This window comes from Dasypus novemcinctus, chromosome 10, assembly GCF_030445035.2.
Source record: "Dasypus novemcinctus isolate mDasNov1 chromosome 10, mDasNov1.1.hap2, whole genome shotgun sequence".
Lineage (NCBI taxonomy): Eukaryota > Metazoa > Chordata > Mammalia > Cingulata > Dasypodidae > Dasypus > Dasypus novemcinctus.
In genome coordinates this window covers 10,002,389-10,130,194 of record NC_080682.1, presented here as the reverse complement: position 1 = coordinate 10,130,194, position 127,806 = coordinate 10,002,389, and the positions used below count along the sequence as shown (strand labels likewise).

Genomic DNA, 127,806 nt, shown 5'->3' with positions numbered 1-127,806 from the left:
GAGCCAGCATATAGCTTCTTCCATTAAGATGTTTGAAACCTAAGGTCAAGGCCAAGAACTGTGAGGCCAGATGGCTGGACCAGACCCAGGAATTAGGGCCCTTTGGCCCTGGCTCTGGGAAATGGTGTGGGGAGGAAGCGGGGCCCCCCATTCCCACCAGCCTCGTTAAAATGTGCCAGCAGGCCGCCGCAGCCGCGCGCAGGACCCGACACAGAGCGGGGCAAAGTTCAGCCTGTTCCAGCAGCGTCTGTTTTGATGAGCCTGGTTCCGACGGCTGGTTAACATCTCTCCATTGAATTTTAACATGAACCGTCTTTTTTGCACAGCCAGGAGAGCGAAGTCCCTTTGGTGAGGGAAGGCCAGGCTTGCAGGAGCCGCCTGGTAAGGGAAGGAGGCAGAGCCAGGCCGCCCCGCACTCCCCTTGACCTACTTTCCGCACATTTGTTCAATGGGCCGGAGGCAGCCCTGGGGCCGGGGGCTGCTGGGAAGCTGGGCGAGAAGGATTCTGGGTGGCAGCAGTGTTTGGGGTCAGGGCCGGTGTGGCGCGCAGGAGGGGGCCAATTAAAACCATCAGTGTGTTTGCCCCCAAGCCCTTGCCACCCGCCCAGAGTGGTGGCCGAGCCAGCAGCCTCCCTCCCACCCCACCAACCTCCCTCCCACCCCAGCCTCCACGTGGGCGGCGGGTACACGGGAGGCCGGCCCTGCCCTGCTCCCTGCAGTTGGCAGCGTTCAGGCCAGAGGAAAATCCATCCCAAGTCCACCCCTGCCTGGGAATGCTGTAGACTAGTAGCGGGGCTCAGAAGACGGGGCATCCTTGCCCGAGAGCCCGCGGGCTACCAGGCAGGTGCCACACCCAGGGGGCAGAGGTGGAAAGGGATGGTTCCAGGGAGGTGGCCGGGAGGGAAACCCTTTCTGTCATTGGGCCTTTGGGGGAAAGGACAGTGAAGCTGGAATCTGGTCCAGAGGGAGAGGAGGCCGAGCTGGAGGCGTGGGAAGGGAAGGGCGCAGGGCAGGCCACGACAAGACCAAAGCGGGAAGAGAGGACCTGGCAGAGGGGGCTGCTGGTCTGAGCAGGGACCCCAGTGAGTGGAGGAAGGACCAGTGGGCTGAAGCAGGAGTGCCTCACAGCACCCACTTTCCTCAAGCCTGCAGCCAGCCCCAGCTGTTCAGACAGACGTCAGAGCCGCGCGGACCCGGGTTTGAGCCCCGGCTCTGCCTCCATTCAGCTTTCCTGAGCCTCGGTCTCCGCGTCTGTGACATGGGTGTTAGGGGGTTCTATCCACTTGAGGGGTTCAGGGACAGGAGAGCTCACGCAGGGAAGAAGCTTGGAGGGCGCGGCGGGTTTGGAGGGGCAGGTGGTGGCAACGGCGTCTGGGAGAAGAAACTGCAACGGAGGGAAGGCGGGGGCCCCGGGGTGTCCAGGAGGAGCCGGGGTGCCCCGCGGGCCGGAGCCCAGGCGAGAGCCGGGCCTCCGAGGGCGGGCTGGGAACAGCGGCCTCCAGTGCCCGGCCTCGCTGGAGGGGACAGGAGCCACCTGAGGCTGGAGCACTGGGCAGGGAGCCGGAAGCACCGGCCCTTCCGAGGGGCCACAGCCACAGCCTCGTCTTGCCTCCGGAGGAGGGTCCGAGCTTCGTGCCCGGAGCAGCAGCTCTGTCCCCAAGAATCTGGCCTGCAGGGACGAGGGGCAGGAGGAGAGAGGGGGCGCCGCGCCTGCACCGACGCTGTTCCCCGAGCCTGGGGCCCCGAGCCCGCCCCCCGCTCTGCCTGCCGCCGCCTGCAGCCGCCCGCCCGGGTTCGGGCAGCCCAGCGGAGTCCTGGGCTTTGCTGAGTCACCGGCTCGGATCTGCCCTTTCTGCTGCCTGGCCCGGGACCAGGGGCAGCTGCCGTCGCCACAGGACAGCGGGGGCGGGGAGGAATCGCTAAAACCCTGCCGCGCCCTGCGGCCAGAAAGATGACCAGGACGCGTGCCGGGTGCCCACGGAACGAGGCAGGCTGGCGAGCCGGGAGCCGCGCTGGAAGGCGCCCGACGGTCCCCGGGGCTGCTCTGCGCAGGGCCCGCGCCCGGGCTTTCAGGGTCCTCAACTCCCTTACAGGTTTTTAATCCAATTACCTCTCCTCTCTGCTCCAGAACCTTCTCTCCTTCCACAGTCGTGCTCTCCACCATCGTTGGCTCCTGGGGCCATAATCTAGGCCAAAAACTAGCCCGCCTCCAAGGAATGCACGCCAGCACCCCTCTCTCCCCCGCTCGCCCCTTCTAGCACCTGGACTGTAACAATTCTTTGGTGCCACCACTGCGGCTGGCCAAGGCCCCTCCCTGGTCACACCCAACCCTGGGCTCCCCTGCCTGCCCCTGAGTGGTGGAAAGTGGCTGGTGAAACACAGCATGGGGCCCATGGGGCGTCACCCACAAAATGTCACCATCGCCCCCCAGGGGCACTCCCCACCTCCTGCAGTCCTACCTACTCCCCTCACCCAACCCCCCTCTCCCACTTCCCCTCTCTCCTAACTTGCAGGACCTCCCGCTCTCAACGGCAGGTCTTGCCTCTTATGAGAAATGAGAAGCCATTGGAAGAGCTCTTCCTTGCCCAACACCACGTCTACCAAAGCGGGGTCACGGCGTGCGCATCCTCCCCCTGACCTCCTGCGCGTGAGCGTGAGCTCCCAGGACCAACGTGTGCTCTGCGGAAGGGTGCGCCCTTCCCTCCATCGACCTCCCAATGGAGAGTGGGCGGCAGTGACGTGTGTCAGGTCCCGGCGAAGGTGTCCAGAGGCAGGTGCCTTCTCCACCCTCTCTCCCCCTCCCACCGCCGTGACGCACGGCCGTCCCGGAAGCCAGTCCTGGAACACGCCATCACGGGCGTGGAAGAGCTTGAGCTCCCAGGCACACCTGGGTGAAAGTTGACCACGGCCCAGCAACACCTGTTTTTGACATTACGCTGGCAAGAAATAAGCTTCTATGGTGCTTGCACCATCCCGTGTTTCAGGGCTTGTTTGTTACAGCAGCTAGCATTACCCTAACGAGTTCAAACCACATCCCCAGTCAGTTTTGCCTCCATTTTCCCACTTCCCCCGGTAGTGGAAATCCTTCAATGAATGGTCTATATTCACTGTCTCCACTTCCTGACCTCCAGTTCTCTCAGGAGCTCGTGTCCATCTGGATTTCACCCCCTTCCACTCCATGGAAAACCCTCCAGCCAAAGAGATCCCTGCTGCCAAATCCAGGGGTCAGTGCTTGGTCCTCATCGTGCTCGAGCCCTCTGCAGCATTGGACGTCCTTGGCTGGCTCTGTCTAACTCTTCTACTCTGGCCTCCAGGCGTCCCGTTGTCCTGGTTTTCCTACCTCCCTGGTTTTGCCTCCACAGTCTCTTTTGCTGGATGCTTCTCTTCCTTTCCTCTGGAGACCAAGCGCTCTCTCAAGCCTCTGCTTTCCCCAGGGGAGCTCATCTAGTCCTGTGCCTTGAAATGCCTTTCTGCCCTAATGCCCTCCAAGTCTGTGCCCCCTGCCCCAATACCCAACTTGCTCCAGGGCGCCACCTCCTGGGCGTCTAAGAGACAGGTCGATCTTACCAGATCCAGAGCCTAAATACACGAACAACCTTACTGAGTTCTGTTTTATTCTGCTTCACAAATAGTGAGTTTTTTTCACAGATTCAAGGTTTGTAGCAACCTGGCGTTGAGCAAGTCTATCGGTCCCATTTTTCCAACAGTGTGTGCTCAGTTAAGGTATGTACATTCTTTTTTAGACAACGCTATTGCACACTTAAACTACAGTATAGGGTAAGCATAACTTCAACATGCACTGGCAAACCACACATTTGCGTGCCTTGCTTTATTGTCACCTCACACCACTGTGGTGCTCTGGAACGGAACCCGCAGAATCTCCAGGGTGTGCCTGCCCTTATTCCCCTTAAGCTTTTTCCTGGCCCCGTGTTCTCCACCAGTCACCCAGTTGCTTAGACCAAAACCATTCGTTCTTCCTTTTTCTCCTCTCGCTGCCCCCACATCCAATCAAAGCAAACTAGTATACCCCAGGTCCACACATCTGGACGCACCTGGCTCAGAGTCACAGACCTGGCCCTCGTCAGGGCTGCGGCAAGAGCCTGAGGGCGGGGTCCCGCCTTCTACACTTGAGCCCTTTCCAGTCTGTTCTCCGTCCAGCAGCCAGGGGAAACTTCCTTCAACATAAATCAAAAACCTACAGTGACCTTTCTACACTTGCCTCTTCTGCCACTTTTACTGAACCCATGGTTGGCGCTAGGGATGGTGCACACTCCGGGGACTTGAATCTCTGGACGGCCCATGTGCCAGCTGGGCCCTGAGCCTCAGCAGAGTGGCGACTCCTACTCTCTGGTTCATTGGTCTTACCCAGGTCAGCTAACAGGGAGGTGAAGATGGTCAGCCACCACACCAGGGAATCAAGAGTGCCTACAGCTGCAAGCAGGAGAATTGCATCCGCCATCCATGTGGAATCTAAGCCCCCTCTTGATATAGAGGTGGAGTGGACACAACCATCCCAGGGCCCACAGGATAGAGGAATAAAATATGGACTAGAGTGGACTTACTGCTATTCTACTATAAAACTATTGTGACCAGTAATAGAAGAAATTTTAGCATCGAGGTGGAGAAAGTGGCCACAGTAGTTGCTGAGGGCAGGGATAGGGTAGAAGAGATGAGATGTGGGGGCATTTTCAGGACTTGGAGTTTTCCTAAATGATATTGCAGGGTAGATGCTGGACATTATATATCCTGCCATAGCTCACTGAATGTACCAGGGGAGAGTGTGAACTACAGGGTACACTATTATCCATGTGGGGCAGCAGTGCTCCAAAATGTGTTCACCGAGTGCGATGAGTGTGCCACAGTGATGGTTGTTGGTGAGGGAGGAGTGGGGGGGGAGGTAGGGAGTATACGGGAACCTCATGTTTCTGTTGTTGTTTTGTTTTACAATTTGAGAACTTTATTTTAAGACTTTTTAAAAAAATTTCTCTCCCCTTCCCCACCCCACACCCAGGTGTCTGCTCTCTGTCCATTCCCTATGTTCTTCTTTTTTCCTTTTTCAACTTTTTTTCTTTTTTTTTAAAGATTTATTTTTTATTTATGTCTCTCCCCTTCCCCCCCCCCCCCCCACCGCACCCAGTTGTCTGCTCTCTGTGTCCATTTGCTGTGTGTTCTTCTGTGACCGCTTCTGTCCTTATCAGCGGCACCAGGAATCTGTGTTTCTTTTTGTTGCGTCATCTTGCTGTGTCAGCTCTCCGTGTGTGTGGTGCCATTCCTGGGCAAGCTGCACTTTCTTTCACGCTGGGCAGCTCTCTTTACGGGGCGCACTCCTTGCGCATGGGGCTCCCCTACGCAGGGGACACCCCTGCGTGGCAGGGCACTCCTTGCGCGTATCAGCACTGCACATGGGCCAGCTCCACACACGGGTCAAGGAGGCCGGGGGTTTGAACCATGGACCTCCCATGTGGTAGGCGGATGCCCTATCCATTGGGCCAAGTCCACTTCCCTGTGTGTTTTTCTTGGATCCACTTGTATTCTTGTCAGTGGCTCCTGGAATGTGTGTCTCATTTTTGTCGCATCATCTTGCTGTGTCAGCTCTCCGTGTGTGCAGCGCCATTCCTGGGCAGGCTGCACTTTCCTTCGCGCTGGGTGGCTCCCCTTATGGGACACCCCTGCGTGGCAGGGCACTCCTTGCGTGCATCAGCACTGCGCATGGGCCAGCTCATCACACAGGTCAGGAGCCCCCGGGTTTGAACCTTTGAACCTTGGACCTCCCGTGTGGTAGGCAGATACCCTATCCGTTGGGCCAAATCCGCTTCCCCTCATGTTTTTTAATGTAACAATTTTTGAGATGTATTTATCGTCAAAAAAATGCTATTTACAAAAATGATAGGGGCAGGGGGATAGGGAGTGGGCTATATGGGAACCTCTTATGTTTTTTAATGTAATGTTCCTTGTGATCTATTAACTTTAATTTTAAAAAACATTAAATAAAAATAAAAAATAAATTTAAAAAAACTCTATAAGGCCCGGAAGCCACACTGCCCTCTCCTCCTTCCACCCTCCTTCCTCCTCTGCTATAGACACGCCTCTCCTTACTCTTCCTTAAGCACATCAGACCCCCTCCTCCCCCAGGGCCTTTGCACATGCTCTTCCCTCTGCCTGGAAAGTTCTTTCCCCAGGCATCTGCGTGCCTGGTCCCCTCACTTATTCGGGTCTCTGCCAGTGTCCCCTCCACAGAAAGCTCTTCCCCGACTGTCTCATCTGGAATAGCTCCCCTCCTCACCCCTTACTCCTCGTCACTAGATTATGCTCCTTTCTTCCGGGTCTGTCTTGCTGCCCACAGGCATGGCCTTCTGCAGGGCATGAGAAGGGCAGGGACTCAGCTCCCCGTTCCCTCTCCTCTTAGTTTGCCAGAGCTGCTATCACAAATACCACACGCTGGTTTTGGTTTAAGCAGCAGACTTGTATTGGCTCAAGGCGTGGCGGCTAGGAGTTCCCAGGTAAGACATCCGCAAGGCTTGCTGCTCTCCCGGGAGCGAGCATTCCGCGGCAGTCCTGCCGGCCGCCCTGGGGCTTCCTTGGCTCATGTCTCTGCCTCCGCAACGTGGCCGTGTCCTCTCCTTCTCTACTCATCCATTTTGCATGGGAAACACAGCTGATGCCAAAGAGAGGGGAGACTTGAGAAGACGAAGGGGGTGGGCTCCAGGGAACCCGGTGAGGAGCTGGCTGTGGACGAGGACGCGAGCAGGGCATCTACCAGAGCGGGAGGGGGACAGAGTGCCGGGCAGCCAGGCAGGTGGGCTGCTGAGCGAATTGGACGGCTGGTTTCTGGGGGCTTCAATTCTCCTGGTGAAATAAGAAGCAAGGTCATCTATTGAGCGAGAGAATAGAGAATGGGGGGGTTTGAAGGGAAGAGATGGTATAAAATAGCTCTTAGTCTGTGTGTTCAAATATAAGGATAAAAAATGTAGCTGGTCTATAAATGGGATTGTGGCTGAAAAGGGTAGTCTAGGGATGTAAATGTCAGCGGAAAGAAAGCTAGAGAATAATCTGGGGACTGAACAGCACGGTGAACCCAGAGGTGGAGGAGAATAGTGGTTAATAGTACAAAAGCAAGAAGCCCTTTTATGAAGTACAACAAATGCAGGTCACTATTACAAGATGGTAAGAATGTGGAGACGCATGGGAAAAATACAATTAATGTCACCTATAGACTATAGTCACCAGTAATACTGCAATATTCTTGCATCAATGCTGAAGATGTACTGTGTTAATAACAAGGGGGTATGGAAAAAATATGCCAGATGTACGCCGCTCACCAGAGTCAGGGGTAATGGTCTGATGACATTATCTCATAATCTGTAACAAATGTTCCACAACAGTGTAGTGTGATGGTGGAAGGGTGTTGTATGGGAATTCCACACATGCATATGATTGTTTTGTAAATTCACGACTTCTCTAATAAAAATATATTAAAAAAAAAAAAGCCAGAGGAGATGTATGCTTGTTTTGCAGCCTGGGCTGATGATGCTGAACAATTTCACAATAAAAAAGAGTCTGGAAGTATTTACACCAAAATGTTAACCGTGGTGATTTCCGGTTGGTGAGTTTAGAAGCAAACTGTATTTTCTTCATAACTTTCAATATTTGGGAATATACGTGTGGTCCTTTGAGGCTTTTATGGACCTAGGAAAATCTCGTCCTTAGGGCTAATCCATTCCAGCGAGTGCAAACGTGTGCAGGTGGGAACTTTCTGAGTGTGTTACTTCAATTAAGCATGACCCAGTGCGGGTCTTAATCCTCTTGCTGGAGTCCTTTACAAATGGGATGACTACTGAGAGAAAACATGAAAGAGCCCCACAGGAGCTAAGAGAGAAAGCCCCAGGAGCAGAGCAGAGGGCCACAGAAGCCCTGGAAGCAGAGCAGAGGGCCATGGAAGTGCCAGGAGCAGAGCAGAGGGCCACAGAAGCCCAGGAGCAGAGGAGAGGGCCATGGAAGTGCCAAGAGCAGAGCAGAGAGCCACGGAAGTGCCAGGAGCAGAGCAGAGGGCCGTGGAAGCCCTGGGAGCAGAGCAGAGGGCCACAGAAGTGCCAGGAGCAGAGCAGAGGGCCGTGGAAGCCCTGGGAGCAGAGCAGAGGGCCACAGAAGTGCCAGGAGCAGAGCAGAGGGCCGTGGAAGCCCTGGGAGCAGAGCAGAGGGCCACGGAAGTGCCGGGAGCAGAGCAGAGGGCCACAGAAGCCCCGGGAGCAGAGGAGAGGGCCATGGAAGTGCCAGGAGCAGAGCAGAGGGCCACAGAAGCCCCGGGAGCAGAGCAAAGAGCCACAGAAGCCCTGGGAGCAGAGCAGAGAGCCACAGAAGCCCCGGGAGCAGAGCAGAGGGCCACGGAAGTGCCAAGAGCAGAGCAGAGGGCCACGGAAATGCCAGGAGCAGAGCAGAGGGCCGCGGAAGCCCTGGGAGCAGAGCAAAGAGCCACAGAAGCCCTGGGAGCAGAGCAGAGAGCCACAGAAGCCCTGGGAGCAGAGCAGAGGGCCACGGAAATGCCAGGAGAAGAGCAGAGGGCCACGGAAGCCAGAAGCTGAAGGAAACGAGCCTGGAGGCGGAGGGAGAGCTCAGCTGACACAGACACCACGTGAGCCCTGCCGGACGACAGAGGGCCCAGGAGCGCAGGCAGCTGGACTTCAGGGGAAGCATCACCTCATGGGGCCTTGTTTGACACTTTCCTGGCCTCAGAACGGCAAGTTTGCAAGTTAGTAAATCCTCATGTAAAAGCCAACCATGTCTGGTATATTGCGTGTTGGCAGCCTAGCAAACTAACACAGTATGTAAATTAGTTTTGTAATTGGAGAAACTTTGCGCTATTTTGAAACCACCTGTGCATTTCAGCCAGTCTTCGTGGGGACCCTTCGCTTGCTGTCCTTCCCAGGGTGTCCTAAGGAAGGTTCCTGCCCTCCCGGAACAGGCTGGAAATTAGGCCAACGGGACAGTAATGGAACGGTGCGGGATAGTCTAAAGACGGGCCTCGGGCGACAGCTCTGAGCCTCAGGGGCGGGCAGGGACAAACAGGGAGAAAGCCCTGGAAGAGGAGACCCTGGCGGGGCACGCAGCATGTGGCCCAAAAGCGCTCTTCAGCCGGCAGGGCAGCACGAGCGAGGCTGGCACAGGCCACGGCCAGCGGGGAGCCCACGTGTGCAGAGCGGGAGGCAGGGGAGGTGGCCCTTGGTGGCCTTGTGGAAGGGCAGCGGTAAGAAACAGGTGGGGGGCAGCTTCATGTCCCAAAGCACAGGGGAACAGACAGCTGCGGGCACCTCTGCTCTCCTGCCTGCCCTCCACGTGCCACGCACACGTGTATCTTCTTGCTGCTTTGTGGTCTCTGGTCCTTTAACCTGGAGAAGTAACTGTCCCCACCAAGGGCGCTCTCTCGGTCCAGCTCTCCTAACACCCCCACCCCTCCCAGCACACACGCCTGCCCCTCCCAGCCGTGGGTGGCATTGCCAGCCTTTGTTGACAGGGAGTGCCCCAGCTTTTCAGAGGGATGTGACACGAAGGTTTTGCACTGCAGAAGACAAGGCAAAGGGGCAGAAGCAGAGTCAGGGAGAGCAGGGAGGGGAGGTCCCCAAAACCTGGTCAGAGACCCCAGGGCTGACCCAGGGCCGTGGCTGCGAAGATGGACGTGGGGGGGAGGGAGGCGTGTTTTGGAGGCAAGATCAGCAGGGCCCTGCCCCGATGCGGGGGAGGCCAGGGGCCCCGTGGAGACTCCTGGGAGGGGCAGGCTCAGGGAGGGGGGCTCAGGGTGGCTTTGGACACACTGAGCTTGGGGTGTCAGCGGTGGCCCCGGTGAAGTTGGAAAGTTCCACCCAGGGCTCAGGAAGAGGGCGACAGCCCAGGGGGAGAAGGGGCGTCAGTGGCGGCAGGTGCGTGGAGGTCGGGCCACGGGCATGCACGGCAGCCACCCCGCTGGCCGCACGCCCCCCCACGGGATGCGGCTCGGGGAGGACCCTCCGGGGCCAGAGCCCAGGCCGCCCAGTCCACGTGGCCAGAGGCTTCACATTTGCTCCTCCCTCGAGCTGGATTAAACTTCCACTGAGGAGATGATTGCAAAACGCGATTCCTTAAGTGCCCCTGGTAAGTTTAATTCCAGCCCGAGCACCTCCAGCCTCCACGTCCTCCGGGGGCAGCAGCACCTCTGGGAGACAGTGGCGGCCCCGCGATCACGTGGCAAGTGATGGCTGGGAGGGGGCCCGGCGGCCCGGACACACCCCAAGCCGTCCAGCTGGTGAAGCAGGTGCAGCCACTGCCGTGGGGGGGCGCAGGCCCCTGGCGTGGGGCCGTCGGCCCGGCGCCGGCCTCTGTGCAGTGGGCACCTCGTCCGGGTCCCCTCTGAAGCTCGAAGGGGAGAAGGCTTCCTGCCCCTTCCAGCTCCGGCGCCGCCCTCAGCTCACGGACACAGCTCTCCCCTCTCTGCCTCCGTGGTCACTGGCGTCTCTGTCTGCTCTTCTCCTTTCCTAAGAGGGACAAGTCTTGTGGGTGGTGGCCCGCCCTTCTCCAGGATGACGTCATCTTAATTTAACTAACTCCACCTGCAACGACCCCCTTTCCAAATGAGGGCACATGCTTATCTGAGGTGCTGGGGATTAGGGCGTCAACATATCTTACTGGGGGACACGATTCAAGTTGTCCAGGAGGCGGCGGCCCTGGGGGAAGGCAGGGGCCCAGTGAGGCCGTGGGGAGTTGACCCTTGACTCACTGGGCAAGAGGGTGCCGTGGGGGCCAGGCGAGGGGCACAGGACGCCCCTCATGGGGCAAAGGGACACCTGTGGGTGTGGCGGTCCCATGCCAGGCCACCCACACCCATGGCCCTCGGGGCCCCCCGCTCGGCCCCGCCGCCCCTGAGCTCAGCTGCCCGCTCTCCCCGCCCTCCAGTGGGACCCGGTGTGTGGCCCACAGGCCCTGAAGCCGTGGCCCAGTGTCTACCTGGCCGGGGTCCTGGTGGGAGCTGCCGTGTGTGGCTACACCTCGGACCCGTGAGTGCCTCGGCCCAGGCCCTGCTGGTTCCTGAACCGGCCTCTCTAAGGGGAAGGCACTCTGCCTGCAGCCGGGATGTCTCAGGTCCTGCCGCCCTCCAGATGGGCGGCTCGAGCAAGGCTGTCCCGCTCTCAGCCTCGGGGTCACGCTCTCCTGTCAGGGTCTAGATCCTTCCCAGCAGCCCTTGCTGCTGAAACCCGCCCCGCGCATTGCTACCTGAGTCCTCCTGGTGACGGAGAACTCACTACCTGCTCAGTGCCTTCTTCCCCCGCCCACAGCCTAGGACACACGTCTTCACACTCACAAGCCTCTGTGGTGGAGAACGTGGGTTTAGACCCAGATGTCCTCTTGGCGTCCTCTTCAGCCCAGCAGGCAGGCTGTCCGTGGTCCAGGCCCTGTGCCGTGGCGGGCCACAGACCCTGGCCGCCCTCCCGGGGTGTGCGTGCCAGGTTCGGGCGCAGGCCGGTGCTGACCTGGAGCTACCTTCAGATGGCCGGGTGGGGCACGGTGGCCGCCTTTGCCCGCGTCTTCCCCAGGTACCGCGTGTTCCGCTTCCTGGCGGCCATTGTCACGGCGGGCATCACGGTGAGCACAGCCACACTCCGTAAGTGCCCGACCTACGGCCAGGAGGGAGAGGCTCTGGGCAGGCTCCAGGGCCAACCCTGCTCCGGTCTCCCTGCCGCGACGGAGTGGCCCTCGGCGCAGGCCCGCCCCTTGGTGATGACTTTGAACTCGCTGGGCTCCAGCTGTGGCCAGGTCCTGATGGCCGGCGTGGCCTGCGGTGTGTGCGCAACAGGGTGCTGCTACAGCTGACCACCTCCGCGCCCTTCTTCCTCACGGTGTACTCACGGTGGGTGTCACGCCCCATCCCCTGCTCGAAAGACACCCAACCCCCCCCCTCCCCAGGGAAAACGGGAGCCTCTCCTTCCCTAGGGACAGAGGTGGGGCCTGGGCGGGGCAGAGCTGGGAGTGCAGGAGAGAAGAGGAGCCTGGCACAGCGGGAAGCTTCAAGCCCCCCACTCTCCCCCTCCAACCAGGGCCCAAGGGCCCGGGGTGCCTCTCCCTTGCCCTGTGGCTCCCAAGCACCTCGCTCTCCCTCCCTCACTCTCCCCTTCCCATCTCCTGTCCCCGCCCGCCTGGGCATCTGTGTCTCCGGGCATGTTTTCCAAGCCCCTGCTCTATGCCAGGCCTGGCAGCTGGGCCAGGCTGGGGACAGGATGCAAAAATACTACACACACACACACACGCACACCACTCTCAGGGCACTGCCACAGTCTGCCTCACAGACTGACATTATCAAGGCATGTGACTGTCCGCAGGAGAATAGGGACCATGGCCTGGTCATCATAGGGGACCCCACGGTCTCCCACACAGGCTAAGGGAGATTAGGAAATGCCTGAAATAAACCAAGCATGGGCCCTGCCAATCACCTGGCACATAGTAGGTGTTGGGTGGATGGATGGCTAGCTAGGTGGATGAAGGAGTAGTTGGATGGGTGAGTGAGTGGATGGACAGGTGGATGAGTGAGTGGATGGATGGGTGAGTGGATGCATTTGTGAATGGGTAGATGGATGAGTGGTTGGGTGGATGGTTGGATGGATGGATGGATGGATGGATGGATGGATGGATGGATGGATGGATGGATGGATGGATGGACGGATGGTTAGATGGGTGGGTAGGTGGGTGGATGTATGGGTTGGAGAGTGGATGAATGAGTGGATGAATGGGTGGATGGATGAATGGATGGATGGATGGATAACAAATTCAGAAGATAATTAAAATGTGGACTTAACTGGCCTTGGTGGCTGACTAGATGTGAAGGGGTGAGTGACAGGGAAGATCAGAACGCTGTCCCTCCTGGTTTTCAGATATCTGGGCATCCTCCTTACCTTACTTGACCTCCCTGCCTCCACCCTGGCCACCAATGTGCATGCCCTGCCCAAGGAACGGGGGGAATCTTTTCATCGCCCTCAGGATGACCACATGGCCCTGCACTGCCTGCCTCCCTGTCCCCCTCCTGCCTTCCCTCTGGGCCAACTTCACTGGCCTCTTCTGTGTTCCACCTTCAGGCCCAGCTCTGGGCCTTTGCCATGCAGCTGTCCCTGCCTGAAACACCTTTCTCCCAACTTCGGCTCCTTCATCAGGGCTCAGCTTAAACGTCACTTTGTCTGGAAAGTCTTCCCTTCCTAAATGACGGGCCATCTCCCTCTGGCCAGGCACCCCCCTTGGAGCCCATTGCCCCCACAAAGTCCTGATGCTGCCTCCCCACACACTGTAGACCCAGGGAGCAGAGCAAGCCCGACTCATTCGTGCACGAGCCTAGCCCTGAGCAGTTGCTCAGCCATTGCTGCCCCTGCAGAGAGGAGGACAGCAGAGTCCAGGGGGATTGGGGCACCTCGCATTCTACAGGAGGAAGGCTGGCTCCAGGAATCTCTCAGTCCAAAAGCTGGGAGCAGAGGAACTCCAGAAGTGGAGCCTCCAGCAAGTGCTCTGCCCTCAGTGACCCCGCACTCTGCGAGGAGACAAGCCCGAGATGGCGGAGTGGGCCCTGTCGCCAAGGGCGTGGAGGAAGCAGGCCAGCGAAGCAGGTTCCGCGGCGCCCCCCGGTCTCCTGCTGGTGCCGGGCAGCTGGCGAGCCGCACAGTCCTCGGCCCGCGGGCCTCAAGGGCGCCGTAGGAGCGTCCTGCATTCACTCGTTCATCATTTCATTCATTCAGCAAATAACTACTGAGCACCTACCATGTGCTGTGCACCAGCTGACACCAGGGATGGCGGTGATGAGCCAGGCAGATGGCGTCACGCCCGCCTGGCGCTCATGGTCTAACGAGGGAGGCACGGGGAACCCCCCACCACACCACCCCAAAGTGCGCTGCCGGCTTGGCGAGTAAGGTGGGACCATGGGCATCCCTGAGCGTGGAAACCCCCAGCCCCGGCGGCTCCCACCGCCTTCCCTGCTCCCCTTCCGAGCCCTTTTCTCTGCAAGAGAATGCGCCGCCCCTGCTGTTGCCACTTCCTCTCTCCCTGCCTCCTTGCAGCCGCCCCAGCCCAGCTTCCCCGCACTTCTCCACCATAACTGTCTCACAGCCGCCAGGTCACCATGGCGCCCTGTTCCCACGCCCGCAGCACCGGTGGCACTCTCTCCCCGGGGGGCCACACCCCGCGCCGAGGCTGCACCTCCACCCAGATGCTGGCGCTCCAGCTCTCCTCTCCGCCCTGCCCCTCCCGACCTCGTTCTCAGCCCACCTGCCTGCGTGCCCTCTCCGGCCTCCTGCTCCTCCCCAAGGCCTCCCCAATTTGGGGGACAGCTCCCCCACACCAGGTCCTCGAGTCAGGGTCACCATGCCCCTCCCTCTCCCTCGCCACCCGAAGTCTGGTAGGGCACCAGGTCTTGGCAGCTCTCCCTCTACGGGGCGCCTTCCACCTCCCCCACCCACTCTGCAAAGCCTGGAGGACGGCAGGGCCCGGGTGGAGGCAAAGCAGGCAGCCCACCCTACTGCCTGGCTGGGGGGCTGTGTGAACCAAGTACTGGAAGCAGGGTGCGGGGTGGGAGCTACCGGGGCTCAGCTGGGAGGTGCAGTGGGGCCAGGTTGGCATCAGGGGGCTGGGTCCTGCGGAGGGGGGGGGTGGTTAGGCGGGGTGGGGGGCTGGGGCATGTGGGGCAGTATGGCATCCAGGAGGCCACAGCTGTTTTCCCGGCAGAAGAGAGGGCAGGAGCAGTGGGGGTGTCAGGCATGAGGGGTGCTGGGGGCGTGCGGGGGTGCTGGTGATGTCAGGACCCAAGACTGAGGGGGCATGGGAGAGGAGTTAGTGCTGGCGCAGTTCAGGCAGTGAACTGGCAGTGGGGGAAGGATGTGACAACGCAGAGCATCCGGGACAGTGGGGGGTCCTAGTGGACCACATCCAGGTCCATCCCATCAGTCAGGCCTGTTTCCTGGGTGATGCAGGGAAGGGGAGAACAGAGTCCCCCCTTCCAGCAGCCAAGCTAAGGAGGATGAGAGCAGTGGGCCCCCAGGCCCCCCCAAAGGAGGGAGAAGGAGGCGGAAAGTGGGGGGGGAATGAAGGGCCTCGCGGCCTGTGTGCCCGCACCCCCTCCCCAGGTGGCTGGCAGAGTCAGCTCGCTGGCTCCTCATCACGGGCCGAGTGGAGTGGGGCCGGCGGGAGCTGCAGGGGGTGGCCCCCATCAACGACAGGAGGACAGCCCGGGAGGCGCTGACCCCCCGAGGCCACCTGCGGGGCCTCCCCGGGGCAGGGACGGCAGCTCAGACACCCCCCTCCTCAGGAAACAGAGGACCTAGAAGGGGGGGGGTAACAAAGGCGCACGGGTGGCAGTGGGCATGGAGGCGAGTCTGGGCACCGAGGAAGCCCCGCCCACGCCCCGCCTGGCTCCGCCCCCACGCCAGGGTCGCCTTTGGCTTCCCTTTGGGCCCCTGCAGGCCCCCGGCGGTGACGTCTTCCTGCTCCAGGCCGTCCTCGGGGCCGCGGACGTCCGGGCCCAGGCAGGCGCGCCCTGGTGCTGTCCGGCCTCTGCATCCTGGCCAACACGCTGGTGCCCCAGGGCGAGGGGTACGGGGAGCACGCAGGACCCCTGGGCCCTCCCCCAGGCGGAGGACCAGAGGCCACCCAGCCTGGGGGTGGGGTGGGGCGCGGTACCCAGAACCGGGAACACAGGGGGCGGCCATGGCTGTCTAGGGAGAGAAGCGGGGCCTGCGCTCAGGGTGGCCCTGAGAGGAGAAGATCCTAATGATGGGTTGTAGGGGTCAGGGGGAAGGAGGAGGCGTCCCACTGGGGGGCTGGGTGGGGAGCACCTTGGGGGGAGGAGTCATGAGGTGCTTTAGGGGCCTGGGGACCCCCAGGTGAGGCTTTTGGAAAGACGGGCCTGGAGCTCAGGGCGAGGTCTAAGCTGGAGAGACCCCCCCGCATCTGACCCTGCGCCCCCGCCGGCCGCCTCCCGCCTCTCTCTGCAGAGACGGTGACTGCGCTCAGCCCCAGCCTCGCTGGGCCTCCCTAGCATGGGGGCCGCCGTCACGGCCACGGCCATCCACAGCTGCGAGCTCTTCCCCACCCTACTCAGGCGAGGAGGGCGCCGGGCTGGGGGGCGGGCGGGGGCCTGGGGCCGGCGGAGCGCCGCTCACGTGTGCGTCTGTCACGGGATGACCGCGGTGGGTGTGCTCCAGATGGCGACCCGCGGGGGAGCCATCCTGTGTCCCCCAGCCCAGCTGCTGGGCGCCCACGGCCCCTCGCTGCCCCTGCTGGTGTACGGGGCGGTGCCGGTGCTGAGCGGCCTGGCAGAGACCCAGAGACCCAGAAGCTGGCACTGCCTGACACCATCCAGGACATGCAGAGCGTTGAGCGGGCCTGCTCCCCCCATCCTACCCATCCAAGGCCCAGAGAGGAATAAGATGTGCCTGAAGTCACACAGCACATGCTTGGGAGAGTGGAACTAAGAGCTGGGGCTCCAGCTCACTGCACGGCCTTGTGCTCTGCTCCATATTCCACAATTTGAGGCACCAAATGGCCCAGCTACCCCCAGCTCCACCCCAAGAGGGGCCAGTGGGAAAGGGGGGGTGCAGCCCTTTGTGAAGGGGAGCAGGGCTGAGATGGCCATTATAGAGGGGCCCCTTAGGACACAGGCTCATCCTCTAAAGCCCCCCGATGGCTGACAGGGCTGTCACTGCCCACCCCCATGGCATGCTCAGAGCACGGGGGCAGTAACTCCTGAGGCCTGGGGTGGACAGGCCAGGGGTCACTGTGTCTCGGGGCACAACCTCTCTGTGTTTCTTCTCAACAGGGCAGTAAAGAAGGGAGTTCATGGCCCACAGGGGCGTCCTATCCTGAAATCCACCCAGTTTGAGGATCCTGGGACTCCTGCAATGGGATGTTTCAAGGAGAAACTTCTCTTCTCTGGGAGAAGCCGAAGGAACGCAAACGCCATGGTTTCCAGGGGCCCCAGCTCCCTGCGCCAGCCCAGCCACCAGGGCCACACTGCCCCTGCTTCCCCACGTCCCCTCCCCCTCCAAAAGGGAAGGTCAGTAAGAAAGTCCAGGAACAGAAGGCAGCTCCCTGCCCCTGGGGTGGCGCTGGTCTTGTCAGCTGCAGCCCCTTCCCTGCCTGTGCCATCTCCCACAGGCCTCTGGGGTCTTCTCCTCCAGCGGCCTTCCTGGGCACGGGCCCCGAGGGCGGCCGGGAGTGGGGGTGGGAGTCACGTTAGTAAAGGTGCCAAAGATGAGCTTGTCTCAGCCTCCCCTGTCCTTCCCTGTCTCTCTGTCTGCTCTCACCTTTGTTCAGCGTTCTTGGGGCCCCAGGTGTCCAGAAGCTGCCATAAGGATGGATCCAGAGCGCGCGGGAAACGGCACCTTCTCTCCCCTGGGTGTCCCTCCAGCCTGGTCCCACCTTCCAGGACCTGGGGTCTGTCTGCTTCCAACAGTCATCCCTCAAGTAACCGAATGGGCCCTGAGGCTGGGAGGCCCGGGGCCCGGAGCCTCGGGCTGCCAGGCACGGTTTCTGGAGCCACTGGGAAGTGTCGTTGCCGAGGCTGAGTGGGAGCCCCACAGAAAAAGAGGGGCCCTCCCTCAACCGCACCTAGACACACCCTCTCTTGATGCCACCCTGGGGGCTCCTGACTTCAAGAGCAGCCAGAGGCGCCAAGGGACCTGGCTGTGGGAAGAAGTTCCCATCAACTGCCCCTGCCCCCAGCAGTCTTGTCCCCACGATGACAGAGGCCTCGGGCAGTGGGGACTGAGCAAAGTGGTTCAGGACCCACTTTGTCCACTGTCCCGCTTCCAGCCAGGCCTGTAGCTTTCTCAGGACGTGGGGAAGGGGCAGTGCTGGCACCAGGGGCTCCGTATCCCCCCATAAGAGCTCCAGCAGCTGGCCGGGCTGCTGTTTCCTCCCCTGGGAGCTAGTGTGGCCAGGGCAGGTCTTCAAAGTCAAAGAGCATCAGCCAGATTGCACTGTGAGCCTTTCTCCCCAAACCCCTGTCCTTGCCCCGCCCCCAGAGTCACCTGACACATCCCTGCAAGTAGCAACTCTTAAGAGGAGCTGAGTGCCTGGAACTTCCGCCACCTCAAGGTACTGTTTGGGCCTCTCTGGAGGGTCACTTCCAGGCCAGCCAGTCCCTCAGGAGCCCAGCTCAGGCGCGGGCATCAAGTTCGGCATCAGATGCATGAGACAGTGGTGTGGAAACCACCGCCACCATCTCTCGGAGATGGGAAAATGGAGTTGATGGCAGAGCCCAGGGGTCTTTCCTCTTACAACCATGCCCTTCAGGGACAGGAGCTAAGTCTCCTTGTGCCAGGAGGAAAGCACCAAGTCCCACAGTCATGTGACAGCCAGGAGGCCTGAGGCTTGTCCTTCCAACTCCTGGACCATCCCTTTCTTTGCCCCGCTATGCTGAAAGATGGCTCAGAGCCATTCTAGAAACTTCTGGAAGAAGTTTCTTGACCCCAAGGAACTCCTACCCATGGGTCTTTGTTTTCTTTGACTGGAGGTAATGGGGAGAGGGAGGACCCTTGATAAGCTTGTCCCTAGGATAGCAAAGAGAGGCCATGACTGGCACAGAAGCACAATGTCCCGGCAAGACTGCCCAGGTTTCTGCAGGTGGTTCGAGCTGGCTTGGGGCGGCTGACCTCCAGGCTCCAAGACGGAACAGTGGTGGGGACAAGCAGGGCCCGGAGCCCCACCCCCAGGGGTGGCCTTGTTCAGGAGGGCCAGGAGGAAATCCACACCCGGGGGTGGGAGAGGGGACCTGCTCACCCACCCTTGACAGGACTTTGGGGGAGAACTCTCAAAGACTCCTGGGGACACACCTGAAGGTGGGAGGGTCCTGAGACAGAAGCTTCCTCTCAAGAATGGAGGGAGGGAGGAAGGAGGGCTGGGCAGAAGCTGCTCGCCCATCCAGCCACTCCCCTTGACCGTGGGGAGGGATATGCTCTAGCCAAAGGGCGGTGTCATGTGAGCCACAGGTAGCCTGGATCCCAGGGCCCCAGGAGGTGTCCTGGCCCAAAGAGGAAGAAAGCCAAAGGAATGAGCTGGCCAGCAGCCAGAGCCACAGCAGATGGGAGACTGTGATGAAGAATGGGCAGTGAGGGGGAGGGCAAGCCGGGCACTTGAGAAAGCAGCCTGGGAGGTGGAGGCAAGACAGACTCAGTGGAAGGCAGAGAAGCAAGCTGATCACGGGGGAGACCTGAGCGACAGAAGCATGGCTGAGTCACGGCCGAGTGTCAAGGGGCGTGGCGGTCCACTGTCCCCACCCCTGAGACCCAGGCCCCCGCCCACTCTGCCCCTCCCAAGATGCCTGCACACCTGGTCCTCGCGTGCAATCCCCCTTCGTGTGTCTCTATTCCTTGTGACTAAAAGAGGGAACTGAAATGCACACCCATCTCTTCAAGCGTGAGGGACCACGGGCGTGTTTGCCAGTGTCTCCACGATGCCTGCAGATGAGGTATGCAAGGTGTGGGGTCTACACACGTGGTTACTCTGCCCACAGTCGGCCTGAGGGTGGCAGCGAGGCAAGCAGAGCTAGAGGCAAATTTGGTCTCAGCCACCGACTCACCTTGAGACCTTGGGCCCATCCCTGAAGCGCTCCCTCCGAGGACTGCTCTAAGGACTAGGCAGCTCATAGCCCCCGAGTCAGCACCCCAAGAACGGTCCCTCCGTCCCTGAGCCGCCATGGGACACAGGCACAGGTGCCCCTCAGCCACTAGGAGCAAGACGATGCCCCTGCCTCCAGGGACCTCATGCCCAAGAAGCTGGGGTCTGCACCGCAGAATGGTGCCCAAGCCAGGCCGAGACCAGGTGTCACCCCCAAGCCTGCGGGCCGCGTCCTGCCCCCATCCTTAACCAGCAAGGATGTGGGGGTGAGACAAAGGTGAGCCACGTGGGACAAAGCTCAAAGCCATGCTTGACCCAACAATTTGAGGACGACTTACAGGCTCTCGTGGGCCCAGACCCCAGCCCAAAGCCAGGGTCAATGCCCCAAAAGCACCCGCCCCAAACAAACTGCACAGGACCGATGGGATTTGGAAAGTTTTTGTTTTCTTTTTCCCACACATTTCCGGGGTTGGGGTGTTTTCCAAGACTCAGACACATTTGTTAACAAAGAGAGAAAAAAAACTGGGGGAGCAGGGAGCCCATGGGCAGAGGAGTGACCCCAGCAGTCTGCGGCCGCCTCGCTCCCTCTCTTCCCTGCTGCCTGCGCCCGATGGGTGCCACAGGTGGCTGCTCGTGGTATCTAGATTATTTGTCTTTAATATATATCTGCATTTGCCTTTCCCCTCCCCCCGCCCCCCACCCCTGCTCCTCCGGCAGCTCCCCATCAATGCACGTCGCCCGGCGGCACAGAACAGGCCCTCAGCCGGGCCCGAGCCCCTTCTCTGGTGGCACCGGCCAGGGCCTCCTCCCAGCAGCGAGTGGAGTGGGCAGCTCACGGGCAGCCCCACTGCCCTGGCCCACTCCACCCACCCAAGGGGGCCCCAGCCCGCCCTCCCACCAACTCTGGAAACCCAAAGGGAAGAAAGGGAGGGAGAAACCAGACACACAAAAAAGGGAGAAGAGGAAAGGAGGGAGGGGACAGAGACACAGCCAGCCTGCCATGGGGACTGCAGGGCTTGGGAAGAGAAGGAAGGCAGGAGGGACAGGGGCGGGAGAAGAAAAAAATGGAGGAAAATTAACGGGACGAGTAGTGGACGCTTTACAAAAACCCCCAGCCTTCCTTCCCACCCAACCCCACAAAATAAAACTACCTCCCCTTAAAAAAATAAATCAACCCAGGGCTGTGAGCACGTGCCCTGCCTGGCGGGTGCAGTGCCGCGTGGGACAGCCCCAGGAGGGACAGACAGCCCCCGGACTGACGAGGCCGCGGTGCCGGGCCAGCAGAAGGAAGGGGGCAAGCACGGGGTTTTCCTTTTCTTTTTTTGCGTTTCCTCTTGGTGTGAGAAGTCCGAGGCAGCCAGGGCGTGGGTCCCGCAGCGCGGCAGGGCGAGGGCCGCGCTGTCCTCCCAGCAGGGGCCGCTGGCAGCGGGGGTGGGCGCTCAGACGTAATACTCCTTGTCTTTGTTCTTCTTGGCCTTGCCGGGCGTCTTGGGGGCGGCGGGGGCCTTCTCCTTCACCACCGCCCCATTGCTCTGGGCCGAGTTACTGATGTAGTTCCGGCTCTGGTCCACCTGGTAGGAGCCCTCGTCGCGGTTGCGGTACTTGTACATGGCGTAGAGGAGGATGAGGATGCAGAGCGCCGCGGCCGCCACGATGCCCACTACCATGCCCGTGGTGCTGCTGGACTCCCGGATCACCTCCACCGCGCCCGGCGGGCCCCGCTCCCCAGGCCCCGTGGGGTTGGCTGTGGGCAGAGGGGGGAAGCCGGGGACGGAGGTCACGCCGGGGCGCAGGGGCGGGGGCCTCCGCGGCTCGAAGGAGGTGGGGGCCCCGGGCCCGAGGGGAGGGTTCTCCAGCAGGGGCTGCAGCGGGTCGCGATGGTTCATTTTCCCAGCCGGCAGGTTGGGGGCCGGGGCGGAGGGGGCGAGCAGCACCCCGGGGGCGCCCGTGGCCCCATCTGTCCTGAGGTTGGGCCGGGGAGCGGGTTTGCGGGGCGACAGGAGGGTGGTGCGGTCCGTGACCAGGGGAAAGGTGGTGTAAAAGTCCTCGTCGTCCGTGGGGGGGAGGCTGGAGTCAAAGACCTCCCCGGAGGCGAAGCCCGAGGCCTCGATGGGCTCCTCGCAGTCGCTGTCGTCCTGCTCGGCCTGGCACGGGCCGCCGGCGGGCGGGCGGCGCGCCGCGGGCGGGGGCAGGGTGTCTTGGGTGGCGCCCACGCCCGTGAGAAAGGGGTAGAAGGTGGGGGGTGGGGGCACGAAGGGGGACCGGGTGGCCACGGGAGGGGGGTCTAAGGAGTCCTCCGTGATAATGGGCAATATTAACTCTCCTCCTAGAACAAGAGAGAGAAGACAAAAGGCAGGGCGTCAGCGCGGGCCGGGGCGCAGGCGGCCGGCACAGAGAGAGCAACAACAGCCTCACACACCCAAATCGGTTCCAATCGGCTTTGGCGGAGACTAGAGCGGGCCGCGGCCGCCCGCCAGCCGGAGCAAAGCGCTTTAAGCGCGCCGCGGCTCGGATGCCCTGGGCACCCCACGCTCGGGCTCTGAGGCTCTCTGGGTTTTGGTCTTTTGTTTGTCTTTAAGAAACCAAAAGGAACAGAAAGGAAAGGAAATCAAAAAGAAAAGGAAAAAAAAATCTACTGGTTTAAGGCTTTAAAAACAGATACAACAGCAGCATTTAAACAAACCTAACAACAATATCTTTTAGGGTTTTTTTTTTCTACATCTTTTTTTTTTCTTTTGTTTTTAAAAAAGAAGATAGCATACCACGGAATTCAGGCAACTTACATCAACAAATAGGCCGTGTGATTTTAGCATGAAGAAAAAAATTACAAACAGAGCTGTGTAAGCGGGTTCTCCCGGAAAAAAGTAAGAAAAAACAACTTTTCCGTACAACGTTTTCTGTCTATCTGTTAGGCCTCTCCCTCCCTCACTCTTCTCTCCCTGGACATCTTGCTTCCTCCTGAGTCCTCTCTCTCCTCCCTCACTCATGCCCTCTCCCCCTCGATAAACGCAAAGCTGAAATCTGCACAGTGCAGGCTGGGGTTGGGGAACTGTTACCACCACTTGGTTTGGGGGTGGGGTGGGAAGGAGGGCTAGGGCAGGAGGCACGTGAGGGACATTAATGTGGGAACTGCAGTGATGGATGAGAGGAAGCGGAAGGGATGGCCTTGGGGAGGGGTTGGAAGGCTAACTGCTGGTTGGCTGTGGGGAGAGAGGTTGAGGGTGAGGGAGAGGAGGCCCATGAGGAAGAGCGGGCAGGGAGGAGACAGCACCAGGAGTGAGTCCTGTCCCATAGGGGAAGGGGTGACGAGAAGCCATGTAGAGGCAAGGAGGAGAGGTGGGGGCAGAGAGTGAGTGGGTGCAGAGGGTAAGGACACACCATCCTGAGCTGACCCTAATTCCCCAAAGTTCTCCTTCACCCTCCACCTCTAACCCCCACTGACTTCCCCCCTCCCCCTCCCCAAAACCCCCATGGGTCGCCAGGACCTGACCAGGGCTTGACTGCCTCTGGCCCTGTTATTATTGTTAAAACAATAATAAAAACAACAGAAAGAAGAAGAAAGCAAAAAAAGGAAAGAAAATACATACACAGCCATCTGTGAGGATGTGCTTGCTAATAGAGGGCCCAGGATGACTAGGGGAGAGGGCTTTGTGGGGAGGGTTTCCCCTTCCTAGATCTAATAACTGGGATCCCTGGGCAGAAACTACAATTCCCATCAGCCCCAAAGGGTGAGAACTACAACTCCCATATGCCCTTGGAGGGGTAAAGACCACAATTCCCATCAGTCCCTGGGAGCAACAACTATAACTCCCAGCAACCCCTGGGCCCCCTTCAACCTAGCCTTCTCCTTCAGCTGGTCTCCAGGTGGCTAATGAGAGGCCTCAGTCCTCTTGGAGGGACACCTCGACCTGGTGGGGGCTGGAGGTTTCCTCTCTAATTCTCCCACCAGCTCAGCCCCAGCCCTACCCAGTGCCAGTCCGTGGCCTCTGCAGATCTGGTCTTCACAGACCCTGCCCACAAGCCCACACCCCCTCCACAGCAAGCACCCCAGGGTCCCACAGCCATGTCCTACCTGCACCCTTCAGCCAGTCCACCACATTCCACCTCTATGTCTTCACACCTCTTCTCCTGCTGCCCCCACCCAGGGCCCTCCGTTCTTGGCACTGCCATTCAGACCCTTTTGATGATCATTTCAGTCACAGTGTTGCCATCTCCCAGTGTTGTCCCTAGCCACTCAGTCAGCCTCTGAAGCCACAGCCTTGACTGCTCTCCTCACCATGCTCCAATTTCCCAGGGGGCAGGGCTCCCCTGCAGGTCAGATCTTGAAAGCTTGGGGCTCCTGGCCTGCCACAGATGAACTGAGAGCAGAGAAGCATGTTTTGTGGAGCTAGGACTTCCCAGGCTCCAATTTTTACAGATGAGGAGGCTGAGGCCTGGGGCAGGTGGGGCCTTGCCAGTCACCAGGTGTCGAGCTCAGACTGAGTGAACACATGTGCTGTCCCATGTGTTCTGTGGCTCTCAAAGGCCAGGAAAGGGTAGTTCCAAAGGTACCCAGGAAAGCCTTAACTACCCTCCCCATGTCTCCAGGAATTTACCAGGGTTCACTCTTGGCTTGATGCTAACATGGGGAAGCCAAACACCTGTCTGTCACTAAATCCCTGCGTGACTGGGGGCAAATTTCTTTCACACACCAGCCTCAGTTTCCTCATCTTTAAAATCAGGATATTGGCCCCTTGTCCAGGGCAAAGGCCAAGGCCAGGCTACCGTGGACCCTCCAGTCTAAGCATGAACAGAGGGTACTTTCCCATCCCCCACCCGAGCCTCTGCCCCACCAAAGGGCCGCTAGGTGAGGGGCAAACTCTGCAGCTGGCACTCAAGAAGGAGGGCTGGCAGCCCCTCAGGTGGTGGCATCCAGGAACCACTCACAGCAGGTGCCCCGCCCAGCATGGACCTTGAGGCTTCAGGAGCAGGCACTGCTGGCCCATACCACCTGCCCTCTTCTAGACCTCGTCTTCTGTTGAGAACACCACCCCCTGCTTCCAGCCCCCACCCCACCCCCCAATCTCTCATTTGTACTTCAGAGTCCATATGCCTCCTCTTCCAGGCAGACTTCTGAGGATCCTCCCTGCCTTGAGTGCCTCTGACACCAAGCCCCTATTTTGTCCTGAAGGCAGCAGGTTGGGACCCACTGTCAGGAAAGACCCAGAGGCCCAAATTCCATTTGTCTATCTCCCTTGCACCCAGCACTGGGCCTAACACAAAGCTGGGACTCATGTCTTCACCAGGGTAAGGGGAGGAATAGTTCTCAAGCATTTCCTCTGAACAAGACCAGGCTAGTTAGCTGGGCAAGGGGGTGGCAACCCCTGCAGGTCTCCCCCCACTGCCCCTCCAGGCGGCAGCACTGCCAAGAGTACATCCTGGCAGGAGCCTTGCTCCATACCCAGATCTCATCCCTAGCCAGCTCCACCTCCAGGCTTCAGTGGGGGCACCTGCTGCTCCTAGAAGTTTCAGGATCAAGGCTGGCCCCAGACAGATATGCTCAGGGCATAGGACCAAGAGGCCCTTGCTGGGGGCACATCCTGTCCTAGAGAGACTGATCCAATTCCTCAGGGCATAGAGTTGGCTCTCTAACCCCCCCTAGCCTACCCACTTAGGCTATGGGTGGATGGGTGAGTTCAGACCTCGGCCCACAGACAAACCCTGCCCAGTCTGAGTGCCCTGCACAACCATTTGCCCCAACTTGTTGGTTCACACAGGTTCCCAGGTCCCTCAGCCCCCAGAGTTCTCCCAGGCCTGGTCACAGGGCTGAGAAGACCACATTGGTTTTTTGTCCCTGTCATTCACCCTGGCCCCTCCCTGGCCTCCATGTCTGGGTGTCTGCCTGGTCCCTGCCTCTCCCACCTCCTCTGATGGCTTTCCCTGGGCCGGGGTAGTAAGCCGGTCCAGAAAGGATCTGGCAAGGGGTCACTGGTTAGAACTTGGCAGGACCCAGAGGAGGGGAGGACCCCCTGAGACCTCTTGCTGCGAGAAGCCAACCTGGGACTCCTGGGCTGCCCCTCTCACCCATCTTTTGGGAGGTTCAGGCTCAAGATGACTCGTGGTGGCTGGGACCCTGGACCCAGCTCTACACTAAGGGTGCACATTGGGTGAAGTGTCCCTGGGAGCCATCATGCTGAGATGCCAGCAGTCTGGTGAGGACCCTATGGCAGCCTTCCACCCCTCCCCAACTTGTGCAGCTGCAGCCTTTGGGAACACATGTGCACACTTCTCACAGATGCCACCTATGCTCCAACCCTCTGCATCCTAAGAAACCTTGGATTTCGGTGCCTGCCAGTCCCACTTACTAAAGAGAATTCCAGTCCAACCAAGGAGATCACCAGCCAATCCTGAGCATGTCCCCTCCCCACCCCAACTCTCCTTCATCGGGAGAAAGCCCCAGACTAGAAATTTTTCAAGCCCTATTCCCACCCAAGCAAGGTACGCCTGTCCCCTAAGGGGAGTCTAGAGCTGAGGTTGAGAGCATGAAAGTCTAAGCGATCAGGTGGCCAAGGCCTCCCCCACCAGCACTAAGGGACCTGCCCAGGCTATGAGGCCACCAGCCCACAGCATTTCGCATGGATTAGAAAAAGGGCAGCCACTCAAGGTGGATACGGCCCTACACCAGGGCTTGGTGAGTGGAGTACCGGCTGGATTTCAGCCCCTACTCACCTGTTTGAGCAGAGAACAATCTGTGCAACTGTGAGCCACGGCCGGAAAGACAGTGCCCCTCCTCTGCCCTGAATGCCCTCATGGCAAGGGCAGCTTCCAGGGCAGCTTCCAGGTCAGAGAAGGTGAGCTGCATCATGTGTGTGCACGCATGCACACATCCCTCTGTCCCCATGCCTCCAGCTCTCAATTTAGTGGCAACTATGTTGAGGACATTTGAGTCCATAGGTTTGGTGGCCACGCCCCTGGCTGGATCACTAGACGTGTGTACGTGTGTGCATATACTGGAAACTTGATGGATCCAGGTGAGTGTTTTGTGAGAGTTTGAACAGATGTGTGTACACGTGAGTGTACCTCTGGCTCTGTACATGTGTCCACTTGCTTCTGAGCCTGGGTCCAAGTGTGCATGTCCACATGTGAATGAATGAATGTGCATCTGAGAATACACAAGCACACACCACGTACCTCTGTGTAGCAGAGATTACCACATCGTTCATCAAACTCATTTCCTCCTTCTCCTGGGCGGCTAGACTACATTTCCCAGCACCCCTTGCAATTAGGTGTGGCCATTGACCAAGTATGCACCCTACCAGCACTGGCCAAAAAAGCCTCCCGGGTTCCATCCTCCACACTCTTTCCCCTTCTGCACTCATCTTGGAAATGGAGGAACCACAAAATGGAAGACATCTGAGTTCCTGAAGCATCCCTGGGGGAGAGCACAGCCAGGTAGGGCTTTACCTGAGTGAGAAAATCCCTTGGAATGTTAACCACTGAGACTCAGGGACATCAGTTACAGAAATAAAGGTTACTTTGATTGATACAGACACTAGCACCAGAAATGGGTGTCACAATAGAGAAACCTGTGGTGCTCATATAACAATCCAAGGAAATGGATTTGGAAGCTGGAAAGATGAAGACCAAAATGAGGCCAAGGAAAAAACCTTTAGCTAAAAACAGTTGCTGTCATGACCTGGAGACTGAGGTGCCAAAGGGAAGGGGTGGGAAAAGGTAAGAATGACCAGATTGGCTTTTACTTTCTGCTTGCAGCAACATATTACAACAAAGAGGCATGCTTAGGAAAGAAGTGGCTGGTTTGCGAGCAGAAATTAAGGGAAATCCAGAAATTTGGGTCCAAAGGGTATCCAAAGAGCCGACTACTTCCAAACTCCAAACAGTAGGAGAGAAGATTGAAAAGGGCTTCTGAAAGAAATGGCCAGTCAGACTCACCTGGACAAAGGGCTCGGGCTTGTTGCCAGAATCAGGTCAGGGGCATAACCACACCACTACTGACTCAAATGCCCTCAAGACAGTTGCCACCAAATTGAGAGGCAGAGGCATAGGGACAGAGAAACAAGGAAACAAATTGAACTAGAGAATTATGCCTAGGAAAGAACTCTAGATGTGGTTCTTTGAGCCTTAAAACAAACTTTGGGCCCCCAAATATGCATGAGCAGGAAGTGGAGAGCCCCAAGAAGGACATTTTTCCCAAAAGGCACTTCAGAGGTGGCCATGGAGGATAATGGACTGGGAAGAACCTCTGAGACAGTAGAGCCAGTGGCCCCAGACAAAGAAGAGGGGAGTTTCTCCCAGAGAGCAGAAGCAGGGTTTAATGATTCCCACTGCCCAGCAAAGGCTTTTCATTGCCTGCCAGCTGGATTCCCTTGCTGTGATGAACTAGGAGCTTCTAGAAGTCTTCCATTCTTCCCTTTTTTGAATGGGAGGCTTCACTGCGGTTGTTGTCTCTGCCTCACCACTGTATTCTGGGTGTGTGTTGGGGTGTGGAAGTAGTGAGATAAGTTATCATTTTAGTTCACTGATACGCAGACCAGACAAGGGTCCCCAGACCACAAATGGGTACCTGGACCTAATATGGGCATCCGTACCAGAGGAGTGAAAGCTGGACTTGATGGCCTGGGCCACACATCTCCCAGAGATCCTCAACTTTGAGGTGACTGCCCTTACTGGGTGAGACTTTGGGTTGTCTCCCTTGGAAAGGGGCATTCTGCATGTGGAAGGGTGAAACAGAAAGGTGGGGACACCTAAGGTCAAACTGTGGCAAACAATTCGCTAACAGGTCTCCACCTCTGCTGCTGCTTCCTTCTGGGAGCACAGCAAGGCCATATTTCCCAGCGTTCTCTGAAGCCAGGTGTGACCACGAGACTGAGCTCTCTGGACAGTGGAACCTGGGCAGGAGTGGGATGTGTGCCCACATAAACCTCCCCTCCATGACCCTCCATGTTCTTTCCCCTCCCACCGCAATTCAGGAAGCCCCATGTTGAAGATGGGCAGCCCCAAGGTGGAAGGAGGCTGGGTCCTGAAGCACCGCTTGGAGGAGAGCTGCCTGCCAATCACATGAACAAGAAATAAATTTCCATGTGTCAAACCACCGACCTTTGGGAGTTTACCTGTTAGCATAACTAGCATTTTCTCAAAACGCTCTGGGAATCAGAACACACATATGTCTCTGTGACGGTGAGTACATGAGTGTAAGTCTGAGCAAGGTGTCTGTGTCTCTGTGGGGTTAAGCATCAGTGTGCCTCTGAGGGTTGCATGTGCATGTGCACGGGGGCAATGACTTGGGGGGGCTGTGCAATAATAGTGGGTAAGAGCACGAGCAAGTACCTGGGGTCTGAGCACACTGATACATGCTCACCTGGGTATGAACACACAGGGATGCATTTTGCTGGGTCTGACTGTGGCCCATGGGCACTAGTGTGGGCTACTGGAGGCCTAAGCATGCACATGTACCTGTTCCAAGAACGGGAGTCAATGTGGCTGCTTCTGTGGGTAAGCATGGGGGTACCGTCTGTGGGGCTGAGCATGTACACACATGCTCGGAGGGGCCTGGGGGTGCGTGTAAGTACGAGCCTCGGTAGGGCTGAACTCACACAGGTCTCCACTCAGGGGAGCCTGGGGGAGGGATGCAGGTCTGTAAGTTGAAACACACATGTGCATGTGTGGGCCCACACACAGCCCACCCCTGACCCCTGTGGGTCTCAGTGCATGTGTGGCTCCCTGTGTGCAAATGAGCACACCTCTGTGGGAATGAGCATGCACGTACACAAGAAGAGCCCTCTGAGGCCATGTATGCACATCTTGGTGAGTCTGGACACAGATGCATACAACTAGGAGTCTCAGCATGAGTGTGGACCTGGGTGAAGCTGTAACATACACCACACACGCCTGTGAGCCTGGGCATGGCACTGTACTATTTGGGCACAGGTGCGTGTGAGCACATGCATGTGTGCACTCAGGGAGTCTGAGCACATCATGCTTATGCCTGATCCAAACGTTCACCCTTGTATCTGTAGGTCTGAAATACAGGTGAGCTTCCAGAAATTTCAATGTGTGTATACGAGTCTGGTCAGAGCACATGTGTGAGCATCATTAACAGGTGGGCTTGTACATGCATGGGTGTGAGCAAGCACGAAGGTGTAATTCCATGAGTCCAACAAGCATGTGCCTCAATGGGTCTGAGCACATGTGTGTATAGGCTTAAGTCTGAAATACACATGTGCATCCTCGAGTGCCTAATATGTGAGTGCTTCTACAGGTGTGAGCAGGTGCATGTGCTTCTGAACATGTGATGTGAACCTCAACAGATGTGAGCTTATGTATGAGTTTGCACCATGTATGTGGAACACTGAGCACATGCGAGGGCCTTGGTGGATTTAGGCGCCTGTATGCGGTTGTGGTCTGTGCAGGTGTGTACCTTGGTGAGGCCGAGCACACCGAAGTGTGCACCTCCAGGGGTCTGAGCAGATGGGGCCTGTGCATCTGAACAGATGAGTGGGTATTGGGGGGCTCTAAGCACACATATTCAAGACTCCGTGGGTCTAAGTAAGCGGGAGTGCCTCTGTGAGACCGCACGTGTGTGTGTCTGCGTTCCTGTGGTCCTGAGTGCGCCTCGGGGGTCTGAGACCAAGTGTACCTCTTTAGGTCTAGGTCTGGGCAGAATGCCACGTGCTCTCCTGCTTTGCACCTGAGTGTACGTGTGGAACTGGCACACGTGAGCCTGCGGGTAGGTCTGTAAATATGTGTACATGAACGAATCTATGTATGCTTCTGCCCAAACTCAGACACCGGGCAGGGAGCGCCACATGCAGGTTGGGTCGCCTCTCCAACTACACAACGTATGACCCCTAAAGACATTTCCATTCAAAAAAGTGCAAATGTTGTGTCCCAAACGATACTTTTCTTTAGCTGGTAGGCAGCCTTCGGTCAAAAGACCAGATTAGATTATGGTCTCACCAAACTGGAGAAGGGGCCTGGGGCCTGGGGCCTGGGGACTGTGCTGGGGCCCAGGCCAGGGGAAAGGGGGAAAGGGTGAGCAGGGATGACCCCAGACCCCAGACTGGGATCCAAAGGCAAGGATCCGGAAGGCAGGATGGGTGCAAGCACCCTGGGATCGCCCTGGGCAACCACTGTCTCCAGCCACGCTGCTGCACCTCCCAACACTGACCTTGGAGCCAAGGGAGGCCTGGCTGGCTGCTAGAGAAAAAGCAACCCCGCTGGGGCATGAGACAGGCTCAGGCTGGAGCTCCTCTTCCTCTCTGGGCAGGTGGGGGGTGGACATGGTCTAGACTGGCCTGGGGGACCCAAAACTCATCTTGGTCCTTGCCTGGCCTCCCATCAAATGATAAGAATCACCTCTAAACACCTCCGAGTGGTGTGAGCATGGGCTCGTAAACGTGGGGGCACACAACTGTGCAATACAGGAGAGGGGAGAGCCATTGGGGGCCGCTGCAGGTTTCCTCTGGGGCCTTAAGCATACACTCTGCCCGCCCTGCCCCCCCCCCATTTTTTCATTTGTCTGTTTTTTAGGAGGTAACAGGGATTGAACCCTGGACCTCGTACATGGGAAGCAGGCACTCAATCACAGAGCTACATCTGCTCCCCTCCCCTCCATTTTTAAGCTGGGTGCTGGGCTGGAGCACCAACCTCTCCCTATCACCCGACTGCCATTGAGTCTCCATCCCCCAGGTGCCCCTCATACATGTGGCCCTTTTCCCAGGAGGGTCTGCCCAGCTGTCTATGACATTGCAAGCCCCGACCAGAGAGGCAGTGACCCACCTCCTTCAGCTCCTCTTCACTCCTCTGTCGTAAAAGAGCCTAAAGCCCTCAGACCAGCCGGGCATGCACTCAGTGCTGTGTCCCAGCCCCTGACGAGCTCAGGGCCAGCGCAGGGACAGTCAGGTAGACAGCGTGTGTGTGGCCCTGGTGTGTCCTGGTGTGTACTCTAAGTCTCCATGTGGCAGCCATCTGGCCTACGACCCCATTCCCTGCAGGGTCAGGGAGAACATCCAGAAATGGCTCCTCTCACCCTGGGGGCCCGCATCCCAGAGTGTGTGAACATGGGTGAACACAGGAGATGTGGCCAAGCAGCACCCTTTGCTCATGGCCCTTTGTCCCCAGAGTCTTTGCCCAGAACTCCCCGCAGGCCTGACCCAGAGGTCCCATGTCCACCTACAGGAGCACCCATTAAGTTGAGAAGAACTGAGGGGGGAAGCTCTATATTGAAGCTGCCAGATGCCCAGAGCCCCCCTGATCAATTGTGGGGTTGGAGCTCACAGTCCCTGAGCCAAGATCACCAGTCAAGTGGAGGGACAGCTCCCAGCCACACAGGCCCAGCAGAGGGGCCTCCCGCAGTGCAAGCACCTGTTCCAGAAGGTGCAGGCCCTTGCCGGGGAAGGGGGACAGCACCTTCAGCTCTGGCCTACTGGGGGGACACAGAAGGCAGTTGGGCTTCAGCCTCAGGTCTGGGGAGCCTGCAGAAGGGAGGCCAGTGGCCTGCACCCCAAAAATCCCTCTGCCCATGGTCTCTGGATTCTGCCCCTCTACCCCAAGTTTTCATAGCGGCTGCTTAGATCCTGTTCTCTTCTTGTTCTGCCCCCCCCCCAGAAGGGCCAGGGGCCACCCCGAATGAGAGATATGGGTGGACCTTCCCCTCCCATAGGCTCATCTGGGCGTCCCCAAGGCCTACACTGCCTGCAGGGACACCTGAAGCACCCTGTCTTTCCTCCATTCCTGCAGCCAGCCTCAAGCAGGACCGCAGTTCCTCGCAGCCCACTCAGGCCTGCTCAGGAACACATCGCTTGCCCCCATGGTGCCACCCCCCACTCCTCAGTCAGCACTCAAGGCCCACCCTCACTTTGCCAGTGGGGCTTTCTCTGCGCCTGCACCTTAGGATCCGGCCAAAAGGACCACGCAGGGGCTGGAATCCCTTCGGCCCCTCCAGATCCCCCACCCCAGTGCTCCTCTCACAGCAGCTTCCCCACTGGAAGTCTGGGCCCAAACTCAGACCCTAACCTCTCCCCCAGGAGGCCATGTGCCTGGCCCAGGCCCACCTCCCACCCCAGCACGCTGCCTACACGGAGCTGCTGTGCAGTCTCTGCCCCGGTTTGGCCTGGCTGTCCTGGCAGAGTGACCAGCCTGGAAACCTCCAAGAGTGCCAACCGCCTCCCTGAGCCTGGGAATGAGGAGGGTCAGGGTCAGCAGAGCCCTTTCCACTACTGACAAGGTGAACACCAAGCCTCAGGGCCTGGTGGGAGTTGTAGTTCTGGACCCAAGAGCTGATGGGAGTTGTAGTTCCTAGACCCACACACCCCCTTCCCCGTAGGACTCGTGGGAGCTGTAGCTACTCATCTTTCTAGGCAAGTCTCCTTCCTTCCCTCCCAGCATCCCCTGGCTCCAAATCAGGACCCCAGTTAAAGAACTCTCTACCTCTGAGGGGTGGGGCACCAAAAGATCACAACTGCCTTGCCAGAAGGCATTAGAGGGACCTGGGGGGAGAGGTGCTGTTAGGAAGGGAGGGGACTATCAGGGAAAGCTAAGGCCTGACAACAGGCCTTTGGGCTTGGGACAGGTGACAGTCGCCCCCTCCCCTCAGTGTCACAGAGGGCCCCGGGGCAGGGGAGGGGGGAGAGGCACTCACCAGTACTGGGCTCACACTCCTCCAGGTCCTCGTCATCGCTCGGACACTCAGCTGAGGCCACCAGAAGGTCATCTGTGTTCTGGGGGGGGCGAGAGGAAGGGTAGGGAGAGAGGGGATTCCAGGGTGGATCAGCAGACCCCACTGTCACTCTTGATGCCTGGGATGGCAGGGAAGAAGGGAGGCGCATAGGGGACAGGGCCTGGGCTCCCTAATCACTGGCTGGATGACCCTGGGCCCCCATTTCCTCTGGTGCAAAGGGAAACATCACAGCACCAGGTCTGCAGTGCCCACCCCCTCCTGCTCCCCGCCATCCCCCACCCCATCCCCCCATCCCTGCCCCAGGCCCAAGGATCAATGAGAGAGCACAAGTCAGGCATTTGACTTCTGGAAGGAGACTGGACACCAGGCCTGGGGCTGCAGGGCCACAGCAAGGGGACCCAGAATGCATTGGGCAGGGGTACCAGGGGGGGCCGAGGCTCGGGCAGCCAAGAGGCAGAGCAGCCCTGGAGGGGTTTCCTGGCTCTGGCTTCACCACCCCATCACCCCTTATCTCTCTCTCAAACCCCTCCCCAGAGCCAGAGTGAACCCAGCCTCACACAATAATTAGGGCTATGGTTGCCATGACAACGGGAGTCTACTTTGTCAGCATTTTCTCTCAGGATTGCAAAGAGAGAGAGTCCCCAAGATGAGTGAGTGGGCGGGGGTGGGGGGGTCCTCAGGGCATTAGAAAAGGAACCCAAAAGGAAACCCAAAGTGCAGGCAGGAAGGGAGCCTGGGAGACAGCAGGGTTGGCAAGAGACAACAGGGCTGCAGGGCAAGGCTGGGAGGAGTCGGGTGAGGGCGGGCAGAGGGGTCACAGCCTGCAGCTTTCCACTCCTCACCTCAGACACTGTGCCCTCCCCCCGCCCTGGGTTCTCCCTCCCCAGGGCCAGACGTCTGAAGTCCCTCAGTGTTCACGGCACTGACGGCAGAAGGGAAGGGCACTGTGGTGGTTTGTAGCTGTATGTACCCCGGGAAAACATGTTCTGGAGCCAAATCCATTCCTGTGGGTGTGACCTGGTTGTAAGCAGGCCCTTTGGAGGGGGCTACTTCAGGTGCGGTGTGGCCTGCCTCAGTCAGGCTGGGTCATGCTCCTATTACTGGAGCCCTTTATAAGTGGAATGAAACTCAGACAGAGAAAAGTCAGGGCAGCAAGAAGCTGAAGGTCAACAGAACCCAGAAGAGAAGAGAGACCAGGAGAGGCCGCCATGTGCACTGCCACATCTGCCACGTGACAGAGGAGCACAGGACCAAGGCTCACCAGCAGCCAGCCCCAGAACGCCAGTCTTCTGTGACAAAGCATCACCTTGATGACGCCCTCATTTAGACTTTATTCCAGCCTCAAAACCGTGAGATAATAAATTCCCATTGTTTCAGCCAACCCATTGCATGGCATTTGTTTGAGCAGCCAAGCAAATGACTAATATAGCAGGCACAGACTTGTCTCTCTCACCTGGATGAGCCTGCCCAGCCCCAACCCCCACTATCCCCCCACAGAGGTCCCCACCCAGATGACCTTGGAGCACATGGAGCCCACCTCTCATTTAGAAGGAGAAGCTGAAGCCCCAGACCCCTCCCTCATCCTTGAAGGAGCAAGGTCCCTCCAGGCTTAGAACCTGACAGCCACAGGCAGTGAGACCAGGTGGGAGGGTGGGGACAAAGGTGAAGAGTGCCTGTGGGTACCACGGGGCAGCCTCCTTGGGCCCACAGGCCAGAGCAGGCCCTGGTGACAGCAACTAGAAACCCGCCTCAGGTGGCCTCTGTAAATCACACCCGCTCAGCTACTTCAGCTAATGGGAAACCCAGGGCTGCCCTGCCCCAATGGCAACATCAGCTTCCAGGCACAGCCCCCTTCAGTCCTCCCGAGTCCAAAAGAAGTAGATGAACCCAAATTCCTTGGATCTGACCTGACTCAGGAGAGCACCTAAGTAGGTGGGGCAAGCACAAAGTAGGACAGAGCAGCTGGGGATCGTCTTGTCGGCAGGCAATCTCCCCAGAACCACCAGTCCAGAGGGCCCCAGGGCCCGCCAGGTGGAGGCGGCCGCTCAGGACCACACAAGAGGCCTTGTGAAGGCCAAGGGACCATGGCTGGGGCCCTGGCAACAAGGAGAGGCAGCTCCTGGCCTCCAGCAGCCTCCAGAGAATGGCTGCCCACCACCTAGCCCCTCCAGGGTGGTTCCGTAGCAGTGCCAGCCACCTCCCACTCGCTGCCGGGAGCACTGGACACAGCCTTCATGGGACAAAGGGCATTCCCTCACCCCTAGTCAGACTTCATCTCTCTGAGGTGAAGTGGGCTTCCCGGGTCTGGCGGGGGCACAAATTGCCCTCAACTCTGGAAACAGTCCCTCTAGAAACGGTGGTGCAACCACCCTCCCTCTGATCACCAGAACAAGGCCGCTTCCTGAAAGGTGACCTTGTCGCTCACCTGCACCATCACCTGTGGAAGAGGTCTCCAGGAGGCCACCAGCGCCCTTGGGCCTTCACCTGGGCACCCCGGTTGCTCGGCAGACATCAGCCCATCGCCCACCTGACCAGCCCCCGCTGTGGCCTGCCGAGGCCCTCACCTGGGTGGTGCTGTCCCTCAGCGTAGGGGAGCGGCCGCGGCGGGTGGTGGTGGTGGCCATGGTGGTGGTGGTCTCCATGATGGTAGTGGCCATGTCGGCCAGCAGGGTGGTGGCCGTGGTCTCCGCACTGAGCAGTACGGACGGCCCCTCCCCCACCAGGCGCAGGTGGCCCTCGGTCCGCACATTGGGGTCGCTCTCGGCGGCCAGCGCCAGCACCTTGAGCCCGTTGTAGTAGAGGCCGGACACCTGGCCCTGGAAGGGGCGGCCCTGATCCCGGCCTCCGATCTTGATGGCTGCCTGGCTGTTGAAGATGGTCAGCTGGCGGCCTGGGGGCAGGGGCCGGGGAGGGAGGACAGGCAGAGGAGGGCAGGGCAGTGGGGGTGACCAGAAAGGGGAGGAAAGAGGAGTCGTGGAAGAAGCCAGCAGGGGTGGGAGGGAGAAACGAGGAAGGGGCAGACAACCAAAGGGAAAGTCTTCGTCAGCTGCAGCCCCGGCCCAGCCGGGGGCTACCCAGAGGGTGAGGGTCCCCAGGGTGCATATGGGCTGGGAAGAGGGAGTCGGTGGCGCCCTCTCCCCACCATGCTCATGCTTCCCCACCCTGCCCCTTGCCCCTCCTCTCCTGCCCCCAGTGCCATGGCCCCTCTTCTTTCTCCTCCCTCCATGTGATCCCCGTCTTCTCCCTCCTTCCCCAAAGAGCCACTCCCAGTGTCCAACCCCAAGCCAGGAGCCCTTGGAAGCAGCAGACAGAGGCAACAAAGAGGCAGAGAGACAGAGACGGAGGTTGAGGGCCGAGAGGGGAGTCAGTGCGGGGCAGGGCAGAGAGCAGAAGGCAGAGCCAGGGGCCACAGCGTGTGAGGTGGGCACACCACGCAGCCCCCAGCCACCCACCCAGGTTCCCTCTCTCCTCCCCTGCCAAGGCCCAGCCATCACCCAGGGATCAGGCCCTGGAGAGCAGAGCCCTGCCTCCCCGCCAGGATGTACAAGCCCAGAGATGAAAAATGTTAAAGGGACGTTGCTCCGCTCGCTGACAACCAAAAAATCCGCTCCAGCTCAATCTTACTCTAGCTCAGCAGGTCAACCTCAGAATTCCCACCAGGGTGGGGCTGTGCTGTTTGTTTTTAGTGGATCTGGGGGTCGGTTTAACCCTCTGAGTTTGTTGCTTTGGTTAGGTTTTTAGAAAAGATATTTATTAGGTTTAAGTTTAGATTTAACTGGTTTTGATGTTGGCTTGTTTTTTTGTGGGGGAGGGGTTGGGCAGATGGACTACTACATTGCCCCTTTCTCCCCCAGACCTTGAGTGGCTGGCGCTGGGGGGTTTAAGACCTGGCTTAGCCCTTGTTAGCCTCTGGTTAGTGCCTCGTTAAAGATCTGGTTTAGAGTTAGGTGCCTGGAGCTACCCCCAAACCTGGGCTGAGGATAGTCCAACTTGTGAAGCCCACACTCTCCTCAGAAACTTGGGTTCTTTGGGATACCCAGGCCTCTGCACACTCCAGGCCTTTGTCTGGCCTCCAGGCAAGGACCAGCCACTGGTGCGTCTCCCACCCTCTGCTCAGCCTCACTTCCTCTTCCAGCACCCTCCCACAGTAGGCAAGGACAGGCTCCCGCTGACCCTGACCTCCTTCGTCCAGGCCAGGAAAAGGCCAGGGATGGACACTCATTGCAGTCACCTCCCTGGTTCTCACATGCCCAGGCAGCATCTTACAGGCCGGGGTCGGGCAGGAGCAGGGTCACTGGTACATGTGGGCGAGCCAGTGCCCAGGGAGGCCAGGACTAGCAGATGGCTGCTCTAATCCCCAGAATGCCAGCCCCAGAGAGGCCCTGGAGGACCACGGCATCCAAAGTTCCCCAAAGCAACATGTTCCAAGGCCTAAGAATAGTGAGAAAAACACAGGGGAGAAGGTTTGCAGGGCCCAAATGAGTTTGGGAAACAAACGTTTCACAATTAAACATACTTCTTTCTCACAGGACTTCTCAGAGCCTTTATTAAACTAATGTACTTGAGAATCTCCAAAAGGAAGACACAGGATGCAGCATTTCCCAAACTTATTTTACCACAAAACTCGTTATTGTGAAGCGTCCATGAGGCTTGTGCTTCAAAGAACATGTTTTGGAACTGGGTAACTGATTAATTCAATAAATATTTACTGAGGATTTACCATCTGCCAGGCACTGATGATAAAATAATCCTTCCAAGAATACCCAGGCCTCCTTCTCCAGTGCTCTCCGGCCCCGTATTTCATCTGATCCTCACGTCTCTGTGAGGGGGCTGAGGAAGGATCACAAGCTCTCTTTTATCAAGGAGGAAACTGAGGCTCAGGAAGGGGAAGTAGTTGACCAAGGTCACACAAAAGTCAGTTCCCATTCCATGCTTTGGGAGTAGCTGAGCTAACCCAGTCCTTCGTTTTCTAGAAAATGAAATAGAGGCCTGAAGAGAAGGTGTGAACTCACGAGTATGAGTTCTTGCCTGGTCTGGACCACAAGTCTCCCCCACAACCCTCCCCACTCCCCAACAGGGCTGCCCAGCTTTCCCTATCTGTGAGGTCACAGGTGGTCCCAGCCTCAGCCCAGGCTACTCCCTTGGCCTCTGCGATTCTGGGGGAGGAGGTGGGTAATGGAGAGGAGCCACATACCGGTTAAGCTGTTAAGCAAACTGGGTCCCTGTGGCCCCTGCCCTGCCCTGCCCCCACCCACCATGAACTCCTCAAAGGGTTAAAGTTCACCCCGCTGGAGAGAGCAACCCAGTGTGGCTGGGGGCTATAGGTTTTAGCGACGTCTGTTACAGTCCCTTTAACTTTTTGTCCTGTTACAGATTTATCACATCTGGTTATCAACATGTTTAGTCCCCACTGGCTGTGTGGGGGGCTGAAAGTTACATTGAGGGGTTTTAGTTGGGGAAGGCCCCAGGGGACATTTAAAAGCACAGTTATCAGCTGGTTAAGTGGAGATTTAATAGTTCTATGTCCCCCCTAGAGTTTAGCCTTAGAGGTACAGAGCTCGCCCCCCTCCAAAGGGAATGGGAGGACTGCAGATGGCCTTGCCCTTGGTCCCCAACCTCCCTTGGTGACAAGAAGCTTTCTTTCCCACCCCAGCAGCACCTGGCCACATGTGGGCCTTGTGGCAGGGCTACTCAGTCTTTCTCCTCAGCCAAGGCGCACAAGAATAGCTATCTTCTCTCCCCCTACCTCTCAAGTCTCTCTTCAGCCAGCACCACTTCTAAGAGGCCTTCTGAAGCTAGGTGGCCCATTTCAGAGTCTGCAGCCCCACAGACACTCCCCCAGGGCCTTCCAGTAGGATCCGAGGCCCCACCTTCTCTCCTGGGTGAGCCTGGTGAATCTTCCTGCAGTCCTTTGGATCCCTCTCACTGCTCCCTGCTTCCCTGAAGCCTTCCTGCCTCTAAAGGCACTGGCACCCTCTGCTGCCCCTTCAAAAAACCTCTGGGACAAGCCTCAGGCACAGGGAACCCACCTGCCCACCCAGCACCTCCAACTTGGTGGTGATTTACCAGCTCAGCACCAACAGGGGAGTTTCTGGGGCCAGGGATCTCAGGGATTGGCCTACTCCAACAGCAGGTTTGCAAAGAGAACAAGGACTCTCTCCCTCTTCCTGGAAAAAAATCTGCTCTCCCAGAAAACCCACCACTCAAAAGTACACAGGCCCTGGGCTGGAAGGGGAAGAGAGCATTCCAGATGCACACTCTTCCCTTCCCTGGGGGCAGGGGCGGGGAAGGCACAGCTGGGGAAAGAGAGAGCTCTGCACCTTTAAGATAGTGTTTTTAAAGTTAATTAATTAATTAATTAATTAATTCTGGTTAATTACCTTTGTCGAGCAGCCACTCATCTACTACTCGACCAAGCCGGTAGGGGATTCTCTGTCTAGCAATCGCCAGGCGCTCGTTATCAAAGTTTCCTTGGAAAAGTTTAGAAAGACAGTAGGTTTCTCAGGCGGCGAAGTCCAAAGGAGTTAGAAAAGTAATTATTCATTTCTCAGGAGACTCAGAGTAAGCAGCAACATCCAATGGAGAGGGGGAAAGGTCCACCAAAGCCAGGAAAAGAAAAGCTGATCCCTCTTCTTTCCCTTCCCCAGTCCTCCTCCCCAGACTCCCCATCCAGATCTAGCCCCACGCTGGGGGCAGAAGCAACCAAAAGAAAAATAGAGGGAAAAAGAAGAAAAGGAAAGTGAAATGAAAGAAAGGCAGCTGGAAGGTCAAAGGTCAGAGGTTAACAGGTTTATCTGTGGTCAAGCTGTTGAGGCCCCCACTTCCTTCCCCATCCCAAGGAGGGGCACTGGGGCAGGGGAGGGGCATTTAGCAGGTTTAAGTTAGGAGATGGGAGGCCTCAGAGGCCCAGCTGGTTACTGAGTTTAGAGGGCGGTTTAGAAGTGGGAGGGATGGGTTAAGCGGGGTTTATGCGGCATTTAGGTGGGGAGGGGGGTGTCACCAGCACACATTTAACAGTGAGATTTAAACCTCTTCTCCCAGCCGTTTCAAGTCTTTACCCTCCAGCACACTCCCAGCTTCCCCTGCTTCCCCCCCCCCCCTCATCACACCACATCCCAGACCCAACACCATTTTCTCTGAATCACCCTTCTGGCTCCCCACCCCACCCCTACACCTCCTCCCTTCTTGGAGGGGCCCCAGCTCCCTTTCTACCTGGCTGCCAGGCTACCCAACAGGTGACTGTACCTGCTCACGGCTGAGCAGCCCTCAGAGCTCCCTCTTCTTTTCAGCATTCCCATAGCCCTCTGGGTTCCCTGTCACCTCACCTCCTCTTCCACCACCTCCCCACAGTCACCCCCCTAGCCCTCCTCTGCTCCATCCTCAGCCCGGGCCCACCATACTCTCCTCCCCCAGCTCAACTCCACTTCAAGACCCCAGACTCCTCTCTGCACAGACCCAGGTTCCCCTCTTTCCTTTCTGCCCTCAGGACCCAGCCCCTGCTCCCTGACTTGCTCACCCTACCAGCCCTCCACATCCTCTCTCCTTCAGCCTCCTCACCCTTTCAAATGCTAGCCCCACCCATCTTCTCAATCCTCAGCTGCCCATCTGGACACCCACCTGTTCCTCTTCCACTCTCCACTCTCCAGTCCTTGGGTAGGGAGGATGTGTGTGCGTGTGTGTGCATGTGCATGTGTGCATGTGTGTGCATGTGCCTGTGCAGAAAGGAGCTTGTTGGTTGGCCTGGGAGGATCTGTGTCCCTTTCTGTGTCCATGGGCCATGGGTAACCCCAATGTGCAGCAGGATGATCTCCACTGGGAATCTGGACATGATTCCCATTTAAACCACCCACACTGTGCTGGTGCAGGTGGACAGCGCCTCTGACCTGAAAGACTATCTGCAGCTGCACATTGCAAGCTCCCCAGTCCACCCTCGACCTCATGCCTGACCCCAAGCCACTCAGTCCCCTCACTGCCATGGGGCCATCACCTCAAATCCTTCCTTCATACAGAGCTCTTGGGACCTCTGTTCTCTGCTTCCTGGAGTTTCCTACTTAGTAGTTCTGCTTCTGGGACCTGCCCCGCTCTATTATGGAGACCCCCAGAGCCATTCCACCTGCCCAAGGATAGCTGGGCTCAGGTCTCCTGCGTGCACCCCCTGTGAGTGTGCACTTTGCATATTCACCTCTGCATGGACCATGCCCCCTTAGGTGTTTATGAGGCAATGAGACCCTGACACCCCTACGGATTCGGGACCCTCATGTTTAAACTGAAATTGATCGTCCAGTGGTTTGTTCGCTCAATAAACGTCTCCCAAGTGTCTGCTCTGCATCTGAAGCTGGGCACAGGGGAAGCTCCTTGTCCACAAGGGGTCCCCATCCAGTGGGGGAGGGTGGCAAGTGATCGGTGGTGTTATAAGTTCTGTTAGAGGTAACGCAGAGCACCCAATCCTAGGGCACAGGGTGGGAGGGGTCCAAAGAGACCCCGGAGGAGCAGTGAACCAGCCAGATGGGAGTCAAGCACAGAAGAGGAGGAAGGGGGAGCACATGGGCAGAGGCACAGAGGCAGGAGGGTAGGAGGCACCCAGGGCACCCTGTGCATTGGGATAGTCGTGTTTGTGTGCCTGTGTGTGTGTGTCCTGAGAGGAAGGGAAGAGTATACATCTGCCTCATCAGTGGAGGCTGAGTATGTAACAATTCCAACAAAGTCTCTATGGATTGAGTCCTCCACTATACCATAATGTTCTAGCACCTTCCTTGCACTGTTTCATGAAATCCTCATATCTTCCCCATCCTTCTATCTTCTAGAGATGGAAACTGAGGTGCGGAGAGGCTAGACAACTCGTCCAAGGTCACACAGCTCACCAGTAATAGATCCAGGATCAAAACCCCAGTCCGGCTGACCAGGGATCCCTGAGCTATGTCTCCCTAAGACTCTCTGGGCCCAGGCACACAGCTAAGCTGGCCTGCTGGTGTTGCTCAGGATATAACTCACCTAACAGTGCACACAGGCAGCCACCAGCTCTTCAGGCTACTCTACTTTGTGTGTGGGGGTGGGGGGTGGGGGGGTGGGGACAGGGACCTAGAAGATTGTCAGGGGTCCCTGAGCAGAAGAGAACAGCCATGACCCACCCATCCCAGCCTGGCACCTAGCCAGCAGGGCTCCAAGGCCTGGCTTGACATGGTGAGGCCTTCATGCCCCTACAGCCCAGCCCTGACCAGCACATGCTGATTCATCATGCCACCAAGGAGGTCCTGGGGTATGTGTATTTAAGAGAGAAGCCTGATACCCACAGGCTATTCACACCCACACAGACTAGTCTGCCCATGTCAGCAGATGTGTGGATGTGTGTGACTGCAGGGAGGCAGTTGTGTGTCTGAGTGACCCTGCACAGACCCCAGGCCTTGGTGCTCACTGGCATCCCTCTGCAGGCTGGTTTTGTATGTGTCTGTCTGTCTGACCACATGATTATCTGCAGTCCTCTGTGTGCAGGGTTGGCCAACGTGTATTTCAGCCTCTGTGTTTCTTAGAGGCCACGTGGGTCTCTTTTCTCTGGAGCTGCCTGGGAATGCTTGGGTACCCGTATAGTTGTAAGCAGTGTCCTGGCATCTTTCTTCCAGCATCAATGGGCCCATGAGGGTTTGCACACCCTTCACTGTCCTTCTGCCCACACCCCTGTGGGTTAGCAGAGGCATCTTCTCTGCCTCCTGCTCGGCCTAGGAGACACAGAGGCTGCAGATGCTCTCTTTGCTTCTCAGCCGACCCTTGTGAGACTGCAGTATGGCTCGGCCTGTACCTCAGCATCTGTTTCTGCAATTCTTCCCTGCAGTGCTTCTGTCTATCCCCGACCCCCACCTTTATCTCCCAGGCTGAGCTCTCTTCCTCTCCCTTCTAAGGCTTTGTCCACCTCTTCTTTCCCTGGCTGGGTCTGTATGTCAGCAGCTCCATCTACCTTTCTGCATCTCTCCTGGAGCTGCCTCTGTCTTTGCATATGCATCAGGAACTATTTTCATGTCTCCCTGTCGCTCACCCTCTGCTTTCCTCTCTCTGGACTCTACCTCTCCTCTGCCTCCTCACTTCCACCATGTCCTCATCCCCATTCCTCCTCTGTGCTCTGCCCCCGACCACCGCAGATGTCACGCTTTGAAATGGGTCTGAGACACAGAGAGCAGACAACCGGGGTGAGGGGGGGAAAGGGAGAGAAATAAATAAAAATAAATAAATCTTAAAAAAAAAAAAGAAAGAAAGAAATGGGTCTGTCTGCATTGCCCTGGACTCCCCACCTGACTGTGTCCCAGGGCCACTTCTGTCTCCCAGGGCCGAGCACAGACTTCTCAGGAGGTGGCCAGTGGAGTTTGTTAAGTGCATGTGACCCTATTTTTCACTCTTGTGTCATTTGTCTCTCCCTTTCACCATGTCCCTTATTCCCTGAGACACTGAATCCCTTTTCTCGGGGTCTCCTTGGCTACATCTCTGCCTTTATCTCAATCTTCTAACATGGGTTTTTGACGTGCTCTTTTTAAAAGACGTTGGTCGTTTTGCTCTGCTCCTGAGAACAGCACAGCCTCTTTGCCAAGATAGCTCTTGTGTTACCTCTGCAGTTTCTGCATCTGCCTCCGGGTTTCGGCCTGGGCCGTATTTCTCAATCACCCTTTCATCAATAGCTGTCAGATTGTCACCACCCCTCCTTCCTCCTCTTCTCTTCTCCCTCCCTCGCTATACCCTGGTCCCTCTCAGTTCTCCGGTCTGACCCCCGCCCTGCAATTCCCGACCTTTCTCTCCAGCGGCGGGGACCCCGCTCCCGCCCCCCCCCCCCCGCCCCCCTGCCCTGCCCTGCCCTGCCCTGCCCTGCCCTGCCCTGCCCTGCCCCGCCCCGCCCCTACAAGCTTGGCCCGTAGCCCCGCCCCTCCCGCTGCCGGAAGCTCTCCTCTTAGCCCCGCCCCAGCCCGGGCTGCGCTCTGCCGCGCCCACCGCGCATCCTGCGCTGCCCAGCGCGCCTACCTGCCGGGTACCGCTCGTTGACCGGCCAGCTGTCCACCTGCAGGGTGGCGTTGCCGCCGCTTCGAGTGAAGCGCACCACGTGGTACTTGCCGTCGCTCACGATGGCGTTGGGCTCGTCGATTGTAATATCGTCTGTGCCTACGTTAAAGATCACCCCCACGGTGCCCTGGTCCTGGGGACAGGGAGGTAGACGTCAGCGACCAGGAGGGAGCTGCCACTCACCTGCAGGCCACCAGTCACGCCTTCCAGGACACCACCTGGGACTCCCGCCCGGCTCCGCAGCCCTTGGCCGCTGTCTCACGCACCTCTCCCTGTACTGGAACCTCTCAACCGCCCAACAAGGTGGCAGGCCCGGGCTTACCCCCCACCCCCATATGCAAACAAGAGATTCATCTGAGGCTTGCCTTAGGGGAAGCCACGGTAGCGGGTGCATAGTCTGGACCCGGAGCCCTTTGCACACACCACACCTGTCTTTTGCCTTTTGGTTCGCCCAGAATATTCACACCTATTTACATAGCGCCTACTCTGGGCAAAGACCACTGAGCCAAGTGCCAGACAGAGACGACCAAGACCAAGCTGGAGATCCGCCCAGGAAGGAGCAGAGGATGGCCGAGGCCTCCCTCTGGCATGACCAACAGAGAAGGCAGCCTGGTGCTGAGAAAGGCCTGACCACCCCTACCTCCACTCCATATCCCCGCCCCAAGCCCCCCTCCTGCAAGCTCAGCCCTGCTTCCCCATGCTCAGCCCCCTATCCCTCCTTTGCAAGCTCAGCCTCCTCTCCCCTCCCCTCCCCTGCATGCTCAGCCCCCCCTTCCCTCCCCTGCATGCTCAGCCCCCCTTCCCTCCCCAGCATGCTCAGCCCCCCCTTCCCTCCCCTGCATGCTCAGCCTCCCCTTCCCTCCCCTGCAAGCTCAGCCTCCCCTCCCCTACATGCTCAACCTCTCCTCCCCTCCCCTGCATTCTCAGCCTCCCCTCCCTTCCCCTGCAAACTCAGCCTCCCCTCCCTGCCTGCTCAGCACCAGGGCACCAGCCTGCCTCTCCTGGCCGCCTGTCAGGCCTGCGGTAGGCCAGGATCTGAGTGTGGGTGTGGCCCCTCTGCAGGCAGCAGGGCAGAACTCTGCTGTATTTGGAGGTGACATGCATGGGGAGGGACCAGGGGAAAACTATGTTGGATTTACTAAGGAAAGTTGAGTATGGAGGGTTAGGGGTACAGAATGGGGCTGATGTGCCAGGAGCCAAGGGATGGGCAGAGGACAAATGAGGACTGGGGCCTAGAGAAGCAGAACAAGAGTCTATGTGGCCTCTGGAACCCAGGCTCCAGGCTCTGGAGAGGAGACCCTGCAAGTATAATCCTTCCATGTAAGCAGAGGTCACCCAGAATCCAGCCCAGGCAGACTTCCACGGATGATACTGGAGGGAGAGGGAGAGCATCACTGAACCCCTAAATGGGCCGGGCCCATGCATGTACATGATCTCATTCAGCCCCCACAGCAACGCTCTGGGGAAGCCAATAACACCCCCAATTTTATCCAGGAGAGAAGTGAGGCTCAGAGAGGTTAAGGAACATTTTTAAATCTCACAACTCATAAGATGGGAAATCCAGATTTGAACCCCACCTGACTCCCAAACCAGAGTCTCTCCACCACTGCCCATGAGACTGGGCAAAAGCTGACTCTCAGAACTTGGTGGAGGGGGGTATGTAATCCAAGAGGCCACTACTGCCAGCCTCTCCCTTTCTCCACCAAGGGGGGCCTAAAGAAGTCAGGGAAGGACCACTGGGCTCTGAAGCTGAACCCCTTCTATTCCCCTTGCCCTTCCCATTCCCAGTGGCACTCCCTCTTCCCTAGACCCCTGCTCCCACACAGGACAGGCACTCACACAGGCTCGCCCAGCATCTCTGGGGCACACAGCCGCAGCGACCCAGCCCATCACAGAAACAAATCAACGCCTGGGGTCTTCCTGAAAGACCAGAGGAACCATTCCTGTGCCACCTTCTGCAGCCAATGGAGCCAAGAGGCTGGTAGCACTGGGGATGCAGGCTGGCCTGCCTCGCAGATCTGACTTTTGCTGACCGAAGTGGGGTTTTGAGGAGAGAGTTGGGGGGCAGACTGCAGAGCTTTGGCTCACTTAGAGAACCACCCCATCTCTTCCTCCCTTGTGGTCCACTTGTCCCCCTAAAAGAACCTGGAAGAGGAAGTAAATGCATTCTTTGTTTCTTCTTCTCAGATGCAGTCAAGAAGGGAAACTGAGGCTGGGCTTGCCTCACAAAGAATATTGGCCAGCCCCACCCATCTGCCAGACATAGACTGAGCACATCCCCAGGGAGATGGGCTCGTGTCTGCTGCCTCCAGGTGGCAGGGGAAGAACGACTCCTGCGTGTCACTGCCATTAGTAATAATATCCCCCAGAATGGCATCAGCCCCTTGGACAGCCAGGCAGCACTGGTGGCCAGGAGCTGACACAATCTGGGAGAAGGGCCGGCAGAGGGCCAGGTGGGCTGGGGAGCTGGGAGGCAGGACACCTGAGTTTGCTAGGAGGCAGCAGTGCCATGCACTCCGGGGGAGAAGGCAGCTCCCCAGAGCCGCTCCCGACGTGAAGTCAGTTGTCACTTCTGCTAAAGTCATTAATTCCTAATTCCCCAATTACCTCATTAGGCGGCGGTGGGGAGAACGCGGCCGCTCCTACAGCAAATAATTATGGGAGTCAAAATTAATTTGGCAAAGTGGAGCGACGCTTTATTAGAAACGTCAAATTGCTTTTCTCTTATTTTGCTGCCGCCTCCCCATTTTCTGAGAGGCTGCTAATGACGCTGTGGTGGGAGCTGATGTGTCACCAGGGGAGGAGGGGGTGCAGGGGCTGCCCCCACAGGGCTCCAGCCCATCTGGCGCTTGGCTCTCCCCTCCAAGCTGGCCTCTCATGACTCCCCCCACTTCCTACAGAGCCCCCTGGACTTGCCAGTCTCCCCCCATCCTAGGGCCAGGCCTCCACTCTCCCTACCCTCTGCAGCACCCAGGCACCAGGACTTGTACCTCCATAACCTGCACACAGCAGGGCCTGGGAGCCTGCTTCCTGCATCCAGAGCCCCCTACCCCCTCTCAGCACCAGGGAACCCAGATCCCTAAACCAAGAGGCACAGAAACACAGCAGTTGTCAAACCAGTAGACACACAACACACACAGATACTGTCCGGTGGATTGTCACAGCCAACCCTAAGGTTAGTGAATGCTAAATGGGTGATTCCCTCCAGCTGGTAGGTCCCCAAGTGCCTGACACCAGGGCCTCACTTGATGCTCCCAGCACCCCTATGAAGTCCGTTCTACTATGTCACTACATAGACGAGGAAATGGAGACTCAGAGAGATAGGGTGACTTGCCCAAGGGCAGACCAAGGAAGTGGAAGAGCTGGAGTTCAGACCCAGGCTATCTGCTCCAGGCCATGCTTAGCCTCCCCTAACTGTGGACAGAGGATACCCTGTCACACAGAGCAAGGTGAGTGACCCAAAAGCACACTCCACTTCACATGGAAATGAAAATAGAGATGCTCAGAGACCAAGAGACACAGTCTCTCTCCCACAGTCATGGCCACCACTGGGCTCCCAGTGCCATACACGTGGTCCTAGATGCTGGGCACAGCCCATGTTCTGTCACAGGCCACCACTCACAGTTACAGACCCTGTCTGTCTTGCTCACACAGGCATGGAGCTTCCAGGCCTCCCCTCCAGCAGCAGGCTATACTCTTCACCCCACGGCCCTTTCTTACATGCTTCCCTGCCTGGCCTCCACCAGCCAGCATCCATCAGCTGCCAGTTCAACTCCAGCTCTGTTCTTTTTTTTTTTTTCCTTTTTCTTTTTTTCTGAATTCCTAGGGTTTCCTAAAGACTAAGCTGCTCTCTGGACCCACAAACATGTCCTACCCAAAATTAGGCCCCAAAATGTGCCTCCTCACACATCCCACTCCCTGCTGGGGGAGGGGATGCAAACTGGGCTGCTGAGAAGCTGCTGCATGAGGATGGGCCAGCAGCCATGTTCCCATCCCAAGAGATGTGAGGGGAAAGGCCAGCACCCAGGCCCACCACCCTTTCCTGGACTGCTTCTCTCCCCTTCAAGATCAGTCCTGCCTAACACCCAGGGGCCCCCACCTGAACCTTCCCAGCACCCAGAGCCTGGCCAGCCTGCTCAACCAGGAAAGGAAGTGGCTGTTGGGGGCTGGCAATGGGGCAGTGGAGTCTGAGGTCAGACAGCAGGGAGGTGAAGGGGAGAAGCCAAGACCAGAGGTGAAATCAGGCAGGCCAGAGGTCACAGGGAAGCAGATGGGGCAGGACCAGAGAGGGGAAAGTGGCCAGGGATGAGAAAGGGCCAACTGGAGGCTAGAGTTAGGAGCAGAAGGCATGGCAGGAGGTCCAGAGGGAGGCTCTGTGAAGGAAGAGGGGTCAAGGAGGAAAGCAGGCATGGTTGCGCCAAGCCCACAGTGAGGAGATAGGCAGAGAAAGGACAAAAGCAGAGCTGGGTAGGATCAGAGGTGGGGGTGGAATGAGTTGGAGATCAGAATGGGCGTATGGGGCCAGGCCCAGAAGCCAGCAAGCAGTTAGCATGGCCAGAGAAGCTATAGGGGAGGCAGGGCTGGGGGGCTCAAGGTCACCAGGAGAGACCAAAACAGAGCAGGGGCAGGATCTGAAGGCAGAGTGGGCTGTTCTGGGGCAGAGAAGATGCTAAGGACAGAGTGGGTGGCCCCAGGAGGTCCAGATGTGAACGGGTGGTAGCTTAGGGGCAGTCACCAACAGTGGGGACATTTCTGGCAGCTGCATGAGAATGACCCAAGAGGCTCTCAACTGGACTACATTTTGGGAAGGTCAGAAGACACAGATGGTCTCAGGGAGTGAGGTCATTCAGGGCAGTTGGGATGGCTCTGGGAGTCTCTGTAACAGAGGGGAGCAGGTCCTAGAGGCAGAACTACTGAGTAGGAAACTCTAGGAAACAGAGAACAGAGGTCCTGAGAACTCTGCATGAGGGAAGGATTTGAGGTGATGGCCCCATGGCAGTGAAGGGACTGAGTGAACTGGGGTCAGGGAGGGGTCGAGGGTGGGGGCCCGGGGCCTTACAATGTGCAGCTGCAGATAGTCTCCGAGGCCAGAGGCGCTGTCTACCCGCACCAGCACGGCACTCCGCTGGTGGGTGCTGAAGCCCACGGCCAGGCGGTCCATCCTCGTGCTGGGCCGGTCATTGGGGGGCCACGTGTAGGTGATGAGTGCGCCCCCCTTCCCAAAGATGTATGTGGTCCCAGCTGCAAAGAGAGGAGAGAGGAGACATCAGGAGGGCAAGACCAGCAGGTCCTTGGGGTTGTGGCCAGGGTGCTTGGGTGCCAGGTTTAAGGTGTGACCCCCACAGCAGCCACTAGGCCTGCAACCCTGGAGAGCAATTGGCAGGCGGGTGCCTGGGTGAGAGCCTGCTCATGCAGACAGATGTAGCTGCCTCATCAAGAATTCTAGCTTTAATTACAGCAGAACAGAGAGGTAACAGAGTGACACAGAGAGAGCCCAGAGGCTGCAAGGAGACTGAAAAGACGGGAGTGCTGTGGGCAGGAAGGACCCAGGGGGCCTGATTCTGACCAGCTTGACTTCTAGGGCTGGCAGAGGTGACAGATTCAAGGCATGTGCTTCTTTGGGGTCAGAGTCAAACAGGCACCAAGAAAAAAGGAGCCCCGGGCGATGGCGGGAAGATGAGCAGGGGCTGTGTTCAGCTCTGACTCATAGCCCACAGGCTGGCACCCCTCCAACATCTGCACACCGTGCCCGCCCCCCGCCCCCCAGTCCCCTTCCAAGCCCCTGGAAATCCTCCTGGTCCCGGATTGCCCAGGGCTCCCTGCTTCCACCCCCAACCAGGGGGCTACTCCACAAGACTCTGAGGCCGAGTCCGAAAGCAGGGTCCTGGAGCCCTGCCCAGGAAGGAAGGGACAGACATTGGGGGGGGGGGGGCAGGGTAGAGAGAGATTGACAGCCAGAGGAGGAATGAGGCAGAGAGACAGATGGACAGATAGGGACAGAGGGGTGTAGGTGAGAGAAAGCAGGAGAGTGGGAGCCAAAGATGAAGGCTCCCTCTCCCCACCCTCCCCCACCCCACCCTCTCCCCCCCTTCTCCTCGCCATCCGGCTGCTGCCGGGGGCGGGTGTGAGGTCCCTAACGATCTCAGCCCCAAAATAAACCCCATTAGTCGCCATGTTCCCTCCTGCGGCTGACTGAGCTCCCTGGGGATGGGGGGCTGGTCACCCAGTTTCCAGGAAGGGAGCCTTGTCTGGGAGGCCTAGAGAACCGAGATTCTGGGGCCTACAGAGAAAGAAAGGAAGACAACTATCTGGCGTTCTTTAGAACATAAATGGAGCAGATGAGATTCATAAAATGTTTAATTAAATAATTAGCCACTAATGACTCCTCTCAAAGCACTTCTGGAAAGGAGAGGGGTTTGAGGGTGAGCTTATCCAGAGAAACAGCCCAGAGCAGGAGGGGAGGAAGGTGAGGCCTTGCTGGTGGGAAAGTCCCGGAGTGGGTCAGGAGCCCAGGGTAGGGAGCTGGGAGCTTGGCGGCAGAAGCAAGTCATGACAGGGCCAGGTCCCCTCAAGCACTTAGGGGTCTCTTGCCTCAAAGACTCAGGAGTCCCCTGGTAGTTCAGACAATCAGGACTAAGGGAGTCCTGAGTGCCTTGGAGGAGGTGCCATCTGCAGGCCCCAGGGAGGCGCTGAGGAGAGATGGGAAGGCTGGACTGGGTCCCAGGAGATGCTGAGGTGGGTGGGATTGGGGCTGTGGACCCCAGAGGGACTTGCCACCAGTGCCTCCATCTCCCCGGCAGGGCCAGCGAGAGAAAGAGGAGCCCCCAGGAAGCAGGTCAAGAGGGAAAGAACCACCTCAAAATCTGAGAACTGACATTTCTCCACAGCCCGTGGCTGGAAGGCATGCCCCACAAGACAGAGGGAACCTGGCTCTGCCCGCTCTGGGCCCAGAGGTCCTCTCCCTGGGGACCCCAGAGCCCAGTGGCTGGGGGCAGGGTGCACCATTGAGGGCCCCACCCCCGCGCAGTGCAGGTCACCTGCCTGGAAAGGGCAGGCCTCCACTTTAACAGTCTCTTCACTCCCAACACTGCAGCACTCTGGAAAACCGGCTGTTTCCATGGTTACCGTAATACCCAGGGTCTTCCCTTCCCCCTCCACTCACAAGCTGCATGTCCAAATTTGGGATTTGGGGAGGGCTAGGGGAACTGAGTTACTGACTTCCTCCAAGCACACCCCTTTCCGTGCCTCCCCTGACCAGAGGCTGCTGCCTCTTCACCCCCTGATTCCAGTGCCCCCCAGTTGGAGGTGCGGTTTGATCGACCCTCAGAGCAGTGAAAGGAAACCCTCTGCCCTGAAGCCTCTCCCTAGACCTCCCAGATCGGATGGGAAAGAAGGCCCTTTCTCCCTTCCCCACCCCAGGAGCCTAGATGGAGCCTAGTGGGAGCCTTGACGGCACAGCCTCCTGGAGGGAGCCCTGTTCCTTCCTGAGAAGGCTGGTAGACACATCCTGAGCCGACCTTGTGTGCCCTGCAGCACTCACCAGGTGACTGCACACCCAGACCCCACACCCACATGGGAGACGCACCAGGCCGCACATCAAGAGCCAGAGGGGCGAGGCAGACCCCCAGGTTGGGGGCGCCAGGCAGACGAAAGCCCGGCAAAAGCACACAAAGGCAGGCCCCCACAGGCAGGCGCGCGCTCAGGGCGCAAGGACAGCGGCTGGCACCGCGGAACAGGGACAGGCGCGCGCGCACACGCCTACCCCCAGGTGCATGGTGCACACGCCACCCACCAGCCGCCCCGCTCCCCAACCCTGGCCCTGCTCGGTGGGGCCTCCCCTGGGATTTATTACCCAGCTGTTCTCACACTGCAGCCAGTTTATTAGGCTGGGGCGGACCTGTTAAAGCCTAAGGGCGTTTATTACACTGTGGGGGGATCAAGCTGGAGAGACACTTCCTGGGCAGAAGAGGTGAAGGATGAATGGTTTATTGGACTGGGGCGGCAGTAATTACCCTGGGGAGACATTTCTCTCCCCAGCAGAACCACTCCTGCCCGGGGCACAGAGGGCTCTGGGAGGGGAGGATGGGGGGTGGCGGAGGCATGGCTTCCCCCAGGACCTGCCATACTATGGAGGTGCCTGTCACCCAGATGAGCTGCTCACTGCTCAGACCACCAGAGTTCCCTGGGGAAGCCTGCACTGGCCCTCTAATGAGGCATGGGGTCCAGGCACCACACCAATCTAGAACCTCTGAAAGGCTCCAGTAAAGGTACCAAGACAAGAGAAGATGGGCCAGGAGTGGTCTAAACCAATTGTTAACCTCTCTAGGAAAACCCTTGTGAGCTAAATTGTGCATAACATTTCAGGGAGCATGCACAGCCCTGCAGCCCCAGGTAGACCCAACATGCCACAGGCCCAGGCGTGCACCACCCAAAGCTCAGGGTTAGCAATTTCTGCCCACGCCGTCCCCTCAATGCTTCCTAGACCCAGAAATTCACTGATCCAGTAAAATGCCCTAAATGATTAAGAATCTTCCATCCAGTCCACACATCTGCATTCCAGAAAAAAAAGCAACCAGCCGTTAATAATGGTCACCTAAGCCAGACCCCTACATCATCCCACATTAAAACAACAGCCATGCAGGGATACTGCCCTGTGTTATAAAACATAGGCAGACCCTCTGCTTGCCCGTGTACCTGCAGAATCCCAAAGTCGTGATAAAATCCTTCTGGTAACTCTAGAATCATGAACAGATAAAATGTCCTGCACAATCCCGAAAAGCCTGGATCCCAGGAGGCCACAGCCCACAACAGCTCTTTGTATATGGACCCTCACAGCCCTGAGGGGAACTCCACCAGTCAAGAGTCCAGGCTCAGTGCTTTCCTGATCTAGAAGCCCAGAACAACATCCCCTCAATTCTTAACCACACACATTCTTGACCATAAACCAGCCAGTCAAAAATCCAGGTTAGCACACCCATATCCAGAATCAAAATAAATGTCGGTCCCCTTTAAATGCTAGAGTGATGAATCCAGAACCCCTAGAAGCTACTGACTCAGAACTGAGCTGAGACTGACCCCTCCCCCACCATTCCTGGCTTAGAGGGTACTAGAAATAAAGGTCGGGGGCCAGAAGGATCCTCAAGGACTCTGAAATGGGAGCTGGGATCAAGGACCAGGAGGGTGTCACCCCCTCAGCCCATTTTTAGGGCCCAGGTGTGCTGGTCCTCCTAGCCCCAGGCTGACATCAGGTGCAGGAGTGTCAGTGGGTGTCTGGCAGGTCGGTAGGGACATTATGTAACAGGAGGGGTTGGGGGATGGAAGGGAAATGGGGAGAAAGAGTAAAAAGAGGGGGAAGAAAGCAAGGAGAAACACAGCAAGAACCCAAGAGAAGGGAAGTGGAGAAGCAGGTGCACGGGGAGGAGAGGCTCCCTCACACTAGGAGAGGTTAGGGACACACTGGGCAGAGAGGAAGCCAAGCCGAGAAAAGTCTCCCACACTGGCCTGGTCCTCCAGGGGACCAAGAGGAGACCCAGGAGAGCCTGTTCTTTCACTACTCCCATGGCTCAGGTGAGCAGAGGAGGCTCAGCCTTGACAGGTGGCCTCCTCCCTACCCTTCTCTTTCCTTTGATCCTCCTCCTTCACCACCTACCCCACCCTTCACGTGTTTCCCCACCCCATCTCCCACCTTTTGTCACTGTCCTGCAACACCCATCATCTCCTCCCCTCCCACCTTGTGCCACTGGGCAGTCATTGGCCCTCTGGGCTCTTTTTCTCCTCCACCCAGCAACAGGGTGGGCATCTCTGAGCAGGCCCAACAGCAACATTCTATAGGTTCTGCCCCCCACCCAATGCTTTTTCCTCCATTTCCTTTTCCTCGCCCCCAGCTCTTCACATCCTTGACTCTAGCGCCTTCACTGAACCTTCCTCTGGCCGTCTGGCTCCCAGGCCTCTCTCCTTCCAATCCGTTTGTTCTCCCTGGCCATCTCCTCTTTCTTTCCCTTCCTCTTTCACCTCTCCTCCCCACCTAGCCATGCCCCTCCCCCAACATGCTTCCCCCTTCCTTTCTCACCCCTGCCTGCCCTCTCCTCATGGTCCAGAAAGACCGTCCTATTGGGCCCCTGTGGGAACAACACTGGGCCTCAGGAGAGCCAGAAGGAGGACAATGAAGGGGAGGAGGAAGGTAAAGAGGGACAGAAAGTTCACTGGGGGGGGGTTACAATCTGGAGCAAAGTGTGGGATGGGAAAGCGGAAGAGAAAAACCTGGAGAGCACTGCATGGAGAGCTGGAACAGAGATTACATGTGGGAAACAATGTTGGGGAAGAGAGATGAAAGGGATGAGGAAGAGAGTTTGAGGGTGCTCCTCCTGGGAACTGGATGAGGCATGTGAAAGGAGAAAAGTGAAGAGAATAAGAAAAGGGCAGAGAGATTGGAGGTGATGTGGGGAAACAAGAACTGGGAAGCAAGGATGGACAGATGTAGAAGAACAATGGGGACACAAAGATGAGTGCAGAAATGGGAGGCAATGAGGAGCAGAGATGGGAAGTGATGAAGATTCAGGCATGAAAGACGGCAAAGGAACAAATATGGGGTAGAAAAATGAGAGGAGATGGTTGGGCAGATGTGGGAGATGATGAGGTACAGAATGGGAGGAAACACAAGGGCAGAGTGAGAACTGATGAAGGTAACAGCGATGATAGATGATGGAAGCATGGAGATGTTCAAGGACCAAGACAGGAGGTGGTGGGGATACTGAGAGGGGAGTACAGAGATGGGGGGTGATGAGAACAGAGAAGAGAAGTCATAAGTGGAGGCAATGGGTCTCTGGGAAGGGGGGTGATAGATGCTCTGAAATGGGATGTGAAGGGGGCCCTGAGATGGGAAGTGATGGGGCTGACATGGGATGAAATGTCATGTGAAGAAGGGCAGATGGGAGTAATGGGCAGTACAGATATTGGAAGTTATGGAGTAAGAGTGATGGGACACGAAGGGGGCAGAGAGAATGGAGGCCAGAGAGGGAAAGGGATGGGTACAGAGAACCTGAGGGATTGAAGACAGGAAATGGTGAGAGGGCTGCGATGACAGGCAATGAGGGGCAGAAATAAGAAGTGGTAGGTTCAGAATGGGAGGTGGTGGGGTCCGGGAGGATAAATGAAGTAGGACTTGCAGTGGAAGGTGAAGAGGGACTGAGAGAAGAGGTGAAAGTAAGTGAGGGGTGACAGAGGCCTGGGATGGGAGATGAAAAGGAGTCTGTGATGGGGATGAAATGAGGACGTATTAGAAGTGACGGGGCTATGGCGATTGAGAGGTGATGGGGGTCAGAGGTGGACATAGGTTAGAGTGGACAGATATGGGGGGGTGGCAGGAGCTGAAGGGAACAATGACGAGAATGGAGTGAGTTGAACGTTTGGGAGGTGATGAAAAGACAATGATGGGTGAAAGCCGGGAAGGTTGTTCAAGGGACAGAGGCAAAATAGAGACAGACAGGAGAAAGATGAGGAGATGGGACATGTCAGAGGCAGAGATGAGAGATGGGACAGAGATGACAGGGAGGCTGTAGGAGGATCAGAGAGAAGAAGATAAAGGGCACAGAGCACAGGGGCCAGCACCTGCAGCCCAGGTGGAGGTTAGACAGATGGAGAAATGATCAGAGGCAGAGAAGTGGGGAAGTGGGAGTTGACAGGATGAAAGGACAGAGCTAGGGAGCCGATAGGAGTGCAGAAATCAGGAAGTGATAACTAGCCAGCAGGAAGGCTGAGGAGGTGAAGGTGAAGTAGGGAATGGAAGCAGTGGAGCCAGAGATGGGGGGATAGAGGGGAGGGGAGTGATGGAGAGAGAGGAGAGGGTGGGGCTATGATGAAGGGAGCCAGAGAAGGGAGGTGAGGGGGTGCGGGGCCGCAAAGCGGGGGGACAGCGACGCGCGCAGGCTGGGGTGCGGCCCGCGTGGGCCAGGGTCGCAAACACGGATGCCCGGGGGGCCTGTCGGCTGGCCGGCGTTGGCGGCGCCACTTACCGTGCCCGCCGCGGGTGAGGAAGGGCATGCGGTTGATGGCGATCGGCACGGTGCCGTGCTTGCTGTGGAAGTGGTGGACGTGGTGGGTGGTGCTGAGGCTGGAGGAGACCCGGGCCCCCTCGGCCGCCCCCAGCAACAGCAGCAGCAGCAGCAGGAGCGGCAGCAGAGGTGGCGGCGGCGGCGGTGGCAGGGGCCCGGCCAGGGCGGGGGGGCGGCGCGGGCACCCCCCCGGCCCGCTTCCCCCCGGGGGGCATTTCGGCCCGGGGGCGGCCGCCTCACAGCCCCATGGCCGGGGGCGGGGACCGGGGGCTGCGCAGCCCCGCGAAGCCCCCCTCCGGCTCCGAGCCTCGGGAGGGGGGTAGGGGTGAAGAGAAGAAGGAAAACCAGAGCCCAAGCCTCGGTCCGGAGCCAACGAAATCAACTGGATCCCGCCGGGGAATCCGGGGTCCGCGAAGCGGCAGCGCCGAGGTCCAGGACGCCTGGGTCCATCGCGAGGAGCTAGGGGTCCCCCCGCATCCTGGGGGGGGTCGCGGCGGCGCAGAGGGCCGTCAGAAACCCGGGGAAGCGCCCGGGGGAGGAGGCATGGTGCCGGGTGGAGAGGGAGGGGAGGGAGGGGAGAGCGGGGAAAATCCTGCGGAAAATCCGGGTCGGGGAGGGGTGGGGGCTCGAGGAGAGAAGGGCGGCCGAGGCCCCGCTCTCCGGCTTTCCGGAGACCGGGGCTGGCCGCGCCGCTGCTGCCCGACGGAGGCCCGGGGAAAGGAGGGAGCGGCCAGGGAGGGGGGGGGTGGGGGAAGAGGGGGGAAGGGAGGCAAATCCGGGAGAGGGGGGATTGGAGGGAGAGGAGAGGAGGGGAGAGGAGAGGAGGGGAGCGGGGCTGAGCAGAGGAAAGGCGCGAGCCTGCGAGATTCCGGCGGAGAGACGGAGGCAGCGGAGTGTTGCTGCAGAGGCTGAGAGGGCTGGAAGGGAGAGGGAGGGAGCTAGGAAGGGAGGGAGGGGAGTGGAGAGCGGAGGGGCGGGGGAGCGCGGGAGGGGGACGGGGCGGAGGGACCGGAGCGGCTCCCGATCTGCGGGCGGCGCTGGGCAGCTCCGCGGCGCGGCACCTGGCTAGCCCGCTCGGCGTCGCCTCTCCGCTGCTCGCGCCCCGCCCCTCCCCCGCGCCCGGGCGCGCGCCCTCCCCCCGCCCCTCCGGAGAAGGGGCCCTGCTGAATAATTGAACAGGACTGAGGCCAGCGAGAGAAGCCGCTCTCCAAATCCGCCCCTCCCTCCCACCTGGCCGGACCCCGCTACTGCTCGCTGGTCACCGCCACCTCTGCGCGCACCCCTCGGAACACACGTGCACGCTGGGAGGTGGACTTGGGCACTGAGACACCCACGTGCCACAGAGGCACCAGGGTGCGCGCACGCACACATGGGCTCCGCGGACACGTATGCACACATGTGCTCCCGGACCCGGGCACACGAAATCACACTCAGCCGGGCCTGTGCACATGCTCACAGCGGCATGCATGCGCGCACACATGCTTGGTCACAGGGATGAATGGCCGATGGCACACAGAACACAGACGCCCCGCAGCACACTCTCCAGACACCGTTGTCCGCTTGCATACAAACAAGCACCCAGAGCCCTGAGAGTACTCAGGGCAAGAACCCCTTCCCCCCCCCCCCCCCCCCCCCCCCCCCGCCTTGGGGTCTGCCCCCCTCTGACTTTTGGAGGCCTCTAGGAAGCACTCATCATGGCCCAAGAGGTAAGTACAGGGAAGCTGCCTTCCCTTCAGATCTCTGGACCCCAGGGGCCATCTCAGAACCGGCAGCAACCTGCTAGGATGGGGGAGGGCTGGGCAGAGGGTAGAGAAGGAGGAGAGAGTGAGGTGGAGACAGGAGACCTGGAAGGGACGGAAGGAATAGTTTAAAAGAGTGAAGGGGAGAGGTGGGTAAAGAAAGGGTAAAAGAAAGGAGATGAAGGGAGATAGGAGAGAAAAAGAAACGCAGAGATAAGGGCATGAGGGGCAGGAGAGCACATGCAAGGGCTGCTTCCTGCTTATTAATTGTGAATTGTGTTTTGACGCAAAAAACTGTCACCCTGAGCCCAATACCTGCTGTCCCCAACTCTCAGATCCAGTCAGGACCCCAAACAGCTCCTCACCCGAGTGCCACCCCACTCCCACCCCACCCCCATCCCATGTGGCCCTTAGCCCATCAGAAATGGAGAAAAGGCAAGAGGAGGTTTCGGGGCATTGTGTGGCCCCACGAGGGAGGAGAGACTACAGACTGGGGAGCAGGCTTGGGGCCTCTGGCCCTCTCTGTCCCACTCTTGGACACCTGGCTCTGAAATATAGACTGACACAGCTCTGCACAGGCAGAAAATGTATGGTCCCAGAGGGAGGGAAGGAAGAGCTGGTGGCGAGAGGAGAGGAAGGGAAATCGCCTAGAGGCCAATCAATATCAGTGAGTGGGAACTGGAGATGGTTGGAGGGGGTGATGCGGGACAGGGGGAGGGAGGAGACCTAGGGAGTAAAAAACAGAGAGAGGGAGAGACAGAGGGTGTACAAGAAACCAGCAACGGCTGCAGGCATGAGCTGAGCAAGTGGAGAGACCTAAAGCAGCCCGGCAGAGATGGTGAGAAATCGGCTGCCTGGGAGAGGCTGGAGAGGCTCTGAAAGACTGAAAGACCGCAGCACGCAGGCCCTCTTAGGGGCACCTGTCCTGAGCCCTAGGGGCTGGATGGCTCTGGGGTTTCAGCCACATGTCAGGATGTGTCCCTTGCTCCTTTTATCTTCCCTTGCTCTCTAGCTTCATACTCTCATTTCCTCTCTCTCCCCCTCTCCACTTTCCTCTCTCCCTGGCAAAGAAGCTCTCTCTTGCTCTGATCTTTGATCTTTCCTGTGCCTTCCCAGAGAGGAAGTCCCCAGGTCACAGATGGAGAAGCTGAGGGCTCCTCACCCCAGCCTCTCCCCCCACCAGACAGCTCCAAGCCCTTGGGGTCCAGGCCCCTCCACCCTGGCCATCTCCCCTTCCCCCTCCCCAGGTCTTTGTCCTGGAGGGCAGAGCTAACTGAGCAGGGCTCTTCTCCCAGGTTCCCGCAGGACCTGGGCAGCACTGGGCTCCATGAAGACGAGCCATTGAGCAGCAGCAGGAGAAACCAGAGACAGGACTGCAGAAGCAGGAGGAGCAGCAGCCCTGGTGGAGAGAAGCCCTGGCAGAGCCCCTACCCCACTGGATTTTTGCCCCTACCCTTCAGGGGCAGAGACATCAGAGCAACCCCTGGGCCAGCGTTCTCAGAAGGAGCAGTGTGCTGATGCTCACGTGGGCTCTCAGGTTGCACCCACCTTGTCTTTAGCTCCACAGCTTTGTCCAGCCTGTGCCACTGGATACGAAGACTCTGGGACAGTGACTCTGCCCAAGATGTGCCCTGCTCCCCTGCCCCAACTCTCCCTGTCTCCCAGAGCAGTTGGACTCCTCCAGCCCCAAACTCAGACAAGTTGCTCAGGCCTCTCTTCCCACCCCGGCTGAAAGGTGGCACAGCTCTGTAAACCCCATCCCTCTTTTGTCCCATTCCCAGAAGGCGATGGGCCCCTCCATCAGGAAGGAAGCAGTGACGATGGCAGCAGGGATCCTTGACCCTGATAGTATCCCTGCCAACCTGGGTGAGAAATGCCACCATCAGGAGGTAGCAAGCAGAGTGCCAGGACTGGGAGGTAGGGGCACATGGGTTCTAGATGAGCTCTACCATGATACCCTATGGCTTAGGGCAAGGCTCTGGCCCTTTCTGAAGCCTCGGTTTCCTCCTCAGTTACACAGGAAGGATGCCTTCTGTGAAGGTCCAATCAAATAGGGTCATGAATGTGAAAGGGCTTTGTAAACTGCAAAACACTAAACAATCAATGGGATTGCTACTATCTCCAGGCCTCCTGGACCATACTGAGTTACCTGGGAGGGGAAGAGGCCCTGACCCAACCCCAGGTTTCTACCATGGCAGCCAGGGCTGAACCTCGAGCTGGCCTGGGAAGCTTTGGACGGCATAGAGAGAGGCAGGTCAGGGAAGGAAAATCCTTGGCGATGGGGAGGGCTGGCCGTGCCCGAGAGCACCAGGAAATCACTAAGGGAGATGGGCTAGGCATTTCCCCACAGGGGAGAGAAAAATCAAGACCCACAAGAGCGCCAGACCCTAGAGTTAGTAGGTTTATCCTGTAAGAAACTCTGAACTCCCACCCAGATGATGATGGTTCGGCAGTGTGGTAGAGAGGCAAGGGCCTGGACCCCAGATCTCACCCCAGGTCTACTCCTACCTCCTTCCAGAAACCCAGTGCACATTTCCAGGCCTCAGTCTTCAAGTGTAGGAAGTGAAGGAGCCCCTTCCATGCGTGTGCCTGTGTATCTTTACCCAGGCAGCCCACTCTCAGCAGGGCCACCCCAGGGAAGAGGACTCAAGCCAAAGCCTGAGGAGACCACACTTACCACAGCCCTGGGGCCCTCAAACCCCCCATCCCCTCCTGCCATCCCCCTGCCAACCTCTAACCAGCTGCTGGCCGCCAGCCACCAGGGATTGGGGGCTGCTGCCAAAGCTGCCCTCTCTGGGGAGGGGCCTCAGGCAATATGCAAGTTAGCAGGCAGATGCCCACCAGGCGAGGAGCCTTAGGAATGTCCTTGGGACTCAAGGGTCAACCTGCAGCTGGGTTTCTTGGGATAGAAGGTGGGAGCAGCACAGCAGAGCCTGATTCCAGGAGGGCCAGCTGTCCAGTGGCCTGGCCTGCAGGGAATCTCCTGGGCCTGCTCCCTGGAGTCTGTTCTGGGCCGGATATAACAAGCTTCTACAGCACACTTCTGGGGGCAGGAAGAAAGGGGGTACAGGGTGGTAACCACCCCACCTATGTAGCACATGCCCATGTGAGCTGTGAGCACAATAAGGTAAGGTTGTCACCAGAATCACACGGAGAGAGCAACCAGCACAGGCCCACAGAGGCCAACACCACTGGTTAGGGCAAAGGGAGCAGCATGCCACCAGCTCAGAGTGAGGGAGACAGGCCATCTGTCAACTGGTCATGCCCAGAGCTTCAGGGAAAGCAAGCTAGTCCTGCACAACCCCAAGAGAAAAGACTGTGAGAGGGGCCAGCAGTCAGCAGTGCCACTTGGGCCCTCGTGATAAGAAGGGATGAGGAGGACAGGAGCAGCACAGCTCCTTGAGATCCTCCCTCCTCCCCAGTGGTGCCAATGGCTGGGCACTGGCCTGGAACTGCCCCGGGCACCACCGCCCCTCCCAGGCACTCACGGTCGTTGCAGACAGGGCCTCCGTAGGAAGTCATGGTGCAGTCACAGGTGAAGCCGTCCCACTGCTGTAAGCAGACGCCCTGGTTGGCACAGGACTCTTCGGTGCAGGTGGTGCTGGGGCCTGGAAGAGGCAGGAGGAAGGAACACCCCCTGCTCAGCCAAGTCCCCTCCCTCCCCAGGAGGTGCGGAAGCCTCAGGGCCAGGCAGAAGAGGCCCTGGGCCAAGTGCTGGCCGGGGGGTTGGGGTGGGTCAAGGGCTGCTGGGCTTGGACTCAGACTGGGACCAGGGGCCAGGGTAGACCAGAAGAGGACAAGTGACCCTGCACCACCAGCTCCAGCGAGGCCTGAGAAGGTCACTTTGCTGAGCACAGGCTACGCTGCCCTGGTCTATCTCTCTGCAGCTGGCCCCCCTGCAGCCAGCAGGGCCACACAATCCCTCCACCCTACACTCACCATCACAGCCCCTCTCCACCTGCCCGATGCGGTGCAGGGCGTCAGCGATGAGGTCCGGCAGGCGCCCGTTGAGGTCCACAGAGGCCAGGCAGCCCTGAAAGCCATCCCGGGAGGCCACCAGCTTGGGCAGGTTGCTGAACATGTTCTTGCTCAGACCGCCAATGTACAACTCTCCTGCAAAGGAGTGGGGTCAAAACGTAGGCATCTGGGTCCCCACCCCCTTCCCAGGGCCCGGGCATCTGGCTGTCGGGTCCTCCCAGCCCTCCCTGGCTCAGAGGGTCCCATTCCAGACTCCAGTTCCTTTACAGGGATTCAGTAACCTGCCTAGCCCTCCCATCTCTTCCTTTTTCCTTCCCCACTTTGCCATCTGTCTGCTCCCCTCCCAGGGAAGCCCAGATGCCTGGGGGGTGGAGGGAGGGAGCAGCTGGAGAAACCTGCTCCATACTCTCTCCCACACATTTGATTCCAGTTCCGGCCTGTAATCAGGGCCTTTCATAGATGTGCAGTTCCAATCCCCTCCACCCCCATGCTCTCCCTCCCCATCTTCCATTCCCAGAACTCCTCCAGGTCTCCCCCAGCCTCATCCAACAATGAGAAGTGCTCCTCAGAGCCACCTGATTCCCCCACCTCACTAACTGGGCACATCAAGGCTAAGTCCTGGGAAGCCGTGGCCAGGTCACGGCAGAGCTCAGAGAGCCCAGTCTCGACTACTGGCTTCAGCCAAGATGCTGGTCAATCCTTCCCTGGCCAAGGCCCAGTGCGACACAAGACCAGCCCAGAGGACCACTAGGTTTGCTACCACTCTGGATTAGCTGGGACATGCCGCCCCCTTCTGGGAGTAGGGAGACTTTACAGCCCTATGCAACGAGTTCCAGCTAGCCACCTGTTCACTTTGCAAACTCAGGAAGTCATCTAGCCACTCTGAGCCACTGTTTCCTCCACTCTAAAAGCAGGGTTGAATGCAATGGTCTCTAAGGACCCTACCAGCCCTGACGGTTTGAGTCACCCTGACACACAGGGGTCCCTATGGGGAGGAAGGCTGCTTTGAGCATGTGCAAGGAGATAGCTCACATTGCCCCCAGCGGCCTCTGGTGGAGTTGCAGGCCTTGGTCTCACTCCAGTTCCAATGCCTGGGTTTCTTAGCTCAGCTCCCTCTTCCCTGCTCTCTCAAACACCCATTCTGGACGCAGGCAAGTGTGTGTCTCCAGTGACTGCTGAAGAGGCCCTGGGAAATGTGGCAGCCTGGCATGACCCTGTGCCTACCAGGGGAGGCCTGGGGTCCAAAAAGTCCCCAGAGGTAGCCCAGTGAATGCCCAAGATAAATGATGGGGGCAACAGAAAGGGATCCAACTACGGCTACTCCCTCCTCCCTACATCAACTGCCCCTCCCATCCCACCCAGGGGAGGCATATGCCAGGAGAGTTCCCCATTCTCTCTCTCCTCCCCTCAGCCAAGCCACGCTTCTCTACCTTGAATGTCCCAGAGGCCCTTCGAAGACCCAGATGGCCCATTACAGGCTCTAGCGGCCACCAGGCACCTCATGAGACAGCGCCTGTGCTCAGGCTTTCCGTGCTGAGTGGAAAGACTCAGGAGAGCTAAGCAGACCTCTTACAGGAAGCTATCAGGCTGGACACAGTGGGGAAGGGGAAAGAGGGATGGAGAACGATGGCAGGGGGAAGATGGAGAATCACAAGAGTGGTGGGACCTCCAGGAAGGGGGTGATCTTGCTGGGAGGGAGGGGCACCTGGGCTGGAGCCAGGCTTTCACCAGAGGCCCCGGGCCCCACCTTTGAGGTCGAGGTTCCGGGCACCATTGGAGTGCTGCGTGACAGTGCGGGAGTCGATCTTGAGTGTGTGCACGTTGCCTGGGTCCCGGGACACCACCACGTTGTGCCACTGGTTATCATTGACTGGTTTGTCCGAGTTCCCCTTCATCAAGGATGGGCCATTTCCCAGGTCAAACACGTAGTGGATGTACCTGCCCCACAGTAGGGAGGAGACACCAGGTCAAGGTGGGGGCGATGCCAGGAGGCAGGTAAGGAGTTATGGCTCGTAAGGGTCCTAGATTTCACCATAGGAAGGGACAGGGGAAGCATACCCCACCCCATAGGAGAAGGACTGGCACCAATGGTAAGAGGACTATGATGTGAAGTTCCATCATGGAGAGAATGTGGGGAGGGGGTTGCAGAGGAGCTGGCTGGCTCTTCTGACACCAGCTCAGAAGAGGAGCTGGCAGTGGGGAGAGGCTTGTGGGGAAAGCAGAGGCCTCTGGAGGCAGGGTCAGAGCTGCTCTAGGGCAAGAAAGGGCTGCAGCAGCAAGGCTCTTTCTGCTTGTAGAGAGGCCAGGAGAGCCTGCACCAGGTCAGTGAACAGAGAACAGGTATAATGGAGAAACCCCTGGCAAGGAAGCCACTGGGGAGTCACCAGAGTGGAAGAAGGGAGTGCCTCTTCTCCATCTTGGCAGAGGGAGCCTCCTGGCTGGTGTTTGGAGAACTGCATTCTAGTCATGGTTTGGGGGGTACTGGACTTCTCAGCCAGTGGCTGGGGAGCTGTATCTCGATCAGCAGGGGACAGGGGACCAACTCCTTGACAGTGGTGCCATGCCCAGCACCTCACCCCTTGACCAGCTCGATGACAATGAAGTCGTTGCCGTTGCCAGAGTTGAACAGGAGGAGCCCGTCGGGGGCTGTGGTCTTGAACTGGAAGAAGAGGTGCATGGAGGCGTAGGCTTGGAGCGTGGCGAGAGCCAGGTAGCTACTGCGGCTCTTGAAGGTGACGGGATCTGCCACGATGGCACGCAGGCCAAAGCGGGCATTGAGCTCGCAGTAGGTGATGTCGCCGTCCTTGCACTGGTCCATGTAGGGCTGGCCGTTGAACAGCAGCCCACTAAGGTGACCGATAAAGTTGGAGGGCACCACAGAGATGAAGCGCCGCTCCGTCATGATGCCAGTCTCGATGTTGTGGAACTCCAGCCGCGTGTGGGCTCCTGCCATCTGTCCTGCTCGGGACAGGAGACAGGGATGGGGGAGGGGGGCTTTGGCCCACTGAACTCAGCAGGGGTCAAGGGGTCAAGGAGGGACTGAAGGTTTTGTTGAGTCAGGGGCTCACAGGCTTTCAGGGAAATGCTGCCTAAGGGGGGTCCAAAGTTCCCTGGGGGTCAGACTCCCATAATATACCATCCCTGAGGGAGAAATGGCAGAGAGGGCTTGCCAGAATGGTGCCCTAGGACTGACATCTCAGTCGGTGGTCACCACAGAGAATGGGACCAAATACAGGTCACTAGAGACTTGTCCCCCTCCCTGGTCCCAGATCACCTACCCTCCACGGTCACGTTGTCCACAGACAGCTGCAGGCTCTTGCCACGCCGCACCACCCTCACCGTGTGCCACTCATTGTCATTGAGCTTGTGCCCCGCAAAGAGTGTCTCAGGGCCTTTACCTGCGGCACCAAGGGGGGAGTGAGCACAGCACCTGGACACTCACAAATGCCTTCAGGTACCACCCCAGGCACGCAGGCAGCCTCACCTCTGCACACATGTGTGCACACATGGACATCACACAACCTTATGGCACATACTCCTGCACACAAGGACACACAGCCTCACCTCACACCCAGAGCACAGGCACACACAGACACGCTAAGCAATACAACTCTGTACAACTTCTGAGGTGCTCCCTGGAGCTGTGCCTTGAGGCCGTGCACAAAGAGGCTTGCACCAACGATGAACACACTCTTCCCTGAGACCCCCAAGGGCCTTCATTGAGTGTAGCCAGCAGCCAAATTCCCAGAGTCGATGCACAGACTAAAATCTTTCGAAAAGACACAAAGCCTGGCAGAGGATGTATGTGTAAATACACAGCACAGTGTCATCACTGTCAGTACAAGTTCCAACCTCCACACACTTACCCCACCTATGGTGGCACCCGAGGTGACCTTTCTGCAACCACACATACAGAATGGCCATTTATTCAAACCAGCATTATTATTATTACTATTATTTAGCTTCCCAAGTCTAAAATAAAACGTATTTATCTTTAAAATGTTGGACATTGCAGCCCTCCTGGTCATCTAGGTCCCTCAGGGCTCACACTAGCTAAGGCTAAGGGTGCTCAGGCATTTAAAGGAGCTCCTTGTCCAAAACACTGCGCACACTCATACAGCATTCCACTCACACACAAGGCAAGATGCACCGGGCACACGCAGTCTTTCTAGCTCTCCAGCCACATTCAGGTCTCTCTTGCGCCATCTCAGCTCAGGCAATTGTACCAGGCAGAAACACTCTCTGGAACAAGACACTGAGCCCAGGCACACTTGGATGCCCACCCGCTCTCCATCTGACCCCTGCTGAGAGCCCTCGCTGTCACCTATGAAAGAACCCCCATTTGGCAGAAACTTGCCCCCCACTGAACACAGGAGCTGTGGAGGGCTGAGGCCCCCACACAAGCGCCTCCGTCCTACCTCTTCTTTCCCGTGTGCCTCGCCTTCCCCCTGGTGGCCACCTCTGGAGATGCAGCAAAAGATCCCCAGCCCCTCTCAAGGCTCCTTTGGCCAATAGGTACCACCAAGTCTTTGCCCCCACCCAGGTTTCTGCCTCCTCCCCACCTCCCGCTGACTTGGGATGACAAGGTCTCCTGGCTTTCCCCTTTCCAGAACCCGGTGAGCTTCCTGAACACAGGCCTTCTGCTTCGTTTGGACGAATTTGCTCTCCATAACCACCCCCTTCCCCCCCGACCCCCAACACCTGCTCTCCTCCCTGCACCCACCGCCCAGCTCCCCATACAAGCTAAAAATCGAGGCTTCTCCTCCCCAACCCCCCACCCCTCCCCAAAACCCAGTGTCCAGCGCCCCAGTCCCCTTGGGCCTCTGCAGAAGAAGAGGGAAGCCACTTACTGGGTGCGCAGCCGACGCGCAGGCAGTCTGGGGGGGCCATGGGGCGGGCAGAGGGTGAGGGGAGACAAAAAGGCAAAACAAGGTTTTTTTTTTTTACATCCTTCACAGGGAGGGGTGTCTGCAGGCGGGGTTCCCCCCGGGGCCACTTTCCGGGGACCACGCGTGCCCAGGTGCCTTCTCCCCTTCCTGGACCCCTGCCCCTCCTGCCCCCAAGAGGGCTTAACCCTCCCCAGAGCTGGGAGGGCAGTCAGGTGATGGGAAGAAGGCTTGCGTCCCCCTTCTTAGAGGGGCACAGGCCCCTCATGTCTGGGGGAGATGGGCACCTTGGGTATCCCAGTCGTACAGGGGATCACAGGGGGACTGAGGGCTGACCAACCCCACATCTCCCCATCTTTGGGAGGGAGATTGGTGGGGAGGGCCTGGGTCCCTGCAGCCCCTGCTCTGGGACGACTCCCTGCTTAGAGCCCAGGTTCCCGGGACACATCACTCCTTGTGCCCCTCTGGGCTCTGAGCTCAATGGAGGGGTCTGCCCCAGGGCCCCCTTCCCGTGGCCATATACCTCCCAAAGTCCAGTGGGCTAGTGCCACCCCTCCAGGAACCTTCCTTCTAGCCCTTCCTCTCCAGGAGGATGCCAGGCTGCCACTGAGGATTGGGAATGGTGCTTCATTCTGAAGAGGAATGAGTATTAATGCATTTTCCTAGAGAGGGGCAAAAACCCCAGAGATGGGGACACTGAATATGACTGTCCATCACAGTTCTGGATTGGAGAGTGAGGAGGAGAATCTTAGCCCCTTTAGTGCCCACACTTGCTCCAAACAGCTTGGGGAGCATTAAATAGTAACCTGTGCCCCAGTGCACAAAATGGATGGAATGATGCTTCTCTGAAGACTCAAAGCAGGTCTGGGACAAGAAGGCACCCTAAGCCGAGTCGCCTGCCCCATGCTCCAGTTCTCACATTGTTACCCTCCAACATCAGGGTCTGAGGGCCCCATGTGGTTGGAAGCACACCATCGACACAGCCTGCGGCCCAGGGTCCCAGCCAGTATGTCAGCCTGCCCTTGCAGGGGAAGAGTGCCATTGCATCAGACCCAGCCCAAACTCAGCCAGAGGGAGAGAGGGGCTGCCTAGGGCCACCAAAACACCTGTGCTGGGAGGCCGAGGAGCTGGGTCTTGATCTCTGCCTAACACTAACTCCCTGTGTGGTGTGGCCTCCATCAAGTCACTGTTCTCACAGCCTCAACTTCCCCTGGTAACTGAGGGCTTGCAATGAGAGGATCCTGAGCTGGGGTCAAAAAGCAGGTGTTCAGGAGGCTCTTCCTCGGCCTTTCCAAGAGGGGGCCCTTTCAGGCCCTCTGTTAGCAGCAACATCCACAGCACATGCTGTTGCTCCCCCCAGGACAGGTTCTACCCCCACACTCCACAGCCCAAGAGGAAAAACAGAAGTGGCGCCTGGCATCCCCTGGGGCCCTAAAGGTTCCTGGAGTGGAGGTAAAAAAAACTCCCCTGTGGCTCTGGGAGGTCATAGGCCTCTCGGGTGGTACAGCTGAGCTCCACACGCGTTGTCAACCACAGCAGAAGAGTGGGGGAGCAGCCGGGACCCTGAGCCCCAGCCTGGCACCAAGGGAGGGACAACAGAGGCAAAGAAAGGCCCAGGGGCAGACAGAGGGAAGGCAGAGGTCATGCGACAGGAAGACAGTAGAGAGGGAGCAGAGAGAAAGGAGGAAGAGGTAGAGAGGGAGCAGAGGGAAGGAAAGGCTGGACCCAGGGTGAGGAGTGGCAGGGTAAGGGTGTGGAAGGGTGCCAGGCCCTGGAGTCAGGTCACGGGGGCTCTCTCGGGGCCAGCAGAGTCTTCACCAATGAAGGGTCCAAAAAGAAAAAAGGGTCTGGCGGGGCAGGCTGGTGCCCTGCTGGGGAAGAGGCTCTAGGGTAGAAGCTCAAGTCTCTCCCCTCCGCGGCAGGGAAGCACCAGGAATGGGGCAGTCCATCTGTCCAGAGAAGAGGTGTTTGCTCCAGGTCCACCCTGCAGTGACCCCGCCCCCCGCAAAGGAGAGCGAGAATGCCCTGAATGTGGGCAACCCCAGAGGGAGGGTACCCGCAGGGGAAGGGCACCCCCAGAGGGAGTTCGGCAGTGGCCCAGGGGAAAGCCAGGACTGTGAGTGCGGGGGGGACAGCCCTTCAGTGCACACATTTGCCCAGAACAGTTCAGGGAACATTAACTAGCAGCCTGGGCCTCAAGCTGCGGTTACACGTAGAGACACGGTCAGGGTGTGAGTGTGCAATGTGACAGGTGGGAGAAAGGAATCTGCTTTGAAAGGAACCTGAGGAGAAGACACAGGCTTCTGGACCCCTCTCCCCAGACCCCAAGGGTTGGAGGCGGTGGGCTCCAGAAAACCAGGGAAAGAATGAAGGGGCCTGGGAGGAGGCAGCACTCCTCTCGTGGCCCCAGGGGTTGGAGCGCCCTGGAATGTAATGGCTTCACATGTGAAGAGGGTGAGATTTGCTCCGTACAGCTCAAGGGCGCACTTTGCGGGGGGGAGGGGTGGCAGGGTTTTGACACCAAGGTAGAAAGACCGCACAATTAGAAGGGCCATCTCGGAGGTGGGAGGCCCTGACACTAGAGACAGCCTCGTGTTGGTGAGGACTGCTGGGTGACTTGCACTGCAGGTGGGTGGAACCCCACAGTTTCTTAGGGCCTCTCCAGCTCAGAGTATCTTAAAGTGCAAAGCACCCTTTACGTCAGCCTCATGGACAGCTGGGACGGCTGGGCACACATGGCAGGGGCAACCCCAGGGAGAGGGAAAGAAGCCAGGCTAGGCTGGCATTGGTCCCAAGGCCACACACCAGGGCCACACAGGAAGAGGGTCAAGAGTCCAGGGACTTTGTGGTTCCCTATGGATGAGACCCACTGCCCTGCTCAGAGGCTGCAGATGGCAGAGGGCCCCGAGGGCTTGCTCAGTGTCTGCAGGCATGGTGGAGGCTGGAGGACAAGACAGGAGGCACAATCCAGTTCCTCCAGTATCTTCTGCCTGGAAGGAGGTACAGTGCTTTTGGCTCTCTTGCTTAGCAAATACCCCATCTCTTGAGGCTGGCATTGGGCACCTTCTCCCAAGCACCCCAAGTTGTCACTGACAACCTCAGCTCCCTCTCCAGGATGAGGCTCAGCTCAGAGGCTCTATCAATCCCGGGAGCAGGTGCTTAGCTGCACAGCTGCCACCTGGAGGGAAGCTATCTGGCTTCCTTCCTAGAGGAGGTGACCAGAGGCCAGAGCCCAAGCCTCTCCAGCCCCTCTCCATTCCCCAGCAGCAAGTCCAGTCCAGCACTGGAACCCTAGAGTTCAATCAGCAGAGCTGACTGTGAGGCCTTGCAGGTCCTGGGTGGTAGTCAGGAGGGATCACAATGGGCCCCCTGAGGCAGGCCGGCCTGGGTGTTCTGGGTGGCTCTCTACTTATGTGTCTTGCATCTGTACACTGTCTTCACACCCATTATTCCATTGGAGCCTCAAAAACACAGGCAGAGTAAGGATTCTTATCCCCATTTTACAGGTAAGAAAACTGAGACCCGGAAAAGGAAAATGCCTTATCTAGGAAACCAGAGGCAGAACCCAGCCTTCCAGCCTAGTGCTCTTCCCATCCCAGCCTGAGACCAGGGGCTGTGGGTGGGTCACCTGAGTCTGGGGGCAGCTATGTGGTGGCCACATGCCTATGTGTACACACATCAGCTGTACCTGTGGACAGATGCATCTGCACCAAGTGTTTGGTCACGGCTTCCCAACGGCTCATTAGAGCTGGTACCTCCCCCCTACACCTCTGTGGGTGGGGCAGGGGCACACCCAGGGTGTGGGTACAGAAGGACAGTCCTGCCAGCTGGCCAGCTGGGAAGGCTGTGCTTAGCACAACCAGGTCTCCAGGAGGCCCACCTAGTTCTCGACTTCTAAGTGCTTGCGTGGCACAGACAGAACCCACCTGTGAAGGAGGGGCAGACGCTAAGGAGAAAGGTCCCACCAACTGATCGAGAGAAACCCAAGCTTCCCAGGGGACCTAAGTCAGTGCAAGGAAGGTAGAAACCACCTGCCTTCTAAGGCCTTCTGTGCAAATAGAGGGCCCCAGATTTTCCCTGCTGTGTTCCCACCAAGCACATAAAGCCCTGTGTTTAGCCCCCAGAGACACACACACCTGGCAGGGGTCTCCTGCTGGGTGCACAGAGGGTAGTCTGATGAGTACAGGGCCACTCATGGCATCCTGGGCTGGCACCGCCCTCTTGTGACAGTTTCAGGGGCACAAGGGAATGTTGTGCAGACCTGTCAGGGGTTGGCCAAAAGGCACTGCCCAGTCTGCTTTCCCCACAGAGCTGTACCCACCATCCACTCTCGATAGGCTGTGATCATGGATAGAAGCAGAAATATTTCAGGGAACCCTCTGAGCAAATAGAGGCCCTGGCTGCCTACACAGCTCCCCAGACCCAGACCCCTCCTATCTTAGCAAATCCCAGGGGTATAAAGCCTAGGTGGCCAAAAAAGGAAAAGGAAAAGACACAGCAGAGAGTTATTAACAAGGTAACAGGCCCAGGAAGGCCATAGTCTGCCCATAAGTGCCTTGGAGACCAATATTAAGAGGAGATGCCAGATAAATATTTAAAAGCTCAACACTTCTCTGCAACTGAGGAAACTAGTCTACAGAGAAGAGACCCTACTTCTCCAAGTCAGGATGTAGAAGTTGACTAGGTGACCCTGATGGCCTGAGGGCATTCCTACGGAGCAGGCCCTTGGGAAACAGACGAGGTAGACAGATATGACCCCACCCTGGACAGTGTGGGGTCTCTTCCCTCCTCGAGTTCCAGGGTTCCAAATGTTCGTGACACTTAACAAGGTGCCCCACAAATACTGGCTGAATGAGTGGAGCTTGTGACTCCACCCTGGCCACAATACCTGAGACCATGGAGAGAGCCTAACAGGCCCCCGGTCTGCCCCCTGGACACCCCAGGGCCTGCGTGGTGCAGCAGAGCTCAGGCTGCTCTTAAATATGGGCATGGGCAAGGACACAGAGCTGTCCAGCAACAAAGGCCAGCCACCCTCTTTCTGGTAGAGGACCCTGGGTGGGGCTTGGGCAAGGCAGTAGGTAAAACACCAAACCTTAAGACAAACGACCTGGGTTTGAGTCCAGGCTCCCCCACGCCATCACTGGCTTTGAAATGTGGGGCAAGGCCATATAAGAGACTCCTAATCTATAAAGCAGTGGTTGTAATGCCTTTCTCATATCTTCCCGGGGCAGCTAATGGGAAGGACCCAAATGTGAAGGCACCCAGGGCTGGACAGAGGGCAGGCACAGAGTGCCTCGACTTCTAAGTGCTTGTGTGGCACAGACAGAGTGGATGAGCGGGGCTGAAGCAGGGGCTGGGTCTTTCTCATCTCTGTAGCCACCGCGGCTCTGAGCTCAGGGCAGGACACAGGAGGCATCAGGGCTGCTCCCCAAATGAATGCACCCATGAACGAGCAAGTGGATACGTTATGAGCAGGTTTTGTCTCTATGTCTCTCGACACTGCCCAGCCTCCCATGAGGGTCCTGGGAGCACAGCTCTCGCACCTAGATCCCCTTGGGCATCGGCCATGCTCTGGGTGTCATCTGCTCACGGCAGTGGCAGGCACAGAGCACCACCCTGTGCTCTGCACCCTCACTAGGGATAGAGCCCTCAAGGGCTCCAGCCCAGGCTGGCACCTCCCCAGTGTGTGGAGGGCACTTCTCACTGGTGCCACCACCAGCTTCTCCAGACAGAGGGGGTGTGGATCAGAGCCAGAGCCAGGGCAGGGGAGAGCAGGACACGGCGGATGGGGTGGTTACCGAGGTTGACAGTGAGCTTCATCTGCCCCCCGTCCAGCTCGAGGCGCAGGGTGTCAGCGGACTCCCTGGAGGTGGTAGCCATCATGAGGCCATAGGCCCGCTGAGACATGAAACGGAGAGAGACATCCTCCGCCTCCGTGTGCATGGCATTCGGGAGCATGATCTTCATGTACATGGAGCCGTCGTAGCTCAGGACCGTGGCCTCTGCCCGGGAGTGGGGGAAGAGGGAAGAAGTGGGCAGACAGAGGCCCATGGAGGGAGAGAGGACACCGAGAGAAAATCAGTACAAGCATGACAAGACTGGGGGTGGTGGTCTATAGGGGCACCCTGAGGAGGGAGACATGGGGGTAGAGGGTGGGGGGAACCCTGAAAAGGGGGGCATGGGGATGGGGAGTGGGGGAGCCTGAGGAGGGAGCACAGAGGTGGGGAGTGGGGTACCCTGAGGAGGAGGGACCCTGAGGAGGGGGACACAGGGATAGGGAATGGGGGACCCTGAAGAGGGGGGAAACTGAGGAGGGGGACATGGGTGGGGAGTGGGGGACCCTGAAGAGGGGAGCACAGGGATGGGGCCTGGGGGACCCTGAGGAGGAGGGACCCTGAGAAGGGGGGCACACAGGGATGGAAGTTAGGGGCAACCCAAGGAGGGGGCATGGAGGTGGGGAGTGGGGGCCCTGAGGAGGGGCACGGGGATGGTGGGGCACCTGGATGAAGACTAGCCTCACCTCTCTCGCAGACCCTGCCCAGAAAGCCGGTCCCAATGCAGTCGCAGACAAAGCGGTTCCAGCCCTCCCGACAGAGCCCCCCATTGTGACAGGGAGCAGATGCACACTGCTTCAGCGTCTCACGGGAGCAGAAGGGGGCGACGCCCGCAGCCCCCTGTGCCTCGGCAAGGCCCCTTAGGTCTCGGCTCCGGCCATCTATGAAGAGGTCTCGCACGCAGCCCACGTAGCCAGCCCGGAGCGCCGCCGTCCACACCTCCGGGGGCAGGGGCAGCTCCACCCGCCCGCCCTCAGGGAGGCCGCCCAGGTACAGCTCGCTCTCCAGGTCGAGGATCTCGCTCTCCCCACTGGCCAAGAATGGTGTGCTGCGGCTGTTCACGGAGATGGAGCCTGGGGACCAAGGGAGAGTGGGCCTCAGTGGGGAAGGCAGGGGGCCACGGGTCAGAGGGGGTGCCCTGGCCCTCTGAGGAAGCCCCCCATCAGAGCTGGGCCCTCTCCACCCTGCACCCCATGGCAGGCTCAGGAGCTCGAGCCATAGCCACCGGCCTGGCCAAGGCTACTGCTTAGCAGAGGTCCCCAGGTTCAAGAATGTGTGTAACCCACCCAGCCTAGCCTCAGCATGCTTTTCTCTCCCACCTAAGCAAGGGCTCTGAGGATGTGAACCCTGCCAGGGCCGGATCATTCTCAGGGTCGTGCCATGGAGTTCCTGTGCCCTTTAGACCAGGAACCAAGGGCAGAGAACATGACAAATGCCAAAAGTTAGACTCCAAAGTTGTTCTCCTTTCCCCACTAACATTTATTGAGCTCTTGTGCCTGTAGGCTGGGCACTTGGCACTTGACATATGTCATCTGACATAACTCTCATAATGACCCTAAGAAATTGGTCTTTAAGATCCCACTGGACAGTGGGAGAAAGGCTTGAGGAGCCTGAGAGTCCACAAGTGAGGAGCAGCTACAGTATGATGCCGGCAGCAAGGCCCCAGTGCCTGCACCTGGAAAACCTCAACACATCCAGAAGAAAGGAAGCAGGCAAGGAGCTATGAGTCTTACAAGATCTTTGACAGAGAGGCTGGTGATCTTAGAAAAAAAGATGGAGGTAAAGTAGGAGCTGAAAGCCTTTACTAAGATTTTAAGAAGCAGAAACCTGTTCATTAAGAGCATTTTTATTCTGTTTGTATTTTTTATTGAGACGTTTTCTTTCCCATCTCCTTTCAAAACTTTGGAGGAATTCTTTAAAAAGGAAAAAAAAAGAGTCAGCCTAGCTCAGCAGAGTCAAAGAGAGGCCAGGAGAGTTTGGGTCCACGTTAGGCTGAACGTGGCAGAGGTCTTTTGGGGAGAAGGACTCCTGGTGATAGGAAATCAGGTGTGCACATGTGGGTGGTGGCACAAAGGGGGCCAGATCAGGACCTTTTCTCCAGACAACGCTCCTCACTTGGAGAGTGTCCTCTGCTCAAAAACTCATCTGAACCAGAAAAGCGATTTTGCGAGGCTGCATTTTAACAGCAGGGTCCCTTGCTCATTCTCTCTCAATAGTCAAATGCCCCACAGTCCTGCTGCTAAATCCACTCCCTCTGCCAGGCCCCCAGACTCAGACTGTCTGGCCCTGCACACCTCCAACTGGAGTCAGATTCATTGGGTGCCTGCTCTCCCCACCTACCACAGGGCCTCCCTGACACTGGACTCCGAACAGGTATTTTCTGACTTGAACCAAATGTTGGAGAAGGAAGAAGGAAGGGAAGGAAAAGAGATGGGAAAGGGGATGTATAATGGAGAGTCAGTGAGAGGAAATGAGAGTGGAATACAGACCTCTGTTCCATGGTCATTCTAAAAAGGGAGAAATGTCAGTGAGAGCTCCGCTGGAATGAAAGGCCAAGTCTGTGTTTCTGTGCACATATGAAGGTGGGCCACCAAAAGGGGCAGCACTGATCAAGACAGTGATCCAGGAACCAGCCGGATCTGGTATCTGGGCTCCAGAGCTCTGGATGAGGCTCACAGGAAGGCAAGGAGGAGTGGAAGGCCCTGCAGTTCTCTGCAAAGCCTGGATGGATTCCAACCTACAGAGTGACTGAAGACTTGTGTGGAAACCCTGGGAGGCAGCAAGGACCCTGCGAAGACCCACTGACGCCATCATGATAGAAAAACCAGGGATGAAGCCATGTAATGTACAACCTGGGAAAGGCAGCATCTCTCTGAAAAGGAAGAGGAGGATAGAACAAGAAGCCTATGAGGAGAGCAGATGTGGATCAAGCAATAGGGCGCCCATCTCCCACATGGGAGGTCCCAGGTTTGGTTTCCGGTGCCTCCAAAGAAGATGAGCAGACAGATGAGGGAGCCATCTTGGGGGCAAGGACTGAAAAATTTTGTAAAAAAAGAAGGCTATAAGAAGCTGACAACTCCAGGAGCCATAGCAGCCAGCCCCCTTCCTCCCTGCACGCAGAGGCGCATTCATCTCCACCAGACCTGCAGGCCCTGTGTGGTGAAAGGGAAACACATCACTTTAGCTGACACTGATAAATACCTCAACTGGATACTGTGTCAGTTTTTGTTTATCTCCGTTCTCTCTTTCTTGGATAATTCTCGTGTTGAACAAAAGGGAGAAGAGTAAAGAGGAGAGACTTCGTCAGCAGGAAACAAGAAGATAAGAAAGGGGGTCTTAAAAAGAGAGGTGGAGGAGAGCATGGCTGGAAGTGACAGAAGGTCAAAACTAGCACCTGGCAGCCCCCAGTTCTCTCAACTCTGTTGCGTTTCTGTTCATCAGAGCCCTCAACTGCCAGGCAAAAGTGTCTGGCTGTTCACTGCCTATCTCGCCTAACCCGAACATGAGCTTCAGGAGAGCGAAGACTAGTTCACTGCCATCTGTACATCCCCAGCACCCAGACAGCACTTGGCATACGAGGGTCCTCAATAAGTAGTTGTTGAGTGAGCTAATAAAAGGAAGTTAATTGATCTAGATAAAGAGAAGCCTGGTTGGGAAGATTGTTTGAAGAAGAAAAAAGAATGGGATATCGCCACTCTTGGGCAATATGCTAATGTTTTGACAGAGGCCCTCTTATTTGTTCCTCTTGAGGACACTGGGGCTCCAAGAGCATGCGCTGTGCCTGGAGGGCCAAGGCGTGCTCCTGGGTCTGACCCACTCAAAAATGCTGTGCTCTCCCCACTGATGCACTATGCCGCAAGGAAGCAACAGAGCAACAGGGCAGGCTTCAGGGGAGGGGTGGAGGAGAAAAGGAGGAGAGGAACATTAGAAATTATGCAGAAAAGAACAACTGAGGAGGGGACATCAGGGCAGGGGCAAGAGGAAGGGTCCAGAGGCCTCCTGACCTTTACGCCCGTCCCTCTGGAAATCCACATGGCACCACTCGCCGTCATTGACCTTGCGGCTAGATGCCCGCAGCTTGATGCCCCCAGAGCCCATGTCCAGCAGAAGATAGAGGTAGCCATCCAGCAGCTCCATGGCAAAGTAGTCAGCCCGCTGGGCAGGGCTGTGGCCACTGGCCCCACTGCCCGCCCGCCGGCCCTGGCTGAAGAGCAGCAGCCCGTTGGGCTCGGTGGTACGGAAGTCGAGTGAGATGGAGCCGGTGCGCTTGGCACTCCAGCGGGGCAGTGCCACGAAGGCCTCGGGATTCTCAAAGGTCACTGGGTCCAGTGCAGCCACATCCTCACAGCGGAACGACAGGTCCCCTTGTAGCTTCATCTTGGGGTCCCCTTCCTTTGCCAGGCGGGACAATTCCAGCTTGAAGTCATTGTTCTTATAGACCACCTGTGGCGGGGAGGGGAATTGGGGTGCACATGAGCTAAAGCGTCCTAGGGCCTGGCCACTCCCACCCAGCAGCAACCAACCACCATGGGACCCTGCCGCCCATGCTTCCTGGCCCCTGCTCTGGGCCACTAGACCTCTCGGCCTGGGCCTCGTTCTAGACCTTCACAGAGAGGCTGTGAACATCTCCCCAGCCCTGCCTACTCACTCTTCCCTGTCTTCAGAACCAGCACTAGCACAGCAGCTCAGCCTGTGAGCACGCAGTGCTGCTGGATTAGTTAATATACTCACAAGGCAGACAACTGCCGCTAACTTCTGCTTGACATTTTCTAACTGCAGAAGAACTTTCACATACCATCTCTCATCTAATCCTCATGGCAAGCTGAAGAGTTAGGTACTGACCACTCATTCACAGGTGAGGAAACCAAGAGTCACAAGGGACTGGGCCAAAGTCAAAGCTAGTGAGTGGAGGAGCCGGGACTCAAACACAGGTCTTTAGCCGTCATGTCCAACATTCTTTCCTCGGCACCACAGCTGCCCTGAAGGAGCCTGTGAGAAGATGGGGGCTTCCGAGGCACACAGGAAAGAAGGGAGAAGCCTCTTGACCCAGTCAGTGGGCCTGAGGTTTTGAAGAGGGGAGGACTCCCGCCCTGAACTTGGAAGGAACAGAATGCCAGCTGACCAGGCCAGACCAGGTCACAACGAAGACGGGGGCGTCGCGCCTCCCCAGCCCTACTCACGTCCTTGAGGCAGCCCATGAAGTTGTTGCTGACGGGCGAGCCCGGCAGATCAGCCGTGTTGGGGCTGCCCCCAATGTAGAAGAAGTCATCGGAGCCCAGCATGGTGTAGTCCTCCTGCGTGTAGCCTGTAGTGGTCAGGATCCCGTCCACCGAGATGGTCACCTGCCCAGCCCAGGGAGGGAGGGGGAGACAAGGAGACAACCGGCATCAACTCCCTGAGAAGCGCCACAGGCTGGGCAAGGCAGGGGCCAGGGGGCAGTGGGGGAAGGGGACCCCATTTTTATGTCTGCTTGTCTCAGAGGAGGAACAGTGGGGATAGAGGGAAAAGGAAGAAAAGGGTCAGCACAAGATTTGATGGTTTCAGGGAGGCTGAGCCTTCCTCTGGCCCCCAGTTGGCAGCAGAGGCCTGAAGGACACTTGAAGGTCTCACCATGCAGAACACCAGGAGGCGGCTCCTGGAAATCCTTGGAAAGGGCCTGGGGACCCCAGGACAGACCCCACTATGGGGGGAGTGCTAATGGCACCCTCACTTCTCTCCTCCTGAAGGTACACTCTGCACCTACATGAGACTTCAGAGCTTCTTTCATGAATGAGACAGAAAACAGGAAGTCTCCAGGGACCCTGCAGCTTATACTCACCTGCAGCTCTCTCTTCAGGGTGCTGGGACTTTCTTTCAGCCTTAGCCCAGGAGGGAGATGGAAGAGAGCAGGGCCATGAGGAACATGAACTCAGATATTTGAGGAAGTCTTAGAACTTCCTGGGGCTTGATAAAGCCCTGCAGGGCTGGTTCCTAGCCCTCCCACTCAAGCTTCGACCCCTGCCGGAGTCTGTCTCTTCCCTCCTCAGGGCGCCCCCTATTAGGGTTCTCTCTTGCCTCCAAAAGAGAAGGCAGCCCTTTCCCATTCATCGCCTGGTCTTTCCTTTCTTAGCATCTAATTGCCTTCCCAGCTCTCTAGGGTATCGGGGCCAGATTGGGGAACAGCCTGGCGCAGGGCACACTTCACAAATACCTTGACAGTGGCTGAAAATTCAGGTAAGAAAGCAAGATGGGTAGGGATGGGGCAATCCTGGGTACTCCAAGGAGATGGGAGAGGCTTGGCAGTGGTCTGGAGGAGGCAGAAGTGACCTCAGGGGGGCAGTGACAAGTCCAGGGGACCCTCTGCCCACCCCCAGGCAAATGCCCACCTTGCGCCTGAAAAGTCTGGTCATGGGAATAGCCCACAGGGCTCCAGAGCTGAGCAAGGTTATGGGGAAGGCCCCAGGGCTAAGGAACCAGGAGCCCCCATTCTAGGGAAGCTGTGGTTTAGGGAAACCAGCTGGGAAGAGGGCAGGGGCCATGTTTTTTCACCCTCATACTGTGCTTCAACAGGCCAGAGTTCACCACCACTTCCTGCACCCCTGATAGGCCTAAGAACCCCTTTTGGGGCAAAGTCTGGAGGAGTGGGACCTCGTGGTCGCATCTATGATGTTCTTGCCCCTGCCAGTCCATACATACATGCCACCAGCCATCTTCCAGCGCCTGGTCTGCAGGGCTCCACTTCCGCTGGGGGTAGGGGACGTTGAGGGTGAGGTTAGGAATGCCTGAGGGACAGGGAAGAACTAGAGCAAAGGGACACCCCCACCCCAGAGGGACATGTCCCTCTGGCACTTGGTTGGAGCCTCAGAGTGAGTGGGGTGGGCCAGGTGAAGTGAGGGCTGAAGGAGGGCCAGCTCCTGGGAACCATCAAACCTTGTGCTGGGGCAAACTAGGGTCAAGGTAGGAGTTAAGGGGGTGTCTGTGTGGAAGGGGCTGTTTGAAAGCTTTTGAGTTTTGTTCTGAGAGGAGGATAGTCATTATAGCTTATTTCTTCTTCCCTCTACCCCACCCTGAGATTGGGAGGTGAGGATCTGGATAGAAAAGGGAAGGGTCAAAGTATTAGTCACAAAAACATGCAAACAAGATCAGAGCGGGCAGAGAGGGGCTGGAGAGAGGGAAGAAGGGGACCAGGGTGAGGGATGAGGGTAAGACAAGGAAAACAGCAGGGAAGGGGACTCCCTGGGGAAAATTTATCTCCAGCCCACCTTCCACCTCCCGTCCTGTGATGCTATACTGAGATAATCAGCAATGGGGACACTAGGTATCTCCTTAGCCTAAGTCTGCTCACCCCAACTACATGGTCAGCTCCCAAGGCCAGGCACCCCAGCACAGCTAGGGGATACAACACATGGTCATTACCGGTAAATGTCAAGTCGCCTTGTGACCCAGAGCGACACTGGCCTCTCACTGTCTGTGTCCCCCTGCAGAACCCCAAGGCCCTGGAGCCCCAGGTCCGCCACAAGGGCTCTGTGCACCCTGCTTCTCTGCAGCAGGAGCCTCTCTCCTGGCCCCACGGCTCCCAGGAAGCCGCTTCTCCTCATCCTCTATTAGTCGGCTTGGCCTCCTATCCCACCCGAGCCACATAGCTGTTGCCTCCTGCCCTGGCCTCACAAGTCAGGCCACCAAGTACTGGCCATGCTCCTCACCCTAGGGGCTCTCTTCAGCCCTCTCCATTTGTCCAGGCCACCTCCCCTTTTGCCTTTCCAATTATTAATAGAAGGACCTGACTTAGATGGAGGTGGGGGTGTCCTCCTTGACTCCCTCCAGACAGGGCCAAAATGACTTCCACAGGGTGGTTCCCACCAGAGGAGGGCTGCCTTAATCACCCTCTTATCTGCCCTCCAAATTCACATCTATTTTTTCAGAGCGCTTTCTGCCCAAGGGAGCTGAAGGGAGACAGTAGCAGGAGGCAGGGAAGACGAGGAGGTGCCCAGGGGAAAGGAAGTCAGACTGGGTGTGGGGAAAGTGGAAGGAGAAAGAGGGAGGTAGGTACCAAGTGGAAAGGAAGCCAGGGGCAGAGGGAATGGGGGAAGGTCTCTGGGAAAGGCCAGGAGGGAGGTGACTTGGATTAGTAAAACCCGACTGTTCCCTCAGACAAATCAAAGTCCAGACACAAAAATGGCAGGTTCGTTAGTAAAAGCAGGAAACAGGGGAGTAATTCCCCTGGTCCCCCTCCACCCCAAGGGTTCATGATACTCCTGCCCCCCAATCCCCCCGCGCAGCTTCTGGAAGAGGTGGGGCAGGGTGGAGGAGGAAGGGGAGGGGGCCATGCAACACAGAACAGCCCCTGCAGCTAGGACCCATGCAGGTTAGAGGAAGAGGGTGGGGGGCCAGGCCAGCAGGAGATGCAGGAGAAAGGCAGCCAGTGAGAAGTCATGCGGGGCAGGGAGAGGGGAAGAGCAGAGATGTTGGCGAAAGAGCTGAGGGGTGCAGCAAGGAGATGCTTCCTTCCCATGGAGGAGGGAGAGAGGAGGGCCACTGGGCAGAATTGCCAGGTTGAGGAACATTAGACTCTGACCTTCCTCTCCAGAGGGTGGGCCTCACGCTCCCAGCTTCTACCCATTCAACACTGGTCAGCAGCCCCAGGCACACCTGCGCACACCCAGATGCTGCCGCACACCACACACGCGCTGCTGCAGGCTCCCCAAGGCAGCCGGGGAAGACTTGACTCTCCTTTCCACGCGGCAGCCTTTCTGTCACCAGGACTACGGCAAGGACCCAACACACACAGCAGAGACTCTGCACCCAACGCCCGCTGGTCCTCTCACCACAGACAAGCCAGGCCCAGGGAAGGGTCTGTGCAGACCGAGAGTGGTGAAGCACCATGCTGCCCTGGAAGAGCCGGGTCTGGCCAAGAAGCAGCAGCAGTCCAGTGCCCAGCCTCCACTCCAATCCCAGGGGCGCAGGGCATGCCTGGAGGTGGCCAGAAGGGGCAGCCTCTCCACCCTTCTTGCTGGCCCTACCTCTTCTGTTCTGCTCCCCTCCCCTTAGACAGGCTGGATCTGAGGTGGAACCTGGTCCTGGTCACAAATATTCTCACATGGGCACCCCATGCCCACAATGCCCCAGGAAAAAAAGGCAGAGGAAGAAGGGAATTTCCCCTATGGCATGGTCTGGAGACTTGCCCAGTTCCCTGCCCTGCTCATGGGGTCTCTGCTTCCTCGGTTGAGGGGCTTATTCTGGGAGAATAGGATTGAGGCAGGTGTTTCCACCTGGTGGGTGGGCTAGATGGGCTTCCGGGATTCTGATGTTCTCAGCATTGTAGGCAAAACTCAACCAATGGGCTTTTTTTCCCTGTGAGAATCCACTGCTATCACCAAATTCTCAAAGGGACCCAGGAACCAAAGGTGGTGAAGAACAAACAGTTTAGGGAAAAAGTCCTCTCACCGCCTTAGGACTGAGATGGAGTGGGAATAGGGGATGGAGCAGGGGAAAGGACTTCAAGGCTGAGTGAGGTGATGCAGTTCTGCTAAGTGTTCAGTTTAGCCACTTGTTTGTCAAGGAAGAGAAACTACAGAGAGAGAAAAGAGTTGGAAAGACACACCCAGAAAATGAACTGACAGGTAGTTATAGACCTGTAGGGGAATCCTGAGCTCTGGATTTGATAAAGTTTGGGAACTTAGAGAATAACCTTCAGGTCAGAAGTCCTGCATCCTCATGTAGCCTTTGCCATTTTCCAGAGCAATCGTTTTACCTCTCTGACTCTCATCTGTAAAAGGAGTGTAACAGCTTCTGTCCCTCCAGTTTCTTCCACACTCAAAAATGAAAATATTGAGCTCTTCCCTAACTGGTCATGTGACCCGAGTCAAGTTGCTTTCTCTCAGCCTCAGTTTCCTCGTCTGTTAGCTGGGAATAATCTCTGCCTGCCGCCTGCAACCCAGGCATTCGCCAAGACTAAATGATATTCAATATGTGAAAGCTGATTAAAAGAACCGAAGACCCCAGTATGTGCGCAAATAACTTTTTTTTCCCACAAGAAAGACTCCATCAGACTTCTCAACTGGGTGGCCTTTTCTTGTCTGTTATCCAATCCTCCCAACTCAAGGAGAAATGGTCAGGTAACAAGAAAAGAATCCATATAAATACCTTAGTAAAACTAAATACCAAACAAAATGAAACCTGTCTGAGAAAAGCCTGGGAATCAGAACACACTGAACCCCACCTCTTGTAGCAGTCACTCCAGTCCTGGCCTGAAAGAACTCATGCCTAGAGCCAGGACAGGTTTATGAGGGAACACGAGGATGCTGGGATCTCTCCGTCAAGCTGCGCTCACTCACACAGCAAAATGAGGACTTTACACATTCTGCATTTAACAGCTACTTTCTTCACCAGGGCTGAAACCAAACAAGGTTGTCTGCTTCACCAGACTCAACCAAGCCAACCCACCTTTCCTCCTCCTCCCCCCCAACTCCTAAAGCATTCTGGGGTTTCAGGCAGTTATTCTGGGACGATTCCTAAGAAGGGACAATAATAGGCTCTCCAGCGGGGCCAGAGATGCTGTACCCCAGGGTTTACAGTGGAAAGGGAATTGCTTTACAAAACAACATCCCTGCCTATGGAAACCCTGAGAAAATCGTTAACATTTTATAAAGTTTAATTAAATTATAATTCCCTCTACAGAGTCCAAATGCTTTTACTTCCTTGTCATATTTAACCTTCATACTGACCTCAAGGAAATAGGCAATGCAAATATAGTATCATCCCATTTGGTAGACCAGCAAACAGAGCTTTAGCAGCCCCAACTCACTCAGTCAATCGTTAGCTGAGTTGGGACTAGAAGGAAGATCTGCAGGTCCTAATTCTAGGATTGTATTCCTAGGTGCTTAGGGTATACCCCATGGGTTTATCCTGCCTCCCCTTTGTCCTCAAAGTCACAGGCTAGCTGTCCAGTGAAGTCCTGTAAAGAAAGAACTCCAAATCCCCAGGTACCCAAAGGTCTGGCCTGACCAGGGCAGGTAGCCACTAACTCCAGGAGAGCTGCTGGAGGAACAGAGTTTGTGGAGGAGAGGTGCTGAGCTCACTGGATGGCTCCATTTGAACACTGAGAGGACTGGGAGTGGCCAGACTGGCCTTGGACTGGGGAGGGCTGGAAGGGCTTGTCCATGGGCACTAACTCGGGGACAGGGCAGAGGAGGTGGCTACCTCAGCTTTCTGTGGCTGCAGAGAAACAGAACTGTGAAAGCTTCAGGAAAGATCAGGCATGGGAAGGTGGGAGCCCTACCTGTCATGCTTCCCTCCTCACCAGCCAGCCAGCCATGCAGACCTGGGAGGGGGAGAAGGCCAGGCACTGCCCCAAGCAGCACTGGCCCCATGAGAGCAGACACATCCATCTGCAGGGTCCCCAGCCTGGTGCTCAATCACTCTGCATTATTAATAGACCGATGACTAACCGGCTGCTGCCGCAGAGCCAGGACTGGGCAGGCATGAGGGAATCCCAGGGGATCTCACAGAGCAGGGCCCGCAGGCACAGACGAGGAGCCAAGGGCCAGCCGCCAGCCCCTTTCCCGCTTCTGCTCATCCTGGCACAAAAAGGTCAGCCCACACAGCTCACCTCCACAGAGAGTCCTTACCAGGCTGGAAAACACACACAGGCATGCATCCCCCAATGCACCCAGCAGGGGCTCACAAACACACAGTAAGGTTTCCACTAACACTCCCTAAATGTCACACCAACATTTACACACAGCCACACCCACACACCAACACACACCAGCTGCACTTACACAGACACCCACACTGACACTCTCCGAGGCTGAGTCAACCCAAACCAAGGAGCTTGGCGACAAGTCTATCCCAACTCTGCCCCTGCCAGGCCTCATCTTCTCACTCCCCTTGATGGGGAAGGAAACCAAGCCCTCCTCAGGGACCATGCGGTAGAGGCAGGGGATACCAAGAGGAGGGGGGAGATGAAGGGAAGGAAGACAGTGAGATACACAGTGTTAGTCAGAGCGGAGCGGTTTAGGGGAGAACTTGACGCTGTCCCTGGTGGGGGAAAAGACCATTCATGCCATGCAAAATGTGGGGGGAGACAGAACCAGGAACCCTCGAGGTTGAGAAGTAAGGGAGGGGCTGTCACCTTTCCCCTGGCAGCCAGCATGGGGCAGCCTCCAAGCTGACATGACCTGATTTCAATGAGATCTGGACCAATCCCAGGCAGGTCTCATCTCCCTATACCCTGTTCCAAGGTCACTCCCCTCCCCTCTGGGGATCCCACCCAGCTGGCTGCCATTGGAGGTCTCACCCCCACCCTCTTCCCCAACCTGAGGGGCCCCTCCAGGAGCTGACAATGAGCAGAGGCGTAGCATGTCATGGGATGGTGTTTTCCATGGATTTTCAGGAGACCAAGAAAGAAACTAAATCAAAGAGAAAAAATAAGGGAGGAAAAAAAAAGAAAGGAAGAAAGAAAGGAAGGAACAAAATAAAGCAATCAAAATAAAAGCAGCCTGGCATCGGGGCTGGTCTAACCAGAGCCGATGAACACGGGGCCTGCCTCCAGGTCTCTCTTGCCAGGAATCTGAATTCAGGAGTCAGGGATTAGGACAGGGACAGGCCAAATTCTTTGATTTCCATTTGTCTTTTGGATTTGTGTTTGGACAAAAAAGAAGGAAAAGGGAAAGGGGAAAACTGAAAGAGAGAGAGCCAAAATCTAAAGATTGTCCAGGACGCAAAAAACAATTGGAAGAGCAAAACAACCAGAACCAAAAAGGGAAAGGAAACAAAAGAGGGAGAATCGAACAATTAAAAAAACCCACGGCAAACCAAACGGTAAGACAATTAGAGTGATATCTACCAGATAATGCAGTTTGTTTACCATAGCGTGTCCAATCCCTGCGTGCTTCACCGGAGATATGGGGGGAGGGGAGTGTCAAAAAAAAAAAAAGACAATAACAAAAGAAAGAACGAAAAGAAAAGAAAAATAAAATGACCAACTGTGAAACTCAAGGAAGGAGGAAAAATATATACCCACATATATCTGGTTGTCTGTTCAGACCCTCCCACCTTAGGTCCAGTTAAAGTATTTTGTTAAAAGAAAATTAAATGATGGGAGGGAGAAATAAAACATATATACAAATTAAATCTCCTTCTTCTCCCAACCCCTCCCTCACCCTTCCTCTGGATTCCTTTTCCCCCAACCCCTCCCCAAAAAGCCCCATCTGCAGAGAAGGGGGAACAGTTAGAGACCTTGGTTAGTAGAGAAAACAACAAAAGAACTGGACCAAGAAAGCAAAGACTTAAAGATGGCCGACATTCCGCAAATGAGACAGAAAGGTTAGTTCGGTTTTTCACTCATACCTTGTCCCACCTGTCCCTGCCCCATCCCTTGGCCCCCCCAGGTTATAAGCGTGTTAGTAACACACACAGAGTCGGCAACGGGGTTTTCCAACAAAGGGTGAGAGAGGGAAGGCAGGAGGTTAAGAAGCAGACCTAATTATGCAGTATTAGTAAGTCCTATCAGCTGAAATGTTAGGGAGTTAGGGGTAAGGAAGGGAGGGGAACAAGGGTGTGAGAAAGGATAGACTGATGGGTTTCTTGACTAACTGGTCAACCAGATGGCTTTCTGGAGAAATGACTAAAGAGTGAGTTAATGCCAGTGGCCATGTTGGGTTAATAGGTTAACTGGTTGGTGATGGGCCAGTTGGTTATCAGGCTGAGAGAAGAGTGGCCAGCACCCCTAGCAAATCAAAGGACTGGCAAAGAGGAGAGGCAGTTTTATTTGGAGGCAAAGGGAAAGGGTTCCCAAAGAGCATAGCAGCAGGAGAAACGAGTGTCTGCTTTTCCTGGGTTGGGGCATAGGCAACTAGATCATGGGAGTCATGGGGCATGGGGGGGGCGGGCAGCTCCTCTCTGTTTTTCTGCTTCTCTTCCTTGAGAAAGGAAGAGAGTGAGTTGCCACCAGAACAGGGAAAAGGACACCTTGCCCCCCATGGGCCGGCAGGGGGTTCACGCTCACATTGTATCTACTCATCCCAGACCCTCCTTCCACTCCCCCCACTCTCCCACCCAAAGATGTTCCTCCTTCCCACCCAACTTGACTTTTCAGAGCCCACATTTCCCAGCAAGTTCTCCCAGTTCTTCCTTTGCATGATTCCCCATTCCCTTATTCTCCTCTGGGAAGCCATGCCCCCCAGAATTAAGTACCCCCCACCACCACTCCTGCAAGTCTCTGGAATTGGTAAGGCTATCCAACCAGAAATTCACTGCCCCAACACACACCTACCTCTAAAATCCTTTATTTCTCCCTAAGCTATTCGCCAGCTACTTCTACCCCAATCTCTAGAGTCCCCACCCCTATGTAGTTCTAAGTTTATTTTCTCTTCTTATTGCCAGCAGCAACCACCACCCTCAAAATTACGCTGCTCTTTGGGAAGGAGATATCACAGGGACTGGCAGCTTCGCTTAGAGTATCGGAGATGGAGGAACACTATTGCTTGATGTCCATTAAATACTAAATTGCACACCCTAGAATGTGATTGTGGGAAGAAGAGGTATTCTAAGGACAGATCCATTAGTTAGAGAGTTATTATAACCAGGACTAATTCAGTAAGACAATTAATAAGGGCCTCATATAATTAAAAATAACAGAATTCCATATTTAGCAGTTAGAAGAAGTGCTGAATAACCAATAAATAATTATTAGTGATGTGGAGACAGTTTACAAAGCAGGAGAAGAATCTAATTGCAGGTGCAGTGATTAGAGCACAGGGATAACGGGTGATAAGAGGATTAGTACCTCCAGTTAGTAAGGCTGTCACGAAAATAAGAGGCTGACTAGTCAGAACAAGGAACAACTAGCTTCAGGGCAGCTAAACCAATTGCACAAAAAAGGTAAGAGTCATTTGGTATTATCGCACTAGTCAAACAAGCAAACAAAAAGGCATTGAAGGTACAATTTCAACTACTACTCTTTTTAAACTAGGGTAGGTTGTCACAGAATAAAATTAGAGGGAAAAGTGTTTCAACTTCCATGGATAAGGGTTTAATTTTAACAAGTAGAAGAGTAAATTATAAAATAGGATTGGGAAGGAAGACATGAGGTCAAAGTCTGGATCTTCCACTAATCTGTCATGTGATCCACACTTCCTCTGAAAAACAGCAGAGCTGGAATAAATGAGACAGATCTCTTAAGACTTAGGAATTGAGAATTTAGTGCCCAATCCATGGTGAGCATGCCTGAGAGGGCCACTGTAGTCAAATGTTTGAGTGGAGTTTCCAAGATAAGACATTTCTCGTAGTCTGGGACATACATGGAGGGGTACATGGCAGTCCATGAGTTCCCTCATACCAGGCTCTGGCAAGCCAAGGCTTCAGACTGTCAAAAGGAGCAAAGAAGGCACCATCCCACTCATAGAAATGAATGACAAGCATAATGAGGGCGAAGGGGATCAAAACCATCAAGGGGAGAAGTCATTCATTATATCAAGCAGTAACTTACTACAGCCTAGGGTCTTTGGACCCGACTACACCTCAGATCCACCTTGAACTCTGTGATTTGTATTTGTACACAAATCATGAAACTCTGGGGTGAAGGCAATCTCTGTGGAACTTGAGCAAGGGAAATTCAGGACAAAGAAAAGAGGGGCCCACTCTGCTCAGAGACACAAGCAGAACATTCAAATGGTTTCAAGATTTGGAAACATCTAAGAATGACAGTGCCACAAGAACTATATAGCCCATCCTTTGCATTTTACATCAGTGACAACAACCAGACCCTCCCAGGGAGGCAGAGAAATGGAGTGGCTTTGAAGGCAGACAGATTCGCAGTTCTACCACCTCCCAAATGGATAACCATAAGCAAGTTCTTTAGCCTACTGAGACTCAGTTTCCTTATTGGTTAAATGGGAATAATATCTCCTACCTCACAGGATCATTATAAAAATTAGGTGAGATACAAGAGAGAAATGAAGTTGGTGGCTGCCCTTGAACTCAGTGGCTAATGGAGAAGACAGTTACAGAGTAATGTGAGAAAGGCCATAAGGGAAGGACAGAGGAAGGAGTGAGACAAGGCATTATTTGAGTCTTTTTTTCCAGGATACTAATAGTTAAACAATTTTGTGTAAAATAGTTAAGCCTGCTGGCTGGGTCCTCAGTTCCAAAATCTCACAAACTGGGCGACTGGTCAAAAGAAAGTCTTCCAGGAAGAGTCCAAATGAACCAGAAAAGTTACTAAAAGAACACCTAAAACTATTCAAAAGTTGTTGGCATTAAGCCCTGAAGGAGTAGAGATAAGAAAGGAACCTAAATATTGACCACTTTGTGGGCAGAATACAATAAGGCTAGAACATGAGTTCCCAAGGGTTTGAAAGCAAAGAAAGGGGACTGGCTAGAGGGATGGACCAAGGAAAGTTTTCTGGAGAAGCTGGCATTTAAGCTGGGCCTGAAGAGTTTTAAAAACAAAAACAAAATTCTGATGCTAATGCCAGCAGCAGGGAGCCCTTCAGTGCTCCCATAGTTCCCAACTGCCTGGGCACGTTCAGGCTGCCCCTCCATTCACCCCCGCTTTGCAGGTGAGAAGCCGATGCCCAGAGAGGCTGTATGACTTGCCTACAGTCACTCCAACAAAGAGAGGCAGAGCCAGGATTTGAACCCAGTCTGTCTGACTCATACCCCAGCTCTAGAATTTCAGCAAGACACTATGGGAAAACAGAACAAAATGGGGAGCAGCACAGTTAGGCCCTAAGACAGGTGTGTGACAAAACAGAAGAGTGGCCCAGGGAGGAAGGTGGGGATGGAGCCTGAAATGCCTGACTAGGCAGCTGACCCCAGCCTTGGGATCCTGGGGAGCCCCTGGAAATTTCTGCACTGAGGAACAGCATCAGCATCAGAACTGGATGGGAGGGAGCACGTGTGGTACTTTGGCAGCCAACTTGTCTTCCAAATTTGGTTCTGGCTAATGGTAAAATGAGTTTGCGCTCTGCTTGGATGGTGGTGGGAGGCAGTTAGGAAGAGTACCCGGTATGGGAGGAAAGTGGGCTCAGGATAAAAATAGGCCTCAGGGACTCCTCAGAGGACATCATTCCTGCAAAGAGCCCCAAAAGACTGCCGGTTACAATGGCCCCAGGGCTGGGTTTGAAGAGGAAGGAGGCAGAGAGTGAGGTTCTATCTCATTTGGGCCTCCTCTGGTCCTAGCTGCTATTTTCCAAGAGCCTCTTGATGATTCTGGGAGTTCAGTGAGAAAAAAGGAAAAAAATATATATATACTGCCTCCTTCCTGGCTTTCAAACTGGCCCTTTGACCTACCCATGGCTGCAGAAGCAAGGACAAGTACAACCCACTCTCCTTCCCTGCTCATTCTGAGGCAGGCTCTTCCCGAGAAGGCCATCTCCCTGGCCCTTCTAATCACTGGGAGAAAATAAAGTAGAACCATGGCAGCCTCAGATCCAGGTCACCTACCCTGCAAAGGTGAAGGCAGATGTCATGTCTTTTTTTTTTTTTAAGATTTATTTATTTATTTATTTCTCTCCCCTCCCCCCACCCAGGTTGTCTGTTCTCTGTGTCTATTTGCTGCGTCTTGTTTCTTTGGATGTCATGTCTTATATCACCTCCCTGCCCTTGCTCCTGGCCCTCGTAACCTGGGGGAGACAGGTCCCTGGTTCAAACTATCCCAGGCCCAACCCAACACTCCTGAGTCACAAAAGGATTTTCCTGACCCTAGGGTGTCATCTAGACACTGCATAACCTTGCATAAGGGTAAGTCCCTCCCTTAAGAGCAGAGTTCCTCTACCTCAGCACCACTGACATTTGGCCTGGCTTGTTCTTTGGGATAAGGGGCTGCCCTAACATGGTAGGATGTGTAGCAGCCTCCTGGCTACTACCTACAAGGCGCCAGTAGCAAACCCCAGTTGGGACCATGAAATATGTCTCCAGACACTTTCAAATGTCTCCTGGGGGGAGAGGGATTGCCCCCAGTTAAGTATCATGCCTCTAAAGACAAGACCCGCTCACTGACTCTCAGAAGCCCTGAAAGAAAGGCACACGATGGGCCTGGGGAGGTTGGACTAGGGCTTGAGCAAGAGCAGGGAACTCAGAGGCCCGCCCTGAGGGCTTCCTCCTGATAATAACCAGTTCTCTGCCCCTCACATTTACAGAAGTGGCCTAGGCTCAAATAAATCCCCACAGAAAGCCCTTCTTAAAAAGGCTCTCAAGAAAAGTCTTTAAACAGACCATCTCTTTGGCCGTGAGGTCAATGTGGCCTGATTCTGCTCTGACCCATCTGACAGAATGAGCCAGAGGGAAGGGGTTTCCACCAGTTACCACCTTGGAGGGTATCTTGGCAAGCACTGCGGGAGGTCCATCACCAGTCACTGTCTACACCCAAGGCCGGCCTCACCCAGGGCCACAGACCTCTCCCTCCCCCTAGGTTGCTCCTCCAGTTCCTAGAACATTTGGAGCTGATGCTACTCACTGGCACTTGCAGTTTGCACTTTTTTCTTTTTCTTTTTCTTTTTTTTTTTTGCCTCATGAAGCCCTCACAAACATTGCCCCTTCCCTACCCTTCTCACCCCCATTATCCCTGGTAAACTCTAATCTACTATCTCTGTGAATTTGCTATTTCTAGTCCTCTCTTATAACTGAGATCGTACAATTTTTGTCCTCACATACTTCACTCACCATATTTTCAAGGTTCTTCCATGTTGCAGCATGTCTTATAACTTAATTTTGCCTTATGGCCAAATAATATTCCACAATGTGTGCGTACCACTGGTGTACAGAGATCTGTTAGAGACCCTGCTTTCAGTCTCCTTGGCGTGTACTTAGAAATGGGATTGCTCTGTTCACTTTTTTTTTCTGTTCACTTTAAACATATCCATCCTGTCTCCTTGAGAACTTAAGTTCCAGAAGGCCAAGTATCATATCTTTCTTTTTTTTTAAGATTTATTTTTTTGTTTATTTCCACACACACACACACATTGTTTGCTCTCGCTGTCTGCTCTCTACGTCCATTTGTTGTGTGCTTGTCTTCTTTTTCAGAGGTACCAGGAACTGAACCCAGGACCTCCCATGTGAGTGGGAGGCACCCAATAGCTTGAGCCACCTCCACTCCCTGCTTGTTGTGTTTCTCATTGTTTTTCCTCATTGTTATCTCTTCATTGCATCATCTTGTTGCATCAGCTCACCACACTAGCCCATCACATCAGCTCACTGTCTTGCTTGTCTTCTTTAGGAGGCACCAGGAATCGAACTGAGACCTCCCATGTGGTAGGCAGGCACACAACTGCTCAAGCCACAACTGCTTCCTGACATTTGGGGGTTTTGGGGTTTTGTTTTGTTTTGTTTTTAGGTACCACGGCTGGGGATTGAACCCAGGACCTCATATGTGGGAAGCTGGCACTCAATCACTGAGCCACATCAGCTCTCTTTTTTCCCTCTACATCCCCCAAGCCACCCAGCACTGGATGCACAATACATTTGTTTGCCATACAATGTGTGCATTGGGACTCCAGGCTTATCATATCTGGCCAAAGGCAGTACCAAGTGACAGCACTGATTCTGGGGAGGGAAAGGGAGCACGAAGCATCAAAGGGCATCTCCCTCCTCAACAAAATGGGTATGGCAGCTGAAAGTATCGCCGGCACACATGACACCTTCAGGTTTGCTCAGACAGTGCTGACAACACGTGGCAGCCCTGTAATCAGGCAAGAAAGTGATGTGACATGCAGAGGGGGCATTGCAGTGAACAGGAGTGCCCCCACCAAGCATTCCACTTCAGAACTCTAGGGGCACTAAAAATAGGTGCATCAGCAGGAGCCCAACTGCAACAGGTAGCAGCAGGCTGGGGAAAGGAACAGCAGAATGAGTCACTGCGTCCTCACAACAAGAGGAAAAGGCATTCAATGAGGAGGAATCCCCATTAGATCATCACTCAGTGATGTAAAATAAGAGCAGGTGAGAAGAATGGGAGGTCAGCCAGAACCCTGAGTGCCACTAACTAGCCTTTCTGTGGGAGGAAGGGGTGGAGGAGGTAGAGGAGGAGAAGACAATGGTGACGACAAAGAGGAAGCAACAGAAGACTAGCCACCACACAACCAGAACCATGAAGCACAAGAGAAGGTGACCAGTAGGAGACTGGCTAAGAGGGAGCTGAAAAGGGCAGGGAGGCTCAGTCTTCCTGGGGGCACTGAGACTGCTAGAGGTGGAGCTGGACTAGTTTCCCTACCACTAGTCATGAGAAAAAAGAACCAGCAAAAGTCTGAGCACCTGCAACCCGGTGTGGAGCAAGCAAGGAAAGGACAGAGGAGGTAAAGACAGGAGGCATGAGGTGCACAGCTACACCCCCTGCTTGGGAAGAAGAGTCTGGCATGGGCCCTGTTTGAACAGGAGCTTCTCAGGGCTGTTGAGCAGAAGCCCAGCCAAAGAGGTGGCCTCACCTGCAGAGGTCACCCAGGGCCTATGGGAGGTGAAGTCACCACTGCTAAGAGGACAGAGGCAATGCCCAGAAGCTTCTGCACCTCTCCTGTGGGTGAGCCCAAAGAAAATTGCTGAAGGGACACTGCGGAGCTCAGTCCTATCCTGTCTGCAAGGGGCTGACCCAGGGTCGTGTCCTCGGAGTACCTGCATGGGCTGGCCTAGGAGCCCAAGGGAGCCAGAAAGAGGCTGCTAGGAGAGGCTGCACTCCTTTGAGAAGAAGAGAAGGGAAAGCAGAAGAGAGTGTCCACCCCAGGGGAAGCAGGACCCAGCACTCTCTCTGATCCTGCTCTCCCATCCCAACCTGTTCCATCTCCACCTTACTCAGACCACCTCCCTGCCTCTCCCCCTTGAAAAGCTTTGCCATATCTCAGGCTTTCACTTGTGCCTTTCTGCCCTAGTATCAGGACATCCACTAAGCCAGGGTCTACTCCCTCCCCACAGCTAGCACTGCTATGCTATGCACTATGCTTGCTCTAGCTTGCTCCGCCCACCTCTTGAACTGCCCTCCAGCCAGGTCACCTCATCTCTTAGCCCAAACCCTAGACACCAGCCTGAGCTCAGCCCTTCCTCTCCCGGACTCCTGCCCATGGGCAGCTCTGGAGCCTCCTCCCTACCCACTACCCAATCAATCTCTAAAGCCACCCACTCCTGAACCCTCACTGCCCCAAGCCTCATTCTCTCCAGAACCATCCCTTCCTCCCACTCCCACCCCAGGCAGCCCTCTCCCCTTGCTCTCATCCACCACAGATGGATGCCGCTGTCCCCTGGCCTTCTTCTTGCTCCCCTACCTGGCGCAGGTTTCGGGTGACCCGGACATCGTGCCAGGCGTTGTCATTGAACTTGCCGTTGACAGGCTCCACAAGGGCCTCGAAAGCACCTGAGCCTAGGTTGATGACCAGCCAGACGGCCCCGGACTTGAGGGACAGGTTGACGTAGTCGGCCGACTTGCCCGTGTGCAGCATCAGCCCGTTGCGCTGCAGGGTGCGGAAGGCCAGCGTGATCTCGTCCGTGCTGCTCTGGATCGGGTTGTGGGACAGGTCGTAGCAGAAGAACTCATTGCCTTTGAAGGTCGCCACAAACTCCTCCTTCCCTGGACGCCGGTTTGGGGAAATGGGAGAAGGCCAAGTGGGCCAGGGCACCCCAGACCCTCCCCATTGCCCCCCAGCAACCAGGCGCTGGTTGTGTGAGTGCCATCCAACTCTCAGCTTCAGACCCTCGTCCACTCCCTCAGCCTGTCAACCCTCCTCCCTGGGCCTGGCCATCTTGCCTGTTAAAAGTCAACTTCCTCTGTGTCCAGTTCCTGAACCAGGAGGCTGCTAAGTGGCTCTCACCCTGACAACTGACAATTACGCTGCCGCAGGGCCAGGCAAAGCAGTCGGTTCTCACCACCAACCTGCCCATTGGCCATTCCCCTTAACAAAAGCGCGGAAGAGAAACAAGAAGGCATGGGACTTCTCTCTGGGAGTTCCTTCCCTATGGTGCAGGTACCAAGGGTCTCCTGAGTACGGCCCACCTCCCACTCCTGCCATTCCCAGTACTCGGGGACAATGTCCAGCCTCACCATAAGGAATGGGACAGCTAGGCTTGTTGAGCAGTGAGCAAGGAGAATAGGGAAGGGTGGGGAAAGGGCTGGTGTCAGACACAAGGGAAGGCCATGCAGGTGACAGGGGATGTGCACTAGCTAGGACTGGCCCACTGGGTGCAGCTTACGTGCATAGTCACCATGCCAGCTATCACCCCACCCAGTCTCTGTTCCAGGCATGAAGGACAGAGTACAAGCCCTGGGTGAGAGCCTCTGTGGTGTTCCAGCATGCCAGGGGGTGGAAACTGTGTGCTGGGCGGTTTCAGCAGAGGTTAGGGATAAGGGGGGCCTGTGTGCGCGATGTGGGCTGTGTTGTTGATGTGTGGTGAGCCTGTGGTATGTGTGCAGTGTGTGTGGTATATGATGCGTGCGGTGTGTGGTGTGTGTGATGTGTGTGTGTGTGTGCTGAGTGTGTGGTGTGTGTCAGGCATCGGCACAGGGCTCCTTCCACTGGCACTTTTTACGCAGAAGTAGCAATGACAGGGCACGACTTAGCATTCCATGCATGGTGACAAGCGAGAGGTACTGCGAAGGTGGAGTCCCACCCCATCCCTTCAAAGCCAGAGCACCAGCAGAGGGAAGAGAACCGGAGATGGAGTCAGGAGAGACCAGAGAGACCAGAAGACAGTGGCTGGCTTCTCCTTCCCAGTGAAGGAGCCACAACAGCTCATCCTGCCTACTTCACGGAATGGATGAGATGAGGGGTGAACAAGACTGTGGGGTGGAAAGTCTTTATGAAGAGTGCTGAGCTCTCCAAGTACATACAGGGTTCTCACAATAAGCCCCCAAGGCCCAGGTAACAGCAGGGCACAACACCGGGGCGTACGCATGGTCCCCACGCATGGCCCAGCAGCAGAAGCTTCTATTTGAAGCAGTGTGTCTCTGGGTGCAGATTCGGCAGATTCTCATCCCCGACCCACAACAGGCCTGCTTCTCTCCCACTGGGCAGGCTGCCCACAGACTCAGTCCTCACTGCCTCCTGCTGCCAAGGCACCAGCTGCTGCCCCGGAGCCTGGCACAGCCCTCGCTGCAGCTGGCAAGGCCCGGTTTCCTGAGGCCACAAGGCAGCAAGGCCATGGGTCATGGGCAACACTGGGACAGGCAGATTGCCCCCACCCAGTCTTCCTTAGGGTTCAAGTGGGGAGGAACAGAAAGTAAAGGTAAGGAACCAAGCAGAGATGAGAAGGGAAAGGTGGGAATGGATGGCAACGGGGAGGGAAGTGGTAGAGAGGGAGGAAGGTAACCACCAGGGAGGGACAGAAGGGACATGGAGATGGCTCAGGGCTGTGAGGGACCAAGAGCTGAAAGGGGAAGCAATGTAGTTAAAGAAGAGGAGTGAGCCTGAGGGGACAGGTAAGGGTGCCGGGAAGAAGGCCAGGGAGGAAAGGGGGACAGGGACCTCTAGGGAATGAAAGGCAAGGTTTTCTCAGGGCCTTACTGTTTCTATGGCAACTAGGCCTGCTGCCCAGGCACTGGCAGGGCCAGGGGGCTCAAGGACCAGGAAAGGGAATGTGTTTGACCTTGGGTTTGTCCCCACACGTACTAGTCCCTCCCCAAGCCAGGCCTCCCGTTTACTCCCTCACCTTCACTGCAAAGAAAATATCATTAAATAGAGAGTCAAATGGAAAGAAAGGAAAGAATAAGGCAACCACGTGAAAAAAAGTGATTGGGGCAGAACAAAAGAGGCAAGAAGAAAGGAGGCAGGCGGGTGAGGGGCTGGACCACGGCTGCCCAGGCAAAGAGGAGGCTTAAGGACAGTGCGCAACTCCTCAAGCTCCTGCCTCGGGGCTCGCAGGAGAGGAGGCAAAGTCAGTCACTTTGGAACCTGAGTCTGCGAACTCTCTACTCCCAGAGACCTGGCAGGGGTGGGCCTGAGGTGGACAGAGGCAAGGAGCAGCCAGGGGAAGCCTGAAAGAATTTGAGGACAGGGACAGAAAAGAGATGCACAAATATGGAAAAGACCGAGGATGAGGGGGTGGACAGGAACAGACCTAAGTGGAGGGTTTGGGGAGCAGGAGGTCAAGGGATTGGGGGAGCGCTCTTTGTGGTAGGGATGTGGGGTGCCCAGCTGCTTAGAAGCACACACCCCTGACCTGGGACCAACAAGACCTGAAGCACCAGGGGGCGCTCTCCCCCATCTCGCCACCCTCAGAACTCGAAACTACAACTCCCAGGAGCTCAGAACAATTACCGCTCCTAATAGCTCCTGGCACAGGAAGGGGGGCGGTTACAGCTGACACTTGTTTACCTCCCACAGTTGGGGACTCTAGAGCCCACACGTGTCCCCAGTCACACTAAACGTGGCGAGAGACTCATCGTTGTGGTCCTGGATATCCAAGCACCAAGAGGGAGAGAACTGCCTCCTGTCCGGGCCCAGCTCGGTGCCCTCTGGGCAGCGCCTCCAGCCTCCCTTAAACCCTCCCTACTCTCAACCACTACAGCTGTCCGTTCTGCTCATTTGGCACTTACTGCCCAGTGACATCTTGTCCTGCTCCCTTGAGAGGAAGTATGATGTGAGAAAGACCTGGGTGCAGGGATTGGCTCTACCACTGGCTTTGCGACCTTGGCCAAGACCCAGCAAGCATCTCTCAGCCCGTTTTCTCCTCTGGAAAGAGGAGCTCATCATGAGCTCCTCTCACCCTTTGCTGTGGGCATCTAGAAAGAAAACAGCTGGGACGCAGCTTCATAAACTGCAAACCATGCCACAGATAGTGGCTCTTGCCTTGGCATGTAACTTTCTGTGTGTCGATGAATAAATTAACTCTTCTGAACCAAGTCTATGCCTTTCATGTACCCCTCTGCTTGCATGTACACACTTTGCTCTAGTTATCTGTTAGGGCCTCCCTGAGCCCCTGGATAGCAGAGACCATCTACCCATTTAAAATACACTGACCAAGGACACTCCGACAGATGTGCCCAGCAAAGCTCTAGGACTCTACAAATGAAAACACCCAATCGCTGTCCTCCAGAAGCAAAGAGAAGTGATGGTTACAATGCGGAGTGAGGAGTGTTGTAATGGATATGTAGAAACAGTGCAGAGGGAACACCAGGGAGTGTCTAGGTTTGCCTGGGGAGTTCAGGAAGGCCTCCTGTGTGGGTGGCCAGGCTGCTTTTTCAGAGTCAGCTGATACTTCCAGCTGAAGAGATACCAGGCAGTTGGGGGAGGGGGCAGGACATGGTGAAAATTGAGGCAGACAGGACAGTGTGTACAAAAGAAGAGAGACAAAACTCTCAGCACCGTCTGGCACCAACTGGAGTTAAACTGGCCAGTACATTTCTCAGAGAAGAGATTCTCTTAAGAAAAGCAGCGTCAGTATGGAAAAAGGAGCTTACCCACTAGAGCCCTGAGACAGGCTAAAGGGGCATGTGCAGGTAGGGGGTTGGCAAGTCTGTTTCCTCATCTGTAAAATGAGGGTAATGAGCCCTACCACAAAGGAGCAACACATGTGACATACATAGCACAAATGCCCACATTGCCAACTGGCATCCCCTGCACTGGGCCTCTAGCAGGTTTCCAGATTTTGGTGATTATATGGGGGGAGGAGGGTTCTGCTCCTAACCACTCTACCAGAGAAGCAGATACTTTCTAGGGATGGATCTGAACAACTTCCACAGAAAAAGGCACCTGTGTTCTAGAAAGAGGCCATCAGAACTAGGCTTTGGGAAAGAAGTAGAGGTTTACAGCTCCTTACTTCTTTCCAGGGCTGGGTCTGGAGCATTCAGAATGGGGTGGGAGGGGATGTACCTCGTTGCCTCACCCCCCTCCCCCAGGAGGTGTGGCTAGCCTGTGGGGAGCTGAGGGCTGGGCTCTCTGGGGACCGTGGGTCACTGACCTTTTGTTGGCTGGTGCACATCGCCGGCTCCTCCTCTCCCGGCCCCCCCCTCGGAGAACAGTAAGGACCCTACTGGAGAAGCAGAATTGGGGAGTCAGGCACAGGGGGCTACCCAGCCAGCCCCACCCAGCTTTGAGGTGATGGAGGACCTTCTCCAGGGCAAAGGTTCTGCTTGGAGGCACAGGTAAGGAGGGGCTTCTGTGGGAATTCTCTTGCCTTTGGGACCCCTAGGGAAGGATCCAGTTGACAAACCAAGGGCCATTTCCCCAGACTCCTGCCAACTCAAAATCACCAACTTGTACCAGGGGCCCAGGAGTAAAGTGAGCTGGGCAGAGGAGCAGAGGCCCTCACTTCTGGTCCAGACTCCTTCTGCCCTACAAAGTACAAAGGGATCAACCTCAGGCCTATAGTCACTTGAGCTCCCACCTCGAGAAGCCCCTCCTGTCCCCACGTTCTCCTGGCCACCTCCCCTCTGAGGCTGGCTCTCTTCCTCTGCATCTATGTTTCCAGCCCTTTCTGCTGGGTCAGAGTTCATATTCTTTGATTCATTCAAAAGCCTAAGCCCAGGCACCCCTCAGCCAAGAATACTCCCCTGAGCTACACATCAAATCCTCCTCTAGCCTGTACCATCCTCTGGGCCCCTAAACTCAGCCCCCACGGGCTCTACTGTCAACAGTGGAAGGGCCCAGTGTCTCCTCTGTCTGCTTTTCTGCCAGTCGACCACGAGCTTCCCCAGGGACTGTTCCTCATCCCTCTGTCTTGATGAAAGGCACCTATGTACATCAAGGAAGGAGGAGTCGTCATGAATGCAGGGAAGCCCATTCCCAAGAAATTAGTCCCCACTCTCTACTCCCCAGCTTGTCCACACCCAGCCTCCTGGTCGAAGCCCTCCAGAGCCAAAGGTGCCTGCAGGCACACAGCAACATTCAGGGATCCAGGCAGGCTTGGAGCCTCCACCCACCCCGTCGCCAAACATGTACTCTCAGAGCCTGGCTCCCAGACACCCAGACCCGTTGCCAGCCTCCATGTGATGGCTTCGAGGTGAGGGGAACTTAGGAATAGAGTTTTTAAAAAAGTCCCTATCTGGGTTCTTACCCCAACCCCAATCCCAAATCTCCAGAACTAGAATAACCCTTGAGCTCTGGCACTTTTCCAGGGAGAGGGGCTTGCTGGAATTCTTTGGGCCTTTATCAACAACAAAGGTGAACCCACAGCTGGCACCCCCAGAACCAGACCCTGTGAGGGAACCAACCAGGGATTCTATTCCTGACACCCCACCTTGAGAACTCCTCTCCCCACCTTTCTTGTGTGAATGCCAGCCTCTTACCTCCCCAAACCTAAACCAACCCGAATTTCAGATCTATGTGAGTCTCTCCCCACAGCCCACCCCCACAAACCAACCAGTCTTTGTACTACAGGTTAGGGACCCCACCTTGTCCCCATGCACAATGAGCCCCAACAGAGGACTGAATGGGCTGGCAGAGCAGGGCCCAAGCGTCTGGAAGGCCAAATACCTGAGCTGAGAGGAAATAGTGACAGGGAGGGCCAGGGGAGAGAACTGCTGGGGGGATCCGGGTCAGAGCTCCTGGCTTCTGTCTCCAGGTGTGCTTAGCACTGGGATCTTGAAGGAGGGTAGGGACCGGGCAGAAGGGAAGCTAAAATGAGATGACCAGTCCCAGATGTACAACCAGTTAACAGCTATGTGGTCACTTCACAGTCTCTGGTCCTCAAATTCCTCATCTTTCAAATAGGGTTAGCAGATGCTCAAAAACTACAAGAGTGGACGTGGACGTGAGCAGCTATGGGCAGGGAGGTGCCCTACACATCCACCCACACATATACTTTCTCCCTCTTCCTTCCCATTCTGGATATAGCAGCAGGGGTAAGGGGGGATAAGGCTGCCTAAAATTCTCTTTCTCCAGCCCATGCTTTTCTCTTTTCACTTGGGTTCATAGAAAAGAAAGAATGATGAGAATGAATGGGAGGAAAAAAAACACCACCATGAAAAAGAAAAAAAGCGAGATACACTACCAGGAAAACGCAAAAAGGTGACTGGAGACAACGGCAGGAGTTCAAACATCTCTTGATGTCAGAAACCAAGGTGAGATGAGGGCAGATGGAGTGTGGCAGGGCAGGTAAGGGAGAGGGGAGAGCACAGACAAGTACGCGCCCCCCGTCTCCACCCAGCACCCCCCAAATAAAATAAAGAAATGGCAGAGGAAGGGGGTAGGAAAGGAAGGAAGGAGGCAGGGAATGGGGTGGGGGTGGGGACAAGGGAAAAGAACAGAAACTCCAGGCGTAGGTTGGGGGCAATCCAATCCAATCCAAACCAAACCAAAACTTCAAACCATACCTTCGCTGTTTAACGTCAGGTGAGCCGGACCTTGGAAAAGGTGAAGGAGAGAAAGAAAGAAAGAAAAAAAAGAAGAAAAACGAAAGAAAAGGGGAAGAAACAAAGAAAACACAAGTCATCAAAATCAGCCGGAGAGAAGGGAGAAAAAGCTTTTGCTGCCACAATTTAAAAACCCTTTTTAACTTGTGACAGACATCGGGGGGAAAACCCCCAGCCCAGAAGCTGAGGACAGGGGCCCGATGCCGAAACAGAGGGTGGAGGGCACGAAAGGGGAAGAGAGAGAAAGAGAGGTAAGCGGGCACCAGAGAGGGTGAGAGGGGTACAGGCAGAACCAGAGGAAGGATCAGGGCAGGGAGTCACTGCAGCAGGGAGAGGAGATTTTGGTTTCTTTTTTTTCTTCTTGCCGGAAAAAAAAAAAAGGAAAAGGAGGAGAAGCATGAGGCTGGGAGGGTTGCTTTTTCCTTTTTCTTTTTTTCTTTTTTTTTTTTTTCTTCCAGGAGATGGAGAGAAAAAAAAAAAAACGGTCAACGAGAAAAACAATTCAGATGGAGGAAAAAATAAAACATAACACAAAACTCAAAGCCACCTGGAGAGAGAGAGAGTGTCTTGTTAGCGTGGGATTGAGTGGGCAAGGGGGACCTCCAACCTCCACCCCCAACCCCCGATTCCCATTGCCCCTAGGACCCTGGCGGAGAAGGGGAAAGATGAAGGGCATGAGGAACCAGGCCTAAAAGGAATCCCCCACCCAAGAGGGGCTCGGGCAGACCTCTGGCCAGCACGAACACTCCCAGCTCCACCCTCTCAATAGCTTCTGCAGGCAGAGTAAGGCCCCGCATAGCTGGGTTCTAAGAAGACCCTGGAAGACAAAGTTAGAGAGGAAGCTGGTAGGAAAACAAAGAATCTAGAGAAACACTGGAGCAAAGAGGGGCTTAGATTCCTCCAAAAGGGGGACTAAGAGTCCAGAGCTCTCATAGCAAGGGGATAGCCAAGTCCCATGGGCAGGAGCCTGGCTTTCTGAGAGGACAGAAGGCCTTATTTGTAAACAAATTACTCTATGGCCAGGACCTCACTGAGATGACACAAATGCTGGATTTCAAAAATGGAAAACAGAAGCCCTGTCCACGACTGAGGGTAAGATCAAGCTTAGGATTTCCATCCAGGATTACCCTGGGCCCTTGAGAGAGCCCAGCCCTACTGAGAGAGAATCTGGCCCACTGGCCTAGTACCCCGATCTTCAAAGGGTACCTGCCAAGGAAAGCTCTCTCCCAGAGGAGCTGGCAGCACTCAGGACGCCCCTGCGATCACCAGCCAGCCCCCCTAAACCCCATCCCCTCACCTCCAACCCTCCACTCCCCATTCTCAGCCCTGTGGTAACTGGTCAAAAGGAGGGGGAAGGGAATAGCCCTGCAGGATCACTAGTTGCTGTGGCGATGGATGCTGCTCTACGGAGAGATGAGGCCACAGTGGAAGTATCAGGGCAAAAGAACTACAAGTGTCTCTGGGATGAAGTTGAGAGCCAGGATGCCTGGGTTCTAGGAGGAAAGGCAGCGAGGAGGCCAGGAAGGACACAGCCTGGGGCCAAAGGCCCAACTCTGCAGACAGTGGTTCCCGTTGCCCTCTTCTCCCCATCTCTCCGTGTTGATTTCTCTCCACTGCTGGGTCTGGGGACAGTTGGGTAAGGAGGCCACCGCTGCTAAAGGCAGCCCCAGAACAGAATGTTTCTTGGGAGGCACAAATTTTATCCAAAAAACCAAGGTATCCCCTTGGCACCTAGGGGACCAAGGTATTTGGACTCTGAGTCTCCTTATTCCTTGCTCTGAACACCACCCCACCCCCCATCTCCAGCTCTTTCCCCAAGAACTACCAGCATCCTCCTCCAGATTCCCTAAGTGCACGGTCCAGACCCAGAGCCCTAAACCCTCATCCACCTCTCTCTAGGAGAAATATGCTTGCCCTCAGGCTTCCACCCTTAGAAATTCAGGCCTCGACCCCACTCCTCCATCCCAGAAGCCAGGTGCCCTGTGAACCCACCTCTGTCCCTCCACAGGCCTGTCCTGCTGCTGGAAGAGAACCACATCTCTCCCCTCCCAGACCCTTCCACTGCCCAGCTCCCAGCCAGCCTCATTAGCATGCGGCACTCTCCCTCTGTCACCACGGCAACCAGCTGCTCAGCTCCCTCAGGCGTGACAGCACCAGCCATGTTGGTGAAGGGGAGACCATTTCCCTTTCCTGTCTCCCTATGGCTCAGTCCCAGCCTGGCCCAAGGGTCCTCTCCCTAAAGCATGTCTCCCCACCTCAGTCTGAAATCTCTGCTCCCTCCTCATGCCCCACAGTCCTCACCTGGGCATTTGCCTCCCCATAGCTCACCTGTGGCATCCACCCCTCCTCCCACCACTGGAAAGGAGGCTGGCAATGATGGATGACATTACGAAGGGTCCTTTCCTAGGGCACTTTATCTGGCTGCTTCTGGATCTCCTCTCCCTGCCAAAGAGGCTAAAACAAAAAAAGGGGCAGGGAAAGGGATCTCCAAAAGGTCCTAGTTTAGCAGGGGGCTGGGAGCAGGATGCCTGGGCTCCTGGGAGAAATCTAGGCCTGAGGCACAGCATCAGGGATCCTAGATATTTTAGAAAGTGGATGGGGGCAGGTGAGAGCTGCATAGAACTCCTCAGATCTTAAGGGGGACCTGTAGGGTCCAGAGCCCAAGACCATGGAAGAGGCTCCCCACCTACCACTGTAAACTACCACCTGTCAAACCCATTTCCCCACTTTCAGTCTCACCCCCCACATTCTCACAAAAATGCCAGAGACTACCAACATCAAAAGAAGAAATAGCATGCTGTGGATTAAACTGTGTTCCCCAAAAAAGATATTTTGAAGTCTTAATCCTCAGTACCTCAGAATGTGACCTTATTTGGAAATTACAGATGGAATTAGGCAAGTTAAAATGAGGTCACACGAGAGTAGCATGGGCCCTAATCCAATGACTGATGTCCTTAAAAGAGGGTTTTGGGACACAGACAGAAGAGAGAATGTGACTGAGGTAGAAAATGCCAGGGATTGTCAGCAAGCCACTGCCAGAAGCCAGGAGAGAGGCATGGGACAGCTACTTCCCCACAGGCTTCAAGGAAGCACAGCCCTACCAACACCTTAACTTCAGACTTCTGGCCTCCAGAACTGTGCAACAATAAATTTCTGTAGGTTTAAGCCCCCGATTTGTAGTATTTTATTACAGCAGCCCTAAGAAACTGACAGTTTTTGGTACTGGGAAGTGGGGTGCTACCATAACAAATACCTAAAAATGTGGACTTGGCTTTGAAATTGGATAAGGAGTAGAGAATGGGAGAATTTTGAGGTACTTGATAATAAAAAGTCTAGATTGCCTTGAAGAGACTGTTGGTAGAAATATGGATGTTAAAAGCGATTCTGGTGAGGACTCAGAACAAAGTGAGGAGAGCTGCAGAGAAAGTTTTTCTCATCTTGGAGAATACATAGATTGTCATGAATAGAATGTTGCTAGAAATATGAACATTAAAGGTGCTGCTGGTGAGGCTGCATAAAGAAATGAGGAATGTGTTATTGGAAATTGGAGGAAAGGCGATCCTTGTTAAAAAGAGGCAAAGAACTTGGTGGAAATTATGTTCTAAAGTCGGGTGGAAGCCAGAACTTGTATGAACTTGCATATTTAGCTGAGGAGATTACCAAGCAATATATGGGAGGTGAAGCCTGGTTTCTTCTTTCTGCTGAGAGTAACATGTGAGAAGAAAGAGATAAGTTGAAGAATTAATTGTTAAACAAAAAGGAACCAGCATTTGATGATTTGGTCAATTCTGGGTCTATCCAGATAGCGTGCTCTAGAAACAGGGCCTAGGGTGTGGATGCACAACTGCTTGCTAAAGAGATTAGGCTTGAGACGCAGGGATCTAATCAACCATCTCAGCAGAAGCCAGGAAAGATGTGTGGTAGACGCCCTTGTCTGACGTCTTGGACCCCCACGAACCTCACAAACAATCAACAAAATTTTTGAGAATTTTATATCAGAAGAAACATTGCCAGCCTGACCTGAAAGGGAGAGACATGGGATGAAATGAAGAATGACTCTGAGGGCAGGGCTGTAGATGCAAAGGGCTGAGCAGAAAGGACCTTCTTGAGCCAAGAGGGCAAAATGTGGAGAAGACAGGGCCACCACCCCATTGTTTGGAGAGGATGGGGCCACTGTCCCAAAAGAATAAGAGAACAGAGGCTTGAGCCACAGAAGATGACACTCAGGTCTTGAAATCTGCTGGGTTTCAGTCTTGCTTGGGACCCATGACCCCTTTTTTCCTTCCAATTTCTCCCTTCTGGAATGGAAATGTCTAACCTATGCCTGTCTCACCACTGTATTTGGGAAGCAGGTAACTTGTTTGTTTGATGGAGAGGAATTGTGCCCCAGGACAGACTGTACCCACAACTGATTTAGATGAGATTTTGGACCTAGAATTAGGCTGGATGACTTAAGGCATTTGGGATGTTGAGATGTTGCATGTGGGACAGATATGAATTTGGAGGGCTAAGGGACAGACTTTTATGGATGGAATTGTGTCCTCCAGAAAAATACGTTGAAACTCTACTCCCCAGTACCTCATAATATTATCTTCTTTGGAAATAGGGGCATTACAGAGAGAACTAGACAAGTTAAAATGAGGTCATACTGGAGAAGGTGGGCCCCTAATCCAATATGACTAGTGTCCTTACAAGAAGAAAAAACAGGAACACGGACAGACAGAGAACACCACATGATGACTGGGGCAGAAAAAGCTACAAATTGTAGATACAACCCTAGTACTGGCTCTCCTGAAGGCTATGGAGACTCACAGGGTATGTGGTCATGGCAGATGGATTTGGAGTTCTGTGCCATGCCAGAGGGTCCTACTTTGGAATTTGTGCTCCTGAGTGTGATGGAGCTGGACTCAGATGTGATCTTTCTACACATGCCTCTTATGTCACTTTTACTGAAACCGCGGTTGGCGCTAGGGATGGTGCACACTCAGGGGACTTGAATCTCTGGACTACCCATGTGCCAGCTGGGCCCTGAGCCTCAGCAGAGTTGCAGCTCCTACTCTCTAGTTCGTTGGACTTACCCAGGTCAGCTAACAGGGAGGTGAAGATGGTCAGCCACCACACCAGGGATCAAGAGTGCCTATAACTGCAAGCAGAAGAATTGCATCCATCATCCATGCGGAATCTAAGCCCCCTCTTGATATAGAGGTGGAGTGGACATCACCATCCCAGGGTGAAGGAATAAAATATGGATTAGAGTGGACTCCTGATATTCTACTATAAAAATATTGTGACTAGTAATAAAAGAAATTGTAGCATTGAGATGGAGAAAGTGGCCACAGTAGTTGCTGAGGGCAGGGAGAGAGAAGAAGAGATGTGATGTGGGGGCATTTTTGGGACTTGGAGTTGTTCTAAAGGATATTGCAGGGTCAAATATATCCTGCCATATATCCTGCTATAACCCACTGAATGTACTAGGGGAGAATGTGAACTACAGGGTAAACTATTAACCACATGGTGCAACAGTGCTCCAAAATGTGTTCACCGAGTGCGATGAGTATGCCACAATGATGGAGGAGGTTGTTGGTGGTGTGGGAGGAGTGGGGTGGGGGGATGGAGGGTATATGAGAACCTCTTATGTTTTTTAACATAACATTTTTTGTGATGTATGTATCTTCAAAATAATACAATTTACAAAAATGATGGGGGTAAGGGGGTGGGGAGTGGGTTATATGGGAACCTCTTATGTTTTTTAATGTAATGTTCTTTGTGATCTATTAACTTTAATTTTTAAAAAGAGAAAGAAAGAAAGAAAGAAGGAAGGAAGGAAGGAAGGAAGGAAGGAAGGAAGGAAGGAAGGAAGGAAGGAAGGAAGGAAGGAAGGAAGGAAGGAAGGAAGGAAGGAAGGAAGGAAGGAAGGAAGGAAGGAGAGAGAGAGAAAGAAAGAGAGAAAGAGAGAAAGAGAGAAAGAAAGAAAGAAAAAGAAAGAAAGAAAGAAAGAAAGAAAGAAAGAAAGAAAGAAAGAAAGAAAGAAAGAAAGAAAGAAAGAAAGAAAGAAAGAAAGAAAGAAAGAAAGAAAGAAAGAAAGAAAGAAAGAAAGAAAGAAAGAAAGAAAGAAACCATGGATTGTCAGCAAGCCAGGAGAAGGCAGGGGACAAATAATTCCCTACAGACTTAGAGGGAGTACAGTCCTGCAGACACCTTGGTTTTTGACTTCTGGCCTCCAGAACTGTGAAGCAATGCATTTGTTATTTCGGGCCACCTAATTTGTGGTATTTTGTTATGATAACCCTAGGAGACTAAGGCAGAGGGGGAATTATAGGAGACAAGATGGAGAGACACCAAAGCAGGCATGCAGAACTGTCACTGGGAGGCACACAGCTGTATCACATTCATAGGTGCGTACATACATACACACTCACACACAGCCTCAGATACACACTCCTGCAGAACCACTAACAGATACACAGCATCTAAACCAGCAGACCACCATGTCACTCCTAAGAAATAGCTAGGTAGGGTCCACATGTCATTTTCCACTTGTCCCCAAAGGCCAGCTTCTCTTCTTGTCCCTGTCTATCCCACAGTCTTGGGAAAGAATGATCCCCTTTTCTCTCCCCTCCTATCTCCAAGTCACTTTTCCTCCCCAGCAGCCCTCCTGCCTTTCTCCTCTGTTCCTCCTTCCAGCCTACCCAGCTATCTCTTCCTCTTGGTTTCCCTTTTTTCTGCTCTCCTTCCATTTGAGTCCTTCTTCCTTCTACCTCTGTACTTCCCCTCTCTACACCTGCCTCTCTATTCCCTTCTTCCTCCCTCCAAGCCTCTCTTCTCCATCATTTCTTCCCCTCTCTCTTCCTCCCTCCTTCTCTCCCTTTGTTCCAGAGGAGACATGACATCAAGAGCAAGTAAAAGTCACATCAGCACTAAATCTTATCTCCAGCCCTCAGAAGGCTGCGTCTAGCCAGACATGCAGACTCTCTCACACAAAAGCACACACAGAGGTAAACACTAATACAGAAAGATGCAAACACAGGCAGGACAGGCATAGACACAGATGCAAACACACAAAGCCACAGACGTAGACACAACTACAGAGGCACACAGAGATGAGGGCCACACCAAGGCAAACACACACACTCAGACCCCAATCCATCTTACATGTACGCAAGCACATTATCAACAGACGTGCACAAAGGCACGACACACAATAGACTAGCAGAGCTGTGTGGCTCTGTGTGCTTGTAGACACACATGCACATGTACACACACACACACACATAGGTATCTATGCCTGCCAGGACTGGAGGACCTAAGGACACCCATGATGAAGAGACATCCAGGGAGAAAGACTAGCCAAACCATACACACCACAAGGAAAAGCAGACCCCAGCCCGATAGTAAGAACCAGTTCCTTCCCCTTATTTTTTCCCAGGTCTACATCCTCAATACCTTCTTCCACTCTTCCTAGTGCACCCACCTCCACTCCCAACCCCTGCTTTTCTAGAAGAAGAGAACCTGGGGCAGGCTTGGTGCCTAGGATCCCAGCTCACATCCACTCTGCTGCCTTCTCTGCAATGGCCCTGTAAGCTCAACTTGAACCCAGCCTTCAGGAGTCAGGGGAGAGCAAGCCCAGGCCATCTGACCCAATCTTCCTTCCCCCTGGCCTTGCTCCTCCCCGGAAGAAGGAAAAGAAACAGAAGTAAAATTCACACTAAAGGGAAAGGTTCAGAGAGTGACCAAAACCCCAAGAGAGCCTAGGGAAGGACAGAGACAAAGAAAGAGGACCAGAGACAGAGCCCCGGAGAAAAGGGAGGCAAAGACAAAAACAAGAAAGAGAGGGAAAGCAGACTACACAGAAGACAGGGCAAGAATGGACTGAGACCCTAAAGAGAGGCCCCCCAACCCCGCCACTGGGTCTTGGGCTGAAGGAAGAAGCAGACCAGCTGTACCTACCAGCCCACTGGGGCTGGTGAGAGGGGCCAGCAAGAGGGGCTGGCCCCAGAGTCCATTCCCCACCCTAAACACCCCAGGCCTGAGGACCCCCTGCCTACCCTCTGCTTGCACTCTTCCACCAGCGCTCCGGTACCCCTGAGCCCTGGAGCAGAAGCACCAGAGCCAGAGAGGATTCTATCCAAGCATAGGCTTCTGGGGCAGCAATGTCGCCTTCCTAAGCTTCTAACATGGGCTGGGCAAAAAGGCGGCTGTCTACCACTCACTTCTGGTCACTCGGATCCTGTCGGCCCCAAACTCTCCACCTCCAAACCCCACTCTTCCCCTCTCCCTTTCCTTCAAGGAATAAGAAAGGTCAGTAGGCAGACTAGAGCCAAAGATGGGCAAGCAGGAGGGTCTGCCCTTTGCCTGGCAGCTTCCCCCACCACACCAATAAAGAGGGAGCAGACAAGAGGTGGGGCCAAGGCAGCCAAGAAGAGGAAACCCAGCCATCCTTCCCCAGAGTGACTCAAACGTGGGTGGGGTAGGACCCCACAGTGACAGACCCATTACCCCCATGACCGAAAGGCACCACTCACCTTCCATGGGGTACTCCTCTACAGGCCAGCGAGGTAGCGAGAAGGGGTGATGCAGAGAAAAAGAGAAGGAAAAAAAAAAAGAGAGGGCTGTTAGCAAGGGTATGGAGGATAAGGCCCCAAGGAAAATGATGGGTTTGAGATTCCCAAGCCCACCCTAATCCCAGACACCCTATCTGGAGAGCAAGAATCTCAGGGAGCAACTCCATCTTTGCCGGGAACCAGACAAGGACTGGGCTGTACCCCAAGTCAGTGACTCACAGGAGGTCAGACCATGGCGAGGGCTGGGAAGGCCCTCAGCACACATCTCACCAACCTTCACATTACATTTCAGGAAAATGAGGCCGGGGTGGGCGGGGAGTGGCACTTCAGGTCACATGGAGAATCAGAGGCAGGGCCAGGACAGACTCCCCCAAGCAGGCTCCTTCCCCGGCATTCCATTGCACAGACACAAGTCACACTGACACATACAGGCACTCTGCAATCCGGTGGCGCATAAAATCTCTTACATACTCATACCTAAAGCCTTTGGCCACAGGGAGCTGGCCATCCCCGAGCCCACCACCCACCCAGGGGGAAAATTCATTGGTATGCAGAAAGCTCTGACTTAGCAGTCAGAAAACATGGTCGCAGAGCGCTGTGTGACTTCTGTGCTAGTGGCTTCGCCCCTCTGAGCCCGCAGTCTGTCTTCTGTAAAAACAAAAGGGGTAGACTAGACAGTTTCTGAGGCCCCTTTTGACTCCAGTCATATGAGTCGAGGGTAAGTGCCTTAGTAACAGTCGGTTTCAGTGGTGGGATAGGTTGAGATTCAGGGGCAGTCACCCCATTCCTATTAGAGGACTGCCTGGGCCTGGCCTTAGGGCTCACTGAGCTGGGCAAGAAAGAAGACTGAAGGAAGCGAGGGCAGAGGTGGTGTGTTCAACTCTGCTACAACTCCCCAGACAGGCTGGGCTCTGGTCTGTTTTTCAAGACCAAGGCTCCCCAACTCAGAACATCCCACCTCCTGGGAGCCTTGACAGGAAAGAACAGGCAGGAAGTGAGAAACAATATGACATGCAAACATAAGCCCAGTGGGGAAATGTGCATGCACACGCACACACACAGGGCCCAGGTACAGCAACGGTGTTCAGTACACCCTCACTCATACTCTGTCTCCTCCTACCTCCGACCCCATTTTGTGTTATTTGTTCATTCACTCTTAGGGGAGGTAGCCATACTCCAAAAGCAAACACTGTCATTTATCATACCTTATACCACCCACAACACACACACACAAATGCACACACAGCCTGAATGCAAACATCAATACCACACATGATCAAACACATAATACTAGGCGTAAACACCCCCCACCACCATCCTACCCTTTTTCAGTGGCTAAAGACCACATTGAACACATATGTATCCCATTTCCTAAACCTACACAAACCAGCCTCTGCCTGCCCGCCTGTTTAACAGACACACCTCTACATAACAGAGCTTCTTTTACCGGACAGCTGTGTCCCTAAAAAGCTGTGTATAGAATGATTTTCTTAAACTGAATTGCACTGTATTTACAGGGGGAGTTGACTAGGTAAAGGAGCTCTGGGGAAAATCTGTGAGGTAAGCACCCATGTGTGGTGTGCCAAGGCCCCCTTCAGGCACCGTAATCATCTCTCCAGCACCTATGCAAACAAAGGCACAATGATGTTTAGATAATCCATGGCAGATATTTCAAAAATTATTTCCACCTGCCAGAGACATGCATCGTGCTACGCTCAGGAAGGTGAGACGGCCAAAGATGCTCTACCCTCTGCATGAATCCTTCCCCTGGCTTCCAAGAAACAACAACTGCAGGTTCATTTTCCTACTTTCTTCTGCTGCCCTTTGCTTTCTGCTGATCCACAGAAGCCATCACCCACCAAACAGGACCCTCAGGCTTGCCCCTGCCTCTCTTCTACCCATTTTCCTTGGTCATCACTCACTTTGTGGCTTGGGGACTCCCTAACCTGAATTTGTAGCCATGACTTCTTCCCTGAGGAAGAGTCCTGCATCCCCAACAGTCTACTCAGCAACTCCTCGACGGTTCCCAGACATCTAAACTCCACCTCTGAATCCATGCTCCCCATCCCCACCCTCACCACAGAGGAGCCCATTTCCCTGGAGCTGGCAAAGGCACTGCTTTCAATGAATACTTATGGAGCACCCACTACATGGCCCTCCCTCTACCAGGCTCCAGGGATTGATGAAATCAGGTACTGGCACCATACTGGTCATCTACTTGAGTCATCACGGTGGTCCTGCCTCTCAGAGACCCAGAGAGAGACAGGTAGGTATGTCTCTCTCCTTTGTACACAAGGAATTGGCCCAGGAGCACAAAATCACCTTTGCCTCTGTCCACTGCAGTCCTAGGGCATCATAGCCTACACCTTCAGCCCCTCGCATCTGGCTTACTGCACCAGCCTCCTTCTGGTAGGTCTCCCTGCCCATCTCCGGCCCAGTTCTCTTGGCACCAACACCCAAGAGAACTTACTAAATACACAGCTGTGATCAACACACATTCACATACACACTTAGAACTTCCCAGTGGCCCTGATTCCCTGGGCTACAGACCTCTATATGCATCTGCTTCTAAGCAGCTCTACCCGAATGTCTCATGGTCATCTCACCCTCACGATGGCCAAGATGGACTTTAAAACCCTTCTCCCCAGACTTTATCCTCCTGTCTCTATTCTCTAGGCAAACTAAGCCTCCCCAAATCAGCCTCGCTCTTGTTTAATACCCATCACCAAGTCCTTTTGGTTCCATCTTCTCAAGCCCTGAAAGCTAAATGAAACTAGAAACCTATTCCATCCCTCCATCACCCACGGCATGGCTCTGAGCCCAGGCCCTTGGCCAGTTTTCCCCAGAACACTAATAAGCCTCTCAACTCATCTCCCCCAAAAGCCAGATTTTTCACCCTGCAATTCAGATTCCGAACACCACAAAAGGGGTCCAACAATGGCACAACCCTGTTTAAAAACTTTTCAAGGCTTCCCACTGCCTACAGATAAAGTTCAGGTTTCTCAAGAAAGTCTATTCAAAATTTGGCCACACCTCCCTCCAACCTCCTTTTCTGCAACAATCCTGACTCCAGCCACACCAAATTTCTTCCTGTTTCCTTAATATGCTGGGTCTCTGCACATGCTGTTCCCTCTACTTGACACACCCTTCCCCATTCCCATCTCCTCCCCTAAAACTGCCTAAGGAAGTCACCTCTTCCTTTAAGGCCCAGGTCAACACACCTCCATCTGTATTGTGAACTGACGTCCTAGGTAGAGCTGATCATCCCCCTCTTTTGTACATTTTATTACTATGTCACTTATCAAATCTATACTGCAATTGTCTTTATGTGTCTGCTTCCTGACTGGACTGTGAGATAGCCAAAAGCAAGGACACTGTCTTGTTCATCTCTCTTTATCCAACTGCTTGCACAGTTCCTGGCTCAAAAACAGGCATTCATATGTTTGTTAAACGAATAATAAAATAACACTTATTGGGAAGCGGACTTGGCCCAATGGATAGGGCTTCCGCCTACCACATGGGAGGTCTGCAGGTCAAACCCCGGGCCTCCTGGACCTGTATGGAGCTGGCCCATGCGCAGTGCTGATGCATACAAGGAGTGCCTGCCACACAGGGGTGTCCCCCACATATACACAAGGAGTGCACCCCATAAGGAGAGCCGCCCAGCACAAAAGAAAGTGCAGCCTGCCCAAGAATGGCGCCACACACACACAGAGCTGACACAAGATGACGCAACAAAAAGAAACACAGATTCCCGGTGCAACTGATAAGGATAGAAGCAGTCACAGAAGAACACACAGCGAATGGACACCTAGAGCAGACAACTGGGCAGGGGGAGGTGGGGGAGGAAGGGAGAGAAATAAAGAAAAAATAAATCTTTAAAAAAAAAAACCACTTATCAAGTATTGAAAACTTAGAGTAGGCCTGGCTCTTCATGGGCAATTGTTTCGTTTACTCACCTCTTCTACCTTGTGAGTGGATATTATTATTATTATTTCCTCTTAGGAATGAGGAAACCAAGATTCAGAATTTGAAAACAACTCATCTAAGATCACACAGTGCTGGTGAGGGAGGGAGTCAAAACTCGAACCCAAATCTGTTTGGCTTTAAAACTTTCAACAGGCAACACTCTTGGCCCAGAAATCAAGACTTTTAGAATCTGACTTTAGCTACAGTTCTGATTTTATCTCCAACAAAGCTGCAACCATCTTGGTTTCCTCACTATCCCTGATACACTCAACTCACATCCCCTCAAGTCTTGGCTTAGGTTATTCTCCTGGCAGGAAAACCCTTCCCTTTCCAATCCCCCTCTACAAATCTTACTCATTCATCCCGCAAGATGAAGCCATCTCCCACCTCCTCTTTGAAGCCTTCCTGATCACTAGGGGTAATTCTACTAGGTGTTTTATTGATCACTTAGAATAGTGCCTGGCACATTATAAAGGATGTACATGCATTAACTCATTCAGTCCTTTCAGCACCATTATTACCCCTATTGTCCAGAGTAGGGCATTGAAAAATAATGGAAATAAGTAAACTATCCAAATTTGCATGGCTACCAAGTAGCAAAACCAGGATTCACATCCAGGTATCCCATGCTCTTAACCATTATGCCATAGGATACTTTATTAGGGGCCCTCTCTCTCAACAATGGGTCCTGCACCACTCTCCTGGACAGTCGTCACATTCTGCCTAGAGTAGCTTCCAAGGGCAGAAACTGTAAGGACCTCAGGTAATGAATGTTAACTCTAACAAAGGGATTCCACACACATGACCTAATTTCCTCAACTTTCCCACATATAGGTATTGGCAGGTCCCCAGAGGGCAGAGGCTCTGTCATAGATGGTACTGTCTAGCCTAACAGGAACCCAGGATTCTAACAGATTCATTATCAAAGACAGTGGTAGAGGCTGGAACAAAAGAAAAAAACACACACAAAAGAGCCAACTTCTAAGCACCTGAAACAGACATCACAGCACCTGTGCATTCAAAAACCCTCATAGGAGAGCCTCTCGGACCCTAACTGGAGTCAATTCACTTTTAGTGACATACAATTCTAACCTGTTCAGGAATGCTGGTTCAACTCACTCACTCACACACATACACACATACAGATGGGTACCACCTGACAATGCCTCCTAAGGGCGGAGATAGAAAAACTATAAAAAGCTAATATAAGAACGCAAGGCACAACAGGCAAGGGCCATTTCACACAGGGATGGGCCTCAGTGAAGAGACCACTGGATGACAGTGGTGTGATGCCTGAGGGAACCACAACAATGCTGAGTCATCGAGAAAAGCTTAACTCACACTCCAGACATTACATTTACGGAGGCAGAGAGTAAGCAAGAAATTTTAGAAAGATTTTCCTCTGAAATGCCTTACATTGTGGTGAGCTTTGTGTTTTAATGGGATAATGCCCTGCTGTTCAGAGTAAGTTCCTCCCCGAGGCTCCAGAAGACTGAGAGTCTACTCCTCTCTTGCATTGCCCTCTCTCAGTTCTGTGACAGCTGACTGACAAATATGGGGACACCCTCATCACATGCTAGCTTAAGGGGAAGTGGTGGCTCTAGGATTTTGGGATGGTTACTGGTTCTGATGAAACATTGTCCCTAGGTGGAGCCCCAACAAGTTAAATGCAGGTAATCAGTGGACACTGCTGACCACTCTCCCTTTTGGAAGCAGGATGGACAGGTGGGGAGCAACAAGCTCTGGAATCAGCTCAGGGCTCAGATCCCAGATCTTCCTCCAGCTGAGCCTCTATTTCACCCTCTGTGAAATGCTCATTAGCTGCTAGTCCCCTCTCTCTCCTCTCTTTGCTGTCTGATACCAGTTCTTCTCTTGGTCCAAACTCCTCCTTCACTTGGCCACCTCCTCTGATCCCAGAGTTTCAAATACTATCTGCTACCCTGTCTTCCATTAAAAGTTCTGGTCTCCATCTGCTACCCTGTCTTCCATTAAAAGTTCTGGTCTCACACTCCCAACCACTTCTGCCAAGGGACACCAAGGGGCACCATGACTCAACATGTATTATCTATGACCCCAAACCAACACCCCCGCCTGACTTCTCTCTTTCCTTTACCCCTTGTGGTGGTTTGAAGTTAGGTACCCCAGAAAAACGTGTTCTTAAATTTAAGCCATTCCTGTGGGTGTGAACACATTGTTAAGTAGGACTTTTTGATGAGGTTACTTCTGTGAAGGTGTGGCCCAACTCAATTAGGATGGATCTTACTCCTATTATTGGAGACCTTAATAAGAGAGTGAAATTCAGATAGGGAGAAAGCCACAGAGGGAGCAGGCAGAAGCTGAATATCAACAGAACCCAGGAGAAAAGGGAGAGGCCACCATGTGCACTGCCATGTGACTGCGGAGCCCGGGACCAAGGATCACCCCAGCCCCAGAATGACAGTCTTTGAGAGGAAAGCATCGCCTTGGTGATACCTTGATTTGGATTTCTCCTAGCTTCAAAGCCATGAGCCAATAATGTCCTCTTGTTTAAGCAACCTATTGCATGGTATGTGTTTCAACAGCCAGGAAAACTAAAACACCCCTTCATCATCATTCCAATCACACAAACTTGACTCTTCTTCTATGATGCCTTCCCTATCCCTACATCCAGGAGGCAGAGCTCCACAGCTTCAAGCTCACCAATGGTGTTCAGCGACCTCTGCCATCACAGCTGCCACCACTTGTCCTCATCATTCCCCATGACAACCAAGGTCCAGGGCTGCAATATCCTCTCCTGAACTTCTCTAACAGTTTCCCAACTAATTTCTTCACCACTTAACTCTACCCTCTATAAACCATTTTACTCTAAGCTTCCTAAATGGATTATCATTATATTCTTATTATTATTCATAAATCTGCTCCAAATTATTGTGTGGTCCCATTTGCCAATTCTCTGACCAAAATCAGCACTCAGTAAGTGTTAGTTGAATGGCTTCAGTCAAATCGCTGAAGATCTGGCTTCAACCTACCTCTCCTGCTTTGGATTCCCTACTCCCTACAGTCCTGCTTGCCCCTCTACAAATAGGAATTGCATTTCTCCACTTCTATGCCTTAGTTCTTACCAGTCCCTTTGCTTGTAATGACCTCCCCCAAAACCAGCTTACTACTACTCCATTTTCAAGGCCAATCTTAAATTGCATGCTTTTCTTAAACCCATGACTGGTCCCCCAACCTGTAAATGCTCACCTTCCTGGAAACCCAAAAGCACTTTGCTCTTAATAACTACCACTTACTCACTGCTTAGGATGTACCAGACACTCATTCAATTCTCACAACAAACTCATGAGAGAAGGATGCTTATCCCCATTTTACAGATAAGGGAAAATTCATCTACACTTAGGTACACACCTGCTGTCACATGCCTAGAGAACAGAGAAGACAGATTTAAACCCAGATCTGCGCCACCAGAGTCTGCTTAGTATAACCACTAAGCACCATCGCCTTGCTGCATCTCACTAGCATATATCCCACCCTATGTTGAACTGGTTTTTTTCCTATTATTTACTGAGCACTCTCTATATGCCAGGCACTGATCTAAGCACTTTACATGAATTAGCACATTTAATTTTCACAATTTAATTGTGCAGTCTAATTGCAGAATCTGTATTCATAACCACTACATTGTCCTGCTTTTTCGTCCACTTCCCCAATTAAATAGTCAAATCCCAGGGCACTGGGAGACCTTTGATTTATCTCGGGCTCTTCTTCAGCCTCCCGCATAAGGAAGCCTCCATACCTATCTGTTGAATCAGATGGCCAACAAACTTACTAAACACACACGAGACACGTGTCTACCTCCCTGCAAGCATACACATCACCACTAGTTTCACATTCCTCTTGCTCTTGGGAGCAAGGCATACACCTGACACACCGTCCCATGCACCTGTGCCCCACTACAACAGGTCTCCTTTATCACGTTTCAGTCCTTTCTTCACACCTGAGTGACACAAGGAAGGGTTCACAGGCAATCTCCTGCACTGTCCCAACTGACTCTATCCCAGCTCTCACAGGTACTCAGCAGCTGGTACACAGACACTCAATCACTCACACTTAGCTCTGACTTCAACTACCAGTGGCCAGACCCCAGGGAAGGGGGGTGGGGGGAATTTCCTAGCATGGTAGTTCTCAGCCAATGGGCAAGCCCAGATCCCAGGAAGGCAGGTGGGGTTCCAAAAGATCCACAAACCCATATGTCTGCCAAACATTATCTGGAGACAGATTGGGATGCCTTGCATATAAAGCTAAAACTATTTTTTTCTAAAGTATATTTTATAACCACAATGGCATATATAATGTCACAGTCATCTAAAAGCATTCCTGAATTCACAGCAGATTTCAGTCATTTATATTCACAATAAACAGATGTAAAATTAATAACTACTCTTTGGAAGAGGTGCTGTGACTTTTAAAAATGCCCCTGATCTGAGAAAAGTTGGGGACTGGTCAAAGCAAGGAGTAAGGAAACGACTGTAATTCCCAAGGAAGCTTGGAAACTGGCCCTGGGATCTGTCTTTCTCCCCCGACCCCAATACCCAACAGTGGGAACCCATGCCTCTCCTCTTGACTGGATAAGACTGTACTCAAAGAGGTATAAATACACACAGTACTATAAAAGCTTCCCAGGAAATAAGAAATAAATATAAGGAGAAGGAATAAGGTTGGGGGATGGGGAAGGAGGGGAATCCCCACTGTGTCACCACTGTGCCTGTCACTTCCAGATGCACTCCCAGCAATCCGTGTTTACAAGCCCCATGCCCATTCACAATATAAATCTGGAAATACATGTACATATTTTCATATACACAGCCTTACCCCCAATGCCATATTCTCTCAAATTCTTATGAATATCTCTTCATTCGTTCCATAAATCTTTATCAAACACCCATTAAGTACCTGGTACTACATGAGGTGCAGGGAATAGAGAGATGACTAAAGACACAATCCCTGCCTTTTTATCACAGACAACGTGCCACTCTTCAAGAGATACTGTTCTCTTTCTCTCTCATCCCCCGCTTCTCTCTCACACACACATGCAAATACACACACAGAAGCAACCCTCCCCTAACAGTTGTCTGACACCCACTTGCCCCTTTCTTACATGAATCTCACACACACACATATACTCACCTCACAATGGGTCAGGTACACAGATACACAAACAGTTATCTCTCACAGCCCCAGCACAGCTGACATACCCATCTGATACACATTTGGAACACCCATATGATACATCCCTCTAACACACAACCATCCCTCTAACACACCAGTACACAAATACATCTTACACATACAACTACACAACCTGTATTAGGAAATGCACACCTGTTTGATTCCCCTGGGGCCTCTGGCCAAGGAATCCTTTCTGGGAATGTATACAAGGACTCTGAGTGACCAGGCTGCCCCTGGCTGCTTTTTTATACAACCCAGCCCCAATTCAGCCAAGTAAGATTATAACCTCCCTGTGGCTCAGATTTTCCTTCTGTCTGATTAGAAGGGTGGGTCATCCAATTTTTTCAGGAAGGCTTGGGAGTGGGGGCAGCAGGGGAGGTCACAGAAACCAAGGAATCAGGTTAAGGTCCTGAAGAGAAAAATTCCTCCTAGTGTCCAGGTGCTTTACTGAGGTCTCACATTAAAACAGGGACACAGGAAGCTATGCGCTCACATGCACTCTCACACTTGTGCACTAGGCATTGGACTTCTATCTATAAACACCACTATTCAAACAGATCCATTCACACACATTCTACACACTGCCAGATGCACGGGCCTCTGCATGCAGGCATAGACACAGACACACAATTTCACAGCTTAGGGAGCACCTGAACTCCTTGGAGGAAAGGTGAGAAGGTGTCAGGTTAACTTAATACACACAATTCTCTACAGATACATCCAACAACCTTATACAAACAACCCCACGAAAACAAACCAAAAACAAAACCTGCCTTATGTATTCATCGACCACAACAACAGATGCACAATCAAAATACTGTGTAAAGTGCGGACTTCCCAGACCCCAGGCCGTGCCGACAGACTCAGCTCCTCCCACAGCTGTCCACCAGCAAATGCAGCCACAAGGACGACCATCCCAAGGCCTCCCATCCCAAGGCCTCCCCCCAGGGCTGCTCCCCTTAAAGTCACACACAAACACGCACACGCAACCACTCAGGGACCCACAACTTCTAGGAGTTCCCAGAGAGAGGTAAGCATGCCTGTCTGCACACGCTTGCCCAGAAAACAGGTGCCATGGACAAGAGATGAAGGAGTCCACATGCCCCGCGCCCAAATGATGGGGGAGCCCTCCACCACCCCCCAAAAGAACCAAAGTAAAAGAGGTTCCTCAAAGCTCCTCCTATCCCATTCCCACTGAAATCACAGCCCGGCTCCAGGCCTGGCTCAGCCCAGTGACCTGTGCCCCTCACGTCACCATCTCTTTGCCAAGTACGCTGCCTCGTGGAGCCGGGGGGCTGGCGGAACCCCTGCCTCTCTCAAGCCTGCCAGTGCCCTTTCAAGGCCGTACTTCATAGTCAAGCCCAGACTCCGGAGCTCTAACAACCCCTCTCAGCCCAGTCACCTCCCTTCTAGAGCTCGCACTCGCAAGGCCGCCCGTGTTCAAAACTAAAGCCGCCACTCCCAGTCTCCCACGGGATCTACCAGCCCTGTGTGCCTCGGCAGGAGAGTCAATTCCTGTCAGCAGCCCGGGCAGCTCCCGCCACTCCTTCCCTCAGGTTTCCCTCAGTCTCTCGAAGGGGCTCTGGCGCCTGCTGGCACCGTGAGCCGGCACAACCTCACAAGGCCCTCTGGCCCTCACCGGCCTTGGCTCCCTTCGCCCCTCGCCCACCGCCCTCTCAGGCGTCTCCTCCTCGTCGAGTCAGCTCGACTCTGGGCCCCGCCCACGGACCAACACGCCCCCCGCCCGCAGGCCCCGCCCACTGGGCCAACCACGCCCCGGGTCCCTCAGGCCCCGCCCACTGGGCCGACCACGCCCCGGGCCCCTGGGCAGACCACGCCCCCCCTGTCCGCAGGTCCCGCCCACTGCTCTTCGGGGCAGCCTAAGAGCCCCCGGGCCTTAAGCTCCTACAGTCTCCGCGCACAGGGCCTCGTCCGCGGCGCGCGTAAGACCCCATCCACGGGCCCTGGCCGGCCCCTCAAGCCCTCGGCGACCCGGGCCCCCGCCTCACGTGCCCGACGCTCACCCTCTCATCAGCCCCTAGCAGGACCTGCGCACTCAGGCCTCGGGCCCACTCGCAGCTCGCCGCGGCCCGCCACGGACCCCGCGCCCGCACTCCCCGCACGGCCCCGCGCCCGCTCCCGCGGCTCCCTGACCGAACGCACGCACTCTCCTGCCCGGACACGCTTCTCACACGCGTCTCGCAGGGACCCGTTGGGGTCCGCACTCTCACGCCTCGCAGCCCCCGGGGGCACCCCCAGCCCCCCGCCCCCGCAGCGGGCGGCGGCTCCGGGGCTCACCTTCGCTGCAGAACTTGCCGCCGAAGCCCGTGTGGCTGCAGTCGCAGCCCACCTCGCCGGGCGCCAGCACCGTGCAGAGGCCGCCGTTGGCGCAGGGGTTGCGCGCGGGCGCGCAGAGCGGGTCGGCGGCGGCGCCACGCAGGCCCTGGCTGCCCAGCAGCGCGGGGGGGCCGCTCGCCCAGCTTCAGGTTGGCCAGGAGGCCGCGGAAGGGCGGCTCGTACTTGACCGTGCTGAGCGTGAGCGCCGAGAGGCGCACGTCGGGCGGGATGCCGCCCACGAACAGGTCGCTGGCCACCTGCATGTCGCGCCGCTTGGAGCGCACCTCGGCGGCGCGGACCTCGCCGTCCACCGCCAGCGCCGTGCGGCGCGCGTCGCGGGTGAGCAGCACCATGTGCCAGCGGTCGTCGGCCACCGGCGTGTCCAGCTGCAGCGTGGCGGGCTCGGCGCACGAGAGCGTGAAGCGCAGCCGCAGGCGCCCGTCCACGAGCAGCAGCTCCAGGAAGTCGCAGTCTCCGCCGTCGTCGAGGTAGAGCAGCAGCGCGCGCGTGGCGTTGGTGCGCAGGCTGAAGCTGAGCTCGCCGCTGCTCGCCGCGCCCGCCCAGCGCGCATAGCGCGCCCACTGGCCCGGGCCGCCGCCAAACTCCAGGGCGCCCGCACCCGCCGCCAGCGCCAGCAACAGCAGCAGCAGCGGCGGCGGCGGCGGTAGCGGCGGTCGCCACCGGCTCCCGGGCGTCATGCTTCCGGCGGTCCCGGCCCCGCCCGGCCCCCGGCCCCGCTCAGACTTCAGAGCCGCGGGCGCATGGGGCGGGGAGGGGGCCGGGCGCCCCCCGCGCCGAGCGGGGCTTCCTTGCAGGCTCACAAGGCCATGGGCCCGGCCGCGGGGCGAGGCGCAGAGGCTGAGGTGCGGCTTCCCCAGGCGGCTGCGGCGGCGCCCCTCCCCCGCCGCGGGCTCGGGCGACAGGTGGAGGAGGGATGCCTGCGGGAGAACAGAGAGGAAAGGGTTACTGAGGGGCTCGAGGGAGGGGGCCGTCGGTAGCTGGCCCCTTACCGTCACCCTAGCAGGCGCCCAACTTGGGAAACTGGCCCCGAACTTGAGCGGGCCCTGACCTGGAGACACCATCACTGGCCGGGGTCCTGAAAGCCAACACTTGGGGGCGGGAGGGGGGGGCGACGGCGTTCACTAGGGGTGTTGCGAGACGGACAGGAGGGGAGGAAGGTGACACACGCAGTGACACCACAGAGCTCGGTAGGAACCCAGCGCGGCTGCCCAGACGCTTACCCTCCCAAAGCCCCCAGGCGTCAGCACCAGGGCCAGCTCCTACGCGTGCGGCTCGGGGTCTGGCGGCTGGTGACCCCCAACCCCTTCTTCTCTGAGCCATTCAAACTCTAAGCGTGGTTCTCACCTCCAGCCGAGGCTTTCCCTCATCAGCCCCTGATGGTGGATAATGAAGTTGCTAAATAATTCATTGGGATTAATTAAATGCCAATTCGTCAATGGTATCACTGGTATCGCCGGCTGAGAAGGGGGGCGGGGCCAACCAGGGCCCAGGTATCCAGGCCCCAAAGCCCTCCCCATCCACACAGGGACACAGGCATTGCCACTGAAATCTCCAATTCCCCCCAAACCACACTCGCCCCCCTTCCCAGGCTCCAGACCCGCCGATCCTTCCTCTTCAGCTTCCAGCCAGCTCCCAGGGCTCAGCCCAGGCCTGGCCCCTCTGCCTCGGTTCTCTTCACCACACTTCAGTCCTCCCCCACCCTCAGGGTACCAGGGCTGGGGGAGCCACCAGGAGGCAGGCAGGCTCATTTGCATAAAATTGCCTTTCTGAAATGATTACCCTTGTAACAGGCTGTCAGAGAGCAATTTATACCCCACGCCGGGGAGGGGAATTTGCATCTCGTTAAACTCTGAGTCGTAATTATTTATATCCAACAACCCTCCTGAATATTGCATTGATTTTATTTTGGGGAGGGAGGGAGGGAGGGAAGGAGGTGGGGAGAAGCCTGAGAGAGAAGCAGGGAGGAGCTGGAGTTTAGGAAAAGACAGGGAAAGATTGGGGTGGGGGGAGAGGAAGCACATGCAGAGTGACAGAAGCGGAAGAGTAATGGAGGAGAAAGGTGGTCTGATGGGAGAGAAGCAAAAGAAAGATGGAAGAAAATTAAATTCCGAATTCAGAGAGCATTTGTCAAGGCCCTGGGCACTGGGCACTTTTACAACTGTCATTTTACCTAATCACTTTGAGAAGTCCCTTTATTCCCATTAGGCATTCAGGAAACCAACTTAGAAAAGTTTGGAGACTTGTCCAAGGTCACACAGCTAGACAGCAGGGAACTAGGACTTAGATCCAGGAAGGAGACAAAAAGCAAAGCAGCCAGCGGTGTAGCTGGGGAGAGGTGGGACTCAAAAGAGGAGGAGTTGGGTGACCTGGAGAGGAAGAAGGCCGAGGGATGGGGTGAGGAGAGCCGTGTGGAAGGAAGCTGGGGTATGAAAGGGGAAAAGGTAGGGCTCCCCTGAAACACAGTAGTTAGGGGGTGAACAGAGAGCCACGGGGGGCAGGGCTGGTTGGAGTGACATGTACGCAGAAGGCAGGTGGGGAAAGGGGGCCTGGGGAGGCTGGCGGTAGTGTTTGGGGCACCACCTCTAAGAGGCTCCCAAGGCTCAGTCCTCCGTTCTTTCCATGTGACTCCTTGAGCCTGTTGCCCATCCCACCCCCATCCCACAGGCTCCCGCAGGGACCCCAGTCACCTGCCCCCGGCCCCTCCAAGGGCTGCCCCTTCCCCAGCAGGGGTGGAGGATGCCCGAGCCTGCGCCACCCCTACTTCCTACAAACACCGTCGGGGTTATATATAGCTCTTCCATTGCCTCTCCTCATTGGGTAATGGGGATAATTAACATGCGCGGGCTAATTAGCCAATCAAATTAAATGCAGCACCTGCTCCCAGCCTGATTGATGCCCTCACCCCACACACACACATGCACCCCCGCCCCAGCCCCAGGCAGGGGAGGGTTGTCCCTCAGCCTTGGGGGAGGGAAAGACCAAAGCCCCCCTCTTCTCCTGAGGGGGGGCAGAGACCCCTCCCCAGCAAAGGCCTCAGCCCTGGTGGCCAGTGGAGTGCCCATTCCTCCCTCTCTCTACCCCACTCAGGGTCTCTGTCTCTCCCGGCTCTGTCTGCCTCCCTCCCAGTTCCCCCACCCCCACCTCCAGACACTATTTTGGGGAGGGAATTAATTAGCTATTGATTTCCGCTGGCGGAGGGAATGGGCTTGCGTGCCGCTGTCCACTCTCCCTGGTTAGAGAGAGGGAGGGGATTCGTTCCCCTGCCCCACCCCCCACCCCCGCCTGATGCCCCTAGGGGGAGGGCAGGGGGGTCTCACTGAAGAAGGCTAAGGGCCGAATCTCCCTCCCGTCCCCGGAAGTTGGCAGAATACGGAGTGAAGGATGGTGGGGAAGCCTTCCAGAGCCTGGGAGAAGATAGGGGCTGGAGCCTGAGAACCCGCAGCTAGAGGGTGTGTTCCCTGGGGGACACGGGGGTAAAGGGGCAGGGGCAGGGGCCAGGAAGGCCCTCCATCAGGCCTGCGGGTCAGGATGCGGTTGGAGCCTGGGGGAAGGTGGTTAGTGTTGAGGGGCTGGTGGCGGGCGGGTGCCTGGGAGCCGGCCATGGGGGCAGAGGCAGGGCTTCGGCGGTGGTGCCTCCAGGGAGGGGCAGGGGCTGGGCCTGCGGCCCCACAGGGCTGATAACTCATTCTCCCCACAGCCCACAGCTCCGCAGCGCAGGCCAGCCAGGCTCAGCGCCGAGGGCACGGGGCTGTGGGGCTGGCCAGGAGGGAGCACCCCCTCCCCATCCTCAGGGCAGATATGAACCTGGGAGGCCGAGAGAGCCCCCAGAGGAGCATGAGCTAAGCGGACACCTGGGTCCTTTCCTTTCCACCCCACAGTTCCCAGGAAACGCTGCTTTCTCCTCTCTGCAGCCCCTCCCAGGACCCCTGTACCTAGACTTCTGCTGGCCCAGTCTTGGACCCACCATTTCTCGCAGGAGGCAGGATGCTCTCTTACTGTCCCACTTCATGCACCACCCTTCCTCGACTCCTGGTACTCCACTCTCTGGCCTCAACAGAAACCCTTATCCCCAGAGACCTGCTCCCAGGAGCCCGGGCCATTGCCTTGCACAAATGCAGCAAGGAAGTGGTGCTCTCCGGAGGTGAGCAGGCAGTGGTCCCTCTGTCTGCAGTGCTCCCTGCCGTGGAAGTCCCCTCTGCACCCGCGGCCGTGTCCAGGCCCGGCCCCCAAGACCCAGTCGACAGCTCCAGTGCCCACTGCGAGTGCAGGGACGCTGGTGGAGCAGCCCCGGGACATCCGGCCCGCTCCCTGACGTCAGTGCAGCGTGCACTGCCAGCCTCTGTTGGCCCAGAGCCATCGCCCCTCTGGGGAGCTGCCCTCTGTGTCATCCTGGGACTTCACACCCCATCAGCTCCCTGGTGTCTCCTTTCCACAGATGGGCTCTGCCGCCCTGGGCCTGTGGTGAGCAGAGCTGGAGGGGACGGGGGGCTAGGCCGCCCTCAGGGTCCCTGGCTACTTTCTCGCTCACTGCTTCTCCCTCCCAGTGATGCTTTCTGGGCCCTCCCGAGCTGGACAGCTCCATCCTCATCTTCCCATGGCCAAGTCAATGCCGCTGTAGCATGTGAGCTGAAAATGTATGGCTCCCCATTCTGTCTCAGATACAGGGCGGACCAATGTGTGCGTTGTCCCATTTAATCCCCATGGCTCCAGGAGGTAGTTCCATCACCCCAGGCTTAAGGCAAGGAGACTGAGCTTGGAATGCCGCATTCACCCCCAGCGACCCCGTCACCACGTGGGATCTGCTGGCTCCGAGGCCTGGGGCCTTTCTTCCCCTCTGCACTGTCCACAGACCTCAGGGCAGTGTCCGGGGCTCAGAGCCCTCCCTTCTCAGATCTCGCCTGCTCAGGGGACACTGCCCCAGACTTCCAGCCCCCAGGACTGAGAGAGACAGGGACCTCGGAGCTCCTGGACTCCACCCCTCTCGTTTTCACAAGGTGGAAACAGAGTCCCAGAGAGGGGCTAGGTTTGACCTAAGGTCACACAGTACAGCAAGACTTGAACCAAAGTTACTGGCCTTCCATACCAGAAGCTTCTAGGACCAAGGTTATCGGCCTTCCACACCAGATGCTTTGCGCTGAACCCGTGGCGCCATTCCTGGGCCTGCCTGCCTGCCTGGGCCACCAGACCTCCAGAGCAAACTGAGCAAAAGAATGTGTGTTCCAGCCCTGGGACTTGGTTGGTCCCAGATGAACCATGCCCCCTGGCAGAGTGCAGGCCAGGCCCGAGGGCCATTCCAGGTCCTTGCGGGCCCTCCCCTGCTCCCAGCAACCACACAGCCCAGCCTCCACTCTGGCCACGCCCATACATGCACGCAAGCACACCTCCAGCCGTGGGAACGCCAGCCCCCCTCTGGCTCTCCTCACGCCAGCTCCCTCTCATGCCAGCTGGGAGTGAGACAGCAGGGGCCTCCCCCAGCTCCCAGAGAGGAAGAACTGGGTTTACACACATTCTGGTGGCCCCAGAAGGCAGCCCATGGATAGGTGTGAGAAGAGTGTGTTTTGGGGGCAGGGTGGAGGGGTGGATTTTGGCTCCAGCTAAAGAAAAACTTGCTGGCAATCCAAACCTTCCACCAGTGGAGTAGGCTGCCTCAGGGGGTGGTGAGTTCTCTGTCTGTGGAGGTATACAAGCTGAGGTGGATGACTACTGCCCAGAGATGCTTAGGGGGTGGCTCTTGGAGCATATGGGAGGGGCACATCAGACTACTTGACCCAGAGATCAGTTACAGAAATGTGTTTTTGAGGATCCTTTCTCCTCCCTGAAACCATAGGCAGGATTGGTGGGCTGAGAACAGTTCCCACCACCCCTTCCTGCTTCTTCCTTCCAGCCCTGATGGCCCAAAACAAATGAGGGGAGACCCCCAAGGACACCCACATCCAGCCACAACCTCAGGGGCTGGCAAAAAAAGACAGCCTAGTAGTTAGAGGCAGTGGCTCTGGACCCTGGGTTCAATGCCAGCTCTACCCTTTTCTGGCCTTAGGCAAGTTACGTAGCCTCTTCCATTCCCGGGTTTTCACTGTGTGAAACAGAGAAAATCGCAGTGTTGTCAAAATTAGAATTATTATACGTACATATGTAAATGTTCACATACGTGTATGCATGTAAAGCACTTAAAACAGTACCTAGCATGGAATAACGTATGGAAGAGTATGTGGTGTATTAATAATTACTTTTAAACCTGCTCACGTTAGCATTTTACAGTTTACAAAACCACACGTGTGTAATGTTTCCTTTGAGTCTGATCAGAGAGTAGAGAGGAAAGGCAGGTATTCTCTCTGTCCCTTTTTTACAGATGGGGAAACTGACACTCAGGGGAAGGGGCTTGCCCAAGGTCGTGAAGGTCATCGGGGGCAGAGCTGGGAGTGAGACTTATTTCTAGGCAAGCCCGGAGTCCTCTGTGCTCGCCTGCACTCTGCTGGGTGCCCCCTCCTGCCTAGGAAGGAAGGCGAATGCACGAATAGGTCTGAAGATCGGTGGGAGTCCTCCACCACGTGGGCAGGGAGTGGGTGGGTGTCTGCACCTGTGGAGGAGTGCGTGAAGGGGGCTGGGCACAAGGCTGGCAGCTCGAGTTGTGCGTGGCGGGGCTGTGTG

At 55.7% G+C, this 127,806-nt stretch overlaps 2 protein-coding genes across 2 annotated transcripts; one reads left to right on the top strand and one right to left on the bottom strand.

Moving 5' to 3' along the window:
* Positions 1-10,222: 10,222 nt before the first annotated feature.
* Positions 10,223-17,461, top strand: SLC22A12 (solute carrier family 22 member 12). The gene is given in 12 exon segments (XM_071217859.1): positions 10,223-10,282; positions 10,921-11,021; positions 11,472-11,624; positions 11,703-11,805; positions 11,808-11,872; positions 15,120-15,256; positions 15,486-15,585; positions 15,989-16,092; positions 16,171-16,311; positions 16,314-16,363; positions 16,806-16,889; positions 17,402-17,461. Coding segments are annotated over 12 exon segments (1,158 nt in total).
* A 2,577-nt stretch (positions 17,462-20,038) lies between these two features.
* On the bottom strand, positions 20,039-121,918 carry NRXN2 (neurexin 2). Its single transcript, XM_058305233.2, is given in 23 exon segments — positions 20,039-21,937; positions 33,251-33,329; positions 35,854-36,179; positions 39,670-39,759; positions 44,288-44,459; positions 49,386-49,567; positions 61,604-61,723; positions 62,055-62,228; positions 63,841-64,031; positions 64,670-65,051; positions 65,372-65,491; positions 66,944-66,970; positions 72,778-72,981; positions 73,500-73,886; positions 76,818-77,256; positions 77,994-78,155; positions 85,661-85,684; positions 94,044-94,345; positions 98,671-98,742; positions 101,024-101,053; positions 109,585-109,602; positions 121,099-121,267; positions 121,269-121,918. Coding segments are annotated over 23 exon segments (5,124 nt in total). The 5' UTR covers positions 121,836-121,918; the 3' UTR covers positions 20,039-21,050.
* Between the last annotated feature and the right edge of the window lie 5,888 nt (positions 121,919-127,806).